The 144,179-nt window shown below is 40.8% G+C and overlaps 3 protein-coding genes across 4 annotated transcripts in view; 1 reads left to right on the top strand and 2 right to left on the bottom strand.

Moving 5' to 3' along the window:
* Positions 1-30,664: 30,664 nt before the first annotated feature.
* On the bottom strand, positions 30,665-42,070 carry INSIG2 (insulin induced gene 2). Of its 2 annotated transcripts, XM_075710359.1 has the most exons (6): positions 42,043-42,070; positions 37,262-37,602; positions 34,201-34,325; positions 31,760-31,926; positions 31,231-31,330; positions 30,665-30,741 (listed from the first exon to the last, which is right to left on the bottom strand). In XM_075710359.1, the coding sequence occupies exons 2-6, from the start codon at positions 37,503-37,505 to the stop codon at positions 30,700-30,702; spliced, it is 678 nt and encodes a 225-aa protein (XP_075566474.1). In that variant the 5' UTR covers positions 37,506-37,602; positions 42,043-42,070; the 3' UTR covers positions 30,665-30,699. The 2 variants fall into 2 exon arrangements, with proteins under 2 accessions (XP_075566474.1, XP_075566475.1); XM_075710360.1 differs by lacking the exon at positions 42,043-42,070 and having other exon boundaries at positions 37,422-37,455.
* Positions 42,071-80,040: 37,970 nt separating this feature from the next.
* Positions 80,041-134,122, top strand: CCDC93 (CCC complex scaffolding subunit CCDC93). Its single transcript, XM_075710688.1, has 23 exons — positions 80,041-80,082; positions 81,329-81,442; positions 83,171-83,265; positions 85,841-85,952; positions 89,981-90,079; positions 91,497-91,553; positions 97,067-97,167; positions 101,448-101,487; positions 102,971-103,063; positions 103,545-103,595; positions 104,689-104,775; positions 109,403-109,519; positions 113,869-113,931; positions 114,124-114,197; positions 114,754-114,835; positions 116,714-116,785; positions 117,878-117,949; positions 118,215-118,323; positions 121,657-121,739; positions 126,351-126,388; positions 127,801-127,885; positions 132,599-132,712; positions 133,962-134,122. The coding sequence occupies exons 1-23, from the start codon at positions 80,041-80,043 to the stop codon at positions 134,013-134,015; spliced, it is 1,854 nt and encodes a 617-aa protein (XP_075566803.1). The 3' UTR covers positions 134,016-134,122.
* An 8,226-nt stretch (positions 134,123-142,348) lies between these two features.
* Positions 142,349-144,179, bottom strand: part of LOC104024115 (5-hydroxytryptamine receptor 5A) — a 10,079-nt gene continuing 8,248 nt past the window's right edge. The window contains exon 2 of the mRNA XM_009481563.2: positions 142,349-142,681. Within this exon, the coding sequence (XP_009479838.2) occupies positions 142,349-142,681 (333 nt within the window). The remainder of the gene's footprint in view (positions 142,682-144,179) is intronic.

Raw genomic sequence — 144,179 nt, 5'->3', positions numbered from 1 at the left:
CTAGATGTTACTACCTAGACATCACAGCTGTAAGCCAAGACCCCACTGTGCTGAGCACAAAACTCCACCCTTTGCCTGACCACAGGTACAAGTGCACAAGTATTCACAAACCAGGCATGCTCTGCATGAGCTTGGACCAGCCGGCAGTGTGAGCATCACACCCATCAGCACGAAACAGTACAGCATTATCTCGTGCTATGACTCATTCTCCCTGTTGATCTTCAGTTGGTGATTTGTCTCTGGTGAAGTATTCTGCCTGTTGAGTTTTAGCTCTGTTGAGTCTTTTGACTTTGGCCATCCTTGAAAGAAAAGCTAGGTTAGCTTTCTGCTTTTAATTTATCATCCTGTTAACTGTCCAGGACCCTGTGGATTACAGCAATACAGGTTTTCTTTTTCCTCAGTGCCTAGACTGATAAGAAAAGAGTAGTGCACAGAAGAACGCAATGAAGAATTTTTGCTTTTTTTGTTCCAAACCACTGCAGGACTGTTCCCAGCCTTCAGCCATTGACTGACTTCAGGCTTGAACCCATGCCCAAAATAGGTATGGAAAATTATGTCAGCCTGGGCTGCAAATGACAGTGTTCAGATGTCCAGTGCTGGCCAGGACTTGGAAGGAGATGATCTAATGGTCCTTTACCAACTGTAAAATCAATTAATCTATTATGATGGTAATGCTGATAATGATTCCTCAAAAATTACCCATGATTTTTTAACTGTCAGTAGTTCAAATATATCCCCTTAGAAAATTTCTTAGGCTGAATCCATTGATTTCAGAAAGGGTGTTGCTTTTTCCCACAGTTTGTGGAGGAAATGGGAGAGGATTAGATTCAACGCTCTATTGGACTCTGCAGTGATGCTGGTCAAGTTCATTAGGTAATGAATACCGCCTGCTGACACTTAGCCTGCAGGAGAAAAGTTCTAGCACTGGTAGGAAGTTCATAACCCGTTGGAGAAAAAAAAATACATATCCTAACAATAGATTCAGGAAATTATCACAGGCAGGAGTATTCTACTCAGAGAACATACATGGATACAGAATGGGAGGGAAAGAAGGGCAGCACAACTGAGGCCACGTAACCTGGAAATAGTCCAGGTCCATGGGGCGTGGTCTTAGATATAGGTCTAGGCAAGGAGCAATATGCAAGTTGGATATCAGTGCAAAAAGGTCTCAGGCATCCTCTGCCACATGCGTGCTTTGGCCTTGAAGGTAGTAGTTTCTTTCCCCATCCACTCTGGCGATTCACCATGGCCAGAAGCAGAGGCAGGCTGAAGGCCCGTGTGGTGCCATGAGTGGGTCCCACACCTGGGCCACGATCAAGGTCACTCTATTTGACTTGGTAAGCAAGTGGAGGTGCCTCACTTCTTCCTGGGCTGGGCTGGATGTCTGGTTCACAGACGTTGGTGGTGGAGCCAAACGCAACTGCTTAAGGAAGCTATGGTTTGCAAGAAAAGCATGGAAACTGCCAGATATTGAGAGGAGCAATGAGGACATGAGAAAAAATGTTAACAGAAGAAATGAAAGCTTGTCTAATAACTAGAATACTAATAACCAGAGTACAGTATTCAGGGACTGGGTGCCAGTTCCTACTATCTGGCACCCACTTTCTTATGTCCTAGGGCAGGTCACTTTGGATCCCACCATCTGAAGTATTTAGGCATTTCATGAGCCTTCTCACCTCAGTTTCCCTTCTATAACAGGGAATATTACCCCTTTCTTACCTCTCAAGCAACTTGCAAGAATAAATATCTCAAGGAGTATCTGGAGCACAGGTATGGGATGATGTAAATTGACAAATACGTCTGGGTTTTCCTTGGTTGAGAAGTACATGTGCCATAAGTGCATATGGGCACTGGGTGTGTGGATCCCGGCTGGGCCTGGGGGGACCACGCAGACCCTGCGTGCACTGGCAGCATGCGTGGGGGAGCTGGTGTCACAACGTGGGAGATTTACACCTTGGCTGACTCCACAGTAATGTCCTTGTGCGCACAAGTCCTCACTGTACCTGCAATGCTCCCTGCAGGGATGTGCTATTAATTCACATCCCAGCCCCATGTGCAATAATTTTTCCACGGAGACAAGCCCCAAGACAGATGTAAGAGTGGAAATGTAAGGCAGAGTAAAAATTAAGGCCAGATGGAGCAACAACGTGGGGGGGAAGGGGGATTGTGTACCCCTTCTCCACTGCCACGTGCAGGACTAGAAAGGACTCCTGCAATCCCTTCAGAGCTCTCTCCTCCCTGTACCTGAATATGTCAGGGAATCAAATATTGTGAGAGAAACTTTCATGAATCAACGTAGACAATGTGGAAAAAGACAGAAGGATTTGTTTTCTCCTGGCTTCCTAATGCAGACCAAGATGAAGATTGCTACAGAATTGAGTGGTTGGCTGCAGTTTGTGCCCATGGACTTGCACAGCAGCACAAGGTTGGAGGAAGAGAAAGCAAGGGCTTGTGAGGAGGAGACGCAGAGTAAAAGTGCACTGAGGGAAATGCGTGTTAGGCAAAAAGAGAAAGTGGGCATGCCTGTTGTGAGCGAGTGTGTGGCTGTGGAAAGGGGCATGTGCGAGACAGAGAGAGAAAGTAGATGAGGGACCTGCCAGCGGCATGTGTGAAGATGAACACCCAGTAGTGACAATGATGTTCTGGCCAATCAATGATGCTTGATGCATGGGGGACGGGATAGATGTCATTATTCTGCAAAACCGTATACAAGCAAAACCAAAGCCATCTTTTTAAAATGAAAATGAAAGAGAAATGACAGGGGAAAAGCAAAATATTAGTGAAATGATTTAAACAAAGAGAAGTAAATCCAAAGAATACATTTTTTCCCAACCAATATGATGTACTGTATAGTTTACGAGAGAAGAAAGAAAAAAATCAATCCGTGGCAATATCTGATGCGCCTCTGTGTAATAAACTGCTCTGCAATTATATGAACAAGGTGGTGGCGGTGACGAGAGGTAGGGGATTTTTGTGTCTCCAAATGTGCTGGGTTTGTATCATCCTGTCACCAGTTGTTCAATATTGTGATACCGAACAATCTCCAGTGTTTTTCCCAGTAGGTCAGTGAACTTATTTTCTTATCAAGCCTTAAGGCAGGTGCAGACATGAGGAAGGCATTTGCCTTTGTTTTTCTCCTTCAGCCCAGCCCAGCAGCTCCTTAGTATGCGGGGCCAGTGATTCAGCCACACAAGTTTCCTCCTCCCAGTATTTTCTTTACAAGGATTGCAGTGAAAAGCACAATGGGGAGAAGTTTCATCTCCCCCTGTAAATGCGAATGAGAGAGATGTCTAATACCTGTGATAAAAGATGGCATTTTAATTACCGCACTGCACAACAGCAGGCACACGCACACATCCGCGTGCACGCACACACAGTCACATAAACGCACACGCACGCACCCCCCCGTTGCACCTCTCCCCCCGCTCCCCGGTATGAAGAAGGTCTTCCTCCTCCTCCAATCCCTTCTTCGCCTTTATGCAACCCAGGGAACACGGGTTGATTGGAAAGGTCTCTTTCCTTGATAACAACAATTCAATGCGCCTTGACATTTTAATAGCCTGCCGTCCTAGTGAACACAATCGAGCTGAGCAGTGAAGCAAAAATCATTAGGTAAGCAAGATAATCTAAACGAAAAATCAGCCTCAACTGGCTTCCCACATCTGGGGCACATCTGGGCAGAGGCTACCCTTTCCCACCCGCTTCCGAACAGGAATCCTCTCCTGGGAAGGGTGTCAGGGAAAAGAGGGGCGTCCACGGATTTATTGCCCGGGGAAATCCACCCCCTCCTGCCCCCCCGCCCCTCCCACCTGCAAACCCCTTCCCTCCGCTCACCCTTCTCCCCACCCCTCCCTTTCCATAGGAGTGAGATGCTGACTTTGCAAGCCATTCACTTTATGAATATGACCCTCAAAGGGAAGAAACCCTCTCACAAGCCCAGAACTATGTTATCATCGTTATTAAGGAGCTTAAAAAGGAGCTGGGAAGAGGAGACACCAGTGGAATTGCAGCCTGATTGTGATTGATGTGTTCCTATTAGCTCCTCACTGTTATCTCTCTGGATGGCAAGAACAGCCAGTGGCTTGTAACACAACAGATTACCTGAGTTTTCAGCCCTAGACGGATGTTTAAATAAAATATAGTCCCTTTTAGCGAGAAGCTCATTTTCTCTCCGAGGCTCCCAGACTATTTCATGTCAGCTGTGATTCGCTGTGACTCTCCTCAGTAAACATGTCTTATCATTAATAATTCTTTACAAGCACAATTTCATGGAGTCTTTTTGTATGTGTGCGTGGGGGGAGGAGGGGGCGTGCATGCGCAAATGTTGGTCTCAGCCTCATCTCGATACAGTTTGGGAACCCAAGGTGCTTCTCTTCAGAATTTCACCTGCCTTGCCAAAAATGATTGATTACCCCTAGCAGACTGGGTGTCCGGCTATACCCAACAAATGACTTTGGCCCCTAACAACAGGCCTTGGCCAGATAGAAATCAATATTTCACCATTAAAATCTATCAAAGAAGAGTTAAGGCACCATCTGTCCCTGCCGCCTTTCCATGGTGTGTGAACATTAAATCCGACACTTGTAGTACATGAGTAATCAATATATAGTAGTTCACAGATCATTTGTGGTCCCCTTTTAGCAGTGATGGATGCTTGGAATAGTTGTGATTCATTTTGTCACACCATTAAACAAGATTCTGTCCAGTTCCTTCCTGATTTCATTTAGAGGATCATTCTTCACAGTTCATAAGAGAGAAACGGTTTTACCAATCTGCTTCTATTTCAATAAGTCACTTTATAGAGATTTTGTGTCCTGCAGACTGTAAAAATTCTGGAGAGATAGTACAAACATACCTCTAAAACTATTCACTGCATGACATATGCATAAAGTGTGAAAAACTGAATGTAAATATGTTTACCTCTTTATCTACAAATATTGGTTTTAACCCTCCCCTTGCTAGAGAGGTCTTGAGGCAGAAGTGCATGTAAATACAGCCTTGCCTAGGGCAGAGATAGTCAAGTTTGGAAATGGGCTGTAATTAAAAACATGAATAAAACAACTGCAAACTCAGTGATAGAGCTTTGCTTCTGAAATTAAAATGGAGAGGCCTCAGTAAAATAAACACCTTTCTTAATTGCTTCTGCTGATATTCACCCAGCTTTTTCTGAATTGTTCGTTTTATACCGACAATAAACGTATAATTGCTAAGCATGTTTAAATGGTTACAAAGAAATGGCCTTTTTTTTTTTAACTTTTCTTCTAATTGCCATTATTATGCAGACTTCTTCCTTTTTGGAGGAGGGGGAAGAACTACATATTAATGTTCCATAGATTATTAATCTCGTAAAAGACTGTTCTTTCAATCCCCAAATCATTCAATCAGATCCTCAGACGACGGTGTAATTGGGCATCATGATGGGGCTTCTCAGATTTAAACACTTTAGGAATTGGTCCTGTCTGGACTTCCCCTGGCTGCAGTAAGAGATCCAAATAATATAAGCAGCAGACTTGGGTGCAGAGATAAAGTCAGAGGGAGCACTGAAGGTCTGTCAGAAGACATCTAAAACACGCATTGTACAGCAGTCTTCCTAATTAAAGGACATAAATAGCAGTGACTCATGCAACTAGCAGTGGTAGCCTGTCCCCCATGGAGCATTTTATGCAGTAATTTTTAATCAGGTTCATCATTTATAACCCACACATTTTTAAGGATCCTATTTGGCTGCTGGAGCTCACTGACTCACTAAACAGCAGCAGAGGAGGAGGAAGGCAGAAGCCCATCCTTGGCTGGACAAGGTCCCACCAAAGCCTTCCTGGCAGTAGACTGGACGCCACAGACATTTAATTCAAGTATTCCTTGAGGGACAACCTACTCGCTAGAGTGCAAACCACCTCAAACTGGGGTTCCCCCTTCTGTATGTGGCTGTGTCCCAGCAGCATCCAGTGGCTCGAGGCAGATGGGAAGAGACAGGAGGAGAAGGGAAGAGCCCTGTCCTCTTCGCTGGGGTCCGTGGAGATCGCCAGGAGCAGGAAATGCAGTAAGCTGATGAGTTCATACTCATACAAGAAAAGGCACCAGGCCAGTATATGAATGATAAAATGGTACAGATGATTTGTGCTAGTAAGGTCGAGTCACTGGAGCGGAAATCCATCGTGAAGAATTCCTGGGGTCAGGCCTGTCTTTGTCGCAGCTCCTGGGTGGCTGGGCTCAGGTACTTAAAACTGCTCTGAGCAGGAAAAAATGCCCCAGCTGCACAGGCTGCTGGGCTGACGTCCCAGGGAAACCGCCTGTGGTGCCACACACGGTGGTGCTTGGGTGAGAGCAGGGGAGCCGTGCCCAGGAACCTGGCTCTGAGACATTGGCTTAGGCTGTAGCTGTACCTTTAATTTCTTCCTTTATATATCCATCATCCCTTATTTCCATAAAAAGAGCTGTGCTCCTGGGAGATAACAAATGTATTATTGCTAAAAATGAGCTACTTAAAAAAATAGAGCCAGAACTTCAGCACAAATCAAATATCCACCTAGGTTTTGGTGAAGACGTGCTGATTTGCGCACATGGAAGTCCCTGTCCCTTACGTTTAGGCCGACTATATTTCAGAGAACAGAGATGGCAAAATAATTACTGACTATTTTCCAGAAAAAACACATTGAATCATCGTGTGAAAGCAGTTCCTAACTTCAGCCATATGCCTGACATCCTGGCGCTGGAGCGTGCTGAAGGTACTGTGGTTCTCCTGTTACCACCGAGCAACTCTGCAGGTTCAATGCAGAAGCCAAAGAGAGAAAACAGAGATTAAAAAAAGAAACCCAGCAAGAATCCTGAGTTATTACCTGTGAAATCGTTGCACGGGGAAAAGAAGATAAGATGAAAACATGCATCATCTCTAATCTTCAAATATTATGCAGAGCACCCTCTGTTTATCTGAACCTCTAATACATGTAAACAGATACATGTATTGATTTTTTGCTAATAAACTGCATAGCTGTGATTCCCTTATTATAAATCTTCTCCTAAGCACAAAAGTGAGCAAAGGGAGGGGGAAGGGGTTGTAGGGTAACAAGACTAATCAGGACTTCACCATCAAAGCAAATACATCCAATTAACAGCTATTAAAGAAGAATTTTATGGCACCGTGCACAGTGAAGGCCATTATATCCAGTGGAATTAATCTTAATTATTTGTACCTGTGTACATACATGCAAAGGAAAGCAACTCGCATTAATCTACATTAAACTTAATACACAGTTGGTGTATTATCTTCTGAGTCAAAATTGACTGCCGGTTTCTGCATATGTATCTGTGATGCTATCTTCAGTAATTATAGTGCAGTATGTCTAAAGACACAATTTGCTCCATACAGAGCAACTCAGCAGTTAAAATCTTTTCTGTGATTTTTTAAAAGCAAAAAAATAGAACAGTAGAGGCAGATATTATCTTCTTAGAAGTCTTTCTTAAAAAAAAAAAAAAAAAAAAAAAAAAGAGAGACACAAAAAAAAGCCCAGAAGAAGCTGTACAGATTTATTATCCAGCTTAAAGGGAAACCGAACAAATATAAATCTGCGGCTTTCTGAGGTTTAAATAACGGCAATTACTACCCCCAAAATATTGCATTTCATGCACTGTGGACAACATTGTTAAAACCACCCACAATATTTTGGACTGCGGGGATTTTTTTCCAGGTTTTTACAGAAGTTGACAGTAAATTATGTTGGTTGTTTGTTCACTTGGTTTGCATTATTTGATAGGGCTAGCTGTAGAGGTCTGTGCTGCGGTAACAATAATGAATGGTGTACTTTTTACTTTAAATCCCTGCCTAATGAATATAGACATAGGCAAACAGCTACTTAGGATTCCAAAATATAACTAACCGCACAGCAGAACTCCAGCTGCTCTTCCCTCCTAATGCATTGTTCAAGGGCATTTTCCTTATCAAAAAATAGCTTCTGAGTCCCGAGAAGCAAAAAGAGAAATTGATATCCATTGTGCCCAGCAAAAGCACTTCTGATGCGGTGGTGATCAAGTACACAATGCTTAACAGTCTCAGAAATGTTTACACCTCACTGTGGGTTTTATTCAGATCTTAATATGCAAAATCCTGACCGTGCAGAAATCAGTTGGTCCCAGTTTCATGCCATGTCTCAGGTCAGGATCCCCACAGCAGATGTCACCTACTTTAGCAAACATAGGTCAGCACCTTGTCCCGTCTGAAGGCCTAAGTACTAGATTTTAGTTATGTTTTAATATATGTTAATTAACTGTCACTAGCTATCAAGCTTTTAAAATCCTGTGGAGACACTATAAAAAATATTTCTCTTAGGGCTAACCATACCTAGCAGCAAGTTAAAGTCCTTTCCACACCAGCATTTGTAAATATGTCAAAATATGCATCAAAGTACCATTGTGCACTTCAGTTGTTATTAATGAGATTTTAGGTTAACATTTGTAACTACGAATCTCTGGTAGTAAAACTGGTAGGTTCATGAAGATTTAAATAAAAAGACTTGAAAATGTCTCATGCTGTCAGGCTATTTGCACTCCTTCAGCAATGTTTAGTCTGTTCTTGAATGTTTTCGGAGATGTTATATTTCACTCTATGCTTCTTAAATATTGATGCATGTTTATCAGCTATTAAACCATTATGGCTGAATTGATTTCTCCTGCCCAGGCCGCTCCTGGGGTTTGCTGCAAGTAAACTTGCATAGGATACACAGCGCTCCCGAACTGCTATGCAGTCTGGCATTTTAGCATGAAATCAATCACGATGTGAACCTTAGGTTTTGCACTGTCAGCGAATATCAAGAGGGGCGGTGTCACTGCATTTGCTTACCAAGATCTGAAGTGACTATCCTTTAACTCTGCTTGTTTAACAAACCTGAGGCTTTCCCCCCAAGCCCACACCACTTTCCTTTCTTTGCACATTAACCATAAATCCAGAGATTGTGTTGCCTTTGGGTTCCTCCATCAGGAAAGGGTGACAATATAAGCACAACAAACTAGAAAGTCTCCCAGCCCAGGGGCATCCAAGCAGCAAGGAAACTAAATGGAGAAGTTCCTGCAAAGGTGGGAAGTACAGAAGATTAATGGGGATGAAAGGAGACAAACTTAGAAGAAAGAATGGGAGAGTCACCTGCCAAAAAGCAATGTGCTCAGAATGACCTCAGTGACTCTTTTTGAGAGGATATTAGAAAATACACCATCCCCTACTGTAAAACAGTAAGATCAGAGCTCTGATGCTCTTCAGAGCAGTTCTGCACTGGGATAAGTTTGCAAGTTAAGATAATGCAGGTGGTGGTGAACCTTTGAGAAAGCCAACAGGGTCCATGAAGGAATGAAGGCTGGAGGCAGGTGAAGTATGCATCAGTACAAATACTATCATTAGCTACATTTCTGAGGTCTGCTAAGTACAAGGGAGACGTCTGTTCATGCAAAAAGTTGCTAGCAAGCCTCAAACCACCAAATAAGCGTGTGGGGATGGAGAAAAGATTTGTATACAAAGCTGTGTCTTTGTGAGTAAAGAAAAAAAAAACCCACAAATGGATGTTTCTCAAAATATCTCAATCCTGAAAGATTAGCCTCAGCAGAAGCGTCACTGCAGAAACCATCTGCATGTTGAAGAGGTTGCCTAGCAAGGGTTTTTTTCCTCATTATTATTTTCTACTTAGATTGCTAAGAAAAGATCTCTCAGGAGAAATAACAGTAGGATCTTAAAAATAGTTCCAAAACTGCCATTAAAAATTCAACACAGATATTGTCTAAGCCATCTGTTTTGATGCCACCACTTTAAACATGCTGAGATTCTCTGCTGGGCTTGTTTTAACTCTAAGCTCCCACTTAAGTATTTCACTGAATTAGATGGCCAAAAAGTAGCGTGGTGCTCGGGGAGCGGCTACAGGGGTTGGAAGGTGCAGCAGCATCACGGTGCAGCTGTGTCCTTCTGACAAAATAAAACAGGACAAGGAATTGCACTGAAACTGGAAGAGGTGACCCACAGGAGTTACCACAAGGACAAGGAATGGCATTGAAACTCGAAGTGGCAGCCCAGAGGGGTTACCAGGAGAAACCCCAGCAATAGAAGTGAAGAGGGAGTGGACTGAAACCTAATGTTTTCTCCTCTATGCTATGACAGCTATTTTGTTACACTGTGACGTCGCTGTTGCATTTTGGCCTTTTCTGAAATCACATTAATAATTTCTGCCATGTACTATTTTTCCTTTCATCTTTTCCCCTCTGGAAACTGGGCGTTCTCTGTACAAATTTGTTCTCTCCCCATCTAAATCTTCTTCTCCTTTCTGTTTTCCTTTTTCACTGCCAATCTCATCAAAGGCCTCTACTGCTCCCTTCCCCTCCCCTGGACCTGCTCCTTCTCACCTTGCAGGATCTCAAGAACCCAACGAGCTTGATAAAGAGCACCCTCCTCTTGAAAACAGGAAGGGCACCAGCTAGCATGTTTTGTAGGCCATTGCTGTATTACGCAGTCCGCACATTAGGCATCTTTCTACCGTAATTTTTGTGCCTGGACGATGGCAGGTGGTAGGAGCCCCAGTGGCAGAAACACCCTCTTAATCTGTTCCTGTAGTGCCGTGTCCAACTGGAGCATACACTTGGTCGATCCCCAGTCATCACACTCATACAGAGTAGGGTGCAGCACTCTTCTGTGGTGCAGATGTTTATTTATATTTCTATCATTTACTGAAGCAAATGTTATTTGGATACATTTAGTGAGGATGAAGGAAGCAAGCAGAAACCTGTGTTAAATTATGAGTGTCTTCATTGGGAGGAGAGTGAGTAAAATGTTGACACTGGTTAAGAATTTTCATAATTCATCTTATTGTGTAGAATATAAATGGAAGTGGGTAAAATCTCAGCCCTAGTGAAGCCAGTGCAAAACTACTACTGACTCCTTAAGATACCCAGCAGAAGCCATAATTTTAGGTAGATAGGAAACACTGCAAAGATTTATTATATCCTAAATTCTCCAGCACTATAGCCTCTAAGCACTTCTCAAGTAATATGACTCATTGTTTCTCTTGACCTTCCCCCAGGGAGAGCAGAGAATGCACCATGAAATGGTTTCTTTTGCAAAGCAGCTGTATTTCAGCATGGAGTTAATGCACATCCTATTTGTTTCAGCGAGAGAGAAGGCAAGTCGAAGACGTCTGTGCCTTGTACCTGGAAGGGCAGGTAATTGCACCTTTGATGACCATCCATCCCTAGAGGAGTTCGCTTCCCAGGCTCAGGCCAGCCCCATGAACACCCATCCCTGCAAAGAGGGAGCCAGGAGGCTGCCTGGAAATTAATTCCAGAGTGCCCGAGGCGTGGGGTGGACAGGCACTCTCTCCATCTCAAGCCTTGAGCCAGTCTCTTGTACACCCTGGTCACAAGCCACCGAGCACTTTCAAGCCTTGGACCTGTTTAATAATGTCAGTGAGCGCGTAAAATCTTTTTGTGGTCCCGGAGAATAATTAAACTTCCATCAGTGCTGCTCATCTTGCCAATATAACAATACTAGCTACTGCATGCCAAAACAATAAAATAGCTGTTTCCATGAGCAGCCAAATGTAATTTGAACTCTTCAGTTCTTTCCAGTTATTTACAAGTATTGTATTTTACAAACAGACCACCTCTTTTGTAACGTTCTTTAGGAAAGCTGTGTATTATATTGGCATAATAGTCTTCTTCAGGGAGAGCATTTTGTTTTAATAAAATGTGTGCCACCATATTTAATCAATCAGATTGATTGACACCAGCACTAGCTGCGTCTCCCAGCAGATGCTGCTGCTACCTCATTCCTATTCCAGTTTCATTTCTCAATCAAATCCATGTGTAAAAAACATAATGTGCTGCCAACATAATGTAATAAAACTTCAACTGAAATGCACACCACCACAACTGAAACTGATAAGTCAAAGTATGGGGAAAGTTAACTTTAGCAAAATCATTTTTGACATGAAAATATTAAAGTTTTACAGTTCAGATATGCCTAGACTAACCCTAACATGGATGCAAAAGTTTCACGAGTGTTAAAATGATCACATAGAAAGAAACCTTTCTAAAAGTTATTGAGCTTTTAGCTCGCTCCCAGCATTTTCTAATCTTTGGAGTTTGTTAGTGTCGTTCCAGTTGGATTTAAGCATTGGCTGCCCAAGTGAGATGAATTATAACTTTTACCCGAACAGCTCAGGTGCCTGTGTTGAGGTAAAGACCAGTTAGCGGTGATGCATGGCTCTGTGTCAGAGGCTGAACTAGCAGGTTTGGAAGTTAATGATTCATACAAGCATAGAGGGTACCCTTAATTGTTAGGTGTCACACACAGGATGAAACTACTCTCAACTCTATTAAAGTTCATTCTAAATAATCTGCACGCTTCACATTACCCACACGGTATGTATGGCTCACAGAGCAGTGTCCTGGGGAATTTGCCTTTGCTGTACTTATAGGAGTTGGTTTCAGACCACTGAAGTTGAGACCCATCCTGACACAGAGAGGTCCCTCAGACTCCTGTGGAGGTTACACCTCAAACCCCTACCGTTAACCTTCAGCCTGTCGGCAGTCCCCCAAGGCCAGGTGGGGATTAAAGGTAAGTATCTGATTGCTTGACAGATTACATACTACGTGCATAATGTTTTAATGTGTAATTACTGAAGGAGCTATGAAAAGGGCTCCAGACCAATTTTTTTAAGGCCCCACAATAAATGACTTCCCCTTCATTTATTGCATCCTTCTCTCAGTGATGGTATGATAGGAAACACATGCCATGAATTCACGTGCCACTGATTTCCATACTTCTGTTGAAAAGGAGAACAGAGGTTTTAATCTGAGAAAATGCCTAGTGCTTCAGAATGCCTTTCTTCCTCTGTCACTCATTTTCAAATAAAAAGGTTTTGTTAAATGCAGTCCTGCTGGACAGTGCTTTGGACGGCCTGTATCACAACAGCGGTTATACACAGAGGGAGCGATGTGGAAATTTTAGGCTGCAAGGAAATTGCCACAGGTCTTTTCCAACCATTTCTTTAGGAAAAATGCATGAATGGCAAATATATAAATACAAATAACACTTGAAGACATTGCATGTCTCAAGTATTATCAATCTCCCAGTTTTTATCTCCCCAGAACACAATGAGATCAGTTCGCAGGTGGGCTGGGGGACGCCCCACCAGCAGCGCCATGGGCTGTGCTGAGCTGTGCCAGCCAGTTGAGATCCCTCCTTTATTCCCATTGGATCCAGCACATTATGCTGCTGAATCAGCCCATTTTGCTCAGAAATAACGTGTTTCCAAAGAAGGTTCTTTTAATATGGCCAAATGTCTGGGAGTGCTCCAGCCTCACAACACACAGGCGATCACACCTAGGCTCCATAAAACGGGGGTGAGGATGGTGGTAGCTGTTGTTCAAGTTGACCTCAAACCCAGAGCTGAGACTGGTAGGGTTTGGCCACTTGATGCTTGAGAGGGGTTCATGTTTTCCCTTGCCTGTCCCAAACCAGTGCTTGCCACCAGGGCTACGGCACCAAAACACTTCTGGGCGACAGAGGCGGTGAAGCCCAGCAGTGCCTGGGCTGCCTCCCCACCACTGCTCTCCTCCTTCTGCCTGTGCCTTCCCAGAGAGGGGCTGGGGCTCCCTGCCCACCAAACACAGTAAACCGACATGGGCAGCCTGAAATCGATTCCAAAAAACCAGCCATGGAAATGATTCAGTGTTTGGAAAAACCTGTTTTGTAGTGCAAAGTTCAGTCCATGTAACTTAGTAAAATGAAAACTCAGCAATAGTTTAGTTATTGTCTACACATAACATAGGGGGAGAAAATTTCTGACAGCAGAGGGCTCTTTAAGCTAACAGGCTGAGGTACAGAAGTATCTGGTAGCTGCAAGCTGAAGCTAAACACATTTGGGCTAGAAATGAGCTGAAATTTATTAGTGATGAAAAAAACCTAATCCCCAGGACTTCCTTGTTTTAGAAATGAGTTGGATTCCATAGCGCTCAACAGCCAATTAAATCAGGGTGGAAAGGAATGGGCAGTTCCAATTGGATTGTAAAGATAATTTTCATTTAAATTAAATACACTTTTTTAAAGAAATAAACATGTTTAAAATTGCATTTGTTACTATGACAAGCTATAGTAAAATGTGGGCTTACTGTTATCTTGAATAATTCAGATACATAAAATAACACACTGTATCAATGAGATAAAAGTGGTTTAAATTCCAAAATCCTTGTTTTTTAACATGTAGTCTGAGGAAGCAACTTGAACTTCTGAAAAGAACTCAGGCTGTAGAGACTTGTCACAAAACCATGCAATGAATTGCCTGCATCATTTTTTTTGAAAGTTTAAAAGTCCTCAAAAGTTCATTATTTGCTCCCAGCCCATTTCAGTACCCCTAGGACATCTCTACCCTGACACTGAGACCCTGTTGGAAGGTGCCAACCAGACATCCTTTGTTCCCTCAAAAAGCACATGCCCTCTCCTTTAGCACAAAGAGCATCCTGAGTTTGACCGATTTTACCCATGGATGGTTCATGACTTGCTGCCTCCAAGAGCACATGCACTGGGCTCTGCAGCATTAAAGTGCTCAGTTCTGAAAACCTCGTCCCTATTCATCAGATCCGGGTAGACATTTCTGCCAGGAAAAACAAAGAAAACTGCCCGTTTTGTGAACAAGACACCATGAAGTGGGTGATGTATTGCATATTTGAGGAAAGGTAGTGCTAAATGGAGCCAGAGAAGAGTTTTCTTGGAGATGGTACAGTGAAAACACTCCCATGTGGAAAAAAGGAGAAACCTTTCTAAGAAGTTTTCCTCGGCGCTGCTGCTGAAAGGAGCATTGTGCCTCAGTGTTACAAAGTGCGGTGGCTGGAGCATGGTTTTTCACAGCATTTTGCGTGTGCCTCAGGCAGAACCTGGCTCTCAGCGTGGCTTCAGGAGACAGACCTGATGGCCAGGTCCCAGGTAGAAACGGCTCTATTAAAACATGGATGAGAAAGAAAACATAGCAACACGACACTTGAGCCTAAAATATTTCGATTAAATTTAATCCAAGTCTGTGCTAAACTTTTTTCTGGCACAGCCCTGGCAATATCCTTCCAGATAGTCACATTGCATGTTATTCCAGATAGCACCAATGGAACATAATTACATCTGGACTCAATATTGCCATTTTCTGATTAGCAAGACAGCCACTTATCTTAGTATCTGGGCTTGTTGTCTTCTCCTAAGGGTGGTAATTTGCACCAGAGATCATAAAGCCTTTCCTCCCTGTTACTGAATTACCACTTCCAGAAGCTCCCTGAACAAGGCACAGTTTTCCAATGTGTATGTGGAGGAATTAAAGCCCTGAGGCTAAAGATTAGCAGCTGAAACATAAGTCTCTAGTGCCAGGTGGGATGCCCTGGGGGACCTGAGACGTCGGGATGGGGTTGGCAGGTAAGAAAGACGACCTACATCAGACCCCACCTTCTGTAGTGGAGGCCAGGGCTGGCAACTGGGTGAGTCCAAAGGAGCATGAGGCACGTGTGTTACAGCAACTGAATCCCCTTAAAAGTGATTAAAACTTGCCCGTGCTCTCCTCCGGTATGAGAAATATTTATACAGCATGAGCTGCTCTGCAGCAGCCTTCCAGAGCAGAAGCTGGACATGGACCCCACTCATGGTCTTTATCTGCCCCAAAGTACCTTTGCTACTGACGGACCCTCAAAATAGGGAATGACAATCAGCATCCTTTGCAGGAGGGATGGACATTGCTTGTCCGACCCTGACACCTTGCAGTCTCTGCCACCTCCTCATAAGGATGCTTGTTTGACTAATACCTTTTCCTTGAACGTCTCTGTGACCTTTCCTGGGTTTTGTTTAACACATAGTTCAAGCTTGTCAAAGATGTAATCGCTGAAGTGTATTTGCCTGCGTACCTTTGTCTCTGAACAACCAAGCCCGTGCATTTCAGTCTTTCACTGCTGCTACTTGTTGCTTCCTGGTCTTTTTACATGCAATTTTTTTTAATGATACTTTTTCCCACCCCAGCACAATTCTTGGTATACATGAGGGCAACAGCGCTTCTCCCTTCCATGGGCATTTAAGCCCTGAAGCAGAGCATGCTACCACTGCACTAATGGTCATGTTTTCTAGTGGAAGTGAGGGGATGCTGTGCAAAGGGAGAGCAGATCTGTGCTCTGGATGCCTGCGGTCAAGGTGGGGAGGCCAAATTTTTCCTGTCTTCTGCTCCCTCTTGCTGCCCTTCCCTGCCATTCCCTGGCACTGGGCCATGGATGTTGACTCCTTCTCCCCAAGAGCCTGAGAGCTGTGACCCCATGATTTGCCTCTGGATGACAGGGAGGAAGAAAGTGAACCATAGGAGCGGGTGATGAGGGCAGAGGAAATGGTGCTGCTGCTGCTCTCCCCACGGCCGGCCAGCGCCGTGCTTGCCCCGGCAGCCCCAGGCGTTCCCAGCACAGTCTGTTCCCGCTGCCTCCGCTGCACTGCTCTGCTATGGGATTTTTGCATTCAATTGGTTTTGGCTGCTTTCCAAAATTTCCCTCAGGAATGCAACTGAAAGGAGGGAAATGGCAGTTTTTAACACTTCATATTTCAACCCAAGCAGAATGAAATTTCAGTAGAGCAAAAACATGGTGGTTGAGCACCTCTGTAGCCTGAGAGCTGTCTGCTCACCAAACACTGCAGGCACACCACGATCCAAATGTCAGCCTTGTGAAGGGAAAAGTCAAAGGGCAGTTTTGTGAGGGGACATTTTGCAAAGCCTGGAAAAAATATTTCGTCGCACACCCTCCTCTAATACATGGTAGAGAAGTCAAAAAAAAAATCAGACATTAATGTTTCAGAAAGTTTTGAAAGCTCAAACTAATAGAAATATCCCCAAATTTTGGAAACTTTTCAATTCCTATTCAGCATCCGTGGCCTGACTCCACTTATAATACATATGTTACTACACAGACATTAAATGTCCTGTCCTGTTTGTCTTCCACGTTGAGCTCTCTCCTTTGCACAGTGATGTTTTGCAGTTGGATTGCAGAGCCTTGCGCACACACTGTTCACCCAAAATTTGGCTGTGGGGTTATTTACAGCCTTTCCCATCATATGAGGCAGGGTGACAGTTGCCAGCTGTGCTGGTGGCTTTTGTGATGAGCAAACTGAATGCTCTGAATTTGGCTGGCAATGTGTAATTCATTGCACATAAAAAAAACCTGAACAACATCAGATGTGAATGCTCCTTTTAAATGCCTCAATGCTTGGCAGAAATTTCTCCTACATCTGTGTGAAGAAGTTCCTGCATGGCCCGGGACCATGGAGGAGCCGGGACAGCAGCTGTGCTGCAGTCATTTTGGACAATTGCTGGATTTAAGGCTAAATTTACAAAGACTTTGGCAAAGTATGGAGAGGAGGAAACTTCAGGGTATCCGGCCAATCTTGGGAATGTCCCACCAAGGAGAAACTCTTCAGATGGAGGTGTTGATGATAAATTAAGTTGATTTTATGCAGATTTGCACTTTCCCAAGCAACTCGAGGAACAGTTGAGTAGTACCAGGAGAGGGCTGGTAACAGGGGTTAGGGCTGGGAACAGGGGTTAGTCTGGAGTATCCTCATGCCTGCCCATGGACAGACGTGAATTGTGTAGCCAGCGTATAATACAGACTTTTTTATACTAAGGGTTTTGTTTTCTCTTACCGAAGGCATCTCTGCTGATGTTTTCCTTGTTTCAGCCAGTTGTTATGGCTTATCAGTTATATCAGCAGTGTGTTTGGGACTTACATATTCGTAAGAATGAAAGTGTGACAGAGCCATGATTTGGATAAAAATGGTAGGTGCTGCCACGTTATAAACCAGGGTTTTTCTCATTTACGTCTAGGACAGGAGAATATTTTGGCCAGTAAAACTCTCTATCAAGTATGAGAAATTCCTTGCCATGACATTACAGCCTCTAGAATAACCCAACTGATTTGATTTCTTTGCTCCATAAGAGAAACCATATGGACTGGGACTTGATGAGAGCCATTCAAAGGGCCGATCTCACCTCTGTTGTCCCGACATTTGAATAACATCTCCAGGAGAACATGAGGCAGAAGGATCAACACTTAATCAAATTCAGGATTTCATTTGCTTTGGACTAACAGCTAAGGAAACCAGTTTAATTTCTTCTGTGAGAAAAGTGAGATAAATGATGTGTACATGTGTCTCGGGTAAAATACTTGATCGCTTACCTTCTTAGTCATCACTGCTCTTTAATCGCTTATTATGTAACATTACACCCAATACAGATTACATCGGGGGAAAAAATCACAACCATGCAGCCTGCAGAAACTAGAAAGCAATTCGTCTACAGGAGGAAGGATGCTCTTTTCTGCACACTCCATGTACAGCACCATTTATCATCTGGGAGAATCACCCGGAGGCAGCAGAACAATGCTCAGCTGAAGTCACATCAGGCCAACCGTCTTCTTAGAGGCTCCTGTCCTGATAGCAGCCAAACCCTACGACTTTCCCAGGGCAAAGGCCTCTGAAGTGATGCCAAATCAGTCAGCCCAAATAGGTTTTAGAAGGTGTTTTAAACTCTCAGCCACTGCTGTAGCAAAGTACGGTCTTTTCCAGGCTACCTCCATGACAGTGCCGTATTCAGAGACCTACTGTACCTGCAGATTGAAGACAGGTCTATTTGGTAATAACAAAAAAAAAAAAAAGGGAAAGGAAAAGAAAACAAAAGAAAAAGAATCCCAAAGCCAAACCCTCCAAACAAATTATTTCCTACTGAAGAAACTTTTCTGATCCTATGAAAACTAACTACAGTTTGGCATGTTTTCCCAAACACAGCATGCAAAAGTAGTAATATTTTATGTCGTGATTATAGGACATTGTGGGCTGCAGCCATCTGCTAAGAGAGGGACATTCTGCTCCCTGAACATCCTGGCTGTAATTTGCACAATATTTGAGTTTCTGAGAGTTACTGGGAGCTCTAATATGGTGTGGATACCCATCAGCACTAACAGCACATAAAACACGGGAGAGCTGACTCAGGGGTGACAGTGGATTTTGGCACCTTGGGAGTTTTCCCCAGGCAGTGGAAAACGTTCCAGCATGAACTAAACCCGTTAAAAGGTTTCCCTGCAGCACGTGCTGCCCCTATGGCAAACAGAAAGCACGAGGGGGTATCTCATGCAATAACATTATCTCCCTTTTTCAGAGCTACAGTTGGGTTTAATTTTCTATTATTGCAGATCTTTGGGGTGGGATTTTTTTGAAGCATTCATCCTTGGCCTAAAATCCTCTCCCGTTGGAAACAATGAGCCCCCCCCAGCCCCCCCACTGCTTTAATGGCAGAAAAGCGCAGCCAGCACAGAGCGCTTTGGGAAATCCCTCCCCTCGCGCCCAGTCCTGCACAATGGGTCAAATGTTTCATCCCTGCGTGAAGCCTGAATAAACAGGCATTGCACAAGGAATCGCGGTGGGGAAGCGAAGCTGCTGTGCCAAGGGCAGGCGCGAACGCTGCAACCGCTCTGCGTTAACCGTTACAGCTCATGGACCGGGATCATTCCTGGGAATGCTGCTGCCCTCCTGGGAAAGCCTGCATCCCCCTCACAGGCTGGCTGACCGTGAAGCTCTGCAAGCAGTGGCTGATGGGACTGGGCTGGCCATGACGTGGTTCATACTTCTGTACCCTCCTACAGCTGGCAAAGACGGCAATTTCTGAATTTGAAGGCTATTTATTTTAAGGCCAGTTTTGGTCCCCTGGATGCAAATTTTGAGGCGAGTTCATATTTTTGAAAATCAAGCCATTTCATTCATTAATGAAAGAATAATGTGGCCACAAACCATTACATAGGACCTTCAGAAGGAGAAGACGACTTTACTGTTGGTTTGAAAGAGCTGGCAAAACCGTACTTATCAAACTAAACTTGGATATAAGACTGGGGTGAAAGGGACATCTATTTGCCACACCCACTAATTTCCTGAAAAAACCTGTTTGAGAGCCAGCTCGGCTTCACCCAGGCATCAAAGACAATCTGCGCTGAAAGACTTTTAAAGTTCACCCACATTTTTTTCCTTGGGACTCTCAGGCAGAGATTACGGATGGAAATGTACATTCCTGCAGCGGCTGGGATGTTTCTGGTGTGGTTCATCAGTGTTTTGCCCCGAGTCTCAGGATGTGTTTCTGTAGGCCAAAAGTAATAAATAGTTTTTTCTTCTGCATTAGGTAAAAAGGCACAGTAAATGGACTCTCCCAGTTTAGCTGAGGATCTGTCCCATCATCTTCAATGCCAAGACAGCCAAGCACTTCCTATCATCCTTCTATTGAGATGGCTACAGCAAAGGCATAAAACGCTTTCTTCAGGCAGCCCTGTGAATATTGTGCTCATTTAAGAGGTAAGTAAAGAAGACATCACCACTAGATGTGTGTCCTCTGGTAGCAATCAATGCACATCATATACTTTTGATGAGGTTAGATAACAAGCATCACATGGAGAGAGGAGTACCATGCACACACAACGTTCTGAATATGTGTCAGCAATAAAATAAGAACTACAAAGGCAAGCAGTAGCTGCCCACTGTAGGATGTCTCATCTAGTTCAAGTTCAGCTGTGCAATACAAGTCTAACTCTAGTTTGATTAAAAAAAAACCCTAAAACAACAACAAAAAACCCATATACTGCTCTGGAGGATTAGCACAATGATACATCTTTGTTCACAGAGCCCTTTTTAGTTTTAAAAAAAGGAGTTTCTTCTATCAAAAATAGAGAATTCTTTCATGTTACTGTCAGCTCCGTAACCCACCTAAAATTGCATTATTACCACTGACAGAAAGACAGGTGTTAACAGCTGGAGAGAAAACAAATGTAGAGTGCTGTGGCAAAATTTGAGGAGAAACAGATGTGTGAGCAACTTTGTCTTTGATATTTATTTTAATAGTGCTTCTCAAATGTGTTTAATATTTATGCGGCTATAGTCTCAGCTTTCACTGGCATAGTAGAGCCAGCACAGTGCATTATTCACCTCTGCCACCACTTCTTCTTTTCTTCTCCTCCTTTCTAACCGTCATAAATCCGCATCTGTAAATCTCTCAGGAAATGCCCGTTTATTCCTCCTCCCCTCCCCCAGTATAAAATGGATAGAGTTTTTTAGCAGTGGGAGTTCAGTGTGATTAGTATGCTAATATGGGAGAGAGAAAAGGAAATGGAGATGAGAGATATGGTCCTTTAGCGAAGAAAAGCAGGAACAACTGAAAGGAGGATCTCTGCTAATCAATTAACCTACAGCGGACCTAATGCCATAAGAAGCTATTGTGCATAAAGGGACAAAACTCTCGGTGACAGATGGCACTTGGGCTCATGATATTACGGGGTTACTGCTCGAGAGCTTGTTTACCTCCCATACAGGGGTAAGCAATAAAGCAATAAAATTGCTTATTTATTTTAAAGAGAGAAGTTGAAATGCTTATTTACCAAATCAATCAAGGTTTACTAAGGCAGAACAGCCACAATCCTCACGGCCCTAAAATGCTGGATACTTCACTGATTTCAAATAGCAATTATCTAATGCAGTTTCTTGAACCCACTCTGACTACAGAGAGACATTTAATTTGCAAATTTTGATGAAAATTGTCATTTTTTTAATTGCCTATTTCACCAATTTGAATTTTAAAACAAACGATTAACTAGAAGCTCATTTTTACTTGCCTTGGGCAAGCCCGGAAAATATTTGTCAAGACCCAAGTCTGTCTGCTTAGCATTTGAGTTGAGAAATGCACAACTGCCTTCAAGTCAATATTAGCTGTGACAGAAGCAAGACTATTATTTAACAGTAGCTGAAAATGTCAAAAACAAGCGGCATCTGGCATTTTGACAAGACGGTGTTGAAAAGAAACGACCTTTTTTTTTTTTTTTTCCCAACACTTGGTTAACTGTAAAGCAAAACTGTACAATTATCACTCAGCTCGGCACACGGCTTTGGCGGGTCCCTTTGAACTGGTGGGGATGAAGGAGAGCAGGTTGGTCTCCGTCTTCTGCTCACAGACGCCTTTGAGCCCCAACCACGGGCCAGACCCTCCGTGCTTCAAACCAACCCGCGCTCTCTTCCAGGAACGGAGACGGCATCATCTAACAACCTGTGTCAGGCCTCAGGCACATCAATGAAGACATCCCAAAAGCTAAGGACATAGGTAAATGTTTAGAGGTACATGTTTTAGATGTTAACTGGCTGTCAGAATAAAATGCAGGCGTTTTTTTAAAAGTAGGCTGGGCATTAATCAGCCTTTTTTACATTAGAATTCATAACAAAGGGTTGGCGGATTTAATTAAAAATAGTATTGTGATGAAGAGAAGCCTGATACTGAAGCAGTGTGGGAAAACTAATATCTAAAATACTTTCTTCCCATAGGAAGATTAAGTTGGAAGTTACCGTTTTAATCAATGGTAAGATGCGACAGTGCTTACGATAAACAATATTGTGAACCATCTCCGGCAAACAGTGCAACGGGCGATAAGATATTGTTTTCAAGAATTTTAGATAGCAGAATGAACAGGCCTTAGTAATTTAAGAGATGCCAAAGTGATGAACATATGTTCATCTTCATTGCACACACCAGATACTCGACATCATTTATCTGAGCTCGAGTAGAACAATTTTCTAGCAGCTTTTCCTACCCGTTAAGTCCTTTTAACATCAGTCAGCATTAGGTAGGGTATCAAATCCCATAAAGATTTGTCTATACAAGTGTCAGTTGTCTGGTTCATGTCCTTCCTTGGCGAAATCTCGGCATGCGCCTCACAGCAGCTGTGCAAGAGAGACATCAGGCGACGTGTGGCATGGTCCCTTTTCTAGGTCGCATCCCTTAGTAATCTGCTGTGCAGCAGCTACACGACCAACCTCACCACATCTCTCTGGGTTTCATTACTTACTGTGACCTTAGAAATCACAAACTATCAAGTCTGACAGTTCGTCAAAGCGTAAGTACTCCATGAAAAGCTGATTCAGATGATGCCAGAAAGCACATACTGTCCCCTGTAGCTTTGAAACTTCCCTGATGATGCAGTTTGGGGGTTTCTGGTAGCAACTGGGTCCCTTTCTTGTTGCACAGCATCTCTGGTGCCTCGCTTTTACGACCAGTGGAAGGCAGGAGGAGCCAACACCACTGACAAGAAGAGGCCTTCCCTTTGCACGGACCTGTGCATTGGTGCTGCGATGGAAAGGAGGGGACTGGGGAACTGTTCCTGCTCCAACTCAGCTTATTTTATTTCCTGGGAGCAAATTAAGGGACCACATTTGTCAAGCCACAGCTTGTGGGAGCAACACAACCATCCTCATTTACCAGTGAGCTGATCCAGAATGGTGAAACCCAGTGCTTTTTGAATCCCAAGAAGCACTTCAAATCCCGGGACTTTGGGTTCAGAAAAGCACCTTATAGTGGCACACGTGGGTCTGAAAAACCAACTCTTCCTCCCACCTTTAAGTATACTCCCATGGAGGTTAAGGTTTGAATGCAAATGCAACTTGTGATATCTCTGTCTGTTGCTTGGTACCTAAAGGTGACTCTCCTTTATAAATTTACATTAAAAAAAAAAATTAAAAAGCCAGTGCGTGTGGACTATACAAATACCATTGGTATTTGTCTTCGTGCTGGGTATTTTGATCTGACATCTAAACTGAGCTCCCTTTTGTATCTAGCCAGCTTATGAACTGACCCCTTGTCTCGCATCTCTTCACTGTTCCAGAGTTCATCCCCTGGACCAGTGCAACGACCAAAGTCTGCAGGACAAACTTGAAAAAAATGTTTCCAGGAATGGGTACTCACTGTCTACCAGCTTCATTATTTCTTAACACTGCATTTCTATGTTTATTACTTACATAATACTACATGCCTATTTCTGATACCACTTATCACCATAGTGGCTACATCACTACATCAATTCAAGTCCTTGAACATCAGCCTTCAGGATCTTTCAATTCATCTTCTTCAAGCCACTACTCCAGCTGCATTTTTGCTTGTTACACTGATCTGAGGAAACTGGTTGGTAAGCGGGGCCTGAAACCACACAAAGCAGTATTATTTTACTCTCTCCAGTTTAATCAGAACAGGCACAGGTCCAAAACAAATCCTCAGCTGAATTTCCTATAGGCAAAATACTGGACAAAAAAAATTGCAAGATTGTGGCATGCATTTATGACAACAAGCTCATCAGCAGCCAGCATTTTGCATTTGCATCATTATTAATCTGATCTGCCAGATCTGATTCTTGTAAGTCAGTCCTCCTGAAGAGCTGATATACCATATAAAAAGCACACATTGTAAATCACAGAAAATGATGACAGTTTTCATCAGTGGTGAAAGAGAAGAGGGGAAGGCAGATTCTGCAGTGTGCTGCTCTTACTTGTTGCACAATGTAGGAATTTTTTTGACCTGTATCACATTAGAAAAGAAGTGAGGTCTAAACAATTTCATCCCTTTCAAGGACAGTGGGCCAAATTCCGACCAGCATGAACTGCTGCATATCCACTGAAATCGATGGAGCTACGCCAGTTCAGCTGAGAACTTGGCTTTGCATGTCAGTTCATTCAGCAATGATTGCACTTGACATGCAGCACAGAATAAGCATTTGTTTTCAAAAAGAAAACAGTAGAGTCTTTCAATGCTAACCCAGCCTATAAATAGTCCTGGTTCCAAGAACAGGATTAACTGTCCTTAGCTCAGGCTCCTATGTATTTGTGCAAAGGAAGAGTAAGGAGGAGGAAAAAGGAAATTCTTCCCTCTTTGGCACACTGATGGCAGGTTTCACCACTCGAGACAAGAAATGATGGTCTGTAGAGCCAGGCAACTTTGCTTTTCTTTAGAACCTGTAACTGACATATGCATTTAATCTTCTTACAGGGACTTTCACCCCCACCTGAACATCGTGTAGTCACAGCCCTCACCTTTAGCTCGCCATTACCAACCAAAGCGCCCAGGGCCAGATCACCGGTTTCTCACAAAATTCAAAAGGAGTATGTCAATCTCAGCTAGATGTTGCTAAAGCCATTTTCTTACAAATTCTCTGGTGGCATGGCCACGCTTATCCCAGGCATCCCTAGTCACTGAGGAAACAACTGGCCCAGCTGGGTTCAAGGAAAAGACAAGCCAAAACATGCTCTGGTGATCATGGCCAATAAAGGGATGCCTTTGGAGAAGAGCTGATCAGAACAAGTCAATATGAATGCACTGCATCTGTAAGGCTCCCCTTCCCCACTTGTTTTGAAACCCAGGATGAAATCAGAATGATCACTTGCTGTCCTTTTCTTTCTTGCAACATTATGCAAAAGGTTGGAGCTTCTCCTTGCATAATTTCTATCTGGTAAATTAAGTTGCAACCCTGTTCCCCCCAGCTTGCTTTTTAGTTCACGTTTTCCCTGAATAATTGCATGAAACAAACTTTGCTTTGAGGTTTGATTACCAAAAAAGTATTAACTACCTGAAATGTAGGTTTATCTCACGTAACACAAGCCATACATTGAACTAATCAGAGAACAGAAATAGCAGAATTACATTATGAATTCAGACAGCAACATATTTGCAAGTATAGATTTCCTTTCAACAAATATTTTGCCATATTTGCTTAAAAGGGACAACTTCAGGATTTCTACCAACGAACTCATAAAAAGCAGACCTTATGGCTGCAGCTGCGGACTTTGCCACTGCGAATACTCTGCAACGTGTACGTGTATCCCTGCGTAAGTACAGTACAACAGGTCACTCCCTGCATAGAGGTTTTTAAGTGCAAGAGTCAAGGCATTACTGCTGCCAGTATGGAAAGCAAATCCTACCATCTTTGATCCGGGGACGCTGTAGGTTGTGCATCTGACGCTGATGTACACAGCACACTGGACACCAGCGAGCTCTCAACCGGCGTGGCTTAGGGAAACTTGGTAGCAGCCCTTTCCCCTTGTATTCCTTCTTATTTGTATATGTTGTTTCCCATCTGCTATAGTGCTAGGCAGGCTAAAAAACAAAGCAAGTGTCCAAGTGCAACAAGAGCTGCTAAACTTCTGTGCTTCAGAAATGAAGATCAAGAAAGGAAAACCTCAAGAAAATGCAAAACTACACTTCAACCTGGATTTTGGTTCCAATCAGATCAAGAAATGACCCCTACCTGTTCCCCGGCGTGGCTTTTAAGCATTCAAAGCACAAACTCCTGGTATACTGCCTGAAAAGCCCAGGCATGAAGTTTATCCTTTAATTTGAGGCTTTGTCATTTGACCGGGGGGAGGTAATCAGGACAAGGCTCTGGACCATGCTGCTCAAAATATGACAACAGACACACCAAAAACCCAAGATGGCTGTGTGCAGCAATTAAAGTAGTGTTTACTATTCCATGACAGTTAACATGTTGGACTGACCTTTCATTTACTGTTTAGTACTGAACATTAAGCTGCAAAATTACTCATGCTTTGCATTTAGTACTGGCATCAAAACTAACAGCACTAGATAGCTATTCCTACGGCGAGACACACGCTCCCTTTGCCCAGCTGTGCATGTACTATTATAAGCATTGCATTTGATATTTAACATGACTTCCACAGGTTATACTCATCCGTTACCATTAGGAATTATTGGTAACACTGCTCCAAAATGTAAAAAGCATATGCAAAACGTCTGGGGTGACGCAGCTGGTAAAATTATGTCCCTTCCTTACATGCTGGGAGAGATAAAAAGGGAAGGCTGGTGCATGCCCACAGGTCCCCGCAGCAGCTCCCAGACAGATGGCAGAAGTGCAGAAGCTACAGAGGCAAAGTTTCTTTGTTTACTCTCCTTCTGGCTGCTTACAGCAGCCACGTTATGAAGGGAGGCACAAGATGCGTTTCACGAGAGCCTGGCAGCCCAGCGATTGGAATATCCTCTACAAAATTGGCAACTTTCCATTCGACACCCTCGGGCTGAACTTGGGCAGGAAGGACCCGGCGTTTCCATTCCCCGGGGCGATGCTCTCGGGGAGAGTCTACAGATGAACAGAAGAGGTTAAGCCTCCAGCAAAGCACCTTTGCCAGTACGCTTTTGACTGATCTTACTGCCATGACTAGGTAAAATTATGGTTATTTCTACCTTGGCCGTCATTCCTTCGGTCAGACACTTGGCATGCCCAGGGCTCTGCATTTTGACTACAGTTTGGGTTTTTGGGTCACAGGTTGCCCCATCCAGCACAAACACGGGTCTCTTCCATTCACCCCCTGCGCTCTTTCCAACTTCACTTCTGCTGCCATCCTGCTGCGGCCACTGCATCTCAAATACTGATGAACCTCTCTTCCCACCCTTTCTTCACCTCTTGCCTGGAGGCTTTTTCATTACCCATTTCTAAACCTCTATTTGTTTTATCTTTTTTGAGACAGAGTGATGGGCACTGCGAATGGACAGTCTGTGAATACCAGAATAACGTTCAGTTCATATCCAGACCGGAACATTAATAAATACAAATATATTAAGGGATTGCCTGCCATTCATGGGTTTTTTTAATATTCATAGGGGCTATTTATATCTAAATCTCTATTTTCTGTATCGCAAGTGAAGTTATCGGGCTTATTTTCCCCCAGCTCAAATATTCCCATCGCAGATTCAAAAGGGCATATTTTCACCCAGCTGCTCAGCATGCTAATTATGATAGAATCGCTGCCGATTTGATCTTGCCTGTTTCTTTTTTAGTATTTCTAGATATGTTTTGTGCAACCAATATGCCAGCTCAATGATCGAAATTATTATGAGATTGCTGATAGAAGGCAACTCACTGTATTTCAAAAATCAGTCTAATTTCTCCAAGAAAGAAGAAACCTATCGAACAAGGTTGTAATTGTATTTAATGCACATTTTGCTTTTAACAGCAATTTGCCAGTTTAAACAGCACAGACCTTACAATGCTTAATTAGCGAAGAGGTTATAGTGCTTATAAAGTTTTATCTAAAATATACCTTTTTCATTCTCTATAGAACAACATTTTTAACACAGTCTAATGTTATAATTACACATTATACAGTAGCAGCATGTTCACACTACTACAGAGTTAAGGCTGTGTCAGCATTCTTACCATGAACCTTTTTCAGGGTTTGAACACATCAGCCATAAAATTACAACGCAGTTGGAAAAAATATGACAACCAAAATGTGAATCTTGTATCGACTTTAGTCAAATAAGAATAAAAACAATAGAACACATATAATAAAGGACTCCACCCAAATTTATTTTGGATGATTACTGCCTTTGCACAACATGCTTAAAATTTCCAAAATGAAATTTAAAAGAAGTTAGGGGACAGCACAGTCTAATCAGGTTTAGACGAATCTTGAGTGCAAAGTGTTGTAAAAGTGGGTGCCACAGATGCACAATAACCACTTCTCACATACTGCACATTTTAACATACACAAGGCTGCTTCTGTGTAAATATTTAGACTGGCAGGTAAAAGCAGTTCTACCACCAAGTGAATGCTAAAAACTACTCATCTCCAGTTGTATGCACTTATCTGTCACAATGAAAGTAAATTGTTTACCAAGTCTGCACACTGGCTACTGAGGTACCATGTTATTTCCTACAGTTCGGATGAGAAACATCTGAATTTTTATGCCTTTCATGCCCTGATAATTCAAGAGGGACTCATCACGCTGCCCATGAAGCTGAAGCCATTTGTTAAGTAAAGAAAGCGGATGAGGCCAAATACTGCACGGAAAGGGACCCAAGAGCTTCTTCAGTGAAATGCCAGAGCCTGCTTAAGGAAACTCACCCTTAGTTCATGCCCTAACAGTTTCTTGCTTTTATTAATAAAATGCTTCTTATTGCCATATGGTTTGATTAAAAGAAAATCTCTAGTCAGGGTTCTAACTTAAACATGTTCTACATCTGCTTAAAGCAAAGCGCATCTGTAAGTGTTTCCTGAAACACTACCCAATGAAAGTGTGTTTCAGGTGTTGAATTGATGTGGAACCGTAATAAGCTGATGAAACTTTGTGGAGCTGCAGAACCAAGCTCTTTATATATCATTTGCTTATTTATTATTTTTACACTTCCCCATTCAAGAAATTTTCCTTTTGTGACCACCTCTTTCGTTACAATGCTTTTGGAAGCACTTCATTGCATGCTTTTCAGACTTAGAGATAAGCATATAAGACTGGAAGAGAGTTGCCTATTTCAAGCTTCATGTACAATGCATACACACATTTATTAATAAAAACTTGTCTAAACATCTATTTGTTCTTTGGACCAACTCCAGCCTCCCTAGGTGACTGTAACATGTCTTATAAACCTTTCATGGAAGATTTAAAAAATAGTACTTCAAGACAAAAAAAACAAATACATTAAAACATCATCAACACAGAGACAGAAAGGGGAAAATGAAGTGGAGACATCCCATGCCAAATTCACTGCTGGCACAAGGTTAGCAGTGTTCTCTTGAAGTCTGCTTTCTGCCTTCTCGCACAAGTTCTTGTATCTCGTGGTCTTAAAAGGGAGCTGCAAAGCCAAGAGGAAATTCCACGTATGCCCCAAATACGGGTTACACACTAAAATCCTTCTGCTTAAGAAGGGAACTGATTAGCACACGGCCTATTTCAGCTCTCTGTCCCATCAGACTTTCTGTGCACGGGCACCTGTAAAACAGGGGTAACAGTATTTCTCTACCTCAGAAAATTGCTATGAGAACAAATGCATTTATGGTTGCCTGGACCATAGTCACAGCAATAAGGGCTACATCAGTACCTAAAATACAGCCTTGCCTCCTTCTGCCGATCCCTGCAAACAGAGCAAGTAGTAGACAAGAACTAGCAAGAGTAACATTAGTAACGGAGGGTTTTATGACACTATATGGTAGTGGCTGATTTAGTTCAGCAGAATTAAGTTTCGCCATAAAAACTCCCTAATATTCTTTTTTTATAAGGTATCAACACAAGTCAGCTTAAGGGATTGTACAAGAATGACCCAAATTGTATCCTGTTACTCAGCAGAACAAGTAGCTTCAGAACCTGTCTGCATCTGATGATGGTCCACATAAATTCATATACAAACACGTATACTGGTTGTACCAGGGGAAAAAAATAGCAAATGATTTCCAGCCTCAGTTTCCATTTCTGTATTTTGTGATACTGGGCACGTACCACAGACAAATTAAATGCTACAGCAAGAACCCATATGATCCATATTACATTTCCTCACCTGTGATGCCAGTAAGAATGATACAGTGTGTTAACAGGTAGAAATCAGTTACTTACTGCATCAAAGCTCACCTGTAACCCATCAATTTCATAAAGATATTACGGGCTTTCATCATGGCAAGAGAACATCTTCATTCCTAAATTTGAATCCCCTGTCTTTCACTGAGCTATTAAGAACAAATTCCTCAAAACTTTCAAGATAAAGTGAAGCAGAAGTTTCAGCTATAGAAACGTAGTGCAAAGGTTCAGTTTGGCACTGCAACATTACGGACAGACAAGAACTTATGGTAAACTCAGTTCAGACTTGGAAAAAAGAATCCTGTAATTGAACCAATATTGTCAAATGTATTGCATACTATTGTAACTTCACAGTAATCAAAATCAGACATCAAAGTTTCTATAGAAGCAGCAATCACAGATTGCAGTAAAGTATACCACTCAAGGGAAAAAATTGCGTTTTGGCAATTTCATAGTTCCTTACGCTCCTCCAACAGTCATTTGTCAGATATTTTCCTGTTTAAAAGGTGCATATTGTTTCTCCTCAGTCCTCATGAGACTTCTCTGCAATGACTTTGCATTCATACTGAAAAACAGAAGTTGACAAAATTATTAATATTTATTTACATAACTAATGAAAAAGTCTGCTATAAGGGGATTCTTCTACAAAATGGGTGATAAAATAGCTTAGCTTACACTTCACCCAGATAAGTTTGGTCTCCCTAAGTTCTGTGCACACACCATTGGCTGCAATCTCTGTCTCCTTGAGCAGCTGAAAGAGCAGTTCAGACTTACGGGATGGCCTGACTTCTTCCCAAACATGGGAGCTCTTACTTAGCTCCTGGTCCTGAAAGGACTAGAAGTATGCAACCGAGAGTGTACAGAGCAAAGTCATGGGCTGTGCTCTGAATAACAGTACTAACAGCTCACTAACTAGATCAAAGAGTAATGACTACTGATTTCTACCTTACTCTGCATCCACAAGTCAAATAGCTGGTCAGTATATATGAAGGAAGGAATGACATATAGATTAGAACTTTTACTAGAAGGCAATCAACCCCACCTCCAAACTTACCATTGCCAGCTGCCTGCCAATATTGCCCATAGTTATTCCACCAGCAAAAAATATACATGGCAACCAGGAACGAACATAAAGGAAATCTGGAGATGTGTATCTGGAAAAGAACACACATTTTTTGAGTGAAACGTTGTGCAATACACAGAGCCCTCCAATCACATGAGACAAATCCACAAATTTAAATATTAGGACATTTCAACTAAAAAAAGACATGTATTACTGACATTTAATTACTTGCAGAAAATAACAAAGAAAAGTTCTTATTGATTATAATCTCATTTGTTCAACTAAAAAAGCACATTACATTGTTGATAAGGTAGCAATTTTATTGAAATAAGCAACTTCTAGCTAGAAGTCTCACTTACAAACATATAAAAGCTTTCATCAACAGTCCAATTTATGTTACACTCAAAGTTAAGTACTGGCAGCTTGGGAAATCATGTCAAATTTTACCCTTTCAGTTATTCTGATTTTATGTTATAGCTTCAGGAGGCTATCATTTAACCTGAAAGGAGTAAATACTTACTGATAAACTCCATTGTAGACCAGAAGTTGTGACACCAATGTGGCCAGGAAAGCAATTCCTACTCCAAGACCAAAGCCACTTCGTGATCTATCAAATGTCCACCACAGTCCAATTGACAGGGCTGCTAATGTGAGAGACAACTGGATATTGTTGTCAAAATCCACTTTCTGTGTTGATTGTTAAGGATAAGCTTGGAAATATCATACACAAGTGTAAAGCAGTTTTCTTCATTCTGTTTATCATATTTGGCACAACAGAAAAAAATACCATAAAAAATACAGCACTTGCAGTATCAGCTATAACACAGCTATTGGGTATAAGTAAATAAGTCTTGTCAGTGTTGCCAAGGTATCAGGAAACTAAAAACTTATGACACTTCCTCAGATTTTCAGGGTCATAGAACTTACAAGAGTGAAGAGACTATACACCTACCAGATAACGCAGGCGTTTTATACAGACATACAACGCACATGTTACTGTTCAGAGTAAAGGCATCTCACCCACACCTGACCCTTTATTACACTAAGCATGAAATCTTAAATCCAGCATTAGACTCCTCTAAATGACAAGGATTTACTGAAAAAAAGGTATTTGTCACTCTTACTTAATTGAAATTTTGTTTAATTTACATGCTAGTTTACATTTAGCTAAACATTAAAAATGTTGTTCTATAAAACAGTATGTAAATAATATTACTGTGAAAGTACTCATGTAAATGAACATTGCAAATCAGTTTTGTCAACTCTGTGATAAAAGTGTGAAGTCACTCCAAATAGTAGTGTTTCACATTCTTCAAAATGTTTTGGAAATACTAATGCATCCTCACTGCTCCTGTGCAAAACAGATTATTAAAAAGCAGGCTGTCAAGTTTCATAAGCCTGAAAGTGAATTTATGGGATGACAACATAAAACCCTGCCCTATTTTCTCACAAAGACCTGGAGAGAGACCTAGAGGAAATGAAAAAGAAGTTCAACTAACTGAAATAAGTAATTACAGCATAAAAATCAATAGCATCAGAAAAAATGTCAAGCAAAACCAAAAAACACACCAAATATGGTAACGTGCAGAACTGGTAATAAGCTGAAAAAAAAGCAGTCTGGAGAGCTGTCAAGGAGGAAATACAGACAGTACATTAATGATGTCCTGGAATACGTGTAACAGCTGTTAGAAAACTGCAAGAAGGTTTGCTGTAAATAATCTGACCCACGCAGAGAGAAGCTGTCAATTCTCTTGTATTTCTTAAAAGCAGCGAAGCAGCATGTGCTTATACAACAGGTACAGTCCAGGTCAGCGAGAACCACAGGACCAGATTAATGCATCTTTGGCAAGGAGAGCAAGCTTTGCGAGGGACAGCGGCAATGAGTCTGAACCTTGGCAGCTCCAGCTCATCCGGCCATACTGGATAGGATGGCTGGTGGGAACAAAACCAAACAACAACAAAACCCATCCAAGGGCCAAGCCACCACAGTAAGAAATGAGCCAGCTCACATCTTTTGCTTAACTTGCCCTCTTTTCCTGGAAATGAGGAGATTCAGTAGCACACAATCAGAATTTCTTAGCATGGATTCTGCAAACCATGTTGGAGCTGACACTGAAGGAGAGTTCCAGAGATGATCAACCTTCTACTTACTTTACAAGAACCCAATTGTCACAGACAGATCCTGGTTCTACCTGACAGATGAGTCACTAGACATGACTACACAAAACCACTAAGACTCACAGCACTGCCAGTAAGGTGTGTCAGTTGACATGAAAAACACCATCACCCAGCACATCCCCAGCTGCTTCAGAGGGAAGGGATGCCAGTTTTGAGCACACTTGTGCAAGGATGTACCTGAATAGCTACACAATTAGCAGGAGTAGAATGTACATGTACAGTACATGCTGACTGACTTCTAATTGCTCTTACTGAATGACCACAGGAATGGCAACTACTCTCTCAGCATCAAGGCATCATTTGCAGAATGGCGTAGCAGTGCTTACTTGCTCTGTGTAGTCCAGGGTATTACCTGGTCCTGACTTTTCCCCATTCTTTGCAAAGTGCATGTCCTACACTGATGACCTCAAGACTGGGCTTCAACCTCTTACTACAGTGGTAAAAGGACATCAACCCTTGGAATGTCTTAAAGCACTTTTCTGTAATACCTACCATATAAACATTGCCCTCCACTTTAATTATTCAAAGAAAATAAAGACTAGAAGTAAAAGAAAGCCCAATATTGAGACATTTCTAACAAAAAGGTTTTTCAGAATGAAAAGACATGAGACTTATCACCTCCAATACCGCTATGACAGTTTAACACTAACACATATTCTCCATTTCCTTTGCAAAAATGCTGCTTGTTTTATCTTAAACAACGATTCACCATGACTGACTATGTGAGCTTTGTTTTAGTGGAAACCCATTTGTTATCACCAATTTCATTAGAATATAGGATACAGCGCTGGCATGATTTATTCCCACAAAGACAGCTACACATCGCATTACACTGGACCATTCTCTCTTAAATTTATGTGGCTCTCCCAGATGTCTGTCCATGCACGGGTACAATAACCCAATCACAGCTGTGGAGACAGGAAAGAAAAAAGGCCCTGAAGTTAAAGCACTGGCAATATTTAGCTAAAATAAAGACTATCTAGACTTTGACAATTATTGTGACTACCAAAACAGATCTTTTAAGGATAAACAGTACAAAACATACATTGCAAAAGAAGAGGAATTTCAAACAATTTCATGCTTTAAAAAAGCCCTGTAAACTTTCAGCAGCATCTGCAACCACTGCAGCAGTGACCCGGCAGAAGTAGCAAAACAGAGACAATGTGAACTAGGGGCAGAGGATGAAAGAGCTCTGCACCCTACCAAAATCTGCAGTCTTACATTATAGTTCAAAAAGAGCAGTAACAGTTCGCAGGCTGGCACTTTTGAAAATCCCACGTATCAAACATACATGTTTAAATAACTGCAAAACAAACACACCACAATAAGGGCAGAGTGGGGTTTATAACATCAATATTTTGCGTCATCTTTTGTTGTTGTTACAAGCAGTTTTTGTTTGGATAATGTTTTTCTCTTCTTCAATGCTAGTATAAAGGCTCACACAGAAGAGGGAAAGCCAAGAGCCTATGGTAGCTTTTGAATACAGAAAGCAAACAGGACTTTCAACCCCAGGGAACTGCTATGCTCTTTGAACATTTCTTCATAAACGTGTTCTCTACCACAACTGTAGCTGAAAAGACTGTTACCAACACAGCTGAGGAGTAACACTGGTGCTTAATGTTAAACTGGTGCTGCAGAAGGGGGGCAGAGCCTGAGTCATCGGTACAGACTCCCGTGCCCTCAGTCTGGCATGCTGTTCGAGGTATGTTATGGCAAATGCTCTTTATTCTGCCAGAGGGGAAACTCATCCCCAGGATTTGCAAAAATAAATCACCAGTAAAGCTGGAGAGGAAAAAAAACCTCCCTGAGCAATTTTCTTGCCAAAGGCGTTGGGCCAAACTGATGACTAATAACGGTGATGGATGAAAGGACTTCTCTGAAAGCAGCCTCGATCACCACTGATTATAAATATGCAAAATACCTTTATTCTGTTCATAATAATAAACCATACTGCAGAGAAATGTTCATGTCAATTCCAGGAAGGCTGTGCAAGTATGAACGGTAAGAAAATGGGTGAATTATCAACATTTACCACAGAGGTTCCTTGTATATACGCTAGCAGAGAAGATAACAAAAGAAAATGGAGAAGAAAAGACTGATAAGGAAAAAGAAAGAACTCGAACACCTCAACAGGGGTCACTCCTGCTGGGAAAAGCCAATTAAGGCACTAACACCTTTAAATCAGGTGGCTTAAAAATCAAGTAGTGCAAATACCTAGCAGGTGACTGACTAGACCTCACAAGCCATATCCAGTCTTTCCATCAAAACCACCAATCCATCAGAACCAGAAAGGCCCACAAGTTTCTTCTGAGACGATGGCAAGACCTAGCCTTCACAACTTCCCCACGCACAGCTGCAGACAGTGTTCTCAAATGGCTCAAGAGAGCATAAGGTGTGGCCTGATGCAAACACCTGCCAGTGCAAACATTATAGTGAACACTGCAGACCTTAGGCATGGCTGCTGCAAGTTGGGATTCTGTCATTTCAACCCCCACTACTCCATATATAAAAGATCAAACCTTTACCAGACATGTTTAAGACAATCAGTTTAAAGTATGAAAGAAAACTACAGCAAATGCAGGATACAACCCAATAACTAATGCACAATCTCAGCAGGATAACAGAAAGAGGACTAAGACAGCTAGCAGATAAAGCAGGTATGTAACTGCCACCATAATACTCCAAACACATTTCCACAGTAGAACAAAACTGACAGGTTCAGAAAGATATTCAGAGGGTTTCCTTTCAAATCAAGGTCCTCTATGACATCCGGGGTGTAGTATTTCAACAAAGTATCAAAAAGAAAGCAATTAGATGACTAGGAAAAAAAATAGACAAATATTATCATTAGCAAAACAGTGACGCCAACTCAAAAGCTAGTTTATTGACTCATATTAATACACAGAAACGTGAGCTTCTCAATCTTATTAAAACTGACCTCTAGGAATATACTGCCTTTACTGTAAAGGTTCACTAAAGCAGAATCCTCCAGCACTGGCTGCTAAGAATATTCCCTTAGTAAAGTTTAAAACTGACCCATGGGATCAGTGATCTTGAGAGCCAAGTAGAAAGCCAAATTCCATCAGACTTGTAACATGGAATACGTCTTGATACTTGAAGATGAAAGAGGAGGAAAAAAAGGGGTATTTCTTACTACCTACAGTAGACATCTCACTTAAACTAGGTAAACATGCAAAAGACTCAACTCCCTACACGGTCACGGGAGAAATGGAGCACGTTCACATCATCCAACTTGATAGATGAATCTAACTGAGGTGCTCTGTTCTGCAACGTGCCTCTGCAATGGCAAACTTCTTGCCTGGCCTCAACAACCTGAGACACAGTCAGGTCTCCCAGCTTTACAGAGCTAAAGCAGTACCTCGAACTGGAATGAGGAACAAGTGGAAAGCTGGACCACAAAAGGGAGCATAACTCAGGGTGGTTTGCTGCGCTCAAAACAAGGTACTGTGTGCTGCACAATCTGACACTTCCAGGTTATTTTCAAGGGCTGCCTGTAGAGCACACTCCTGTAATCCAGCCTCAAGGTTACAAGTGGCACCACCTTCTAAAGTCTGTTAAAATTGTACTCTAACCCAGCAGAAAAAGCAAAGGTTGTGCTCTGCTAACAATATGACACTATAACAAGTTAGCAGAACAACAATTTCTGGACACATGCATGCATATTTGTGTATACACGGGGAGATAAGAAGGAGAGTAACAGCTCGGAAAGGGCAGCAATGCTGGAAGAGAAATTTTTATCTTCCACACGTTTCATATAATTTTTTATAACTACCTATCCACCCTTTCATCTCCATGCCAGGCATACATACACATCTGAACTTACCTGACGCTGTGCCACAGCAAGGTGGTACCCACCAAGCTGAGGAGAAGATGCTTGTGATCACATCAGGGGGGAAGAGAGTAACATTTCTCTGGATCTGAAGCAAGTTTAATACTAATGCAAGAAATACGCCAATAAAAAACAGCACTATACCACGAATTACCAAATTCATGCCATGACTGGTTACAGATGAGATGTATGGGCCACACTTTTTTGGTAAGGTTGGCATTGCATCATTTTCTGCCATGACTTCTTATGCTCTCAGAGATATCCACCAGGTTGACTGAGGAGGATTCACTTGCAATCAGTATTTTGACGCTCCTCAATTAGGACATACCCAAACCCTGAAAAATAATTAAAAAAGGGTTGAAAATGCAGATATAAGAAACATTAAAGATATTTCTCTTAAATAAATTGGAGATTGGATTAAAAAATATGGCTATTATATTTTTCTGAACTTTCTGAGGAGGCAATTAGTCATTTGAGAGCAGAAACAAACACAGCTGCAAAAATGCCTTACAAAGAAAACAGGTTTTACTAATAGCTTTGTCTACTAGGAGGCAGAGGAGGAGGAAACATGTGGGATGGGACAGCTAGGAGTGTGAACCACAGAGAAAAGGTGGAGAAATGAAACCGATATCAGATGGAAGAAAGGCTTGCTTTGCAATAACAATAAATTGTTTTTCTCCCCAACAACTGGAGCTTATGTAATTCAGAAGCAAGTAAACACAGCTCATGGTTTCAGGTCAGCCACAGAGGTTCACAGATCTCTTTTCTTGAAGAGATGCCAGAAAACATTTCTCAACTGGAAAGCGAGATCTGAGAAATATTTTTCAGGATGGAGTCAGAATTTCAGCAATCCCGCAGTGCATCCATTTTCGTACCCCCAGATAAGAGCAAACAACTCAGCAAAACAGAGAAGCAATCTCAATACAGAGAAATGTTTACCAAAGTAACACACTTTTGGTGAAAACTGCCATACATTATTACAAACTGTAATTGTCATCAGGCACAAAAGAACCTCAGAGTGAAGGGAAAAGGAGCCCCCCTGCCCGTGCACTAGGTAGCATCCTACATGAGTAACTCTGCCGGCACTACAGGAATGGCAGAGTTCCCATCCCAATCACTCTTTTTAAAAAAAAAAACCTGTCCATCAAGAGTCTTGTTATACACAGATTCAGTGCCACATTCATGTATAACAATGATTTTGATCGACAGCTTAGCCACCTGGAACTTAAGAAAAAAAGCCTTGACATTGTTTTTAAATTTGAAACTGCCAACTGGTGGCGGCTTTTGTTAACTCTTACTTATGGCCATGCCGGCACAAGGGGAGCCAAACCAGCACATCCAACCCCCCTTCCCCCCAGCTTCAGCAGATTCCAAGGAAGCTCTCTGAAGACGCAGCAGCAGTGCAGAGGATGCAGCATTCACTTTTGCTGATTGAAAGCCAAAAGGAAAGTTAAATACATCCAGGCTAGTTAAGATACTACAGGTAACTGCACAGAAGATGCGATGTCATGCTGTGGCATCCTCCATCACTCAGAAAAAGTTCCAAGAGGCAAAACAAAAGGAAAAAAAAAGAAAAGTTCTGATCACACATAACTTCCTGCTGGCAGTTCAGGGAGACAGAAGAGTCCTCCTAAGAAAACAGGATCTCTTCTACACAGCTGATTCTGTGTTATTTGTAATCATGAACACATCTTGGGAGGAAAGAGGGCAACCACGGTGTCTGGCTTCTTAGTCAGCGCCCTGACTCACACTGAACAGATGTCTACATCAAGGCTGGCACTGCAACACACTTCCCTCAAGCAAAAAGGAGGTGCTCCAGATTTTCTTTTCCCTCCTCTGGATGGCGTGGCAGTGGAGCTTGGATAATAATTTAGCCTCCAGGAAAGAAAGCACAGAGTCACAAACACATCACTGTCTCAGCTGAGAGTCATCCCTGGGGGCTTTGCCCATCAGGTGATCACAGGAATTCCCAGAATTTACAGGAGTCTTTTCAACACATGGCACTGGGACCTACAGCCTCCAGTTACAAACTCTGCAGGAATACTGTACCTAATGGGGGCTTTTAAACTGTTAGGTCCCTTTTTAGCTTGCCTAGGAAAACAAGCTAAACGCTTGACTCTCCACTTACTTCACCATCCCAACAGCTCTTGGCACTTCCTGAAGTCTGAACACTCCTTTGTTTTTAATGCATGACCAGAGCCGATGCATACGATCCCAGGTTCAGCTCTCACAGCCTTGTACAAGGAAGTTCACACTTTTGTGTTTGTCTTTAAATGAACTCTTCTGCTGCACATCGAGGATCACAATTTCTTTTTTTCACTGTCATAAAGCAGTTGCTCACATCCTGTGATCCATTGCTACATGCAAGTCTCTCTTCTTTCCTGTTATTGAACTTCTTGTCCCTTGGGACCAGCCGCAAACTTTGCATGCCGAATTTCAGCCCATAGGTGTGACTGACACTCAACATCACTCCATTTTTCCTGTAGGGTATCTCAGTCCTGTTTGTCCCTGCAAACAGTTCCCAGCTTTGGGTCATCAGCAAACATCATTACTGCATCCTACTTTGTGCACCGAGGTCATCAACTAAAACACTGAGCGAGATCAGCCCAAGTCCCTGTCTTTGTTGAAATCTATTAATAATTTCCCTGCAGCCATTATTTTGCCATTTTATACTATCTCTTGATATCTCCCTCTAACAGGACTCTGCTTCTTGTAATTGTTCAAATACAATAATCTCCAACTTAATTAAGAATCACCAACTGTCCCACATGGTAATACCGACGTAAACACTGATCGGATCTTACTTTTTTTTTCCCCCTAGAAATGCTGATGATCAAATAAAAGTCCAATTTTATTCTGGCATAAACCAGTTTCAGAATATAAAACCTGCATTTACCCGATTTCCATTTACTTAATATGTCATCCAGCAAATATAAGGTAATTGTGAAGGCTTATCAAAATATAACAGGACTTTGCTATGCAAGGAAATCCCTTACTGCTTTTTATACAACTACTGCAGCTGCAAATCATTCAAGGCACCAGCAACAGATTTTGACTAGGAGGTAAACAGCGTGACCACAGTAAGGGCACTTGCCATAGAATCACAGAATCCTTTAGGTTGGGAAAGACCTTTAAGATCATCAAGTCCAACCATTAACCTATCACTGCCAAGTCCACGACTAAACCAATTAAGGGTGGAGTAATAGTTTCATTATTTGGGTGGGTACATGTCAGTGAATGTTTATAACAAGTAATACACGGTCCCAAATTAGTATGATGCAGTAGCTTCTGTCCTGGCTTCTCACCCTACACATATTGTTCCTATTTGTTTTATCCCAGTTTCCGAATCTTCTCCGCGCATTGGCTCTGAGACCTGCTGGCATGCCACAAACAGAGCAATGCGGGAACGCAGCAAGGTGACCAACACTCATGTAAAGATTCTTCAGCGCCTCGGACAGCCCGGATTCACAATGCTCAGGTGCGGCAAAGGTATTTACTATCGTCACTGTTCATGAAAATGGAAATTAAGATCTCTAAAGAAGACATCACCTCCTTCTGCTGGACTGGGAGGCTAGCGTGCCTGCAGACAGAGGAGACGACATCCCTCTCCTTTTAAGCCTTGTGTTTTACTGAGGCTTTCCACTCAGATAGAAATCATTCACATATTGAACCAACACTGCTACTGAGTCTTCATCTCTAGGGAATACATATTCAAAACTGTAACACCACACTGAAAGCTACAGGCTTGGCACTGCCACAAAGTCTCAGCTGCACTTTCCCTCCTCGGTGGCACACAGCTTCAACCCAAGCTTTTTAACGCGCCACGCGAGAGCATTATATACGAGTCGCAAGGCAGCCACACGATGCCGGGCATTGCGCAAAAAGTTAACAAGTAAATTATCACCCTAGACATTTTCAAAACACTTAGTCACTTAACTGTTTTCTAATTAGAAGATCCGTCCTGCAAGCTCCCCAGTGCTCTTCACGCTCGTGAAGAGCCTTCTGCCGCGTGCGACTCGCAACTTCTGACACGATACAGACACATCAGGAACAACGCAGTGTAGCGAGGGCCAAGAAAGAGAAGATTTATTTAAGCAACGCCGCGCAGGAGATGGCAAAATGGTGAAGTGACAAGAAACCATCTGTCTTCTGCGAGGCAACGCCAAAAGCAAGCCACCCCCCTTCTCCAGGCATCAGGCGAGGCGGCTCTCCCGGCCGGCCTGCTCCCGACGCCCCGGGGCAGCGGAGCCCCGCTCCGCCCGGGCATCAGGCCGCTCGCTTCAGGCCGGCCTCAGCGCCGCCAGCCCAGGCCGGGCCCACCCCGCAACGCCCGCGGAGAGGCGGCGGGCCCGGCCGCGCAGGGCCCAGCCCGCAGGCAGCCGTCCCGGCGCCGCCTGCCCGGGGGCAGCCCTCGCCGGGGAGCGGGCGGAACCGCTCCCGCCGCCCTCCCCCTCGCCCACCCGCTGCGCCCGGGCACGGCGGGCGGGCGGCCGCCGCGTCCCCCCCGCCCCGGCCCAGGCGGCCGGGCCGCCCGCCGCTCAGCGCCGCGACCCCGGCAGCCCGGCCGCGGCGGGGCCCGGAGCCACCCCCGCCCCGAGGCAGGGGCTCCGGCGGCGGCGCTGCCCGGGGCTCGGGAGGACGGGGCCGGGGGTGGAGGTGGGGGGGGACGCCGCTGCCCGCCCGGCCCGGCCCCCGCGCCTCGCAGGGCCCCAGCCCGCCCCTGCGCCGGCCCGCCCGCCCCCGCCGCGCTGTAGCCGCCGCAGCCCCGGACTCACTCGGCCTCCGCCATCTTCTCCCTCCCCGCGCCAGTCCCCGCCCCGCGCAGCCTCCGCAGCGCCCCGCCGGGCCGCTCACGGGGCGGGAGCGGGAGCCGGAGCGGGAGCGGGGCCTGCCCGCCGTGGGGGCCGGCCGGGAGCGGGGCCTGCCCGCCGTGGGGGCCGGCGGGGAGCGGGGCCGGGCCTGCCCTCGGGAGGCGGCCGCCGAGCCCGGGCGCGGCGGTGCGGGGCCGCAGCTCCATCCCCCAGGCTGGTCAAAAGCAGCGTGCGTGCGGAATAGATGGGGAAACTTCAGTAGGAGCGTGTTTAATCTGCTCTGCCTTTGGAAAGGGGGTTGCTGCCAAAATTAGGGGGGGAAAAAAGAAAAAAAAAGACATAGGCCGTTAGGCTCCGTACCGCGCGTACTCTTGCCGCGGAGTTGGGTTTAGCGCTGTGGGGTTGCGCAATGTCCTGTGAGGCGTTTCAGTCATGGAAGACGGGGAGATGAATGCCTGTTCCCCAGCCCGGGCTGCTGGCCTGGCTCCGGCTCTCCTGAGCACCTGGGTCTGCAGGGTCTTTCCCGTGTGCTTAACTTCATTGGTTGGGGCAGGAATGACCCAAGTCCTGACTCCAGAAACCACGTTTTCATCACCAGCCTGGGGCCTGTCGGGGAGAACGTAACAATGGGAAGCAGAAACCAGTTTGCTTTAACCGGTTGTAACGAGTGGTGAAGGCATCACGATAAAAAACTACCAGTCATTGCATATATGTGGGGAGGGCTATAGGAGAATAATGCTGTTATATTCATTTATATATCATACATACCTTCATTATAACATTGTATTCATTGTTATTCTTCTACTAATGAACTTCTTCCTTTCTCATTGCACTGATAATGAATACCATTTATTAAAAATATTCGCACGTTGCATTCCCCCAAGCTTAGTATTTCGTTGCAAAGTCTTCGATAGAGCTTTCCATACTACGAGGTCTGCAGTGATGCGGTGCAGATCCTATTACAGTTCCCAGAGTAATAATGGGATAGCATGGAATTTGTAACTGTATTTACTATAGCGGCATCTTTAGTAATAACTGTTGTTTCTTCACACTGGTATGTTGTGAACAACATTGTCACCAAACATGTATAAACTCAGAGTATATGGGTCTATAACAGACATTAAGAATGGAAAAGGGAGAGATTTACAGCAGCAGAAACCCATTGTGGCTTAGATGAGCAACGAATGAATTTTCAAATCACTCAACTTTGTTTTTTATCACACAGAAGCAAAATCTTTTTATTCTCAGTAATTCTAACTGAGCTGCTTGCTGTGTCTGTGTTTTCGATAGTTGCTTTGCTGCTCTTGAACTCCAACTTTTGGATTGAGAAAAGGGGTTTTTAATAAAATAAAACAGTTTTCCCAAATCCCAGATAAATGCCTTTGGCCAGCCACATGCCCGAGGCAGAGCAAAGTGCCCTGTCTCTTTGTGCCTTAAAGACCAGGACCGTCAGAAAGCCTAAAAGCAGGAACTTTGTGAACATAAAGCGTGTGCATTAGAGAGGAAAGTGTGGCATAAGTAGATGAAGACTGCAAATGGTTGCTGGATCTTTCCTTCTCCAGACACATGTATATATAGTCAGGTAATGATTTGTCTATAAATAAATTTGGATTAGTTATAGTCAGGTCTGCTGCTGTGTTTAGTACTATAAAATTACAAGAGCTTAATTCCTACAAAAATAAACTGATGAGAAATTTTATCTATATTAGTAGAGGGGTATTAAGGCTAAATATGTGAGAAAATAAATAAGCAGTGTTGCTGTAAATCAGTGCAACTCCAAGGACTTTATTGGCATTGCCGATTTACACCAGCTGAAGACTCAGTCCCTACACCCATCTGGTTATCCTAGAGGGTACAGGGTCCTGTTGCACAAAAATGGGAGGAGCATGAAGGAAAAGCATACAAAAACATATCTGAATTGGAAATTGCCAAAATAAATACATCAGCAAATAGTTTTGCAGACAAAGGAGGCAGACATATGACCTGCAGAGAAATGTCACTTGCTCTGACTTTGACTGGAATTGTATTGAGTGGAACATTATAAAATGTCATGGGAGAAGCATCTTTTTTGGAAAGCAATGCGCAGTTGTTTCATTGCACTGGCTGCAGAACATGACAATACAGAATAATATTCTGGATTTAGTTTTGGGACATAAGCATTGCTCTGGATATGATAAATCTGGCAATGAAAAACTCAGCAAAGTTCATACAATGCAGATGAGTCTAGAGCAGCCACATACCTATGGAAAAAGTGGAATTGCTCACATGTACATTATAGTAGCTTTTTAAAAGTTGTATTTTGTAAAGGCCTTCATAGCTGCCCGATACACTGGTTGAATGAGGCAAGGCTAGTCAGCTTAGCTGAAGGTGTGTCCGTAGCAGGACAATAAGGGCAAGAAGACAGTAGATGGATGGATGGATGGATGGATGGATGGATGAGAAAGAGAGAGAGACGTACGAGAGTAGGTAGAAAAAACGAACCTGAGTTTTTCTGTGGTGATCCATGATAAAATGACCAGGTGTTTCTGGAAGTATATGCATGTGTAACTTGGGAAAAGCCTATATGTATGACAAGAAAAAGCCTTCTGTAGAAGTCTGGAGCTGATTCCTGGTAGGGCTTCTGGAGTTATTTAGGTAAGGACAACATCAGGCCAAAGTTATTGTTCTTTCCCTAAGCATGCCTTTACTGTGTGGAGTAGTGGGGCAACCAGTGCATTCAGTATAAGAAGACCATCTGGGTAGGAGTCGCATTCTCAGGGATTAGGCCAAGTTTGCTGTTAGGTGTATGAATGAATGTCAGTAGAGCTCTTCAAGCACAGCCTGCAGATCCTTGAATGTCTATGGTATCCCTTTAGCAGGAGTTCTGAAGAAGCCTGTTTGTAAACTGTGCTGAAGGATGGCCGATGACCAACAGCGGTTTTGCAACAAGGAATGCCTGTCCCTTCCTCATTCCACGTTCCAGACAACTACATCAAGTACTGCTGTTATCTGGGGCCTTTAGCTAGTATTGTAAAAAAATATTGTGAATCCAAGAATTTTCTTTATCAAAATATTTTTCAGGAATATAAATCTCCTTCAAAGCCTTCTTGGAAGTTCTCCATGCATACAGAAGGCTTCTGGAAGGCCTTCAGAAATGAGGAATTATAGAACTGGGCACATTTTCCACAAATGCCTTTTATTTCACCAGCGGAGCCTGCTGTCTTGTCTCTTATTATCTGCAAAAGAAGGTGTAGTAGCCATCCTGGTTAGCACACAGCTGGGTCGCAGGCAAAGATCAGCATGGCTGACAAGTCCTGCAACATATGGGGAGCTTGTTAGGCACAAAGAGGCAGTGTACTGTGAATGAGTCTGGGGTCTTGGCAAGAGCATAGTATGCAGTGGATAAGTTCTATAAAACTGATTTTCCAATAGGCTTGACATTTTAGAGAGGGAAGGAAAAAGAGTAGCAATGTGAAACCGTCAGATCACGTTCATTCTTACATATGAAAAGGACTTGTGCTTATCTCAGGTTAGCAACAGGATACACAATTCTAGGGCTGATATCAAAGGCATTTTTGTTCATTTATTTAGCCACTTGCAAAAGATGCTGGGTTGCCAGCTCCAGAGGCTAAAGTCCTTTGTTTATTTACTGAAAGGTGCTGCATGGACAAATGCAGGATGAGTTTCCCTATATCACTCTGCCAGTGTGGCTCAGCCCTGATGTAGTTGCCATACTCATTCAGTACTTGCTAAAATCATTACCTAGGGAGTAAACACTGCCAACGGCGGCCGTGGTTTCTGAGATATGGAGTCCAGCCCAGTCAGAAGTTTACCAAGGTAACCTCATTGCATCATGGCAAAGAGCCACCAACAGCTGTAGCACTGAAGGACTATGACATTTAAATAAAATATTGAAAATGCAAGGTAATCATCATCGTGTTAGAATACATCCAAATATGGGATTTAGAAATTAAAGACTTCCTACTATTTTTATAACGCCATACAACATCTAGATTCAAGCTACAGACTAAATAGCCGGGACACTGAGCTTCATTGGGGCATATTTTTTTCAGTGACAAATTCTAGTGGGAAGCAAGGACAGATGGAGCCTGAAGATACATGGAGAATGTGTATGAATGCATTCCAGTCCTAGGTGTGTATGCATGTGTTGTAACTGTGTCACTTGGTAAGAGTCAAAATAAGGTCAGTGCAGATGAATAAGTATATGCGAAAAGGGTGGGAAGGAAATTCATGTCAAATCAAGCTACGAATAGGTGGCTGAGTGGATGAGAAGAATGGCATAAGAAATGCAAACAGAAAAATGGCAATGTCTGAGAAGAAAAGCAGCCTTGCACAGGAAGTTAAAATATTTTCTGAACTTGATTGAAAATATTTTAAATATATGTGTCATTGAAGATTGAAGGAAGTGGTTTCTGTGTTAATATACTTCAGGTTTGGAGATTCACAATTTCTCTGCAGCCATGAAATTCAGATTCTTTTCCTTCCTTCCTTTTTCTTAATCTTTCTTTCTTTCCTTCCTTCCTTCCTTCTTTCCTTCTTTCTCTTTGTTTCTTTCTTTCTTTACTTTCTCTCTTTCTTTCTCTCTTTCTCTCTCCCTTTCTTTCTCCCTTTCCCTCTCTCTCCCCCCCTCCCTCATTCCATTTGTGGCACCTCAAATCCACAAGGAAGGTAAAGATTCTGGCAACTGCATTTGAAATGCTCCTACCCAGTATCACAAGGCTTGCCATGTATTCATTAGTGAGCAAGTGCAATGCCAATTGCATTTGGCAATGCTGTTGACTGAACTGTTTTCAATTGGCATTATATTTGTAGAGTTACAGCCTTATAATTATGCCTACAAAAAATGTGAACAACTCATTTTAACTTATTTTGAGATAGGGCAATAACCCACCCCGATTTTGCTATTCACTGTACAAATACAGAGTGCGAACCAGTCTACCTCTGCAGAGTTTACAGTCTAGAGAGAGCAGCAGATTCCTCTGCAGGTAGTAGAGAGAAATAGCACATACGGAGTGATCCTTCTGCTCATTTGATGCATCTATTTTAAGTTTAAAAAATTGTTTTCTGGAGACGGCTGTTTCTTTCCTTCACCTGTTGCAGATGGAAAAGATGCCAAACTTCATAGGCATCTAACTTTGAGGCCTCTGAATAAGGAGATAATGATGTTATCCTGTGTGATTTGTTCAACAGCACAGGTTATCTGGGTCAGCATTGAGGAATGTTTGTGTTGCAACAAGTCTCAGGCATGGCTGTGTCGGACAGCAATCACTGCCAGCGTTGACATTGCTGGGAAGGACACATTACAGAGCAGTTTGAAAAATGTCTGTTTCTCTTAGCCAATGGAAATCTGCAAATTTACAGTGACAATTCAAATGCCAGAAGTTCTCGTTTCCAACAAATATTTCCATTTTGCAGCATTCGACTTCCTCTCGAATTCGACCTTTCCCTCAGAAAGCATAGAGTGCAAAATGCAAAAATAAAGGAACCAAGAGCTCACTTAGAAATACAATTTTCCATTAAAAGCAGTTTTAATGAAATATATTCCATCAGCCTTAGTTGCTTATGACAGTCAGTAAGTGATTCAGGTGCCTAAACATAGGATTCAGGGTCTATCTTAGAAACACTGTAAGGCATGGAGGACACCTGCATGGAGCTGGGGATGTGACAGCCACGTGCAAGACCCTTCCCGTCCTGAGGCTGCAGCTGCGGCCGGGGAGGGACACTAAAGCATCTAGAATAGCATTACACACCCTCGGGTGGGCAATTAGTCTCCACATCTCTACAGAGCTACACAATTTCATACAACAAAACATCCCATCTGATATTGTTATTAATGGGCTGTCAGAGCCCGATAAAGGACAGAGGTCAGCGGCATAGTGCTCTCAAGTCTCACCCTATATTCGTGACACTCTTTTGGCCCCTCCTGGCTATCTTACACCAGAGCAGCCAGAAATTCCTGTGCTTGCAGCTCCCTGCCCTGACCTCCAGCAAGTGCTGAGCATGGTGTAGGTGGCTCACCCACTGCCTGCAATGTCAAGTCCTAGAGCAAGAGGCAGGTTGCAATCCAGGCACCTGCAGCAAGAGCCGGTGCTCTCCCGGGAACCCTGCTAGCAGGACATGCAGCCTCAGCAAGCTTGACAAAAAAAAAAGTGAAGCCTGGTGTTTGGCAGCCTGACTGTGCAAGGAACACAGGGATAAACGGAGTGATAGCTAGCAATCAACTCCACGAACTCTCCGTGAAGCTATCAAAAGAGAAGAAGGATTAATAATTGTCTGAGTCAGTACTAGTTGTTTTTTTCGAGTTGCAGAATCAAAGAAGCAACGCTGGAAAGCCATGTGCTGGAGAAGGAAAGAAGATGGAAGAACATAGCATAAAATAATATAATGGAATTTGTATTGTAGAGGTTTTGGGCCTGAAAGATTGAAACCCTTTTCCTCCTTCCTTATTATTTTACTGCTTTGGCTATAATCTTTGTGAAAATATAAAGAATTGTCTCTTTCTTCTATAGTGACCCACCAGTTAGTGTCAGCAAAGAGTTGTTAGGCTGTCCTGGATTTCTGGGCTACTGCTTCGGCTTGTCCTTTTTCTGATGAAAGCAGGGATTTAGCTGTGTTGTGTAAGATTTGATGTTACAACCAGAACATGGAGTATGAACCTTCTGAACTTATATTTTAATGTGATGGCAAATGGATCTGTTAATAGAATTAGTTATCTTCTCTTGTACCTATTTTTTAAGGTTTAATAAGGAAGGTTTAAGAAGGTTTAGTGAGGAAGATTTTTTTAATTGTTACCTGTTTTAGTAGAATTATTACACACAAATTGAACCAAAGTACATAGGACTTCACATGTACTGAAAAATATGTACCCAGCTGCACTGCTGTTGTGGATCACTGAACTATGACCAGCCTAAACTGGATCCTGGATTTTGTCTTATCCCTTTACTCCTAGGCTACACATTTTGGACCTGAATTTCTGCTGGCATTGTAAATTTATCCCAGTGAAGAATTTGGCCTTCACATTGCAGAGACACAAATAAAATCTCAGCATTGTGTTTGTGTTTGGATTGTTCCTAGTGGTTTTTGGTAGGGTTTTCTTTTTTCTTCTTTTTGCTCCACTGATTCATTTATGAAAAAAGATGATGAGATTCAGGCTTCTGATGGTATTTCCATTACCCGGGAATTGAAGTACTCTGAGCAGGCCAGGACTTGCATAAAGATAAACACACGTACCCAAAGTGAACGCAAATACTTTAAATACAGAAGAATATTACAACTTGTGCCCCATGCTCCTTACCCAGCAGACCTTCTGCTGTGGATTTATGGCTGTTGTCACAATACTTTCTTCTCTGGCTTTTCGTGGAAGAAAGCTTTTTCAAGAACTAAATTAATTAAATTCATAGAGAATGTTAAACTAAAAATACTGCCCATACTGATATGCACATATATACATGCATATACATATGGTTAGCAATCAGTTCTTACAGAGATTTGATCTAAATCCAGCAGATTAGATTGTCTGATAATTAGTTTGTTTTGAGTTTGGATCTCCAGGGTAGATGCTGGACTCCACATAACATAATTAGTTTGTGAAAGGGCACCAGCTTCGCAGCAGTTCACTGTCATTTTCTCAGATGTGCTTCCTGAGAGTCGTGTGAAGAACTTCCATTCCAAATAAATTCAAAGCCATGTGTCAGTTGCCAAATATATGATAAAAAATAAGGGAATTTCAGGCACCGGTCTTTTTGAGAGTAATCTGCTTATACAATTTCTTGACTCTTAGCTCAGCTTTTTCCAGCATTTGCAGTGCAGCAGAATAAAGATCATGTTTTATTCTAGTTATGAAATTTTAGCTATATATTATTAGAGACTTTAGAAGTAGTTTGACTTGCTTGTAACCAGAACATGGGCCAAAATGAGTAATGTTTTGTCATCAGTGCATTTCTGCTGCTTCAGAAAAAGTGACCATACCTTCATAACCACCAATGATCTTACATCTTATATCTTCACATGAAACTTGGTCTCTTGTGGCTGTGCTAGAAAAGTGATACATTTTCTATTTGCTCTGTAAGCAGAATTTCAGTTGCCTTGGCTTTCTCTTTTGCTGCATAATAAATAAGGAGTGTCATTCAAGTTTTATTTTTCCTATTCATAAATAAGAAATCTCATTCCCATTTGGTGTAGAGACGCTTCAGATGCTTTACTAACATTTTATTGTCTGCCTCAGTAACAAATACGCTGTCTATCTGGAAACACTGTGGCTTCCATTAGACCGTTCTATTCATTTGACTCAAGTAGACAATAAAACACGCTGAATGACAGCATGTCACTGATGACTACAGAGCTTTAAAGAAAAAACATTCTGCCTCCTGCCTTTTCATCTGTTTTCCTATATCTGAGCGTACCCCCCCCATTGTATTTTAATGGAGGCATGGCCCTGTTGATATAGTTCTATTAATTTTTAGTGATTAGCCCAGTGTAAAGCTTTGTTAGACAAAACAGATTACATTATTTTTTCCAAAGGGGAACATGGGTACCAAGATCTCAGAGATCAGTAAGTACCCTGCTGTTGGAAAATGTTGGTTGACTGTATTTCTGGTAAATTATTCTGCAGTACTTGAAAAACATTGGAAAAGCGGGTGAGGTCCTTTAAACAAAAGCGTATATATGTCCATCTGCTCTGGGCATAGATGGAAGAGATGACTGAGAATCAGTGCTAAAAATGGCTAGCCTGTGACTCGTATTGGGGGTATAAATTGGTGGAATATCTGGTATGGTAGCAAAAGACATTTCTTCCACTCAGGTTGGAGTTTACTATATTGCAGAAGCCTGGTACAAAGCCAGCACCACTCGTGTTCCCGTTTAGCTTATACAGTGCATAGGTCTCATGTGCTGCACAGGGATGAGGTTTTATTTACATTTACTACTTTTTTTTTAGTCCTCCTAGTCAAGCAGAAGTATAAGTGATGTAATCCTCCCTATTAACTAGACAGGACACTTTAGCAACTTCTGCCTGACATACATCTCGTTTCCTGGAGTCCATAAGAAATCCCTTATCCTGAGGGATCAACTGAACCTTCAGGTGCCCTCCAGATATTAGATAGCAATATGTGATTTTCAAGGTAACCCAGGAAATATTTATTTCTTTCCAAAATGCAAGTAGGGTTTTTTCCCGTTTATCACATACTTCTTCTATGGGGAAGGAGTATTCCAAAGTGTACTGGAAATACTACCTCCCTCTCTGAATACTTAGATTTCATTCCTTAGAGAGTCAGCAAGTGGCCAGAGGCTATAACTTGGATGCACTGGCCTTCTTGCAAGAAATTGGTTCTTGAAAACTTGTCCACAGACAATCAGCTAAGAGGGTTTTCATGTGTGCTTTTTTTAAGATGGAAGACCTGTGGGACAGCAAGCTCTTTGGGAGAGGCAGCATCTTTTCATTACATGTGAGCACAAGACGTAGCGTAATTGTGACATCTAGAAACCACTGCAACATTTCTAGGACCAGACCGTGAATCTCTGTTGTAATAAGCCATTGCTTACCCAAATGACCTCTGTGAAACTAGTACTTGCAATATGGACCATAATAAACAATAATGACAGAAATAATAATAACAATGTAATTCTGTGGCTCCCTCCCTTTTCTATTACATGGGAGACATTCAGGTACCACAAGATGGATACGGTATGAAATACAGATTTATTGTATTTGGAAGTAGTAATAATGGCAGCACACACAAGGTAACTAAATGAACTATCCTGGAGAGTGATGATAGTCTATGCTCAGAATGTTACATCTCTCCACCTCTTAAAATTACATACACTATTTACAACATCTCTTTGTTGAGTAGGGATTTATTTATGTTGCTCCATGTCCAACTAAATGTTAAATATGACGTCATGCAGTACTGCTCCATCTCTGGGTAAAGGTACGAGTGGAAAGACATACAGAACTTTCTTCTGTGACATTCCCATCTACAGATACGTATGAATTGATAGAAATAACCTTTTGTAATACCCACAATTTTCTGTAGTTCTAATTTTTATTGTGCCTGCTGCCTGGAAGATGATAAGACTTATTCATAGAATTCACACTCCAGTGGTTTGATAAATATATAACAGTCTGAAAAGGAGTTTCTTGGTGCGGTGCATGTTATTCATCAGGTCTCAGTTTTCCTTGGTTTTGGGCCTAAGGTTTATTCTTTTTTTTTTTTTATTTGACATTTTTGGCTGACTTCTCTGATCTTCTACCTATCAATAGCCACAAGGAAAAATAGCACTTGGGACAACTAAAACTAAATATGGCGTGACGAACAATATGTTTATATACCTTTATTACATTATCTCTTATTCTCTATCTGACAAATGAGGAGGCGAGAATATTGTAAAGTGATATTCTATAGCAGGCACAACGCTTATCAGTTATTTTCCTTTGACCTTCTGCCTTAGAAAATTAATTCACTTGAGCTGTTCGTACACTAGAACATTAGGGAAAAAATAATGTTAGCACTAGTGAATATAATCTCTGCAGGAAAGCTGGGCAATTATTCAATGGTCTAATCTTATCTCGTTTCATTTTTATATGGCAAGTCTACATTTAAAGTATTAGATATACTGTGCTTCTGCTCAGTACCATCAAACCACAGTAAATAAACGCTGCTAAGTGCCACCATGAGTGAAGGAGCTTATAATGAGAAGTGTGAGTAGACGTGTGCGCCATTCATCATTCTGTTCAGTCCGATATTGGGGCTCTTTTTATCAGCAGTATTCGTAGCAGTGTCATCACCTCTGGTATAAATCTTCTGTCAGTGTCTGTCGTCCCCGTGCCCTATTAAACTCATGCTCTCACATAATCACTGAATGACCTTTGGATGTCTTTCATTAACCTCTGACCTGAACCCCGCTGGCTTCTTGTTGGTAGGTAAATCTATAACATGACATTTGCTTATGACTCAACCTTTATCCTTGCTTAATAGTCGTTCCTTTCAATTTTTTTTTGTTCTGGAGCAAAAAGATAGTTACAATCTTAAAGCACAGCTTGGATTTCAAAGGTTGAAACACAATATTCACCTAAGTGTCTCCTAATAGACTTTCTAATGTGTTTCCACTGCTGCTTACTGAATCTTATCAATGGTAAATTGATGCAGGACATTAGCCTCACAAATAATATTTTTGTTTCTGACAGAAGTTTATTTTCTCTCAGATATTTTCTTCTTTCTCTGTTCCCCTAATCAGGGATTAGGGATTGATTAATTAAAATTCAATTGTGCACCTGTGCCACAGTTTAGCCTAAAATTTCTGGTGCTGGAGTAGCTATTACACAGCAATAATAATAATAATAATGATGATGATAATGATGATGATGCAAGATTTGTTCTCATGAGGATCAAGTGGGGTGGCAAGTAGTTACTCCAGTGCTCTACGTTGCCGATGTCTTACTGCAAAGCCTTGGTCAAGCTACTTGCTTTTTCTATGACTCATTTACCTCACTTGTAAAACAGGCCATGGTAGAACTGTAGTCTGCAGAATAAAACATGAAAAATGGCTTCTATTTACCTGTTGTGTGCTTGGGAACCAGACTGATACTCTTATTAACCCTGCTCAGCTAAGTGTGTGTACAGAGTTGAGAGCATACTGAATTCTATTTCTCCTCCTTCAGCCCTACCTCCCCCCTGTGAATGTGCCCCTAATTACAGTTAACTATAATTAGTACCAATTAACTAAAATTCTTAGCAGTTGTATTCCTGCAAACCCATTGATGAAAGGGGCTCTCAGCAGCGAACAGGAAAGTAAGTGGTTAGGATTTATGCAGGTATTAGGAATGGGGGGGTTGTGGAAAATTGCAGGACTGGCTGATGCTCCCTTGGCGAGGGGTTGTGGGAACATGCTTAGTGTCTCGGCAGGGAAATAGGAGAGAGGAAATGGATACGGCACCAGAGGAAACTGGGGAACGCAAAATGCAGGTATGAAGTGTGAGGGAGGTTGTGGGGAGAGAATGGGGTGGATAGGTTTGATGGGGGGCTATCTGCAGGGCGCTGTGGGCTTGATTCAGTCTTCTGAGTGACCGCAGAAAAGAGCATAGGGCTTCCTGTGGGAAAATTAAGGTAAAAATCCGAGTGAATGTACATGGAATGGCTTTTGCATTTTCTGCTAAAGTGTGTAAATCATCCTGAAGCGATGTTAAAATAAGAAAAGATTGGATGACATTATCTTTTCCTCAACTTTACTTATATATTTAATAAGGGTATTTTAGCAGACTTGTGTACTTCTAATACTTTCAACTAACTTGTGTAATGGCAACAGTGTTTCCTGAACCACATAATGCACACACACTCATTAAATTCATGTCTTGATGATTTTGCTATCTAGAAAGCTAAAGCAAAATGCCAATAGCTTGTTCCTAAGTTTTTCCTCTCTCCATCTCTTTTTACTGTGTTCAGGAATGGCAAATAGGTTATACTTCTCCCTCCTGTTTCAGTATGAGGCTGTCTCCACACAGTTGGAGGGCCCATTTCTTCTCAGCTTGTGACCAAGCACCATCAAAGTGGGTAAAACTTCAGGGAACTGGGAATGGACAGATAAGCAGTTTGTCTCTTCTTTAACTTACTGTGTTTTGATATAGCCTTCCTCCCTGCTTTTATCAGTGTTGTCCTCATTTCTCCTTTTTCTGTCTTCATTTTCTTCTGTGCTTGGCTGTGTCACTTTTGATATTGAGGGCAAAAAAACCCAGTGTTCATATTTTGCACTTCATAAAATACCTGGAACAAGTTACATGGATAGCAAAGGAAACTGTAACAAACCACAGATGTCAACACATACCCATCCCTGGTGTTGGCTGACTGCTGTAACTCTTCTACCTCGCTGGAAGGAGAGGTTGTTCTAGGCATCAGCTATCTCCACTAAAATGTGACAACAACACACATGCTTGGGACCAGCATTGCGTGAACAACCCGGACATCATCTGAAACAACATCAGCTTCCATGTGGTGTCTGAACTCTGGATACGGGAGATATCAAGGGATGTGGCTGCAGCCCCGTGGAGGGGAGCAGAGATGACAGCATTGGCATGTGCTTTAGTCCTTAGGATGATCATCTTAATTTTCAGGTCACCACAGAGAAATCTTCATGTTATATGGATGTGGAACAACCGAGAACTCATTTCCTGGCCCCAGGCTCACTACGTGGATGGTATTATCAAACGTTAATACAACTTACGTGTGCATAGTTTGACAGCACTATGCCTTTTATTGAACATATATCTACTTTTATTTTAATCATCTGTTAAATCAAAATGAGAAAGGATAACGATAGGATAAGGAAAGAAAAGATTTCCATTTGTGTGTGACAACCCATACTTCTAGCTCATTTGTAAGCACCTTGCCCTTCCCAGTTTAACATACAGCTGTTTTGGAGCCCACAGGCAGCAGCAAGGGGTAAACATTGAGCAGTGCGATGGGATTGGTGGTAAGTTAAACCAGGAGTTGGTTAGATGCCAATTCCAAGAAAGAGTGTACAAAAATGTCCTGGTGGGAGGCTGTTGCCCAGGCACTGTCTACTTTCATTGACAAAAGGGAAAAAACCAGGGCAACATACTGTGTTATACTAATCCCTTGGCCATTAAGGACTATTAGTGCCCTCAGGGCTCGGACACAAAGACCTGCAGCGGCAGAGGGATAGGGGCAGGCAGCAGGGAATTGTGGAAAAAGTGATGGAAAGGTCATTTCCCCCACAAGTGCCTAGTGCCAGTCTTCACTTGTGCCCCAGCATCCCTGGAGGTGCCCGTGATATCACCTGGTACCTGGGTGCACGTTTGTCACGTTACTGGACAGGGATCCATTATGTCAGGTTTCATCAGAGATGAATGTTGTTATTATGAATAATGGTAACAATAATGATAATGACAAGGAGATAGTAGAGTACTCTGGAGCTCTAGCTATGGATGAGAACAATATTGTGCTAGGCTCAGCAATGCCCTTTCCATCACTACTGGACAGCGTGGTGATGGAAAAGGTGGAATTTGGCAGAGTGCAGTTGAGAACCTCTGGAAAAAAAGTGGATTTTGAGGAGAAACATGCAGAGCAAGGACCCTGTCCCTTAGACAGCTCAGTCCCACAGACCTGAGTGGGCTTTTGATCTGGCTGGGACAGAGCAGAAGATTTTCACCTGATGATGACAACCGAGAGGACTCGGGATGGCGGCAGCAAAGAAACACAAATGGGTGGTTAATTGTGTGACCCACAGGGAGCACTGGAAGACAGTAATGGGTATAAAGAGGCCATATTTCCATAAATGACCATTAGTCTTCTGCAAATGTTCCTTGAAATGTAAAGGAATGATTTTCTCTCTCCAATTAATCATCCTGGAAGTCCTCCTTCGTGTAATCTTGAAAACACGGGAGAGGAGTTAGTATCAGCAAATGTTGCCAGATGTACAAAATGGCAGAGTAATGTGTTGTATAAAATGATTTTGGGTGGCAGAAACTGGATAGGAAGCCAAGAATACTGCACCAACATTTGAGCTTTTCTGCGAGAGGCGTTGCCAGCCTCAGGAGGGAGCACTGGATAATTTATAGGTTAACATTTTCTTTTTATGTGAATAGCATTTTTTCTCATTTGTAGTTAATTAGGTTAAGCATGCATGGGGAGCGAGGGAGGAAAGACTTTCAGAGAGAATCTAAACGATTAGTAATTTGAATGAAGTAAAAGAATCTGCTAAAAGATGTAGCTCTGGAATTAAATATGTTGCTATAACAAGTGTAAGTATCAGATAGGAATTTTAAAGGTTCTTACATTAATTATAGCAGCAGCATAAAAAGAGGTAGAGCGTATTTACAGATTTGGCACGTGGATTCTTTTCACAAGTAGCTGCTGTTTGATTTTACAAGAGGCAGAGAAGCTGTTTGTCCCACCATTTCATAGGTTTATATCTTTTGCACACATTTCTGGTCTCGAGGGTTTTGGCTCGCATACGGGATCAGTTAAGGTGAACTACAAAGTAAAATGAACATTGACTTAACCACTGCATTTCTTCAAATCTTTTTTTCCTACATAAAATCCTCTTGACACTTCCTGGTTTGCTGAACATTTTCTTGGCAGATTCTGTGTGTCCATCTATATGCAGGGAGCGGAACAGTTTCACTGAGGCCCACCTAAAAATGCTGCACCATATCTAGACTGGGGCAAACTTTTATGCAGACACTCTGAATGGCATTCGGGGCACTAAAATCACCTGGGCTGCAGTTAGATTACTGGTATACGGACTTGTCAAATCCAGTATGTTGATGGTGAGGATCACAGAGTGTGCTGTCATCTCCCATCTCCCACCACGAGGGCGGTGCATCTCTCCTTTGCAGCTCTGCACCACGGCGCTCTCCCATCCTGATGCCCCTTTTGCCTGACACAACCGGCTGGTTTCCCCCACATGACCGGTTCTTTGCTCCCTGCCTCCGTTGGTGATCCAGCGCACAGCTGTCATGGCCAGAGCTATCACGTGCCAGGGTATCTGTGATGAGCAAGACAGAATTTTACAAGAAGGAAGACATTTATGAAAAATTAGTTAAAATGCATTTCCAGCTGGAATGCCTTCCAACTGTGTAATTTTTGAAATGGCTCAGAACAGTTTTGAACTAATTTTTCAGTTTCCTTTGCAGATTACCCTTAAGTGTTGGGTGGGATTTTTAAATGTAAGCATGTAAGTTCAAATTTAAGCACTCTTATCCAAGGGATCTGATGTACAAGTTCTCCCAGTTGACGAGCGTGCAGTACTTCTGAAAATCAGGCAGAACTTTGAGTTAGATCCTAAATATAGATTTAACAGTTCATCCCCTGACATCCAAATAATTCAAGAAGTGAATGATTTATGATTTCAAGAAACGAATGATTATTTACACTGGAAAATGCTGCCACTTTTATTGCACATGAGCAGTTCCACATGGAGAGTTATTCAAAGTAGTTTAATGTTTGTGCTGTGCCCATAAAAGCCAGTTTCTTTTTCTAGACAGGGGTCTTCAAAATAGCCTAAAGGAATTGAATGCTGAGCCCCAGTGAAAGTCAGGGAGAGATAAACACCTAATTCACTTACGCCTTTTAGAAAATCCCAGTGTTTATTGTCTTACCCCCAGCTGTAAGTCAAGCCCAAATGCTGCACCAGTTGTGCCGCAGCGTGGAGTCTGCAGTCCTCTCGTAGGAAGATGCACCCTGGGTTGTTCAGATTTACACTGGGTGCATGCTTTTGTGTTTTTAAAAAGAAGAAAATAGAGTATGCACAGGTTGTGCGTGGCTGCTTTGTGTGTGGGATGTGGTCAAGCGATGCCTGACTCTGGCCAGAAGCAGAGCGAAGCTCAGTGGAGCACAAAGTCGAGACCAGGTGACCCAGGTCTGGAGCCAGCCAGGAGCAAATGAGCACTGCCCTGCACTACGCTGTGCTGCGCTGACACAACAACATTTTAGAAGCAATTTTGGGTTCTTCCAACATGACACCTGTGGTGCAATGACACCTGTGGTGCAATGAGCTTAAACACCTTGCCTTAGGTCACACAGGGAAGCAGTAGCAGATGTGGTAGAAAAACAGAGGCACCTGACTCAGAGCCCAGTCACCTCCTGAACTGCAGGCCTTCTGTTACAAGCCAAAGGCAGTGCTTTCTCATACTCAAGGAGAAATGTTGGAGAAAACAACAGTTCGTCCAAGCTCATAGTGGGCTTGGATAAACAGGTTTTGGATGAGCAGCCAAAGCCGAGGGCCAGAGCCCAGAAGTTTGAGTTTGGTTCCTGGCTAACTGCATCTGTGCCTCTGGTGACTCCTGGCAAGTCCTTCACTCCCCCACCAGCCTGCAAAGCTGGGGCAGAAATAACTTATGGAGTGATTGTGAGAATTAGCTAATTAACACTATGCAAAAGCTCTGCCAGAGAGCTGCTGTGCCCTCAGTGGAAGAGACTGCGATGTGTGCTCTGTCTGGAGGTTATAGACTGCTCTTGCAGGGTAGGATTTAATTGCACATGGGCTCATCTGTTGCTGCTGTGATCACTGGAATGTAGTTTGATCCACCCTCTAGCCTGTGTACTTGCCTCAGCAGCCCCATGTACTGAAGCTGTGAGTGGTGCAGCAGGAGGTGTTTGGGCATTTTGGGCATCATCCAGCTCCCACAGAGCAGTTCAAGCAAGGAGCTATGTGGAGCTGTGCTGAAGCAGCAAGGGAGATCATTGCTGCCTGCAGAGCAGCACCATATCTGGAAGGGCAGCATGAGCTCTGCCATACCTAATTGCTGCACCTCTAAAATATGTCCACAGCTGTCCATGAAGTGATTTCAGCACAGCTAGAAAGCTAACAGGGCTTGTCCCTCTGCCCACATGTTGGTTCCCACACATGGCAGGAAGGGCCACAGCAGAAGGATCCAGGTGAGGAACCGTGAGACTATTCATTTCCTAATGTCCCTTCTGCTTAGAGAGTCAGGCCAGTTCACAGAGGGACAGCTCTGGGGTTAGACGGGTGGACTGTGTACAGCTGCTGCATCAAATGTCTTCTCTCTTCATCTGAGAGAAGAAGGAAGGGAGGCAGGCGCAGTATTTTGTCACTGGTAAAAACTACAATATCCAAGGAGAGGGATCAAGAAGGGATAGGAACGTCTGATGTGGCATCTCTTCCTTTCAAGACCTGGATCACACCATTGACAGGTGAAACACTTCTCCTTGGACCAGTTGGTTTTCCCATCTTTGGGAAGGGCTCCTTCCCTTGCACCTGGGCTGTGTCCCTTCTCCACTCCTATACCTGACCATCAGGGCAGTGGGAGGTGCTGGGGTGCAGTAACATACTGCCTGGACAACTGCATAGCTCCACACAGCTTTTTCTGTTTCCCTGTGGTATCAGTCCTGGAGCTTGTGCCAGTGGATGTTGCAAGGCTTGGCTCATAGTAACGTTCCCTTGATAAATAACAATTTCATGGGAAGAAGTTGCCAGTATGTTAAAAATGTAAGAAGGAAAGCATTTTTCATGCAAACACTTGCTGTCAATATGGATAATGAGCTATCTGCTGCTAGTTTCCTCCTTCTTGAGGTAGGAGGCAAAGAAGGAGAACTGGACTTCGTGCTGAACGGATGGTTGTGAGAAGCCGGTACTATTCAGTCATTTGTGAGCAGCTTGCAGGCATTGGGAGTAAAGGTTCGTTACATCTCTAATTTTTTCTTCCTTTGGGCAGGTGGCCTAACAGCCCAACAGCTGATCCTACTTTTTAAATTTAATTTTAATTGAATGCACTGCTAGAGATGCCTTAAATTGACTCTTTTTGTTTGAATTTCCTAAGGGAGTTCGCCCTAAGACCTCTATCCTAGTGATAACTTATTCTGGCCAATGGAGCCGGTGTGTATTTATTGTATATCTCTCTGTCCCTTCTCTGGCTTCTGCTACCATGAACACTGCAGTTGCTGATGACTAGAAAATTACTCAAGTGTGAACTGTTTCACTGTCTGTCACTTTCCTCATTAGGCTAGTGAGAAAATGTATCTATGACTCTGTCACACACAGCCCTCATTAGGTTAGCAGCACATTGAGATCATTGCCTTTTTTAAAGATGGCTGCAGGAAAATGGCTGGGTAGTTTGATGCTCCTCAGTAATAAGTGGAAGCAGCAAAACTAGGGCTCACTGCACTCACCACTGAAATAATTGCATTGTTTGCAGAGCCTGATCAGTGGAATGAAGTGTTACTGCTGGGGAAGTCAGATGGCAGTGCATAATCCCACTTCTTATTTCTTCCTCTGAGTGGAGGGGGCAGAAGATGCTCAAGGTAAGGCTAATTCATTGTGCAAAAGAGATTTAGGACAAGAACACTATCCATTTTTGGCACCTGCTTCTCCCTGTGCCTGTTAAACTGGAGGAACTCTATCGAAGGTGGTGTATTTTCTTTTGTGTGTCAGTATGAGCAAATTTAGGTCTATCAGCTATAGCTCTAACCGGTAGCAATGAGGGCTACCATTGTGCTCCTAATTCCTACCTCAAGTCGTTAGCCAAAGTAGCACTAATTAATATAGACTTGTTCTAGCCTTTCCCAGAAGGCTGCCAAATGTCCATGCTGAGTTTCTGCTAGAAATGATGTGCTAAATGACTGCATGCCTTCTCTCTAACTAGTGCTACTTTCTTTTTAGTTTACTACTTTTCCTAAGCAAAGAGTGCCACTGCTTTCCATGGTGCCATTTCCCCTGAAATTGGTCTATTAACTCCTTTATGCTCTAGAAAGACAGGTAGCTGTTTTCATGCCTGGATTTATTTGAAGAAAGTAAGTTTAAAAAAAAAAAAAAAAAGCAATAGTACCTACTGTTGAGCTGCAACATACTCCAACCACCAGAGCGGCTACGTAATCCTACTTGCTGTAGGGCCGAAGTGTTGAATGGGACCATTGCATTGGTGGCAACTGCTACTTGCTTTGCTGGAAAGGGTGCTTCTGAAAACTGCAGTACAGTCTAGTCTGCTGTGGCTGTTACATGCTTGCTTTGGTGCAGTCCACTGGTGTACCAGTTTGGTGTGGACATAGCCTAGCTCACCTACTTACTAGATGTTGTTGGCATTGGTAGGTGAAGGTTTGCATGCCATACCACATATAAAATTGCTCAGAAAAATCATTTTACATAAAGAACTTCTTTTATGCCTTCATTATAATGTATTTTTATTGCTGATTGCTTCTGTATCATGATCCCAAAGACCTGAAAGGCAGTATACACAAAAACTTGGGCACCCATTGAATCTTGATAGAAATGTGTAGGGCAATGTCTGGTCGCCACATCAGACCTGCAGTGCTGATGACCCATCTCTGTTCTGCCACATAAATGTTCATTCATTAGCACTGGCGTAGAGGATCAGTGGTGTACTGTAGTTGATTAGGTTCATAGCAGATATGTATCCCCTAAGGATAAGATGATGAAAAAAAACTTATGGCCTTTTTGCTTATTTAAAGTTGATATCCAACTCCAAGTTAAATTGGATATCAAGTACTTGACTTGCTTTGCATATATTCTCTTCAATTCCATATACATATGATTCTTCTCATTATCTGCGTTTACAAATTCAAAGGCAATTAGCCCTGAAATAGCTAGAAATGTAGAGAAAGAAATGTTTGAGTTTTTAATTCCCATAAAGTTAATATTTTCTTTTTCATTTAAGTGGGAATTTAATTTCTTTTGAAGAACAGAAGACAAATGTTAAAAAAAAAAAAAGGAAGTCCCTCATGGGACTGAAGGCTGAAAAGGACCATTATCATGAAACAGAATATTTACATCCTAAGCTGGTGATTCAAATATGTTTTGAGAAGCTGAGTCTATACTGGCAGGTAGAAAGCAGCCCATGATCTGTCATCTGTGTGTCGAGACTGCCAGTGCTGGGATGGCTGGGCTCTGGTATTTTGGTTCTTTTTCTCTGGGCAGCTGAAGCTCAGGCTGTGTGCAATGCTGAGTATTTCTTGAGGGTAGTCTGGTTTGTCTGCACAATACCAGCCTGTCGTGTCACTACAAAGCACTGACAAACCCGCACCACACCATCTGTTGTGTCCAGCCTGTCTCGTGCGGTGAGCTGCCATGCAGCTGGCTCTGTAGTCAGTAGTAGGAGCTCAAATTTTCACCCGAGCCAAGCTTTGGAGCTACCTATACAGGAGCACTTGTGCGCTCAGCCAGGTGCTGAGTGGATGTCAAGGAACATGTGAGCTCAAGGCTCAAACTCACATTTAAAACACAAGCCTGCTGTAGCCTGTGTGAAATAAGCCATTCCACTTCCAAAGGCGTAGATGTCCTCATACTAAGAATTGGCAGACTGAGAAGGGTCAGGTCTCTTAAAAAACAGCAGCCATAGGATAGGAGCCAATTTCTTGGATTTTGTTCCTTTATGTTAGAATCACAGCACCTTGGTCAACAGGAGAGCTTTGAGTTGTGACTGCTGTGCCTGCTTAGGAGGGTAGCTCTGGGAACCTCTCTCCGGCTCTCTTGGCCATCGGTGTATTCACTGAAGACCACGCTGTACGCCCCTATGCCCCAAACCGAGCAGTATTTCACATGGCTCGTCCCAGCTTACCAGTGTGAATAACAGGTTCACACTCTGTTAACTTCGTAATTGCCTTCAGTTTCATATTAGCAATTAGGTTTCCTTTCGACACGTAACTCGGCTTCAGACACACCAACTTTTCAGGGAAATAATTCATTCACAGCAATATTACTTAGTTGATCCAGCTTGCTGGTTGTGCCTTATTAATGCCTAGGTACAAGACTGAGGGTTTTTTTCTTCATTCTGACAGGGATTCTTGGAGTCTCAATGAGCAATTAGTATAAAAAAGCTGTCCTGGGGAGACAGAATTAATACCAAAAAAACCCAAGCCCAAACCTGTAAGTTTTCGACATGTCTGGAATTTTGCGTATTTTTTTATTCATTAAAGGAAACATTATTAACTAACAATCTTTCCCAAAACACGTATCAGCTATTTAAAAAAAAAAAAAAAGAAAACAAAACCAAAAAACCTAATAGCTTTTTCTTAAAGGTTTCACAAGTTAATTTTAGTATTTTCATTTAAAGTAAAAGTATAATGTCATATTCCAAGAGATCAAACAGTGTCCTGTTTAACAGATGATGCTTCAAGAGTTGTTGGGTTTTGCTTGTTGTTTGGGTTGTGGGTTTTTTTTGCAGAACAACATTTTCATAAAGAGGTACCATTTCCCAAAGCATAATTATCACAGGACTTTCCATTTGGACTTTCAAAGGACTGTTGGTGGCATCAGTTTCTTCTTCTTTTTATTAGAGCTGGTGGGAGCCAAAACTAGATTATGGGGTTTGTAATATGTGTAAACTATGCAATACCTTCTGCAGTAGGGAAAATAAATAACAGCAATGCATGAAGACATTATATGTAACATGACCCAAACTAGTATCTCACTAATGTGTATACAACCTGCTTTATAGAACCATATCTTAACCAGGCTAAGGGCTTAATTATTATTGATTAGTTCTGCCCACTGTTCCAATATCAGTCGTTACTGAAATAGTCTCCGTGTCCCCATTAAACATGCATCTGTTTCCATGGGAATGCATTTTTAAATAAGAAGTGCTATTTGAATATTATTGGTTTCACTGGTTGTTCAGGCACTTGGTACTGTGGTCGCCCAATGTGTCATAGTTAATCAACTCTCATCTCTTAACACTGGCTGCAGTTATCAATGAGTTGAGGATTAATATTCTGGGCGAAGCAGATGATAAATCATTTGTATATAATTAGTGTACAGCAAGGTTACAGCTGACATGAATTTTTATCTTAATTATGAGAGAAATTTGTTCCATTAATTTAATTTAGTTTGCATGAGTGGCTAGACACCTAACAAAGTTAATCTTACACCTGTCATTACAACATTAAGAGGAGTCTCATTTTCAAGCTGTAGACACAGATACTCTAGCATATAAGGATAATGTTGCTCGTTCTGATGTGAAAATAGATGATCGTAGACAGAAGATATAGAGCCTACTCTTTTTAAAGTCTTCCCAAAGGATTTATGTGAGAATATTACAGAGATTCAAATCCGGTTGCCACTGTACTGAATAGACTAATTTTCCTTCAATCTTCCTTCTGTAGATCCTCATGAAAGAAGTATGCAGTAGTTACAAACAAAGGGAAAGAATTTTTTCCTTATTTTATAGATACGTATTTTAATTACTTTAACTATATACATATAGTTAACATGTGACAATGCCATACCACTTGTATGACATGATATCTGCATTAATGGCAATGGGTGAGGAAATATGCACTGCCTGCAACCCAACCTTCATATTTATGTGAAAAAGAATTATACATAACTTCATCTACTACACAAATGGCAATTATGCAGGCATTTCTGAGGTTTCAGCACACTGCGTAAGCCTAAATTCTGTGTTAATTATCCAGGCAATTATCAAGTCTGATAAATCATACATGATTGATAGATAAGGTGGGGCTGTTTGGGTAACAGGATATGGTGTTAGTTATTTTGCTGATAATTAACCAAGCACCTAAATGAAAGAAGACTATTTGTGGCATCCCTTATAAAAATGTTTATCTTTATGGATTTGTTGATTATAGTTATTTTATTCTGGTAGGATGACTTCGGAAAAAGAAAAGCCAATACCTGCGTCTTTTTACAGCTAATGAGATGAGACTGAATACAGCGGAGACAGAAATATAACTGAAAATTGCTTTCTGCACTAGCTCAAGTCCAAATACATATTTGTAATACAAGCCACAGTCTCCTTCACATTTGCAGCATAAAAATAACCCTCGAACAGAAACATTAATTGAACAGTAACTCAGATTAATGTTTTGTAATATTAGTTCACAATTATTACTCTCAGCTAGGGTCAAGAAGTATATAGTTGGATATTCACAAAGAAATGACTGATTTAAAAACAAAGAGCTCTAATGGAATTCAATAGTGCTTTTCAGTCATTCCAGTTGGCATCTCTATTACCTGAAATGATTCACAGTCCATTATGGGAGCTTCCATGCTAATAGAATGTCTATCTTCTGTAATACAGACACATCAGGGCACTAAGTGAGAATCTGTCACAATGAATTTCATCTAGATTTCACTTCATCTCTTCATGGACTGTAAAATTTGCTCTTGTACAATGCCTAAATTTACTGTGGGTAATTGAGAGAGATCTATAGATGCAGCACACGGTAAAAAGCAGTTTTCCAAAGATCTATTGTAAATTGCGCAGATTTGGTTCAGTTCGGAAAAGATTATGACGTGCTGAACACCAGTCTCTGCTAATTAAATGTTTTTGGTCAGCTCTGAAAAGATGTTGAATGGATCACGGTGAATAGAAAAGTGAAAACAGCAGCCTGGTTAAAATGTTTCTCTTGCAGCTAGAAAGGCAATGCAAAAGCTTTTGAAATTTAAGAAACCCCCAAAAGAGGTAGGCAAATGAGTGAAAGTAGGCTCCATTACCCCTGGTAAGACTTATGGATCATATCAAGTAGACCTATGGTATTTTTTATCTGTCTTGTGTTTACATAGTGCAAAGTGGAATATTACCCACTCAATCTGACTTCCTCTAGTTCTTTAGAAAATCCTCCTTAAATAGTGCAGGCAACTCCATTTTATTTTTGCAACTGAGATTATTCATTCTAACTGAAAACGTTGCTGTTAAGTTCTATGCATGGACTGTTGATAAAAAATTAAAGTAACGTTTAATGCGTGGCTCATCTTTTTCCCCAGCTGAATGCTTACTGCTCTGCTCATGAAATAGAGATGATGAGCATTTTCAACCATTTCTTTCTTTTCTTTTTTTTTTTTTTAATTTTACTTGTTCCCATTAAAAGCTAAACGAAATTATTGGTATCCTTACCGATCACAGACTTTAATATTTGTTAGCCAATTACAATTGTGATATATTCTATAGCTTTTTTCCTAAGCCACAAACAGAATAATAGCATCACGCTCCACTGCAAGTGAAGTGATCTCAGCCTTTACATTAGGAGAAAATCAGAATGGTATGACTGCAGTTCATTACTGAAATAGGTAACTGATGAACTGAAAAGACAAAGGGCATTGTTAAATGAAATGTCATTATTAGAGCTGCTCATGTTTAACAAATGTACTGTAAGTTAATTCAGTGGTGTTTTCTCCAAAGTTCTCTGTAGGATGTTCACCATTCATGCTTATGTTCTTTACATGTTCAACCTATTTTTATTTTCTTTGTGGAAACAATGCTAACTAACCTTAAATAAACACTGGTTAAACTATTGCAAAAAATATTACATCAACTTTTGTCCTCCAGAGCTATTACTCACCCAGTAATCTCTGAAAGACAAGTCTTTTCAAATGTTTTTAAATGTTTATTTCTATCCTATTTGAATAAATGCCTTGTTTTCCTTGAAGAAAAATGGAAGGTAAATTCCGAGTTACATGGGGAAAAGATTTAGCCTTTAGGCTCCAATTCAGCAATCTATGACTATGCAACAAAGCACTTTGGCACGTGTTTAATGTCAGGACCTGAAGCATCTGTTTTAATATGTTGCTGAATTGGGGCCTTAAAGCACAAGCAGAATCTTGGACCTCATATTTTAAGAGCTGTGTAAAAGTGGTGTTCTGATATTAAATAAAAAACACATCATACTTTCAGCATCTGTGGGAAACTGTTTGCATTGCCCCAGAGGTGATAAAAATAATTTATGGACCTCAGTATTTTTCACAACAAGGAAATGACCTCAGCTTTGGCAATCTGAGGTAGTTAGTGAAGCTTTTCTGCTACGTTTATGGATTTACTTGAGCTACATATTCTTTGACCTGTATTTTAGATTTATTGGCAGATACATAAGTCACAGTAAATAACCTAAAAAGCAATTGATGCTCTGTGCATTTTGTGCATGGACTGATTGACAGATTAAGAAGGGCTGCTTCTTCACAAGTGATTGAAACTTGTGCCCTTGCTTATTATAAATATGTCTACTGGGGTGTCATGCACATTTTTTAACGGAAAATTCTAATACAACTGGAAGGTTAAAAGCATATTCAGACTATAGTATGTGTAAATATGAGCTTGAAAAGAAAATATGTAGTTATGCGTGCTGTGATAAGGGCAATCAAACTCTTGAGAGCAGCCCTAAAGCCCTCTCTTCTCTGAGCAGCCCCACTGGCTTGATACCGCTCGGGAACGGGGCTGCAGAGTCCAACGCTGTGTTGCAGAGCATTAATGGTCTAAAAGAGGGGGCCAAGAAGGTTCCTCTCCTTCTGCTATCACAGTATTGACATTCAGATCAGCACTGTTAATAGCTGAGGGCTTCAGCCAGAGCTTGCTAATGTCTTGAACAGGTTTTGAAATGAAGATCTGGGCCTTGAGTGCCATATGGAAGGCACTCTTCGAGTGCTTTGCATAATCATACAAGATTGAGTAATTACCTTGGTATGTGATGGAGGGAGAGTCATGCTGGGTTTACTCAGGTGGATCAAGCACTGAGCAGTAAATAAGGGAAATAGATACTATATTGGATGGTCAAGCATCTGATTGGAAATCACAAACCCCACAAGCATGGTTTTTTTCACGATACTGCTATGGATCTAAGATATTAATGACATTAAGTAGACATCCCTAATATCTTTTCATCCATTTTTAATTTAGGCAAGGAACTTAAAAGTTGCAATCAAATATCTATACTGACATCTCCATCATTTGCCTGCTGGAAATTGGAAAATAAACATTCCCCTCTCCCATCCTTCCACCAAAAGTGAGATTAATTTAAAGTGTGAGGCAGGGCTGTAGAAGTTTACTCTCAGTCTCTTTGTTCTTGTGGCTTTAAACCGAGATCTTATTAACCCTTTCATGCAGCTTTTTGAGGTTAAAAAAAATTGGCATTATAAAAGTTTTAAAGCAACCCATGGTGATATATCTTCATTCTCTCAGATGTAGCACAAGATATGCAATAAAGAATAAAAGTTTACTCACTTGAAACTGAGCTTCATCCTCATCTGTTCAGATATGCATAGGTTTTAAATACGGATGTATGAAAGAAAACAGATTCTATCTGTTCTACTGTTTCTATCGCCCAAAACATCACAAACAAAAGAAACATGACTTGGATTACAAACAGCTATGGATGAATTAATATTTTCTGCTACCTGAATGTGCCAGGAGTGATCTGTGCACTGGAAATGAACCTTGCACTGACTGAATATGCACGGAGCTCTATGAGCTCTCTGCAGCAATACCAGCCAGTAGGCAAAACACATTTTCTGGGTTTATTTCCATCCATTTGTTTAACTTCACTGCCATCTGCTGTTAAGGAAGGGAACCTGTACTGCAGGCCCGGGAAATACCTGTGATGTGCCCAGGTATTTGCCATGGCACTTCTAAATCTTCCATATTTTAATGTGCTGTAAAGGATAGGAGGGAAATATTTGCCCATAAGGCTTGTATCCCATGGGACACTATGCTACCGCTACCATTGCCAGGAGTTCTTCTAACAGACTAGAAGAAGCTGTGTTCCTACTAAATTAAGTGTTAAAATGGCCACTGATTAAATCAGAAGCAAGCCTGCCCCTACTACAGACTGCTGCTTGATGCCATCCTGTGCATGCTTATACCTTGCCCAAGGGAGCGATTTATCACATCAAGACTCCAGCAACACCAACCTAAGTAATGCCATCGTTCTTTGTGCACATTTCCTCTTCAGCATCTTCCTCCCACTTTTGCTTGAGAGAAAGCCTTCATTATGTTCTTCTCCCCAGCACTATTGCCCTGTGTTCCTTCAGACAGAGCCTGGAAAATCCCATCTTTTCCACCCAGCTTAAAAGAACCTAGAAGAGCAGCTTGAAAAGTAATCAGTAATTACAGCATCTCTCATTCTGTGCAATGGAAGCACCAGCAGTTTATTAGGCAGAGAGGACCGGACCAGATGGATCATCAGCTCTTGTCATTCAGCATGTCAGGTAGTTCCTTCCAGTCTAATTACTTGATGCTGGCATTTTCACTGTATTTAACAAATAGAACTACACTCAATATGGATAATGGGCTGCATCCAGGAAAAAACCCCAGGGCTATATGTAAAGACTATGAATTCAAATAGAGTTTGATTATGGAAAAAGTGTTAAAAGTGGAAAATATTCTGCCGCTGCTGGGTGCAGTTAGAGATAGGAAGTCTGTAAAAGCAAGGAATTTTCTGTTACTTCCTATGTACGCATATGCAGCTTTGACTCAATGACTTAATTCCTTGGCCTGATAAAGCAACAGAAAACTTTACTTTGACCGCAGTAGGCTTTGGCTGAGGCTCTCAGTAAAACTACTGTGCAAGCTAAAGTGATATTTGAAGATTAACCTAAATATTGTGTTTAAATAGTTAATCTGATGGCCTTGAAAGGTAAGTGATGATATTACACAGTTAGACACATTTATTACAAATAGTATGTTTTTACTCTGCAGTGTCAGGGATAGGCTCTTGTCAGAAGCAGGTTACTACTCTAGTATGAACTCCTTCCCCATGGCAACACCTACAATCTCCTTGCTTTTTTTGATTTTTTTAAATTACTAAAAGGCTTGATAATCAATATAGCTGTGGAAAAAGCAAGATACAGTCTATCTCCCCTTACGCTTTAGCAATAAAATTGCAGTTCAGTCCTGATCTCAGAATATCTGTTGCTATCAAAGCCAAGTTATGAACTATATGGCAGAAAAACTGTAGCTCAATTTTCAGGTACTCTAAATGCAGACCTGGCAGTTAGAAAAATCTTATTTTGCCCTATAAATGGAGTAAATTTGAAATGGAATTCAGTGAAAAAGCATCAAAATGGAACACCAACATGCCAGTTCCCAAGTAGAACAACATCCCCCAGGGCAAGCAGATTTGTATGAAAAAGTATTATCCAGCATTGGGTTACCTGTTAGCACTGGAGTGTGTTCTGGTGGACAGAATATATTAACAGTCATACTCATATCCAGATCACCTGAAAAAAACTCTGTATGAGACATGGAACAAAATATTCTTAAAATGAAAGAATTAAGCAAAACACTTTAGAAAGAGGTTGGTCTAGAGCTGAACAAGGTCTAACGCCAGAGATGTGGGGGTTTTTTTTCTTTGTGTTTTATTTCTTCATAAAGTGTTTAAAATACTTGTTCTGACTCTAATCCTTTCACCATGCATTTCTTCTTTCCTTTGGTTTCTCCTGTATGAACATCCACTCTTGCACACAAGCACCCAGTGTATATGCAGGCAGAATTTCAGTATACCAGAATCTCTTCAGAACTGGTTTATCATTCGAAATTCTGCCTCTGCTGTCAAGTTCTTGGGTAATCGCTGCTACTTCTGACTTACTGCACGGCATGAGAGCCACTGCTCGCCATCTGACTTTGGAACTCCCAGTTCACTTTGTCTTACTGAAAGCAGACTTGGTTTTTCTTTCTCTTACAGGTCAGCACAAACCTGTTTTCTCTGAGCAACTGTGAAGTGTGCTGCTTCACTTCATATACACCTCCAGAAATAAAGGCAGGTGAATCCTGGTGTGATGTTCTGATACAGCATATGCAGCTCACTTAATCCTACTTTCAAAAAATTGCAGGATATTTTATGCTATAGAAAGGGAGAAGTACAGCAGAAGGATTGACTACAAGGCAGCCAGCTAGGGAAGCAGAGACGGACAAAAAAGAAAATGCATTGTCAAATTTTTCTTTAAATCTGCAGTAGAAAAGGAGCTGGGAGAGAGTCTAGCCAGAAGAGATGAAGACAGAGAAGTGTCTCTAAACTCAGTAGAACAACAGTCAAGGTAAAAGGTTAATTATTCTCTCTGTGAAAGTTACAGTCCCTGAATTAAAGGTGGCAATTGCATCTCCCCCCTAGAAGCAGTTACTGGATTCTGGTTATTTCTGCTCCACAAGGACCGTGCTGAACTGCCAATTTATAGCATTGCTCAGTGCTCGCTGCTCAGCTTCCCAAAGTGCAAGGAAGTAATTTCTGCTAAGTCCATCTGCAGGGAATGGACAGCTTTATAGGACGGTATTTTAGTTTACAAAAAGTCTTAATAAGAGAAGCAACATGTCTCTGCAATCATAGGTCATCGCAGCCAGGCCTATGGTGCTAAAGGAGTACCTGTAAGTTCTAAGGGCAGGGCCAAGAGACAGGAAGCTGGAAGAGGTTATATTCCCTACACAGAGGCAGATTTAGGAGAGAAGAGGTAGCTGCACATCTGTTTCTTATACTAAGCAAAAGTAATACGGATCCCAAGAAAGATGGCAGCAGCAATGGGAAGCAGAGCTTGCTGGAACTTTTAATGCTTGCTTTGTGAATGAGCTGTGATTTTAATAGCCATTCCAAACAAATTAGACTGGACAGCCTACAGCATAGCCCGGGCTTTTGTGTATCTGTAGGAACCTTTTTCCTAATTTCAAAAGTCATGGAAGTTACAAGGCATCCTTTTCCATGCTCGGTTTCTAGAAGGCATAGTCACTGATAAGAGGGCATGCTTTGGGGATATGCAGTATAACTCCAAACATATTACTTCCAGCCTTTCAAACTCACAAGAATATGAACTACTGGAGACAGTGGAGAAATTGCTAGGAGAATTCTACAACAAAAAGACCTCATTAGCCTTGAACTGTAAAAAAAATCCAACACAGTCACTGGAGTCAGCCAAACCGCTGCTTTTGAGTTGACTGATAAGAAAAATGCTAACAATCTTAGAGGCAAATCTTTGTCCTAAGTGGCCCTGCATAAAGGATGTGAAGCTGTGTAATAAGGCATTGCCAATTCTCCCTATTTTTATGATGGGTCTTGCACTATTTGATGTTTGTTTAAAGCCCAGCTCCCGGAATCAAGAGATTAGGTGAAAGTCTCTGTTTTAATTAAGAAACAAATAAGAAAGGTTTTCTTCATTTTGTGGTTGCTGGAAAAAAAATCTCCAAGGGTGCAAAAGCCAAAAAAATCAGATAGAAAAACCTTCATATTGATATATGATTTAGATACATTAAGTCACCTGATTTAAGTTGATTACATTATTTATGGAGACTGAATTTTTAATGTGCATTGTTTAGTAACACTGATGATGCCAAACCCAAGAGGAGGTTTCTTTTCTAAATAATCCATCCTTTAATTAGCAACAAAACAGCTTCAGAGATATCCAAGCTCAAGTCAATTGATTCCTTTGTGATAGTACTTGTGAAGGGGAAAAAAAAAAAAAAAAGCCAGTAGCACTGATATCTGATGTTACCTGTATGACTGCAACTAAGCAGAATATGCGGTATAAAGATAGAGCACGCATCCCTGGCTGTTTCGAAACTGAGTTGCCACATGACTGACATGAGATGCAAAAGATAATGGCAATAGTATCACTCTGTGGCACACAGAAAAGGAAATAATCTTGCCTGGAACATGTAAATCTGCCAGAGGAATCTTCCCCTTCTGGCATGTGACATTAGATCTTTGGCAAGCCTGAACTGCAGATATCTGATTCCAAAAGCAAGAACCCCCAGTGAAGTTAACTCGCGGTTGTAAACAAGATACACCTTTCTGGCCACAGTGGGCATCTGGTCTCACCATCGGAAAGGACAGAAAGCTCTCATGAACGAATGTGGGCTGCTTATTGTCTCTGCACGAGACAGGTTCTTCCCAGCTGTAGAGAGGGCTGAAGTTGATGAACCTTCACTGTGAATGTAACCCTACTGGGTGGCTTTTTAACAGCTGAGCTAGAACCTGGGTCTTCTGAACTTGGGTCCCTCTTGCTTTCTATTTTTGAATTCTTGCCCTCTAAGAAGTGTTAGAAGTCTTGTACGAATTGGAAGCTAAGGCTTTTGGACATGTAACTTTTTTCTCCCTCATTCTTTTGGGCAATAATGTACCTGTTTTCTAATTTACTGTTTATTATGAGTGATTTTTCTCCAACTCATCAACTTCTGCAGCCTTTCTCAATATTCCTCTCTGCACAAAACACTAGAATTACCAGTTGGGTCTTTCTGCTGCAGTGTGTTCAACATTGAAACAAACTTAACACTTTTAGATGGCATCACAGGCTGAAGATTTATCATCCCACGGCTGTGAGATGGTGGGAGGAAGCAGGATGTATCACTTTTCTTTCACGATAATCATCATATGATGTGTGCAGACTTATTCAGACATGCTGCACAGTTTTATGCTACATGACATTCTGATGATTATCTTTACACTTTGGAGAGGTGATGCTTTATTATGTTATCAAATAAAAGATTCAATCAATATTATGTGGACCAGGATCATATGATAAATTAAAAAAAAAACTTGGTAATTATATGACCATGTTTTTCATGAATTATATACTTGAGTCATGTGTAACAGTTAAGAGCTTCCATGGTTCCCATGTTCTTGACCTTTATCTGATTTTTGGCAAGGTTCCCTGAGGTTTAAGGGTTTTGCACAGCTTTTGATGTGTGAGAGAGTTAGTCTGCACAAACCACAGCCTTAGAAAACTAGTTCTTTGCAGACTAAAATTCCAGAAAGTGTTTTCTAAGCTTATTATCATTACTAACTGCTTTTATTAATTCCTAACTAAACTCACATTAATTTGCCCTTGAACTTTAATGAAATGGGTGCGATCATCATTGTGAAAAAGAACCTATTCAGAAAAATCACGTATTTTATTTGTTAGCACATTCAGGTTCAATTTGTGCTGAAATTAGCTATGATTTGCAAATAATAGTTAGGTTAAGATCCATCCTTATTCCTCACTTCTGAATAGCTAGAGTGGTAAAAGGTAATTAATTTTTCTTAATAATTGCTTCTGTGGAAAGAAATCTTTGGAAAGACAGCTAAGCCAGTTTTCTTGAACACTAAGAAAATACTTGGATCACACACAGAAAAACCTTGAAGTGCCCACTGCAATAAAACTTGAGGCTGCGTTTCATGCTGCCCATAAAATCTGCCCCAAAGCCTCCTAAAAAAAATGGCTCAGAACAATTCAGGAAGTGTTTGATTCAAACTACAAGAACTTCTTAGTGATTTAAAGGACAGTATAGATAGGGTCGCTGTCAGCTCAGATTTGTTTTCAGCAAGTTCACTCTTTTACTTCTGATGCATAATTGAATAATGGATTAAAACACATTAAAACAGGCTTTCCAAAACACAGACTGTATACCATGACTATATTTTCTGATAGCAGCAGAATATAGTGTGATGTGCCTCGTGTCACCAGATGGTGCTCTTTCACCATTTGTCAAAGTGTTTGCCTTAGTGTAAGCAAGATTTGATTCTTAAAAAGATATGTTGTTCTAATGGCAGTTTTGGATTATGCCAGAATCCACTGCTTAGAAGCAGTCAGAAGATGGAGGGAGTAGACTGAACTGTAGCACAGTTTGCTTTTCATTTAGGGTTAAGTTGCTGTCAGGCTAAAATTCCTAAAAAACATTGCTCTGTGGGACTGTGTCATTTCAGAACGGGTACATATATAAATTAATCAAGTTAAACTTAGTGTCTACCCAGACAGTATACAGCCAATTTTTTCTGCAGGCAAGCTGCATTGTAAAGCAGCTTGTAAGTGGTCCTGGATATCTTAAAGGTGTGTTATTAGTCTCATAATGAGACATTAGTATAAGAAGAAGATGGAGGATTTAGAAAAGTTAACATTTTTCATCCTAATTTTTTCATCAAAAAAGACTGTAGGTAATTTTAAAGTTAATGAAGTGAAATAATTGTTGATGCAGTGCTTGTCATCCACAGAAAAGGCAAAGTCCTATTTACTTGAATAAAATAGGAATCGGATAAGTGGGAATGCCTTTGTTCAGTATTTCACATGCCTTCCCACTCACTCTTCAGCCTATTTTCCTTTTCGCTTATCTCTATTCAAGGTTACACTTCAAGTGCTCGCCTTGAAGAAAAAGAAAAGACCTTTCTGTCTTTTCTACCTCTACATCACTGCTATTTTCTCTTGCACCTCTTACTACTTCTCTGCCTTTTCAGTTCTCTTTCACAAAAATTGACATGGAAGAAGAAAAGCCAAAGAAACCGCTCTACCTTAGACCGTCTTTCTCTTGGGAATGAGGTGTACCTGTGAGAAGTCTGTTACTGTTTCAGATTATCTGGCTCTATCAGAGAATTAACTGTGCATTCTTACAACTATTTTAACTGAAGGATGTGCCATACCATTACGACACGTAGAAGGTAAAGTCTAAATCCATATATTTTGCCTGAAAATGCCATGGTGAAAATATACACCTCTCTGACCCTTTCTAAGGATTTGTTCCAAGACAGCCAGTGATCCAACAACCTATATTCTTTTGGTCTTTGAACATCAAATAAATCTTAAAGTGTGATTCTATTTGGAAAAGTTTTAGCTTTTAAAAGTATATTATAAGTTCCTGTGCTTTTTGTTTTCCAACAATTCAAAATCAGATTTGCTCAGTCTAAATATAAAAATGAAATAAAATATTTCTTCCTGGTGCGAGCATCACAGCTGCGATCTGAAATTTAATATCCTGGCCCAAATCGAGGAGTGCGTGACGCACTTACAGTGCAATTGTTCTCATTTTCTTTGTACCTTCTCAGGTAAAGGCTCGATGACTCAGACTTAATTAGTTGTTCCATGGATGATATGTGAGTCAGAAAAACCCACTTCGGTCATAGATTAATTTCTTTTGACTGCAGTCGCTACAGATGCCCTGAGACTTTCAGAAGAGGTGTAACGGCACTGTCCCAAACAAACTTCACAATGGGTAATTATTCCGTGTCAGGGTGCACTGTGCCCGTCCTTACCTGGACTTTGCAATGTGTACCCATGTGGAAACTGAGAAACTCCTCAGTAGCCTGATTTTCAAAGAGGGCACGGTAGGCACTCTCTGAAAATCAAGCCTCTCATAAAGTTTCTCAAAAATCAAAGTACCCAAAATGACTAGTTTACTTGAATATTCTGACCACAGTCTTTGAGTGATGTGACCAACATTATGACACTGCAAAACAGAAGTCTGGCAAAAACTTTAGTTTAGCATTAATCAGATAGTTATTCTCTTATTCTCCAGACAGACTGCTATAAGAGCTTTCATGAATGAAATTGTAGAGAGGACCAGCCTCCAATTTTTTCAACCTTTGCCTGTGTAGACCATGAGGGAGCTGTGGGTTTTTTCTTACCAGAACATCAGCATTTTCACCATTGGACTGCCTTGTCCTCTACAAATTCCACAGGCCATAAAGTCTTTCCTCTTCCTCCTGCTTAAACAAGGAACTGTGCTAACTACATGGCCAAGAAGGTGACCATGAACAGGAGCTTCTTCCATTACTCTCACCTGTTCTACCTGTGTTTGCCTTGGGTCTGGTTGGGATGAAGTAGTAGCTTGGTAAGTAAGCTAAAAATGTTCAAGTTAATGTTGCCAATCTTAATAAAACAATATGAAAAATGACACAAACAGCATTTTCAAGAAAAATACCTTCTTGTCTCCCTGTATGTTTTAAACTATTAAATGCCAAGAATAGGAATCATTCAGAGTAGATACTGAATAGGATCTTGGCTAGAGTCTACCTTCTAGATGTCACCAATGGATATGATAGCGGGCATGTTTAAAACATCACTATTTAATGTTATATGTGATTGCTGAAAGGGCACTATACCTTGCAAAACATATCAGCCTGTTGGGCTGATGGGATGCAATGGTCTGCTGCAGCCGCTAACACAACGGCTACTCTAACAGGTCTGTGACTTTTTCATTTCACAGTGCACAGAGTCACTTCCACAGATGATAATTGGGAATTTGCAGTTGCCTATCGAATGGTTCCTCGTGCCTACTACATCTCAAGCAATAGATGAAGTGGGACTGAATAACTGTAAGGAGATGGGATACAACCGAAACAACAAATAAGAAAGAAGGGTAAATGCATACAGAGGAAGATACTGCTGCTGTGCTTGGCAGTCTTGCGAAATCCAGAAATCCAGACTGAAGCCTTCATGGCAGGAATCATTTCATTATGGATCAGGATGGGAGTGATCTCTGTGCTGAAGCTGCCGGGCAAAAAAATGGGTTGAAAACAGAGCTCATCCAAGGTGTGAGCCACAGAAAACAATGCAAAAATTGGTAGGGGTTAAGTCCCCCACAGTTGGCTTCAGCTTCTCCTGAAATTACGTATACAAGTCAGAAGATGCAATTATGGTATTACTGAGGTCCATATTCCAATGAAGTCACTGGGATCCTTGCAATTACTCCAAGATCTGTCCATGACACTTTGTTTTATGGTATATATAAAAGAACCCCCACAAAAGGACCCTGTATGAAAGACCGTTACGCAGGGAGTTATACTTTAAGTTTTATTGTATCTATCATGCAGAATTTATGGAAATAAATCTTTTAGGCCTCCTCAGCATAGAGATGATTGGAAAATTACCTAAGTCTATCTGTTTATTTACCTAACTGTGCCTGCCCAACAAAGAGTGGAGCCCTTGCTGTCGCTCTTATAACCCCATTTCACATCTTAATTCTTGTTTCGAAAGACCAAATTGTGCTAAAAGATACAGTGAAACTTATTGCTACATTTTCAGTGGGGACCAGGTCTGATGTTGTCAGAAGTCCAGGGTGAACAGCGAAATAAATCCTGTGGTTATAAAAAAGGGAGGAAGCTGTTTAGCTCAGCTTCATGGGGTCAAGTTTAATGAAAGTGAAAAATCAAGACAGGATTGTTCAGAGCAGCTGCACCAAGAGCTAGAATTTGGCTCACCTTCACAGATCAAAATAGAACAGGGAAAGGGGAAATGAAGATGAAAGCTGAACCTGCTAGAGATTTGCAAGCACAAAATCTAAGGATCTGAAGGAAGGGAGGTTTTTCTTTTTTAGACGGTACCCCTCTTGGGACTTTTTTAAACCTAATTGGTATTTAGAAGATTGATTATCCGAATGTCATAGGGGAGAACGGCTCTGTCTGGATAACTGGTTGAATCTGCATCACAATTAGGTATTGGGAAGCAATGCCTTTGTGTTTCAACCCTTCTTCTTGTCCCTGTTTTTTGTTTGTTTCAATCTTCCTCTCCATGACAATCAAATTAGAGCCGTACAGTTCTCTGTGAGAAGGCAGACAAAAAGCAGAAAGCCTGTATTGCTCTGGTGAGCATGTTAGCCTCTGGGGCTGCATAACAGTTTTCTGCAACTCTAATTAAGATGTGGCCTGTGGTTACACCAGTACGCGGCCTCAGCCAGTCTGGCATATTTTTGCTTTTATTATTATTGTTTTGATCACTCTGTCAGGGCAGCAGTCGGTACAGACTGGCTCGCGTATGCTCTGCTGCCCTCCGACGGAAGGAGACGATGCTCTCGCGTGGCTTTTCTTGCTCCTTCACCTCCCCGAGACGTCCCTAGTTGCAGCCTAACAGAGTTTCTTTTTCATAATGCTCCGTGTATGGCGAAGAGCCTAGAAACTGAACGCCTGGGGTAGACTTGAAAAGAGACCGCTGTCAGGTACTTCCGAAGCCGTCAACAAGAAGGGCTACCCTGCATCCAAGCTGTGGATTAGTTTACTACCAGCCTGTTATCACCCCGTAAATCCTTGCGCATCCGTGTCATTTTATTCATGACTCCAAAGCGCGGCGGAGCCGGAGCAGGGTGTTAGTGACCGACCGGTGTCTGGGCGCAGCTTTCCAGCCCCCGGCCCTGCCAAGGTACGCCCAGCGCGCCGCGGGGCCTGCCTGCTGCTGGCAGGCGCGGGTGGGAGGCCAGGCTCCAGCACCCCCGGCCCCTGACGACCAACAGACGGCGGCCGCCTTCCCAACAGGGCTGCTCTTTAGAAATGGGCCCCACCACGCGCCCGCCGCCAGGAGGGAGAGGCAGCACCGGATTCAGGGGGTGCGAAGGTTCCTGAGCGTGGGACCTGCACGCAGGCCAGAAAAAATACAGTGAAATCCCCCTCAGCTGTTGGGTCGCCACACGAAGCCTGGCTGCTAAGGAGGAGTGTCAGCGCCCTGTGGGGCGTGAGAGGCCGTGAGGCAGCTCTCGGCTCACACAGCACTCCACAACTCGTCCTCCATGCTGGTGAGAGGCCTCAGCTCCCCTTGCAGAAGGGAAAAAAGAAGAAAGAAAAAAGAGAAGGGCGCACGCCAGTACAACAGAGGGGGCGCGCCCGGGAGCAGTGGGTGCGAGCAGGGAGGAGAGGGGCTGTGGGGGACGCCTCGGCGGCCCGGGAGCGGCCGCGGGTCTCCCGTGGGGCTCCGTGGGGCTCCCGTGGGGCTCGCACCCCGGGGCGCCGCCCGCGGGCAGGGGCGGGCGGGGCGGGACGGCGCTCGGCGGTTGCGCTGCATGCAGGCAGTCACATGAGCCGCCGGGGAGCCGCGCAGCCCCCGCCCTCCTTCCCCGGCACCCCTTTGGCCGCGAATGGCACGGCCCGGATGCGCTTGTACGCAAGGAGGGTGCGGGCGAACCATTGAGCGGGGGCGGGGGAACCCGGCAGCCGCCGGCTGGGATACACCCCTTCGCCCGGGCGTTGCGGCGGGGGGGAGCGGACGTGACAGGCTGAGCGGCCGGGCGCAGGCTGCCGGAGGCGCAGGGCGATGGTGGTCCCCAGGGGACAGGAGTACCAGGCCCCCCAGGAGGTACCGTAGCGGCGTCTCTCCCAGCCCCCCCTCTCCGGGCAGAGCGGCGTTGGCGAGGCGCGGCCGCCCGCTGCTCCTCCGGCCCCCGCTGCACTGCCTTCCCCGGGCTGCCCGCCCGCTCCTTCCCCGCCTCGGCTTCCCCGGGCTGCCCGCCCGCTCCTTCCCTGCCTCGCCTCCCCGGGCTGCCCGCCCGCTCCTTCTCCTCCTCGGCTTCCCCGGGCTGCCCGCCCGCTCCTTCCCCGCCTCGCCTCCCCGCGGGCTGGGGCGCTGACCGGCCCTGGCCGCCGCGCTGGGGCTGCGCCGGGAGCCGCCGCTGTGCCCGCGGCCCCCTGAGGCGGGGTCCCTCGGGGCGTGGGGGGCCGGGTCCCCCCGCCCCGCTGCCGGGCAGGCCCTGTGCCCTGCAGGCAGCGCCCGTCTAGGTCACCTTCCGCGCACCATCACGGTTCCCTGTGCCCTCTGCTTGCCGGGCTGTTCAGGGTTGCGTGGGCTCCGTGGGAGGGAGAGGACAGGAGAGGAGGCTGTGGGAAAGGTTTCGGGGAAGAGGGAGGTGGGGAGGGTGCGTAGGAGGGTCCCCGCAGCCCCTGAGGGGGAGACTTGAAGCCCTGCGAGCCGCCCCTGGGGCCTAGGGCGGAGGCGTTCGGGTGCTCCGTGCCTCCAGTACAGCCCGCAGCTCCCTGGGGCTGCGGGTGTCACCCTGTCACACGGGGACAGGAGCGCTCCCAAAAGGCTGCTGTGCTGAGGGGGCTTTGGCGCACTGAACTGGCCAGGCTGCCTGTCAGAGCGTAGTTTTTGTTACTGCCATACTTTTGAGTTTGCTTAAAATTGCGTTGCCCAAAAAAGTGGAATTCCGCACGAGTTTCCTGTCCTGTTTTTGTAAAAAGATTATAGAAGCGTTAATGGGAGGTGTGCGATTTTGTGACCCCTGAAATTGAAAGACATGTGCGAAATGGAGAATAAATTAACTGTCCTATGGCAACAGGAGCAGTCTGTCTAGCTGGAGGCTAGCAGCGGACCAGGAGTTTGAACAGCAAAAGCAGATGAAAGTATTTAACGGGGTGAAAAAGATGTGATGTTATATCCACATAGAAATGCATTACCTATCTATTTAATGTCTTTCAAATTAACAACCAAGTTGCTAATGGAAGTCAAGGTTTTCCCTTGTCTATGTTAAGTTGAAGTTTGGAAAACGTTCATTTGAAGAATGAAAGAGAAACACTGAATTAGTGTTGTGTTGTTTGTTTCTCAGGTTGAAACAAGAGAAGATGAGGAACAAAACATAAAGTTGACTGAAATTTTGGAACTGTTGGTGGCTGCTGGGTATTTTCGAGCAAGAATCAAAGGATTATCACCCTTTGACAAAGTGAGACCAATGCAGTATGTCTAAAAAACTTTTTTAAGTATATGAGGATTACATATTTTTTGCAAGTTAGTTTAGCAGTTCTAGGTGATTAGGAAAAAAAAAAGATACTTGGAACACATGAGACAACACAGGAAATGTGTAAATAATTTTGCAAATGATCCAGTTTCAGACAGATAGGATGTTCTCAGTCTTGAAAAATGATTTTGTGCAGCGAGACCTGTTTTAAAGGAGACAACTGGATGCAAGCTAATTGCTGGTGTGCTTTTTTGCGGGTGTTATGGCCTAAGTTAGAGTAGGGAAACTTGCCCCTCTCTCAACTGCAGTTAGAATAGCTAGGAAGACTTGAAACTTGGAGATAGCGTGGTAATTTTAAAAAGAAGTACTCATTAATGAGAAATGAGGAAATACTTGTCTTGAGAGGCTCTGTGTAAGAATGGAACGGTTAGCCTAGTGAGATTATGTTTGGGCTGGTTTTACATATCTTTAGAATGTCATGTATGTGAACCTTTCATTGTCCTATACAGGAAGTATGTGATACCGACAGTGAGCAAAGTTCAGGTTGAAAAGAGACTTCTGCATTGTTTTAGTGCTGACTCTGTGAGAAATTCTTGAACCGAGGTTTGAAAACACAGAACTACAGCAGCCTTGAAATGGACCATTCTGTTTTCTGCTGTTTCTTTGATCATAGCACAGTCCTACTTTGCAATGCAATTTTAGTTTCTTCCAACTGCTTGGCGTTACTGGCCTTAGCTGCTCAGGAGGCTGTGCACACAGACACAAAGTAGTTTCAAGGAGACTGCCTTAGGATGTAATATTGTTGCGTTTATGTGTAGAAATGGATGCATCAGGTTTATACTTGCCTAAATACAATTGCAAATTTACCATTTCATGACAATGCCCAACCTTTACAAAAATGAGCATTGCTATAGAAAAGGATCTAGCTGCTAGTATAAAAGGGATACTGATTAACTGTTTCGGACGGGAATGTGAGAGGGGTAATGTGTTAGAAAACCTTATACAGAATACCCTCATCTGCTGTGTGACATTGGTAAGTTATTCCACATTTTAATCACTTTTTTCTGTTCTTTGTCTTTGCGTGCTTTTAGGTTATCTTGCATGTGTTTATGCAAGATTGTCTTTAAATATTTACGTAATTTATGTAAAGTTGATGAAATGGCTTAGGAGTTTAAATATGCCGAAGTATCTGTAGGAATAGGGCCTGAAGCAGAGATTTCTGCAGAGCTGGGGATTTCCATTACTGTGTTGTTACTGTGCCTAGCACTTGGTGTTGCGTATGTCAGCAAGCAGAGGCTAATAGTAGCAAAGGTGTATATGTAAAGGTAAATATATGAATACAGAAAGTATGATCCTTGATAAAATTTTGATGTGGTCACTTTTTAAAGGTCATGACATTTAACATACTGTTGTGTTTTATGTATTGAGTACTTTTTAATCTGAGATCTGTTTCACAACTAGTATATAAAGCTGAGACAGGAATTTAGAATGTCACTAACTGCTGGGTTTTTTTCTGCTGTCCTGTATACGTGTATTGTATGTAGAATTTGCTATATGTATTCTATCTATATGTATTTCAGTCTTTGTATAAGAATACTGAGGGTGTAGAAAATACTAAGTTGTAGTTTCTAAAATAAATAAGCCATTAAGATGCATTTGGTTTTACCTCTTCAAATTAAAATGGAACTAACCATGCTGTTGCTCCTTTACTAGGTGGTAGGCGGCATGACGTGGTGTATCACTACTTGCAGCTTTGATATCGATGTTGATTTATTGTTTCAGGAAAACTCTACTATTGGTCAAAAAATGTAAGTTGATTAAATGGCAAGTGTGGTATTTTTTTTTCTTCTTAGAAAAGAAGAAGCGAGCGGGAGGGGAAGTTAACTGGTATTTGCTTGCTTATAAGAAGGATTTTTAGTCCAAGTTTCCTGCTTTTCAAGATCACCCGTTTGCAAAACACTGCACTGGTTTCTAGGTTTCTCAGACTGTAGTTCCACCAACTCTAAAACCAGAAAGAAGCTTATTCCAAAAAAGGCAGTGCTATTCCCCTCTGGGCTGCCATGTTCTTAGATCCCTACTAAGCAGCGAAAGCATTTATGTGGCTCCGCATCGAACTGGATTGGGAACTGATCCACATTAAAACCTACCAAAAAAAAAAAAGAAAATACTTTTAACATGAATCAGTTCCTGGATCCAGTTCTCTATGCAGCTGCACAGATGCTTGTGCTGGCACAAGGGGATGATGCAGAGGCCAAAGCAAAGGGCAGAGGGAGACCACGCTGCTGGAAACTGGAGTGCAACGTTAGAAGACCTTCCTTGAGTTCTCTATGTCTGCAGTTTTGCTGTGTAAATAACCTCTGATTCCCCTTTATGGTTCTGGGTTGGAATTGTAGGCATCAGCAAACAGAATTTAAAGCATGACACTGTTGCCGAAACAGTTACCTGCCCCATTACTGAGGAGGAGGAGTTCCTTCCTGATAGTGACCCAGTGAGACCATTTTGGTTTGATTCATGTCTTATGCATGGAATTTGCCCATAAGCCAGCTAATTCCTGTATTAGGGAGGTTGTGAAAATTGTTTATGCTGAGAAAGGGAATACATTAGAAACTACGTTATTTCTTTAAGCATTTCTGTGATAAAAGAGCCATAATTAAAATTTGCAGGAAGAGTAGCCTGTCAAGTTACAGTTGCATGAAGAGACTTGTTTGCTCAATGTAGTTAAAAAGAACATCCTTCTGTGCTGTTTTCTTGAAAGTCATTTAGCATCAGCAAGACTGTAACACATTTAAAAATAAAGATTTGTGGTTATTGCCATTAAACTTGGAGATGCTCAAATCATCATAGATAACTAACTACATAAAGCATTGTTAAGTGCACAGAATTAAGTAGGGACTAGGAATGAAGATGGTGGTGGTAATTTTTATAATTGCCAAGTTTTTGTAATTGCCATGTTTGTTATCCTTAAGGACAGCAGGATAGGAAATAGAGAAGTTATTCTGAAAATGTTCTGTTGTCTTTCCAGCTGACTGGATGCAAAACTGGCAAAACAAAAACCAGGCTCCTCTCCCAAAACAGCAACAATGATTTATTTGTAAATCTAAAGTGGTCAGAGTCACACAAGCATAGGCTGTTTTGATGTCCATGTAATGTTTATATTGGTGGTGGCTCAGTGCTTCTGTAATGTTCTCAAGTTAAGAAAAGTTGGGTTTTCTCTGTAGTATTCTGAAGACATTTTGATAGTGTCCTATTATTTAATTGCTGGGATGAAGTAAACACGGAAACATACATTAGGAGACGATCTTGCATCTATTGGATAAATAACATTTTTTTTAATTGCATTTGCTTTGAATGCACTGAATGGCGCTGCAATTTTCATGTTGTAGAATATTAGTATGGTGCCATAGTGAAAATTGCCTTATAAGAATTATGTCAAAGTTTTCACTTCTCTTAAGAAGTACAACTTTTCAGGCTCTGTTCCCAGACTTCAGTCTCTGTCTTGTATCTCTTTGCTCCCCTTTTGTTCTTCCAGGATATCAGTTGTCCGTTTTGGCGGTACTGAATATCACTGAGGTCAGTACTGGACCAGTTAATTTTTTTCCTTCATGGAAAATAGTTTTCCCAGTGCAGTGTTCATCCTCAGTGCTGACACCTGCTTTAAAAATGTGCTTGACAGCATTGGCAGTAAAAAAATACCTTGCCCTAAAATAAGGGATTCAGTGGAAGCAAGACGATGTTCTTGTAAATGAATCCCTTCTGTTAGGGTAATCCTTTCACTTTACCAGCTCTTACCTGAGCTGTAGAACGAGATGATTGCCAGCAAATTCAGTTTTACTCCCTTCAAAACCATGTGAAGTATACTGTGTATTTAGCTTTTAGGTGTAATACGTACTTAAACTCATAAAGTTTCAGCAGTAATGTCAAGATATATTTTGGGAGTTCTGCTAAACAAATTTTTAAATCCTTACATTTGATTCTGGACTTGGAGTGCGTATCTTTTACTTAGTGTAACTATTCTTAAAGCTAGTGTTTCTTCATGTGTGTATATATTATAATATGCAGAGGTGTTTGTAGATGTATCTTACGTGGGCATTTCATCTGGCCAGACATGCAGATCTTAAAATTTTGTGTGCAATACTATAAATGAAATCACAAGCTGGGAGCCTGCAAAAGGGGTTTAATCACCTCTTCACAGAATAATAATACATATAGTACAATGTAAAAGCTATTTTGTAGATGAAAGTTTGATTGCTTTTCACAGCTGTGTACAATGGAAGCCACTACAAGGAACCGTCTAACTACTAACTGTGTTTGCAAAAATAATATGTAATTTACAAAAGAAAACTGCAGCATATATACCTATGTGTGTTTGTTGTTTTATAATAGTGCCTTAACTGAAAAAATTGTGTCAGTATTACCAAAAATGAAGTGTCCTCATCGTTTGGAACCACATCAGATCCAGGGACTGGATTTCATTCATATATTTCCTGTTGTACAGGTAATAATGTTGTCATGTATCGATACTTTGCTGAAAAAGGCCATAAAACTTGCATAAAAGTTTTAACAAAGATCTGTTTTATTATCTGGTTCTTATTTAACTTCGGAATGAATAATCAGAGAGAAGTAGTTTTAACAAATGTTTATAAAGAATTGAGCAATATTGTGGATGATAGAATTGTTAAGTATTGCTTGATCCACATTTAAGAAAAACACAAAACCAACTGCCTTTTGTGGAATGTCTGCTTAAAGAAACTAAAGTTTATGCTTGTTTCGGAATCTGATAATCTGCTTTGCCAGACTAAGAAATAGAACAAATACCGCACAGTCTGTGTTTAAGCTTATGGAATAAGCTATGCAGATAGTCACTTGATCAAAAGGATATGAATAAGGTGAAAGCCAGTTGGGATTGTTTATTTAAGCATAATTCATCCTTCATTTGTATCACTTAAAAACTGTATGGGTGGAAAAATTGCTCTGACAGGTGACCCCGTCGCTGTGGTGGTGTTGAGCAACGCTAACTGACCATGTGCATGCTCATAGTCCTCCATTTTATTAAGGTTTAAGCTAACACGTGGTGTGTTCCAGTTATGTGTGGTATCTTGAGAATCCTTGGTATGTCATTATCATTTTTTGATTTTACTTTCCTCTGCACATGGAAATGTCTCTTTGATAAATAGGGAAAATGAAGACTGTTAAGCAAGCTTGTTTTTCATTAAATATCTCCTTACCGCCTGCCTGTGAAAGAATTTAGCAAGTAAGAATTTAATTTGAATTCCAGTTTGTAAGAAGTGGGGAAAACTTCCTGTTGTCTCTTTCTTGTTATCTTCTAGCAGGGGGCTCCTGAGGAAAACTACACTTAACTGCACTCCCCACAGAAAGTTATGTGGTGTGTGCTACTGTTACACAGCTTTCAAGCTGTGCTCATGCTGCTTAAGGTGGAAAGTTTGTGTCTTGTTAATATGAGTTTTTACTTCTAAACTTGTCATTTTCCTACCAAAAAAAAAAAAAAATCCCAACCCAGATTAATTTCTTGCCCTGGTCACTTGATGATAATGATGATGATGATAATGAATGGTTGCATTTATCAAATACAAGACTTCTCCCACAGGAAAAATAATTCCTCTCCTAAAGCGAGAACATAAACTATTGACCTGCTTTATCCAAAATCCTGATTTGGGATATTACCTCTGGAAAGGAGAAACATTAATTCTAAGTAGGGAGGAAATCAGCTTCTAGATTTCTCTGAGAGCAGTGATTCTCAGTATTAGTAGCTGGCCAGTAGGTGGTATATCTAACCCATACTTGGTGAAGAAGTCCTTCTTTACAAGCTTAGGTTTTTGTATGTAGAGGATATTTTTTAGAATGTGTGGCTTTATATCAGGTCCCTGTGAAGTTCTGCCTGCTCCAGAGACTGTTGGTTCCTCATTTTGTCCCAACCAAGATAGGCTTTCAAGAAAACTTTTGTTGGTGTACCAGTATACTGTATCCTGAAAAAGACCATGCAAGAGTTATAATAAGCTGACCACACCATCGCATGTAGGAATTACGTAATAATGACACTTCACTCAGTGCCCTGTTAAATTCAAGATTTCATTTGGTATCTGTAAATCTCAAATCAGTCTCCAAATAATACAGAAACTCTTTCTTCCACCTGGCATTGTGTCCCAATAGCTCTTGCACTCTGCAAGCTACTCTGGTGAACTGGACAGGAGGAATTTAGATGAATCCTTCCCTACAGGAAGAAATCAGATTGAGTTGGCTCACTGCCATAGACTGTAGCAGAACTTAAAAAAAAAAAATAAAAAGACTAAAAAAAATTTCCAGTGGGCAGAAACAGTGCTGTTCTTCCTAGTAAATTCTGCTTATGTTCACAGAGAAAAGTATGTACACAATCTTGTGTTGAGATGTGCTTTGTAATTAATAGTCTGCATTTTCATCTCTCTTGTTGTCATCATCTTCCCCTCACTTTCCAGGGGTTCATGGTTATAGCACAGAAAACTGTTTCTGGTTCAAACTTGGATCCCAAGATTGATCTGATCTCTTATGTGACCTCCTGCACAGGCTGTCAACAGCCCACAAGATTTATCTTCTCCAACACTATTTAAAATGTACTTCAATCTCTTGTGGCTTTTTGTGTGGTCGTATAAATGTCAGAAGTCATCTTTTTTCTTATGCCCGTGCATGTGGTGGTTCTTGAACACTTCATAGGCTTGAAGATGTGTCTTTTCACAGCGGAACTGTAGGTTTTGAAAACAGTAAGTGATCTGTGGTAGGAAAATGTGATAGAAATGCATATAACCTAGCTGTAATGGCTTCAACCTGGGGTACAGCCAAGATTAATGAGATGAGGTCGTGTGCCAAGTGGTATCTTCTGTCAGAGTGTAATGGACTAATGATATGGGACAGGTTCAGTGTTGGGGTCCTGGCACTGAGGGCCCAGAACATTTTCTGTTCAACTTCTAATTGCTTCAAATTCCAGCCGAGTTCCAGCCCGTCTCCTCCAACCCATAGCGGTGGGTGCTGTGAACAGCTCAAGCTTGCTTTGTGGAAGGATGACTATACCATAACCCACAGACTGTATAAAAGCCACCTGGACTATCTGTTTGTTTTTAAGTATGCTCCCAAGGGCTTCTTTGGAGCAGAGAGGGATGAACCGTATGCATGCAGAGTATAATCACATTTTTGCGTATGTGCTGTAAATCCAACACTTCCTAGAACTGAGGGATTTATTATTTATTCAGTATGGTCTGCTCAATAGAAGGACAACATTGATAGCTTTTAGAGTACAGTAGAGTTTTGAGGGCTTTTGAGCGTAGAATAGGATGTATGTTGTGCTGGCTGGTACAGCTGAGCTTTTGGTCTGGTGAGTTGTGAGGTGTGCAGGGTATCCCATGGAATATTTGAAAACAGAAAGCCAGAAAATTAACATTCCTTTGTTTTGTGAACTAGTGTATTTTTCTATATTATGTGTTATTCTGTATTTTGATAACATAATGTTATTAAACAAATAACAACAAAGAGTACTATAGATAATATAACTACTTCGTGTGGTGAAAAGTACTTTGGTAAAACGTATTTTTAGCGTTAGTAGATTTCTTGTGCTAGGATGTAGGGTTTATGCCACTCAGATTTTTAGGAGGGCACTTAAGGTTTTGGGGGTGGGGGGAATGGTTTTTGGGTTTTTTTTCCCTCCTTACAGATGAGAGCTAAAAGAATAATGTTTAAAGTGGCCCACATCCATTTCTGTTCCACAGATGCTCTTCATTTTCCTTTTTGGAATTACTTTATTGAAGATCCATTTTTTTGGATTACAGAAATTCATATTGGCAAAATTTCAATGCACTTTGCTTATGCTTGTGAAGATTTCACATGTTTTTGTTTATAAATGATTTGTCAACTAAGAATTCCTAATAGTTGAGATTTGCGATAGAATTTTCTTTCCATACTTACTATAAGAAATTAATTAGAATGTAAAAGCAGTTCAGTATATGAGAAGTTCCAGTGCAAGCTAAATAAAGGGGAAGTCATGCAACAAAATAACTAATTTTGCAATACACTATTTACAAATAATATTCAGAAAAGTGGGTTTTTTGGGGTACCAGGCTCTGCTCCAAGGAGCTTATAAGGGAAGGCAGTTTGATCTTCTTTGGACTGTTGAATCCCACTCTAGTATGAACAGTATGGCTCATTGAGGTTTGTATGGTTCAACAGGATGAAGAATATTTAGGGTTTTATATGTAAAACACTGATTATAAGAAAAGCCATGTGGTTTCTTAGCTTATGCATTATCTGATTGCTCGTGAGGTTTTTAGTATATAGAAGAAGAGCAAATGTGAAGTTTATAAAATAGCTAATGCTGAATCTTTTTTTTAAGAGTAGGTCCCTGAGTTACCATGTTTGCCAATAAATGTTCTTGTTTGTGTGCTTAAAATGTGCTTTTAGTTTTTATCATGTATAAAAATAATTATGGAGTAGTCTAGTGTTTGCTGCTGTTATTCCACTGATACAAACTTTTTCCCCCCACAGTGGCTGGTAAAACGTGCAATAGAAACAAGGGAAGAAATGGGAGACTATATCCGTTCTTACTCTATATCACAGTTTCAAAAAACTCATAGACTACCGGAGGTAAGATCAAGCCCGTTCTTGTTTCTGTTATGTCAAATGCTCAGGTGCAGTACCAGCTTCACAGAGCTGAAATCAGCACAATATACCAGAGTTGCCTTTGCTATCATTTTATTAATTGGTCCTAGAGGACTCCATGCAGAAATTCAGCTGGGAAGAAAATTAAAACATTATTATGACAGAGAGTTCATTGATACTGGTTAACTTTTGCTTAATAGTTGCCTTAGTTTTTCTGCAATATGTGGTACTTCTCTGTCAGTCTGGCTTGCCAGGTAGCTCGCTTCTGGAGTGGATATAGAGCTCTGTGCAGTGTATCCAGGCAAACCATGTGACTGGAGCTACATTGCTTGAAATGTGTTCGAGAACACCTGGTGCGCTGTGGAGAAGCTGCTCTCGCTAAATGAGGATTGATATGCTGTTAAGGCTCTATAACTTGGGTTTTGTTTTAGAGTGCTCTAAGTCAGCTTTTGTCTCCCTGTATCCAGACCCCCAGATTTGTTCTTGAAAACTGTATTCCTAAAAAACTTCATTCAGAAACTGAACTTGGGGAAAGACAGAGAGGGACAGGTTTGGGTTAAAAGGAAATATATTTGTCTCTGTAAAATATGGTTGCCAGAGGAGTGAGAGGTGCAGTTTTATCTAGAAGTGTAGTGGTAACAGTAATTTTGCACTGTTTGAGATACCTTGATCATATTCCTTCTCCTTCTGATAATAGCCAAATGCTGCCCTACTTTAAAGTTATGTGCTTAGAACAGTGTTGTGATCCTTTCTTCCTATGCTGCAGTAATAATATGAAGGTTCCTTGGTGTAGGAGGAGAGCTGGAATGAACTTGGAGTTGTGCCTATAGTGCAGAGCCATCAGTTCTGTTCATGCATATCCCAAGGCAATTCCATATTTAAAACCTTGAACCCAAGTTTGCCTCTAATTCAGTAACAGCATTAAAGGTAGATGTCCCTAGTATTGGGAAAGACAGCCAGATTTTATTAGCTTGAGGTGGTTTGGATTTTGTTTTGTTGTTTTGGGTTTGGGGTTTTTTTTGTGATTGTTTTTAATGCTTAGAAACTGAAATAACAGTAGGAGAAACTTCTCTTTTCTGCATTAAGCCCATCCCAACTTCATTTCTTTGTAGTGTAGTAACGATTGGAGATCCCAGTAGTGGGCTGGGATTGCATTTGTGTCAGGTGCTGTATAAGCAGAGAGCAGAAAGACTGCTGATCTGGATACAGTTTTAAAGACCTACCTACCTATCTGATGAGAGAAGCAAATACTTTTCAGTGTTACAGGAAATCGCTAACATTTCACTAAATAATTGGGCAGTTCAATTAGAAACTATTTGACAACTTTGCTAAACTCATTACAACAGTTGAGGTTTAATCTCCATTCCTGGTATTTTTAATCACCTCTATTAATGTCTTGCAGGATGATGAATTTATGCAAAGAAAAGAGAAGGCTATCAAAACTGTTACTGATATCTTTGTAAGTATGTTAGATTTTTATGGTCAAGAAGCAAGTGGTTTTAGTAATGAAATGGTGGTGGTTAATTCTGTTAAACAGAATGCAGCCAATCTTGGGTTTTCTCATGATAAGGCCCCAATTAAGTTACATGTTGAGCTTCATTCTTAGAACAGATCTCAAATGCCAACATATCTGATTGAAAACCTTTTAGGTGTGCACTGTACAAGTAGATAAACCATGTCAACTGCATGTACAGAGAGCGTGGAGTTCCACGCTATCAAACAAAAGTCACAAGGTGGCTTACAGACTATTAAACCATCAGCAGACCAAGTGTTTGTTTGCAGCTATCAGCAGTTGGACTGTTTATCTTGAAATTAATCAAAATGGCAATGATCTCCTCAATTTAAATGTCTGCCTTTCATAACTTGTCTTTTTTACTTCTTGTAATTAGCAATGAAAATACACATGCTACTTAGGAAATGTTTTCTTCCAGTAGCACATGTTGTTTGGGAAAGGTGGTATCACTTGTATTCTCCCTCTTCAGGTGCAGATCTTCTAATTCTTGGATAAACTGTTTGGTTTTATTTTTTGAAAGCTTGTTCATGAATGCTACAAGGAGTGACATGTAAAATACATAGGCTGTATCACTGTCTCATACCTGAATTCAGATGCCTAGCTAGCAACCTGAGTTTCTGTCATTGCTTTCTTTCTAATTTCCCTGTTCGCTTGTGACTGTCAATTCACCATTTCTGACTCCAACGCTTTGCTCACAGGCCAGCATTTGAGAAGGGATGAGAAATCTGGGTATGCTTTGAATGGGACACTTCCAAGGCTCTTCAGAAGATGGCGAAACCCCACTCTTCCGAGAAAATCAGTGCTATTTCGGGTAGCTCTAGCCAGACACCCTAAACTCTTCATCCATGGATAGAGGTGTTAAGTGCAAGGATAACGAGTTATATGATAGCTTGTATAACAGACCAGACAAGTCATCTTACTCTTCTGTCATGTTTTGGAGGTGGTTTTCCATATTAACGACCTGAGTGCTGCTGAGCCTAATATATGTGGTTGAATTACAGTGTATGTTTATAGAAGATCATCACTATGGAATTCTCCAGGTGATGACCAATGCAAATCCGTTATTAATCTATTTGAATAATTACTCTTGCTTTGAAAATTTCAATTACAGTCTCTAACTGTTGTTCCCAATGGTTTGGTTGGGGTTTTTTTAATTATTAGCAGACTTACAATGAGTCTTTTACTCCAACCAGCAATACTTTCCTTTCCAGTGAGATCTGTTTTCCATTTTACAAGTTATCTCCCCTTGTAAATGGGTAGTATTGTTTTGTTTGTTGTTGCGGATGGAGTGAGAGTGCACTGCACTTGTAAGAGAGAAGCAACAATATATTTTATTGATATAGAGCAGTGAGTTAGCAAGGTTCAATGACAAATGTGACAGTGGCTTAATAAGATTCGATGCCAAGGTACACTTGATTATTTACTGCATAGAGGACAGGGTCAGATGAAACTGTCAGGGAGACCCTCCTGTTGAGTCATGAGGTTCAGAAAGGACCCCCTTGCTTTCTAAACTCCTTCTTGGAGAGGAGTCTAGGTGCGTCCGGATCCAGTCCTAGTCCCAGACTTGGTCAACGGTTTATGTCTCAAGGATTATATATCCTTTATATCACTTAGGTAGAATTTCAAAGTTTAGCATGCTGTTAGTCACTTACTGAGGATCTGACGCGATAAGGATTCTCTCAACCTCAAGGAGTAACCTTGAGAGGTGTCTCTACTCAAGTGGAGATCCTGGAGTGCAGCCCACTGCTGTGCAGGAGGGCTCGATGGGCCCTGGGCTGTCCACTATTTAAGGACTGAGATGATTGACTTATAGCCATATTTGCATACCAGCAAGACACCTGGGTCCCTGCTCTGTGTTGCCATACGTCCCCAAAGTCCAGCATAAGCTGGATGCAGCCATCATGACCCTCACTGCTGGTTATTGCTTACATTGGGGGGGGGGCGGGGCACGCTAGTACATTTGTGTACTGGTATAACCCGTTAAATTGAGATAGAATGCAAACCCATGAAAGAAAGCAAATTCCAAATGTGTGTTGCATCAAGTAGCACTTGAAATTCATTGAGCTTCTGCTTATTTTGAATTTTCAGAACAATTGTCCTAATTTTTCAAGTGTTTCAAGTATGTCCATTTTCTATGTGCATTGTCTTTAAGTAGCACTAAAGGTTCTGTATCCAAGTGGCTGATGCTAACCTTGTCGCTGAAGAGACAGAAGCAGAGTAGTAACAATGCTGTTATGAGACACCAGTACCTAAAATTTTTAGTGTAATTTAAAAAAACCCAGAAGATAGTTGATGAACAGTGATGGAGGGATCCCTTTGGTTGCTGAGGAACAGAGGTGATTTCAAGGCTTAGTTTTTATCTTCTAATAATTTGTTTTTTTAAGTTTATTCTGTTTCATTAATCCATTTATTTGGGAGAACTTGTCTGAAAAGAAGGAAAGCAATCTACTTTCAGTGAGCAGTTACCTAGTAAATGTCAGGTCCATTCAAGTCCATGCCTTGTCCAAAGTCCCATATTGCTTGGTTGAGTTTTGTTTACATATCTACCTGCATGTTTTCTGAAATTGATTTTTACGGCTCGAAGACAATGACATGGCAAAGGTGAAGCAGGTATATATATGCCAGATCAGGTGTTTCTTTGCTGGTTGAAGCCAGTGAATTGGTTTTCATTTGCCCGCTATATTAGAGCTGTTACTTTAAAATTCATAGGTCACGGTCCTGGAATCAGATATGCATGTGTCTGCTTCTGCAGCTGAGAGAGTAGTTCCATATTTAGGGTCCAAGAATGAAACAGATAATGGAAAGCAAGGAAAACAGGTATAGTCTTAAAAGTTTGATAGTGTTTTGCACTATTCAGCTAGCCTGTCTAAATATCTCTGAATATCTCTGCAGGGTTGATACAGATGTATTCTGTCTTCCCCTCTGCATCACAGATCTCTAGTTTTTAGGTGCATCTTCATGGTAGGTAAAGTTTTGACATTTGTTCATCACTGCTCAGGGCATCATTAGACAAACACCTCTTCCTTAAATATATGAGCTCTGTCAGGATTATGTCCTCTACAGCTGGCACCCGATCTTCATGGAAGATTAGCTCATGAGATCTCTTAAGGCATGAAGGCATGAGTGCAGTCTAGAAGAACATGCAGAGTGAATTTTCAGGGGAGAAAGTGCACAAGCTTTCCTACCTACCCATAGGAACCTGGAAGAAGAAGGCAGCTATTAGATGAAGGCTATGTCACAGGTCACCTTTAAATCATTATTCATTGGAACTGGAAGAGAAATCCACTTTCCTAAAAGAGGCGCAGCAAGTGTGAAAGATCAGTCTGTTGTCTGAATTCATTATTATAACTCTGGTCTGAGGACCTACCGTGCTCTTCTCAAGGGGACAATATAATGAGATTTATGGTCACAATCAGGCCTAAAGGTTAGAAAAGGGAATATTAAATATCAGTAATGGTTATTGGAATAAGAACTGCTGCTGAAAGGTGACTATCTAGTGAATTGAGATTATCTTGCAGTGGTCTTGTTCAGCTAATGAATTATCTGATGCCAAGGCTAATGTTTATGGTATGATGCCTACACTTTATGTAGCACAGGTATAATATAGAATGCTACCATAAAAGCTAAAATTACTTTTATGACTTACATTGCTTTTCTGTAAGTATGAAAGTACATTTTGTGGGAGATTCTTGATCATAAAAAGCTTTTTCGTGTGACAGACAAAAATGTAGCAAGATTTAATAGGTGGAAACCAAGATGGCAGAAATTCAGATTAGAGATGAAGTGAAAATTGCAAAGGGTAACTGACAAATTCAGGAGAAACTTGTCAAGGAATAGTGTCTATTTGCACTTGTTTGAAATGTCTGTTTTGGGATTATATGTCTTTGCTGAAATAGCTTTCAACCTTTTTCAGTGTTACGGTGCAGGAATTGCTTGTTGAAAATAATAGTTTGTGTTGTATGAAAAGTCAAATCAAGCAAAAAATAATCTTCCTTTTTTATCTTCTTTTAGAATCTTTGCAACTTCTTGCATTGAATCTTTTGTTGCATGTGAATAGGATTTTCTGAAGTTACAATGTATACATGGAATGTCCAAGCTTTGATTTCAACTTTTGCTTTTGTAATGTATTTGTTCTAAGAATTCTGAGCCTGGCCCTCAAAGGATTTAAAAGATATGAGTGTAAAACAGACCAGAAGAGGGGGCTGTTCCTTTTTGATGCTGATTATTTGGTGGTGATGATGAAGTTTTTCTTTGCTGTGATGAGGGCTGGAGTTTCATTTCAGAAAAAGGAGAAGAGAAAATATCATCTAACTGATTGGGGGGGGCTTTTTAAAAAATATCAATTGGAGTAAAAAAAATGCCTTCAGGATCACAGGTTCTTGTTTGTTTGTTTGTTTTTTTTTCTTTTTTTGGTATCCTTGCTAGCAGGATAGCACTAAATACTAAACTTTAATTAACTTCAAAATCATTGTTCCAGCAACAAAAATGTTGCATTACAGACTCGCTGCACCCTAATCTTTCACCAAACAAACAGCAAAAATAATTCCAGTCAAAGTAAATGTTATTTTGGTTCCAGTTTCTAATTTGGGGGAAGCTGAGGATCTCATTATTTTTTCTTTAGTTTGTTTTTTTGATTTTGTTTTGTTTGTGCTTGAGGCAGAATAATTTTTCTAATGTTGTTATATAGACTTCTATAGTGGCATAGTTGATCTATGTGGAAAGAGGAAGAAAAAATGTACTTTAATATAGGCCAGATTTACAATGCTATAACAGTTGTGTCTGTTTTAACAGTCAGGATAGCAGCTCTGTCCTTTTGTTTCCATTTTGTTTCTAAATTGGAAGTAACTCTGTCAGCACAAAATAGTACTTACGAATCCTTGTTTTATTTGATGGGCTGTTGTCCAGCTATAGGATCACACTGGGATAGCATGAGATCAAATGATTTTAGTACCAAACTTCTTCAGATATTTTTGTTCCTTAAACTGCAATAAGATCTGCTTTAATTCCATTGTAACCTGTGATGACCAATAGATAATAATTACATTTAATTATCCAATAAGAGATTAAAAATAGAATTAACTCGCAAAGGAGGTAGCAATTCTAGACACTGGCATTATCAGCTAAATCAGAGGGCCTTTTTTTTAATAGATGTTGATTGTGTTATTTTTGACTCTTCTTTCAAACATGATGGAGGAGATGGTTAAAGAAATCATGTTTGTTAAATACCCATTTAAATTTTTTTTTTAATCCTGGAAAGACAGGTCCTATAGCAAATTGTTTAGAAGTAAATTCAGTAAGATTTTATCATGTAATTCCAAAAAGAGAAAGTGAAGGATGTTTATTTGGGTAAGCATCTTGACTTGGAAAGCAAACAGTGGTATATATCACTCTAGATAACAATTCTTTATTTATTTTAGAAAAGCCTTTTACAAACTCTGAATCCGTTCACTGTCTTACAGGAGGTTTACAAACCCCAGAGAAAATATAAACGTCAGAAAGGAGCTGAAGAACTGCTAGATGAAGAATCAAAGGTTCATGCTACGCTTCTGGAATATGGCAGGTGAAAGGCTTTATTTAATTGTCTGTGGCTTTTGTATTGTGTGTATTTGGATGCATTCCATATAAAATTTGGATTGTGAGGGTTTTTTTCTACTGCTTGAGAATCAAACTGTTTCAGATTTACTCCTGTTTGGTTTCAGATTTTGTTTGCTTACCCTGTAAATGCTCTGGGGACTGGACAGTCCTCATGCGTGAACAGTGTTTTGTACAATGGGAGCCCACGTTCTGACTTTACGCTGCTAGTAGGGTATGTTTTTTTAACATACTTGTTCTTGGCTTCATAAATATGGCTTAAGTTCATGATGCTTCTAGGTAGTGTCTGTCCATCAATATTGCATCTTTGCAAGCAATCCCTGGAAAGTGGGGAAAAAAGGAGCTGAGGCTGTTACTGCTTCTTTTTGTAGTTCTAATGTGGTTGCTACATCAGGAGGCTGAATCATGGTTTAGTGCTTTGTCTTCTTACTTTCTGCAAACTTCCATATGGAGACGAAGTTACCAAGGTTTGCACTTAGCCCTTACTTTTGGAAGTCCCCCTGGTTTACTGAGAGCTCTCCAAACAGATAAAAATAATGTTACAGTGTTTTGGTTTCTAGTTTCTTTTTCCAGTTTTCTTTTCATAGTTTAGTGATATGGACAGCTGCTCTGCTGTTTGAGCTCTTAATGAGTGCAAATGACATTGAATTCTTTTTTGCATCTTCTGTAGTTTCTTCTCCCCCAAAGCCATAGTGGTGGGGCTTTTTTTTTTTTTTTTTGGTCTCATTATTTTGAGTACCTTCCTTTTTACCCTTTTTGCACATTTGTCTTGATACACGGTTGAAATCGGCAAGTGTGCTGGTTGGAGGCTGCTTATATTCTTCCCCTTTCATTCATGGTATTTTGTGAGGGCAGCATGGATAAATTCACATCTTTCAGCTTACTTTCCATTAAAGTGGGATGAAATCCTCTGTGTGTTCCTAATGGAATGAAACTACTGGGAGACATCTGGGTGTCCTGTTACTCAGCAGAGGTCTTCTGACGTTGCATAAACTTTATATAGAATTGGTTAACTGTAGAACTTTTCCTCTCCTTCTGCCACCAGTGGAGTTCAGTGCAGTTATCTGAAGTATAGCAAGCTGATTTAAAAGCCTAAGATGACTGGCTGCTCTAATGAGCTTAATCCATTCAAAACAGAGAGAACTACAAGGATATGCAAGGATATACAAGGATATACAGTGCCTATATATGTTCATATATATATGTCAATATATGTTAAACAGCTAGTTTTATTAACACAGTTAGCATTCACAAATTCTGTGGGCTGTAGTCTTGAATGAATCTTACTATTTTTCTAATGCTAGTAAGGAGTTAGGCTTGATTTACCTCATCCATTTTAGAGTCCAATTCTTCCCTCCCCAGTGAAAATAGAATTTGCAAGTTGGTGACAGTGTCAGGGATTATTCTACTTGGCATGTGGATTTGTTCCCTGACTCGTCAGGGGAAGGCGTGCTGAAATCTTTAGGTTTAGTTCAGGTTATTGATACCCCATCAGTGCTCACAGTGGGAATCCAAAGAGCTTGTATGGAAAAACAAAGTGGTGTACTCCTGCCTATTTATAGTTTCTTGTGCTGTTTCAGTGTCATTACTACATACTGGTGTCAATAGACATCTCGCAATAAATAAAAGGAGTATAAAATAGTTTATGCTGTTTAAGGGAATTTTTGTGTATGATTTTTCTAGAGTAATTTTAGTTGTTTTTTTAAAAAAAAGACAAAACTAGAAATCAGTATATACCTTGAAAAATGAAATAAAATAGATGTTTTCTATAGATCCTCAAATTGTTTTAGCTTTAGGTACTGTGGAACAGTTGAGACCTAAGTAAAGCTCATTTCTGCTGGAAAAACAGATAAATCTTTAATATAAAAAAAAAACCAAAAAGGGATGACAGAGAAAGTTTTAGGTACAGAGAGAGGAAGTAAGAACAGAAAAGTAGGAGGCATTGAAGATACAAGGGAACTGCTCTTCTGTTGTATAGTGTGCATCAGTACATAGATAATGAGGAGTGATTTGGGATTAATAAGAAAGATGACCAAGAACTTGGGAATTTGGGGAAGGAAAATACCTCTTCAAGACAGTATTTGTTGAGATGATCTTGATGATGTTGCAGAGTCCTAGCAGAAGAACAAATGCAGAAGAGGTATTTGGTGTTTGAAGGGCATGGAGTGTGACAGAAGACTTGCTGGACTGATTATTTAAATTTGCGATATGAATGAAGGACAGTACTTACTAGAAGACAAATACAGTTAGTTATTTGGTGTGAAAAGCTTAACATGACTTGAATGGAAGTGGGAGAAAATTAGGATAGTTGCAAGATTTGAATGTGTTTTGGTAATGCTTTCATAATGGATTCTCAAAGCATAAAACGCTGGGCCAGAAAAATATTTCTGATATGGTGCAAAAATAAAGAATGTCTGAGAAAATGACAGTAGTGAGCCCCACAAATGTCTGGTTCATGTGTTTTAGTAGACAAGGAAACTCTTAAAGAGGATGCTAATATGTCTGCTGTGAACCTAGTAATAAAATAAGAAGAACACAAGGACTCAGATACATACAGAAATCTGTGGGGCCAGTAGGGATTACTGTCCACTCTTCCAACAATGTTAGGGGAACTACAACACTGCTGAAAAAGGCAAATAGTAAATTTTTGGTAGATTTAGGAGTAGAGTTGAATGTTTTTAGAATTCAAATAGTTAAAGTGAATCTTTCATTCTTTTACTGCATGTACATGGCAGTCATAGAAAATCGTGAGTAGAGGATTTTTTTTTCCTTTTAAGTGCCCCTTGGTTATCATAGAAATGGCTCCTTTCGTAGCACACTAATGATAAAAGCTAATTTTCTTAGTCCAACAAATAGTATAGGGTCTTGCAATGTCCTGATGCCAAATGCAGCATTATTCAGATACAGCCAGTGACAGTGCCATATTCTAAATTGTTTTTTGATCCTGTGGCCTCCAGCTTAAAGATTATCACGGATGAGCTTGAATGTGGTAGGGTGGAGTCTGGCTTGAGAGCAGTGATGCCAGTGAGCATCTTTCCACACAGTTGCATAATCTGTTTCAGCTAAGGGCTTTCATCGCCACATCTTTGCATATTATCAATTGGTTTTCAGCAAAATACAAAGTCAGTTCCTATAACAGATGTGAAATGTTAAGCCTGGTAGGCATCTGGGTTCTCTGTTGATATAACTGATGTTTAAGGTTTTGTTATTGCTGTTTCTGGTGCAGTCCGTTACTTGGATGCAATTATCTGTGTGAAAATAAAATTGTGCTCCTACAAAAAGTGAGAACAGACACACAATAATAGTAATACTGATTACAAATGCTTTTATACTAGTACAGCTTTATGCATATTCTGTGGGAGGGTAGTGCTCTGTCACATTCTTTGTACTGCTAAGCTTTAAAATGTAGAGAGGACTTAATGTTGGGGAGTTCTTGAAAACCTGGTGTTACGCTGTATAAAATATGACTGAATTTACCTCTTGAGTGTTGAATAAACGGAGAACTGGTGACAACTGATACTGCTGCTGAGGATCACTTAACTTTTCGCCATAAAAGGCTTGTAAATAGTCCTGCTTCTGCAGTAGTTAAGGAATTAAACAGTTTTAGCTCTAAGTCAATCAGGAACATCACTTCTTTACATGTCTCTGTACGTGCTGGGTTTAGCGCTTCATAATACTGAAGATGATTGTTTACTCGTATCTAAAATGTCTTTCTACCTGTTTTTTCTTTAAGATAATATTTCCAAACTAACAATGTAACTCAAAAGCCAATTTTTCCTCTCCCTCAAAAAAAAGAAGTAAAAAAGTCTATTTGAGTATATATTTAAAGCTCTGATCAGCATGCTGCAGAAAGAAATAGAAGATTCATCAAAGCACACAAATGTGAATGTTTTTTGTGAGTAGAGATTGCGCTGACAACTTCCTGAGGCCTTTCCAGAATTCAGAAATAAATAGCTAGTAGCTGAGGATTAACTTCCAAATGGAAAGAGAGCATTGCTTTTTCCTTTAATGGCTTCACATGACTATTTTATGAACAGTCTAGACTTGCAAATCTACTCCTTGGAAGGAGTAGATGGAGCTGAAATTATTCTGTAAATATGCTGCAGTACCTGCTTATTTAGTTTATTTGAAGCATTCCAAAACTAACCTTCTTAGTGCATTTCTTAGGTTGAAAACTGATAGAAACTTAATCTATTTGTGGAAGTTGTAAACAACAATATTTCTTTCATGTTACTGTTGTTCTTTTAGGAGATATGGATTTAGCAGACAAGCAGGGAAAACAGAACAGGTAAAAATACACTAATTTTAAATATTCATCTTGTGGGAAGAATTGCATTGGTTTTGTTGGAGTGTTGGTTACTGTAAGATGTTAAAGGAATACAACAGAATAAACAGCTATAAATTCTATTATTACCACCTTTTAAAAATGGTGAACTGGAACTAAAAATCTGCATGCAATGAAAGATGCAACTGATTACTGTCTCCTTTTTCAAAGCATTTCCTTCATCGTACTCAAAGATCACATTTTGCAAACACTTTTCGCTTAGAAGAAAGGGGGATTGAGTGTTTTGTTTGTTTTGTTTTCTTTTTTAATGTGAGGTAATGAATATATCTTGTCTGTTTAATGAATATCTGTTAAGTTGAGTGTTGTTTGAGTTGTTGAGTGTTCCATGATGTGATCATTAAAGAGTTTTTTTCCTTTTCTTTTTAAAGAACCATTCAGCTTGGTAAGAAATTTTGTAGGCATTTATTACATAACAGGTTATTGAATATGATAGAGAAACATGATACCATGCCATAAATAAATCATAGTGCCTCTTGAAAAGTAGCATCCTTGTTGTGCTTTTGATGATTATGGAATCATGAAATGTCCTTGTCAGAGTATTCGTATTTTTATTACTTCAGTGCAGATACTACTTTAGCTACAAGCTTTTATTACAGACAGAGATAATGAAGAAATGCATTAAGCATGTCATGGACCCAGCAATACACTGAGTACATTAAGGTTGCCCTTCTTCATTATCTCAGTATTTCACATACAAATTTAGCATTTAAATTTTATAAATGGAGATGTTTCCAAATCTAAGCATACGTCTTTTTCCCCTTAAAGTAACTGCCAGGATACAGTCATGATTATAGAGTTCATTTTGTTTCTTCAGAAATTTTACTGACTTTGGAATGTTGTCTATTAGAACATCATCAGGTTTGTTGTGTGAGTTGAGTCGCCAGTAGGGCAGGAGTGGAAGATTAAGTAGTCAGGTTAGTGGTGCAATAGAGTGACTTAGAAATTTAGTCTGTCTGTCACCAGTTCTCATTGTTTTAGTGGTACGAGTTCTTCCGGCTGAACTAGGCAATTTTGCCCCTTTTTTATGTTGTATGTTTGTTATACCAATATTAAATTATATTAAGTTTTAAAAAAATTATTTATGTTTTAAAAAAAAAAACAACAGCTTTCTTCTATATTGTAGACATTATATTCTGGCCAGTTGTCTTGTGAGGTTGGTAGTTCTTAGAAGGTTGTGGAATAAGAGATCTTTGCGCCAGATGTATCCATAGCAAACCAGAGACACTGTCTTGAACAGCTGGAATACTTAGGAAGTCAGTGAGGGTTATACCTTAGTTGGCATGAATTGGAGTGTGAGGATCTTCTGGTAGCTAACATGTATTCATGAAAACAGAACAGCTATATTCCAGTTTTCTCCTTGTTGTCTGTCTTAATAGTTTAGATTACTAGAACTAGATACAATATTTTCTTAATTTTTATTTCAAAGGCTGAAGATAAAAAAATTGCGCTACCTCCAGGGCTTGCAGCAGCAGGAAAAGCTGAGCCTTGTGATGAAGACGACCTTCAGGCTGCTGAAGAGGTGTGCCATATACACAGTAGGCATGGATGTTACTAACTTGGGGGGAGGGCAGCAGTTGTCACTTTCCAGTTGTTCTCTGCAAGAAGGAAAATTTCCATGCTTAGCTGAAGTGGGAGTTGCTTCATGCAGGAGAATATGGAACCTGAAATCAATGCACAAAATTAAATGTTTGTTGATGTTGAATACCAAAAAATCCAACATTTGTTTTGGAAACCAAGCATTTTTAAGAGGTCAGTTTTTGGTTGATAGTGTGGGAGCTGAATACTCTGAGTGAACCTGTACTGTTGTAAGGAATTTTCCTTTATATGATAACTTTAGCCACCTCTTATTTAACATTCATAGACTTATTGTCCCATCACATGCATTAAAATACATGTACTATATGATACTAATTGTATACATGTGTCCCTGTCACTAGGCAGAAATAAGTTAAATAATAAAAGATAAATTGTTATGTGTAACTCCTCATATTTTGCCCTAGCTTCGCATTAGAACTCTGATGACTGGAATGGCTGCAATGGCAACAGAAGAGGTAAGCACCATTTAAAACTGAGACAGCTTTGTTTAAATTATGGTTGGTTATGGCAGTTATCCCTAAAATTGGGTTAATGGTGAGTCTGAAGTCTTGGGGTGCTTGCATTTAAATTTTCATGAAGGAAGTGCAAGAAAAGATGGCTGAATTAGGAAGACAGTAATTTTTATGAGGCTGATGACTTAATCATTTGCATTGAAATAATAAAAGCAATATAAATAAGGGCCTCTTTCAAATGGTTTCTACAAGGAGAATTTCAGGGGAAAGACATCACGGTGCAGCTACCCAAGATGCAGTATGATCTTACTTTATTCATCTTGTGAAGATACCCAGCGAAGTAATCATTTTACTGGGGAGAGTGGAGGAAAATTGTATGTGTTTCAAGGTGTTTTTCAAAGGACTGAAAAATATTTATAAACACCACCATTAGTGTAAGATACTGAAAATACTGGATGTGTATCTTGTTTTCAAATTCTTAATTGGTTGTAGTCATTGATATAATAGAACTTCTAGGCTGTAGTAATTTTGAAAATGCTTACATTTTCATTTCTGGGTGAGAAGACTGGGAAGAAATTCAGTTGTTAAACATTGTTTCTATTTATGCTGGACTCACAGAAGAAAAGGTAGTAATTAGTCTAATCTCAAAGTTGATTGACATGCTTTCTACTGAAATCCAGTGTAGAACTCGGTTTTACTTGAAGATTGGTTTTGTACATGGATCCAATTTGAAAGGTGAATTCTTTCACACATCTGCATTGTTACAGTTTGGCTCAAAATGTGGTCTAAAAGTGAGTTTTATTACTGTGCATGCCAAAATCAGTATACAGAATACAATTCAAAGTAAGTTTTTGAAAATCTGAATCCAAATTACCACTGTTATTTGCTAAAAGGTTGTAAGTGAGAAACGTCCATCAGTGAAGGTTTGGGTTCTTTTTGGGGGGTGGAATGTTTCTTGGTCTTTTTTTAAGATTAGAGATTTTTAGCCAGTGTAAAGGTTTTGTACATTTTTGTTAAAATTAGAGCTTGGGGAAATTGCTATGTAAAAAGCACAGACAGTTCCAAAACTCCAGACATTTTCTTGACACAATTGCAGGGCAAGTTGACAGCAAGCACAGTTGGCCAGATTGTTGGACTCCAGTCACATGAGATCAAGCAAATAGTGTCGGAATATGCTGAGAAGGTAAGGGTGTTAACTGCTTTTACCAAGTCATGTTTGATAGCTTGTTAATTTTGGCCTTAAGCTTCCAATGTAATTGCCATGATTCTCTTGAAACAGCACTTTGTCGTATATGCTGTGGGTAACAGCACAACCAGGATTCAGGAAAGTATTTTAGTGAGATTTAAACACGCACGAGCTTTTGGTGTGACAGCGTATATTCCCGAATTGCATTCATGAGTAGTTTGGGTTTAAGCACTTGCTTAAATGTTTTAATGAATAAAGAAGGTCCTGGGTTGATACCTATTCAAACTCTTAATGCATTTTAAAATGTTCAGTGTTAAGTCCAGAAATACAGTTCTCCGGGCCTGCCCAGAGAAAAATCCAGGCCTCTTACACTCAGATTTTCAGACACTGGGATCTTACTTATATTGGGCTCCAATTATCAGTCACTCCCTGGATCTCTCGTTCTGAAGCTAGTATCACCAAAACCAAACCTTTGTTGCTTTTAGAAGTCAAGGCAATTAACTGTGTATATTAACTCCATTTATTGTGTTCAACTGTGATTGTTTTTACAGTAATGTGAAAAGAAAATCTGGCTTTTCAAGCAATTAATACATACAATACATCACTGCCAGATATGAGTTATAGGTCGCTCTTATTTGTCCAACAGTCTTCTCATATTTCTTCCTTTTTGTTGACACATACGAGCTTTCCCATTTGGGAGATAAACCCTATAACTCAACAGAGTCTATAGCAAATTCTTGGCCTTTCTTTATTATAAAGGATTGGAAGAACAGAAGCCCAAGGGTCATATTTCAATGTTACATTTCTTCTGTTCTGAGAGAAGGCAGCAGGACCTTGACTATTATAGTAGAACAATGATTAATACTCTGGAAAGTAAGAACTGATTCAAGTCCTACCAAAAATATATCGCTTTTCAAATCTATTATATGCGACCAAAAAAAATTTTCCATGTGTGTGCATGCATGCACTGGGAAAAGAGAATTAAGGATGTTATCAAACAGTTTATTGAAGCCTCAGCAACGCTTGGATATAGTTCTAATAGTTTTAACCCTTTGTAACTATACATCGTCTGAAGAACACAGCAGTGCTTATTTGTCTACCAGAGTCTTAATAGAATCCACAGGCCCAGTGAAGATAGCTGGCAAACAAATTCTAAATCTGATGTTGCCATGTGCCAGGACCTTTATTACAAGATGGCATTTTTGCGAAAGATCAATAAATATGGTTTGCTGCATTTGCCCCTCCTTTCTGCTGCTGTATTAATTTGCTGGGTAAACGGGAAGGAAGATTCTAGTGTCATTCCTCACTTTCTAAAAATCCTGGCAGAAAACTATTAACATGTCTTTTATCTGTCTATTCATCACCAGGTTTCTAAGGCCAGTTAGTCAAAGTAGCTTTGATTTTACTGTGTTAGAAGGATTCTTCCTCTGAGAATTTACAAGTATAGTCATATGTAACAAGTGGTTTTGCTAGGAGTAGAATAGGAGGAAAAGCTTGTTCCCTGGTAAAATGAGAGAATGACTAAAACTAGAGAAGTGCTGTCGCAAAGCTACCCACTTCAAAAATGTCAAAAATGCCTGAAGGAGAATCCTCTTCAAAAGTTTTTAATGCTGTTTGCAAGTTGCTTATGTCTTGAAGTTGACTCAGAATGTTTTTGGACTTCTCGAATCCTGTATCAGAGGTTACTATGCACCCTGCACAGTCAGTCGAAGTAGCATACAATAAGCATTTCAGCCACTTAGTATGGTTAGAAGTTGTCATTCAAGGAAGTTACTAAGTTGGATATTTTTATATTTTTTGGTTTGCGGAAACCCTCAAACATAAATTGAGGTGCAGTGATTTTTATCTGTGGGTTCCTGAGTCTCTGGAAAGTGTCAAGGAAAAATGATGGCAAATTACATTGAAATGACTGCTAAAGATGTATGTGGAACTTGACTGAAAACAGATTTGAACTGTTACGGGGCTGGAGACTTTTTTCCCCCCAGTGGGCTTCAGACAGTGGACTTCAAATTGAGGCAACTATAACGGAGTTAGTCACAGATCTAAACCTCTGAAGCCTGTTTGCTAGTAGGGCATGGCTGAACATGAAGAGATAAACAAAATTATTTACTGCTACAAAGTTTGTATTTTTGTACACAGACTTTTTTTTTCCTCCTAAGGTTGTGAAGTTCTGTAGAGTAATGATTGAATTCTCTTTCTTTAATTATTGGAAAGTTTATAGCACTAATGTGTGTGAGAGAATCTCATTAGAAAGAATAACATTAATTGCATATATTGTCTTCCTCCTTCCCATTTAAAACTTTTGCATGTGAACAGTGGGAGGCAGGCTCTTAAAGTCTAGAATTAGCCATTTATTTTGGCTAGCAGTTGTTGAGCTGCCATAGATTAGCGATCCTCATGCATAATTAATACAGCATTTTAACTTAAATTCTGTCATAGAAGATGAGGCTATTAACATTCCTTAACTTGTTTATTTGAATTGGCTAAAACTTTTTAGGGCAGTTGAGCAGTTGCAGGGAACGTACACCTGTCAGTCGTGGGGATAACTGGGTTAACAGAAATGCTGAAGGGATGTATCCACATATCTATTTTTGTCATATGTAATTGAAGTTCTTGGTTTGAGATAGAGTACCAAATTAATAATCTTAAACAGTCAGACACAGTAGTGCTCAGATGCAGCTTTCTTCAAAAGGCAAGTGCTGTTTCAGTCTAGTAAGAGACCAGGTAACAACAATAGTGTCAAAAGCAAAGAAGTTTCTGTAATTTGTGCTTTCTACCTTCTGTGCTGAAAGATGCATTTTTCTCTACAAATTAGAACCAAATTCCTCAGTGACTTTAAAGCTGTAGTGTTATGGCAGAGCAGATCCTTAGCCCACTTTGACAGCACGAGGCTTAAGCCTAGCTTTTTCATTTGCAGACCAGAAGGATTTTTGTGGAGAAACCTCTGTATTAGTGACGGTTATTTCCCATTTTCAAAAAGCCCGCTTTAACAGTCCACTTCTTGAGATATGACCATTTCTTTATGCCAAAGCTGTACTGTATGTATTTTTACTACTTTTGCAAGATCAGTCTCAGACTGGTTAAGCTCATGGTTTTTTCTCTTGCATTTCCAGTTTTCTTGATTTGCATGTTATGCATATTAGATAGGCTAATTGTATGGTGAGAAGAGGTCTTAGAATGCATGACATGATGAGGGAATGTGATTTGACTAAACGATGAGAGGGATAAGTAAATCTGAGTGTGTATTTGTCAAATAGTTCAGTGTTACAGGTATTGCTTAGAGGCATTTTTCCTTTCCTAACAAATGGAAAGAAAGTACGTGAATTGTTGGGTTAAGATGTCAGAATTGGTCTTTTCTTGCTGTGGATGTAAAAGTATAACAAACCATTAAGCTGCTCTTCCATATGAATAACAAAGACAATGGAGAAGAGGGAGACAGGTTTTGCCTATTATTTTCATTTAAAATTAAGCTGTTAATGAAGACTTGCTTACCCATCTGCGTAGAATGGATACCAGGAGCAAATACAAGTCAGGAGTATTTTACATACTTTTTGTAACCTTTTTGCTGATTATACATTCTAGTGGCTGTCAACATTTGGTTAAGTATTCAAAAAGCACTTAGTATTGAAGTCTGTGACAGACTCTGCAAATTAGCACCTGAACCACTTGAAAATTAACTGGTTTTCTAACAAAATGTTGGAAAATGGATTAACTAGAAAAAGAAGTCTGAGTGCATGAAGCAAATTGCCAAAACAGATGGATGTAAGTATTAAAGTGAGGACTTTCAAGAGGTACAAATAATGATTAGGCAAACAATCGCTTAGATGTCTAGCTATCACTGATTTTTTTAATCATTCTTTTGTCTACTGCAAATATACAACTTCTATTATAAATGTTATTCCTGCTAAAGAATGTTTCTGGCAGCTTTCCTTTCACAATTCAGAGAGAACAGGAGACTGGATCCAGATTGTTGTCTTCATTATGTATTTATGAGACACTTTCTTGGCAACGTATGCTGGATTGAGGAGTTTTCAAAGACTGGTGTCCATAATACACACACACACACAAAAAAACCACTTAGAGTGGTAAATGTATCTACCACACTGAGTATGTCATTGTCATTCAGCATAAAGATACATCCAAGTCAGTACTTCAGAATCTAAATACACAATTGTTCAAGGCTTTTGGAAGTTCTGGATCTGCTTATTGGGTATGGAGCATCTCTGGTTCAACAAGTTCAGTAAATACCACTGCTTAAGGTGGTTTTTGCATGTTTGTATTTCTTCTGTTTAAGAACTCTACCAGGTTTAACTGTAATGCTGATGCAAAAAAAATTATTTCTTTTTTCTAGTATATTGTAGTATTTTCCACCCATCCCAGGGCACCTGACTTTTATTTTTAGCTTACTTTACCTGTTACCTTTGGGATATAATTGAGTTGTTCAGCTGCTTCCTTATCTCAATGTAAGATAAATCGGTAAGTCATTCTTTCTGTTGGATAGTGGGACACAGTTCGTGATAAGGAATATCACAGGTGTGTCCCACTTTGGCATTTCCTGAGCTACTGAAGAAGCAAAAAGTGATGGCATGAGGTCCAACAGGCTGTTGTTACTGGTTTTTTTTAGCAATCTGAGCTTTCTGCTGAGGAGCGACCAGAAAGGCTTGGAGCTGCCCAACAACATAGAAGGAAGGTGGCATCTCTGAATAAGCAGATTTTGCAAAAAACCAAACTCCTGGAAGAGGTAAGTATTGTGTGTGTAATAAAGAAGAAAACATTGATAAATGTGGTTGATCACAAAGTTTTTGCCATCCAGAAAAGATTTTCAAGCTATCTTCTGTACCAGCAATTTGTCATTCTGAACATTCATTTCAGAATCTCTGAATGTCTTGCTTGCACATTTATTACTAAGATAACGTGGCTGGTTTTACATTAAAAAATTGCATAGTCTGGTCTGTGAGGAGGGGGCTAGCTAACCAAAACATGCTTTTTGTTTTTTTTACATACTCCTCTTGGAGGAAAACAGAGAGAGTATCTCCATTTGACTTGTTAGCTATAGTGTTGAATGGGCTGTTTCCACAGTTTCAAGAAACAATTTAGAAAGCTACTCTAAAATATGCTGCAAATGATTTTTTTATTACTTCCTGTCCTTTGTATGAGCGATCTTGCCTCACTAAGGTGGGGTTTTTGCTTGTTCGTTTGTTTGGAGGTGTTTTTGCACAGTCACTGCTTGGTTCACATCTTCACATTTGGTTTGGGGGGAAAGGCTTTTGAATTTGTGACTGATGTTCTGTTCCTATCTGTAAGTAAGAGCAAGAACTATCATTCCTGTATTTCAGCGTACTTATGCTATTGTCATTTAAACCTAGCAAAGTATAAGTGGAAAAGCTACGCATTAATGAAATGCTGCTTTTAATTATGCATACTGCTGTAATCAGCACCATGCCATCTTTAGCTTGCAGAATCTGATGAAAACGTATTGCATCAGAGTCAGTAACTGGACAAGCTTGCCGAAAAACAAATAGTACGTGAGGAAAAACTGTTGCTGATGACTTCTGTGGTTGGTACTCTGTCAAATACAGCACTGCTCCAGCAGTCTTCATCTGGTTTTTGGGTTTTTTTGCTCTGCTCTTGTCAGTAATGTCATAAGGCCTTACATCTTAACTGGTTTTACCTATTAAATGTTGGGGGTTACAGGGGCTCCAAAAGATAGGTGTCTCTATGGCGCATTTTATGAGGCAGCAATACGTTCAGTCTTACAAAGCGCAGAGGTAAAAGAATGGTAGCTTTGAAAGCCTTACCTGCTGTGGTGTAACTGTGGGAGCACTAGATTTTAAACCTTCCTGCTCAGCCGCTTACTCGACCTGACTTTTATATTCCTTTTTTAAAATGAGAATAAAATAGTTTCTAACAGTGCAATAAAGACTCTTATTTAAGGATATTTATCCTTCAATCTCCTTTCAGTAATGCATATGCTGCGAACCATTTTTTGAAGTCTCTGATTAACGTGCAAGAATTACTAAGTTTAAATAAAGCTATGGAAATAAAACTTATGCATAAAAAATTGGAAAGACTGCCTATCCTGTTCTTTGTTTCTCTCTTCTTTTTGCTGACTTTAATGAAAAGCTTTATGAAGAAACTGTGCTAGTTCTTCTTAATTTATTTTGCACAACAAAAGACTTTCAAAGGGTAGAGTGTGACAGCGTTTTAGCTGGTAAACATTAGAATGCATTTCTTTTGGAATATGCCAAACTAGTTTTGTTGTTCTTCTGATCCATTTCTGATTCTGCTGCCCTCTGGCATGCCCCATCTGTTAAAAATAGCATTTTTGCATAGTCAATAACACTACAATTGTTATTTTCACTGTATGTTGAATGTAAACCATGTCTGTCACAATTCCTCCCCATTCTGTAGAAAGTATTATGATATACAGTAATTATGAGATTATGATATACTGAAATTAAATATACTTTTTTTTTCTTTTACTTAAGTTTGTATTCTTTTAACATTTTGGTAACATGCATTTTCTATGTCTGTCTGTCAAACATAACTTTGGTGCCCTGTCAAGATGATAACTGTTAGTAAAAAAAATGTTGGCAATACCTAGCATTTAAATGCAGGCTAAAGCATTAGGCTTTCAAAATGTATGGATTTACAGACAGTTAAATCCTGTGTGGATTCCCATATTGGTTTGAGGTTTTTTTTCCTGAAGTAGAAACATAAATTACAGAATGAGATCTTTGGAATTTCAGAAGGGGGGGGGGGGGGAGAGGATGTTCAGTGTATCCTAAGTCATTGCAGTATGTTTCTGTCACACTTTAACTCTTCTTTTAAACCACAAAGGCTACAAGACAAATACATAGGAAGGGAGATACAGATGTGCTGCATGTATATTGTAGGATGAAGACAGATGCAGGCGCTCTCAGCATCTGCTCTGAGCTAGCGGGTTTCAAACCCTTTCCAGATAAGAAGCTTTGTTGTCACGACTGGCAATAGTTTAGCACTGCCCTATTATAAAAGGGGGCGCGTTTGCTCAGGGTTAAGCATGTTCTAGTACAGTTCTACAGATTCTGGTTGTGTCCACCAGCTCGCATACCTCTGCAGTTTTTCTGCAGGCAGTATGTAGACATACTGGAGGCACGCTCAGTTTGTATGTATGTACTAGAACACTGCACCGCAGCCCTTGCGTTGTGAGAACAGTTTGTGCTCTCGGAGGCAGTTAGCTCAAGCTTAATTTGGGGGAGGACAACCTAGGTACAACTGTATAGTAAGAGTGACATCAGGAAACGGCAACAGCTAGCTCAGGTTTCAAAAAATGAACGTGCAGCAGCACGGTTCTCCACCCGTGCTGTTTCCTTGATCTTTCTTGCCTAGTTGAGCAGTAAGAGGCTGGTAAACGAGCGTAGCAGTTGTGGGTAGCTTTTGCAGCGATTCTGTGTTGTGCCGTTGTGATCCGGAACGCAGAAAGGATCTGCAAATGTCTGTATGCAGTCTCAGTGACTGCAACATTCAAAAGCATTTTTACTGTAGCAGATGGCTCATATTCTAGACAATTGTAGCAGTGTGGCTACTGAATTAGTAATACAAAATATGCCTAGTAACAAGATATGTTGAGTGGATTACATTTTTATGCCTGGTGCAAGTAATCTCCTTTACCAGTTTCCCTGGCATATGAATGAATCTATTTGCTTGCTTTCCACATACTGCTGAGAAGAAGCAAGCAGTTTGGGGTGGGGAAGAAATATGGTTGTAAACCACCCAAAATTGGTAGATTCCTTACTTCGCTACACATCTGCTTTTAACTGCCAAACAAACTTCATAATCCACATGAAAACAAGTATCTTCTAAATCTGTTATCATGCTGTTTGCCATTTTAACAGTTGAGGACCCTTTAATTCTATGTTGCTTATTTCCAGTACATAACAGTCTCAGTGCTATGTTTTTATATGGGGGAAAAAAGTACTGACAGCTGTAAGCCAAATATAATCCTTTTATCACTTTAGTAAAGTAAAAATTTCCTGGCTGAAGTTTTTTTACCACTTGCCAAAGACAGCTTTTGAAATCGGTGACAAGACTCCCCCTTTTAAAAAATGTGTGTGAAGTTCTGGCTTCAGTACTGCAGTAAGTTTTGGCAAGAGTTCTCATGACAAATAGTTCTTTAATCTTTATGTCAATTTTCATGAGATGTGGACTGCAGGCTTAAATTTTTTTTTTTTTTTCAGCTAGTTAGAATTCAGTCTGTTGGTGAGGTATTGGTGAAAAATATGAAAAACAATGAAAAAGCCTTCTTTTTATAAATTTGGCTGTGGAAAGGGATGAGTGAAGTGTTGAGTCACAGCTCTGTGTTGTGATCAGCAAACTAAAGCAGCATGAAAAGAAGTGGAACAGAAAGCCAAATGTGCATTTCTTTGTTTGCAACACTTCTGCTCTACTTTTGTAAGCCATGTCCCATTTTTGTAGTTACTATTTGCAATGTTATCTTAACTCATAAGGACTTTAAAGAAGGATGTTCTTCTGAAATTAGCCTTTGTAAATTAGTTGGCAAGTGAAACATCTAGTGGCATTTTGCTAACTGCCTTCTTACTAGACTTTCCATAGTTACACAAAAGAAAATGATAAACCAGCTTGCTTATTTGGTATGGACATGTCTATGTTGTGGTGCCATGGTGCTTTTATGCAAGTCTTCAATCACCCTAACTTATTTGGAGAAGTACAAAATGGGACTCTCTTAGCCTGGTGTGAAACTAGGCCAGTATAACCAGGCTAAATAACTTTGAGCCATTTAGCAGAGATTCTATCCAGTAAGTTACCGTTCTGTTGGCATCCATTTTGTAAAAGCTGCTGTTTATTCTGGGACCTAATGCATCTAGAATGTCAGGTGGAAAATGTTTGCTGTTATTAATTAAATATTCAATCAGAAATCTTGCAATCAAATGCTCTCAGAGTGGATGACAAGAAAAGACAGTGTTTGTGATGGTTGGCTTATTGTTTAATAGACAACCATTATTAACAGCTCAAATACTGCTATTCTTCATTACAGGTGTAATTAGCGTGAATATAGAATGAAACTCTTTTCTTTCTCTTTCGTAATAGTTGCAAGCTAAATGTACTGATCTGCAGGCAAAATGTATGGAAGCAAAAAAGGCATTAGCTGAGGTAATCTTTCTTTGTTTTTCTGTGCACTGATTCTAGCTAAATCATTTCTGAGAAGTTCTGTGTGTAGAGGGATGTATTAAATGGTGAAGGTGTTTGACAACTTTCCTCACTGATCCCGCGGTGTGGGAAAGCTGAGTACCATGAATCATGTGTGGAAGTGTGTTTCAATTTATTATTAATTGCAACCCTTAGGTTAAGAGTTACAGTGAAAAGCTGGACAAGGAACTGGCAGCCTTAGAAACAATAGAATCCCAAGCAGATTCTAGGTAAGTGTCTTCCTTTGTGACCTTTGAAATTGTGAAAAATGGTGGGTTTAAAATCAATCATTCAGTGTTTCTTGCTTTCTCAACCTAAACAAATAACTAAAATTTAAAAATTAAATAATTCTTCAGCTTGCTTTCCAAAGACAGGAAGATATTACCATAGTATTCACTCAGAATGAAAAGTGTCAATCTGTAGGTGAAAATAAGTGTAGGTGTTTAAAGCAGAAGAACCCTAGACACATTTGACAAGTAGATGAGGCCTTCCTGATTTATTTTCTTCATATTTCAAGCCTTCATCTCACATAAATTAAATAGGAGTCTCTCTCAAAACTTCCACAATAATGAGATCAGAACATAGCAAAACCATCAAAATACTTAGTGTAATAGTACATTTTTATTTTGACCTTGGTATATCAGTGGTGATATTTGGGTTTTTAATTTATACAGATTTTATTGGAAATTTATTTAGAACTAAGCTTGTTCTAATGTCTTTTAGTTCCCCATCTGTTTAAATTAGAAACTAAAAGTCTAATGTGGTTTAATGTATCTTCAAATTTAGCATATTACAGAGTCTGCGAGCACTGGTGGCCATGAATGAAAATCTAAAAAGCCAGGAGCAGGAGTTCAAAGCACATTGTAGGGTAAGTTTTAGTTTCTTCTATAAGGATTCATTTACAACTCGGTAAATAAGCATTATATTTCTTCCTGATGTATCATCATGTCGTGTGTCCCTGTTGTCGCCACCCCCCACACCCCCCATTTACTGGTAGTTCCAGGTTCATATTGAATATTGCCACCAGCTTGATTCACGGTAGGATTATGGACAGTTGCCCAGTTCTGCAGTGCATTGTATCTGTAACAAGGCTGACGACCAGGAAGGTTGGAACTGGATTAACCAGAAGGAGTTGCCCCCTGCCCTGAGGTGTAAGGGCGGCTGCCAAGGCATCTAAATGAGTGTAACCTTCAGTGTTCTGTTGCGCCTGGGGCTCTCTAGCAAAGGGCAGTTCCTAGACATATAATGCCAGATCAGCTTTGTACTGGTCACAGCTGTGGCTCTTCTTGTTCCCATTACCATTCTGCTGAGATCAGCTTGGGGTGGGTTGACAGGGAACACTGAAATGTAAGTTGAGATCGGGCTGTACTAGTTATCCACCCATGCTCTTCACAACCTGAAATGGATTGTGTCGTCTTGGATAACACAGCCAACAGTGACCTGAGGAGAGGTGTGGTGCCAAAGAGGAGGGCTTCATGAAGGCCCCTAGCTTTGGACCAACCCACCAAAAGAGACAAGAGAATGAGATGAAGCTATTGCAGTTTTCAGAGCATGCTTTAGTTTTACTGTGTAATTACTATGTTTTGCTGTCCTATTTACTGCTGTGTTTATGGACTGCCTAGAAATAATGACTGGAGAGAATTGTTTTCATTCTCTTCTATTTAAATAGTAGTGGATGGGATTTAATAGAATGAAAAGAAGTAAAAAGAAATAGTGCCCTGAGGCACAGACTGAGCATAGGAACCTTATTTTCCCATATACCTTCTTTGGAAAGCTCTAAAGGATTGTAATGGAAATGACCTTGCAAGTAACTTCAGGTTCATTCATTTTTATGTGCCGCATGTTGCAGTCTTGTATCATGCTGTTGCTATTGTAATGTTCCTTTGCTTCCTCAATTTCATTTTCCATGTCACTTATGCGTTGTCTTAGCTGGATCTAGTATATTTGTGTCGTGGTTTAGCCCTAGCCAGCAACTAAGCACCACGCAGCTGCTCACTCACTCCCCCTACCCCAGTGGGATGGGGGAGAGAATCGGAGGAGTAAGAGTGAGAAACACTCCTGGGTTGAGATAAGAACAGTTTAATAATTGACATGAAGTAAAATAGTAATGATAATAATAACAACGTAATAATAGTAATAATATACAAAGCAAGTGATGCACAATGCAGTTGCTCACCACCTGCCGACCGATACCCAGCCAGTTCCCGAGCAACGATTGCTCCCCCCAGCCAACTCCCCCAGTTTCTATACTGAGCATGACGCCATATGGTATGGAATAGCCCTTTGGTCAGTTTGGATCAACTATTCTGGCTGAGCCCCCTCCCAGTTCCTTGTACACCTGGCAGAGCCTGGGAAGCTGAAAAGTCCTTGACTAGCATAAGCAGTACTTAACACACTGATGTTTCAGTTGTTGCTATGATCATTCTTCTCCTACTAAATCCAAAACCCAGCACTATGCCCGCTACTAGGAAGAAAGTTAACTCTATCCCGACCGAAACCAGGACAATTTGCAAGTAAGAAATAGATTTGTTCCTGTGTTTGATAAAAGCATATAGTTTTATGTAATGAGTAGTAATGGCTGCGTTACCCTTAAGCAGGGTATGCTGTTTAATCTTACGAATTTAAATATAAGTGTGTGGTCAGCTCCACAATTTTATTAGAGGTGGATGTTGTCAAGCTTCTTGCTCTCCCCTGTTAAAAGGGTAGGTTTCAGTTAAAAGCAATGTAAACTTTTTTTGTTTTAAAGGAAGAAATGGAGAGACTTCAACAAAATATTGAGAATTTGAAAGCTGAGGCATTGGAAGATGGGGAGGAACAGGTAATAGCAAATGCCTAAGTTTTTATTTTCAATTTGTGTTTTAAAATGTTGGTTTAGGTCCTTCTGGCACATACTCGTAAATGTTAAAGTATCTGTTGCAATATCTGAAAAATTCTATTCTTCCCCACTGGTAAAGCCACATTTTAGGCTAATAATCATAGAAATACAGTCAACTGAAAAAAGCTGTAGTATTCTTTGTTTTTGCAGAATCCATGGGGCTAACTCATAGAGGCTTTTGTGCCTTTTACTTCTTCCTTTGTAGTACCAGAGAAGAATCTCTGGATGCTGTGTTAAGAGCAGTGCATACCTCTGACAAAAACAGGTTTTCCTCAGAAAGCATGTTTGTTTTGTTTGGTTTTTTTTCTTAAAAGTGGATTTATTTGAAGAATGAAAGCACAAGTTTTCAGTGGCTCAGTACGTTGCATGCCATGAGCAGCTGTCAGAAGCTAGGCTTTAACACAAGTGCATCCAGACTGATGGCAATGAATAATGAATGAACAGAAAAGGAAAAGCTTGAATTACTTGTAGTTTCAGTGGGTAAACATTTGATACATTTATGCCTCTGAAATGAGGTAGATTACAGGTTCTGTGATGCTGCTGTCCTTCTGAACACAGCATGAAAAAATAAAATGCAGACCTAAATCTTACATTTCTAAATAAGAAAAAGTTATCTCGAAGTCCACAATCCAGGAAATCTAGAATACATGTCAGAGGGTTTATTTTCTGTCGTGGGCCATGTTTATCCTTAACCCTGCCACTGAATCAAAGTATAAACATTCAGACAAGGAGTACAGACAGTCTTCCGATATGTATCTTCATTTAAAGTGTGACTGTTGTAAAGCAGTGGAAAAACTATTGACAAAATCTGAAAAACTAAACATCAAAGGCTTAAAAGCTAGCAAAATGCACTTGTTTACAGTAAAAGATTTCAATTTTCTAATGCAGATTATGAATCATTGTTAAAAAAAGTAACAGCAAATGGTGGGGTTACTGTGGGAGCCATTAAATGGAAGATAGACAAACACAGAAAAGAAACAGTCTGCACATTTTTGCTACTGTAATATACAGTTGGTTTGGGTTCTCAAATTCTAGGAGCCGAATAAGATTATAGAACAGCAGTACAAAACTGAGAAAGATAAACTTCAAAAGATCCGGCTGTTACTGGTGAGTAACTCTTTGTAAATTTACTTGTAGAAAATTGTTGACATTTTTCTTGTCTTGTAACTTCTAATACTTCTTTATGTTGTTCTAAAAGTTTTTCTGTCACAAATCAATTACAAAAAAAATTGAGCCTCAGCCAATGTGCTTTTTTTTTTTTTTTTTTTAATTGATTATTTAGTAACAAAATATTGCTGGGGGGGGGCTTCATCCATTTTAAGAAGAGAACAAGAAGAGGTTTTGTTTTCTCCCCTCCTAACTTTCTATTCAGGCACGAAGAAACAGAGAAATAGCCATTTTACAGCGCAAGATTGATGAAGTACCCAGCCGAGCTGAGCTAACACAGTATCAGAAGAGATTTATTGAACTTTACAGTCAGGGTATGTATATCAAGCAGGAACATCCTGCTGAAGGCTAAAGCCCTGGAAGGAGGGCAATTGCATTTTAAGCATATGGCAAGTAACACTTGTTAATTTTCTGGTATTTTAAGGGTCTTTTGGTATTCATGTTATACACCCTATTTTCAAGGCTTTATGAGCTGGCTGTAAGAATTTTCCTGAGGATGAAACTTGATGCACAAGATCTCTGGAGTAAATTTTGTCTGCAACAGGTTCAGTCATTTAGGTTAATGACCAGTGTGTTTAGAAAGTCCTGAATTCACCATTTACAAATGAGGTTGCTGTAAATTTGAGTTGTGTTTAGTTAGTTGCTCTTAACATCAGATTGCTTTAGGGCGATACCTGGTTCTGAACCAAACTATGTCAAGAACTACTAAGTGAAGGCAATTTCTTGAAGGGGTTGTTTTCTTTCATCTTAAAGGTCTTTTCCAACCTAAACGATTCTATGATTCTATGATTTTTGATTTATAAATATCCTGCAATATCTTGGTAGGATCAGAGTAAAAATTCTCTTTAACTTTTTTTAATGGTAAGAAGTTATAAAATGGGGAAATGTGCTCAGCTTACTTTTTGGATAGGTATGCGTCTGCTGTGCATGGATGGTATGGGCCATGCAAACTGAATACAATTTTAAAATTGTTCCATTAAACTGATTACAGACCACTGTACTTACTGGTTTATATTTAATGTAGCTTGTGTGTTAGCATAACCCAAAATAAGTTTCTGCCAAGAACAACTAGCTTAATGTTTTAAAGATATTCTGCGTTTCCTAAATACGTATGTGAAACAAGCTCTTGAAGGTTGAGCAGTTCTAAAATTGTTACCTAATTTTGGTTGAAATCCCTTGCCCTGATGAGGCATCTCTAGTGACATAGTCGTGTGCTGTCTTCCATGTTTGTTGTCTAACTCAAAGCATGGAATAGATGTACTTCGCTGAGTACAAATACAGAAACTTCTTCCCCCCACTTTGCTGCTTATGTGCCATGCAGCTTATTTAATCAAGCCCAGCTATAAAGACAACTTTGTTGTCTTTCATTAAATTTTGTACAGAATGCTTTCTCTGTCATGTCTAAGTGAATTCAGACAAATAATCTATGGTTAGAGCATCTACCCGCTCAGAAGATGGGGGCTTCATTTATATATGAAGTACAGAAACATTAAGCTCAGAGAGACTTGTGCAGCTTTGGGTGTAGATTTAAGATGCTTTGAATTTTATGGGACTTTGTTTTCTATAGTACAAAATATGTGTAGTAACTTAGATAACACACTGCTCAGTTGTGGCTGGGAACCTGCATTGTACGGGCTAAATTTCTGGAAAAATGAGCTGAGAACCTCTAGCAAGTCTTTCTGTGAATTGTGGTATTTTTTAGAGGCTTTTCATTTAGTCAGATTCAGGTGATCTTCAGAGTTGACAAAACCTGTTGTTTTGAACTTTGATTGAAGGTGTGTTGGACAAGACAACCTTCAGCGATGCCTTCCAACCTCAGTGATTCTGTGATTCTGTACTAGAATGCTTTTAAGTTCCAACATTCCCTGCTTTATTTTTGACCTAACTGAAGCCTCTTCTGTTGAAAACATTAAGCTGTGGTTTCAAGAGAATCAGTGAGCCAACTGGCTCCTTCTTCCTCTTTTTTCTTTGTCTGTCTTACCGTACATGGGCTCTAGTGTGTGCCCATAAGGCTCCATAAGCTGGTACAACTTTCTAACCCAGTGGAAATGCTGAGAAGTTTTCTTCTGGGTTGGTGTGTGGAATCCACTCATAAAAGATCTGTGACTACCAGAGCTGCTGCAAGAAAGGGAAGAGCTGCAGGAAGGAAATGGTTTGGGAAAGGCCTCTTCCATTTGGCAGCAGCAAGTCCTGCAAAAAACAAACTAAGAGAGCACACGTGAAGTAAGCCTGTTGGTGATCCTTGTGTTTGTGCAGTTTTTCAAGAAGCAGCCTGATTTCAGCATTTGGCAAATCTTTGTGGAACATGCTGAATAGCCCTTACCAATTTGCCAGGCTTTCCTGAATTCCTCAGTGCTTTCAGGCTCCCAGTACTTGGTATGTTTCTGAAGGCTGCAGCATGTGCAGAACACGTCGCAGTCATACTGTGGCAATGAGACAGCTCTTGGTCCCGAACATCTTGCTACTGCAGAAGTAGCCACTGCTGGACTTATGTCACTAAAACATTCAGCTTTGGGCTGTGGGTTGTTGTTGGGCTTCAGCTGGAGAACAGAATTGTACAGATCAAGAGTTGGACTTCCTTTAAAAATTTGGATATTTATTCACATTGTGACATGGGAAGGAGATCATGCTGTTTGGTTCCATTCAAAAGCTTAGTCCAGTATATCAGTTCAGTAAAGGTTTTATTTAAAGATGGCAACTTGTTAGCCTTTAATGTAATGAGGATGGCTTCACTCAGGTTTATCTGGCTTAATCATGACCTCTGGAATAATTTTCATTATTAAATCATTTGATCTTTTTTAACCCATACGTTTTTTCCAGGTTCAGGATTCCAGACAGTGCTTAATATATTAACCATAATAATTTTTGCCAACTCTCCTTCTCTGTTGAATTCTTTCCTTGGGAATCACAAATATCTTAGGTTTTCTTAGGCATTGAAGAACTAAAGAATAGATGAAGACTTAGCAGACTTGAGTATCGTCATCATCTTGTAGGGCCAAAGGGAATGCATGTCTGAGCCTTACCTTCCCCACCAAGCTATGACCAACATCTGCTATAATCACCCAGACTGGGAAGTATTATTTGAAAAGAAAGCATTATTTAATCCTATCAGCATGAATAAATTGTAAGAGAAAAAAAGGCTTCAAAACAGCTTTCTTGGGCATCTTGCACGTGTGTAACTTGAAATATAGAGTATGTTGCACTTTTTTTCCCACACAGTAGTATCAGATCATCTGTTTCCTATCTGTCTCTGCTGAGCCTGTGCCTCTCCACCACCGTGGGCAAGCTATGCGAGGGCAACTGTTAGCAGCACAGCAACCTGGATGATGTAAGCGTAAAGCTTATGACGGGAGGATGAACAGACCATGGTCAGGAAGCACAGCTGAGTGCCAGCATATGTTCGCATAAAGGGCTGTCAGCAGTTGAGGCTTAATTTAAACACCAAGCTGTGTCGTTCTCATAAAATCTGATAGCTGCAAACCCTGCTGGAGATTTACATGCAGAGGGAATATTCTTCCAGAATGTATTAAAGAGTGTGTTCTGTTATTGATGGTGGAAAGTATATTATATAAAGCCTATGAAGTATTTTTACAGATTCCATTTCACTTCATGCTCTTTTATTTTTCTACCCTTTTTTTTGTTTGCAGTCTCAGCAACTCACAAAGAAACGAAGCAGTTCTTTACTCTGTATAATACACTGGATGATAAGAAAGTATATTTGGAAAAGGAGGTAAGAAAGTGTTGCTACTGTTTTCTAAATATTCGGTCTGTGGAGGAGATAAAGAGGGTTTTTTTACTTGGCTTTCACCATATTCAGTGGTGTCAGAGCAGAGTTAACAGTCTTCGTAAGTAAAGATGAAACAATTGATTCATAAGAATATTTCTGATGTTGAGGGGGAGATGGTCTGTGTTGTAAAAGAAGTGCTATTAGTACAGTATGTTTGAACTACTCACTGTGCTCACAAAACATGAGTAACATTTGATTAGCAAATATCTCTGTCTTCATATCACAGGACCAAATTACCCTCTTTCTCTCTTTTTGGTCAGTATCTTTTATTATGAGCCAATGCTACAGTCAGTAACTTTGGAGGGCAAATTCCAGCTGCTGTCAGCAGCATCAGCGTTAGTTCTCAGGGTCTGAGCCTGCCTACACTGAAGTTGCTGGTGATTTTACTGGATCAGGATCAGAAGAGTAGTTTTTGTGAAAGTGACTTGGTTTTTTCCCTTCCCCGCCTCTCTCCCTACTGTACAGAGTTTGGCTCTTTCCTGGGGATGGCTTAGTTGAGTGACTTCAGTTGTCTTTTTTGCAATGACAAGGATGTGACATAAGTAAAGGTGGAGAAATAGGAGCAGTCAAGACTTGATAAAAATTATGACATTCCTTTTAAAATATGTAATGTTTTGATGCTTCAGGCTTCTCTTTAATAAAGAAAGAACAGATTGGTTAGTTTTGCATTACTTAGATATATTTGTTTAGTTTGAGACAAGGAGTAGTCAGATTTCTATGTAAAGACACTTGATCTACTGGTTTTGAAGATGATGAGCAACCATTTCCTTCCATTAGACAGACGATTGTAATACATGTGCTGGGTAGTTTTTAGTTTTTCAGTTCAGAAAAGTCATTAATTAATGTAGCTTCTTTAGAGGGTGTGTGATCCTGACAGTTGCTTGCCACAAAACACAACTGAAGGAATAGGTTTAAATGCAGAAATATTCTTTAACAAATAACCTATGCTGCAGGAACTGTACCTGTGGTAAAACTGTGAGGAGAGGTAGTTGGGGAGCTGGGGGAACTTTTGGAAAAAAGCAGCCATTCAGGGTAGAGTAATGTTAGGCATGTACAAGAGTGTGTTAACTGTGGGGAAAAAACCAACTTCATCCCTTCCTGATTCTCCTACTTATTTCTACGGTAACTGAGTACGGTTTACGTGCTTTGGTTTTGATAACCTTAAAAAGTGCTCCATGTGAGTCTGCTGGAAAGCTCACTGATGTTCTACTTCTGTGCCGAACTTACTCAGAGTATCTTTTTCCTTTGGCAAACATACAAGACTGGCTTCCTTTACAGATTTTCTGGAGGCCAGGATGATGGGGGGGGGGGACCAAAACCCAACAGAATACTGTTTTCACACTACAATTCTAAACTTTAACTTCCCCGAGTTTACCTTTACAGAAGTATTTTAAGGCATGACTGCAATGTCAGGGTAGATCTGGCCCTTTCTGTTGCAGAAGAGTGTTATACCGCTCTATGAATGTTGTCAGAATCCCAAGTTGCATCACAATACATTCAAAAGTAACTTCTGTGACTAGGTGATTTAACAACACAGGTAAATAATATACATTAAAAAAAAATCTCAAGTTCTGTGCTGAATTGAGCCTTATGGCTTTTTTATTGGTATGTGTGTATATACATATGTATTTTGAGTTAGGTCAGTGATCAGTACAAAGCAGGATCTTATCAAAGTTTAACCTGCGGTGATGATTGTCATGTGCTCTACAAATACCTGATTTCTGGGAGAGATTTCAGTTTAGCTGTTTCTAAAAATTTTTCTACCTGATGGTCTCCGAGATCCTCAAATAGATTATCTTGGAATTAGTGGTGTAACTTACCTTTTCATCTCCTGAGAATACCATTAAGAATTTTCCTTGAAAGTTTTTCAGACATCAACTTCTTACGAACCAATGGTGATGACACTGTGTAATGTTAGTTACGCACTGAATGTTCAGGAACCCTAGCTGTAAAACTTGCACCCCTGTGCAAGAGTGGGTAGTATAATGGCAGCCAGCAGTCCTGGCAAATGCCTTACTTAAGTCTGTAGGTTTATCACATGCTTTGTTTTTCTGTGGTCTTTCATTGGTTTTATTTTCTTATTCCAAATGGTGAAATGTATTCGTAAGATATAATACAACAGGCTTTAGATAATAATATACCAGATTTAAAATACTACGTTAAGTAGCAGCTATAGAATTCACATGACTTTAATTTCTCCCCTGGGGTAGAGTTTAATACAGATGTATTTTCTTATTTTGAGGTCAAGCCTGCAGATTGAAAAAGCACACAGAGATTGTTTTTGAAATACAGAGATTGTTTTTGAAATGGGCACATAAAAATAGCTGACAGAATACAGAGCAGATGTATTTAATTGTTGTATAAATTGGGAATACTCTTGCCAATATAATTCAATGCCTTTGGGGGGGGTGGTTTTTTTTACTTTATTTTATTAGTTCCAAGCTTCACTTACATGGATATAATTTCAAAAGGCAAATAATTGATCAAGCATTTCTTTTATCTTTATGTCAGTCACAAGAGAGAGAGGTCTGAATGTCTTCTGACGCAGTCTTAACTTTGTTAAACATGTAATACAGTTGAAGTTTCCTTGTGTTGCTTTTAATATTAGAACCAAGTAAATATTGTCTAGTAATGTACAAAAGATGCCTTTGGCATCTGTGCCTCACAAAGATTTCTGCAATACACTTGCTCTTTCTAGCATTCCCCCCCCATCACCCCTTTCTCCCCCCAAAACCAACCCTTTCATAAAATCCACGGAGCATAATTGCTTTAAAATAACACAGCAAAATTGCTTTAAAATAATGCAAGAATTGTTATACAGTGGAATTTTGGCTATGAAGGTTACAGCTCTGACATGAAAGGTCCCTGTGAACATGGTTGATATTTTAATCATATTTTGTGAAAGATTCGTTTTTAAAATGCTTTTAAACTCATTTTTCCATAATGTCTTTGATTTTTGGGGTTTATACACTGATTTTACGGTCTGTAATGTAACACATCAGCACTCTTACTGTGCAATAGTTGTGCAGTACTACTTTCCATGACTTGAACGTTTTGTGGTATAAACTCTAATTACATTCTTAAACGCATGCTTATTGGAAATATCTTGAGGCAAGGATGTAGACTTGGCAAATATTGATGGGTCATGCAATAATTTCTTTCCTATAAGTAACAGGAATTCATAAACAGCTGCTTTGGAGTCTGTTCAGAATTTGTTTTAATTTTTCAAAGTAAGGTCAGGAACAACTGCAGATTCTGCCATGCGTGTGTTTATTGCTGTCTCTTTCAGATGGAAGATTTTAGATTTAGGAGAGATCAGTTTAGCTTTCCATAGCAGTCGGGCAAGTGATTCTGTTTGCAATGCTTAGGTTTGTTTAGTACAGAACACTTTCAAATACTTATCAAAAGGAGAAACTGTTCAGAAGGTTTAACCACAGGAGACTTGCAAGACGTATTCAAAGCCAAGAGAGACAATCACATTAATTGCTACTTGGTGAATTTCAGTGCTGTTGGCAAAATGTAGAAAGCAAGGAAAAACTCAAAGAAAATATTCGATATTTTTAGAAGTTCATATTTTAAGAGCCTATAAAAAACATATAAGCAAAGCAAGTAATGATGCATGGCTGTTTGGAAACCTGTAAAGCTCATCTGCACGATGAAAGCAGGGCAGAAATTCACCTGCTGTTCCTGCATGGCTTGGTGAGTTTTTACAGTATTGTGTGGAGATACTGGTTCCAGTCTCAGAAGGAAAAGTGTGGGGGGGGTCTTTTGTTTGTTTGTTGGGGTGGGGGGGATGTTTTTGAGTGGGTTTTTTGGCGTTTGTTTTTTTTTCTTTTTTCTGATGCAATGCTTTGCTCAGGCTGCTGAGCCAAGTTGCAGCTTCTTGACAGAGCTATGCTGCTAATGGCTTCAAAGCTAGCATCTCCAGTACTGCTACTACAGTCTGGCTTTCTTTTGTTTGGGCAGTGGGGAGTTACTGCTTGGCTTTTTTGGTTTTGCTATCCTGTCTGGCTTGTAAGCATAGTCAGGGATACACCTAAGTGAAACTGTTTGTTCTGCTTTATCACTACAAGACTAATTAGGCAAACCTAACGTAGCCGCAACATATGCTTGTGCGCTGTCGCTGTTGAACACTGGATGAGTACCTGTGAGTTACTTGTATGTCAGGTTTCAACACACGTTGAACAGATGTACACGCCATTTTACTTCATTGCTTTAGTTCGCAAAGTCGTCACGCTGGAAAATTCTCGGTGGTATAATTGGGCATCAGTAAAATTAAAAATTCTGATTGTGGTCCAAGACTTGCTTCTGCTTTCTGTGGCTCCCCCACTGGGATAGATTTTTACTAATACAGAGGGATCATGGTTTCTCTTCCAAAAGAAAGCTCATGGTGATTTTCATACAGCTGACTGCTTGTCAGGGCAACATCTATGTAGTCAATTTTTTAACTTGAATTTCATTTTATTGTCCATTAAAATTCATACCAGAAAGGACAAATGTCTAATTTCTTCTTTTTTTTTTTCTCCCCCCCCGCCCCCCCCCTCTAATTCACAGGTTAACTTACTGAATTCTATTCATGACAACTTTCATCAGTAAGTAATGGTCATTTTTCTTTTGATAGTTGAAATGAGTAGCATGGTTGCTTGGAAAAACAGGAGCAGGCATGAGTTACAGAGTCTAAAAAACCGTTAGATTTTTTTATGAACGTAAATGATTTTATAAACTATTTTATAATTCTGTTTAAGCCAATGTTTGGGGAATCAAAGACTTGGAATTACCTAACTTTAATAGCCAACATATGTTTTTAATATCTGGCTCTTCAGTTGCAGTTGTGGAAGGAAATCCTTCAGTCATAATTTTCCTGGCATTAATTTCAATATTTTTCTCCATTTTGTGAAGTTGTGGTTATTACATTATGTACAAAACATTAGACTCGGACATATTTCAGACATGTTTATTACAGACTAATTCTGTATTTAAAGGTTTTGATGAAGTGTGAAGTCTTTAAGTAAAATCATGATTCCCTTGGAAGTTTGAGGTCAAATACCAGTCTATGATGTAGCTGGCATTTATTTTTTTTCTGTGGTTTTTTTTGACTTCACTAAAAAAGTCCAGTCTGAATTTTTGTCACAACAGTACAATTCAGTGAGTCATCGGGGAGGAGATGGCCGTTTAATAGTTTAAAACAATTCTTCCTATAATATCATTTTATAATTCTGTTGTGAAATTACAAACTTCGTTTTTTCCCAAAGTAATTAGTTATCTCTTTACTTACTTTGATATACTTTTGTCCTTCTGTGTTTGGTCAGATTATTTTTTTTTTTCCCCTCCCTATTGTGATATCCAGAACTTAAAACAGAAACCAAGAATGAAGTATTACAGATGTTTTCTTTTGCAGCAGGGATTGCAGATCTGTTTTGCTCAGTGATGAGATCCTTTTGATTCTGTCCAGTCAGTAGAAACCAATGCTGTAATGGACAGCTGGGTTTTGGATTCGTTGGTTTGTTGAGTGGAGGTGCGGGGGTGGGTGTGCATTTTCTTTGTTTTATGGGTTTTTTTAATATGTTTAAGATACGTTGCAAGTCTAAAATTACTTCTGGGCTTTCCCTATTATGACATGAAATTATTTTTTAGAATGTTTACTGATATACTAGTCTTCTACTCTCCATCTTAATATTCACAACAGTTGCTTTTCTTAAAAGTTTGTGCTTTTGGTTAGTTAATAGCAATTTATTTCTGTACAACACGAGAGAGAGGAGCAGACCTGAAACGACAGAGAGAACACTTGTGATGAGCTCTGTAGTCTCTGTTCCCATCTCTTTGATAGTTTATACAAGCTGGAGAGCTCTGCTGTTACCTGAAATCAGTGATTAAAAAGATGAATTTTTACATAGAACACTAAGCAATATGAATTCTTGGACATGGGTAAATATGCAAGACAACTGTAGGCGAGACACGTTGTCCTGCATCCCTGTCAGTTGTTATCTTTTTTTTTTCTTTCCAGAGCAATGGCATCTTCTGGTTCTCGTGAGCAGTTTTTACGGCAGATGGAGCAGATTGTAGAAGGCATCAAACAGAATCGCATGAAGGTCTGAGACTCTTCTCACTTTCTTTGCTAGATCCTGTAAATTATTTCAGAAAAGCCTCTCGGATAATAACTATGCATGGAGAAATCCATTATGTGAGGTGCAAATTAAGCAAGTAACTAACAATTATTACTTATTTTCACATCCATAAGAAACTGCTCACCACTGAAATGTTAGTGAATGGAGCAGAACAGTGGTATTACAAGGGGTAGAGGCTTCCCAAAGTGTTAACTTTGTTATTGGCACTGTAGTGAGGCAGGTGCTTGAAACAGCTGTCTGTCACTGAAGTCAGTGAGAATTCTTTCCTTTGGATTGCGTTGGTGCAGTCGGACCTGTGTCTCAGACATGGTTTCTCAGGCAGCTGGAGCTGATTGAAGCCGCTTTCTGCTGCTGAAGAGGGTCAGCAGCACCTCACAGAGTCTCAGTCATCAGCTTCCCTTGTCCCAGTTGCAGTGCTTATATGACACCTTGCTGAATCCACTCGGGTGGTTTTTTTGTTGGTTTTGTTTTTAACCTGAGTTAGAAAAGACTCAGCATTGCTGATGAGTATGTCATGTCCACATAGCAAATGAAAGGGGTTTGTGGGTGAGCAGAGCCCCAGTGCTCTTTCAGAGAAGACAAAACTGCTTCTGGTAACATTTGGGGGTTGTTTTGTAAAAGCACAGCCTCAGTGGACTTGTGTTAAGTGATCTTGGGGCAGTGCAAGCATGAGGTCCAACACTGGCTCCAAGTAAAGCTGCCCACAGGCATATTTACATTCAACAGGGATAGGCTTAAGTACTTCTTGATAACAGTAGTGACTAGCTTGTAGCTATTGTGTTGTTTTACTCTTTTATTTTCATATAGAATCATAGAATCGTTTAGGTTGGAAAAGACTTTTAAGATCATCCAGTCCAACCATTAACCTAACACTACCAAGTCCACCACTAAACCAATTAAGAGAAGAGTAATAATTTCATGTTTCCTGGCTTGGTGGCTGGATTATTTTTTAATGAAAGTAAAAACTAGGAATCATTCAGGTTGGAAAGGATCTCCAAGATCATCAGTCCAACCATCAACTCAACACCACTATGTCCACTAAACCATGTCCCAAAGTGCCACTTCTACCCGTTTTTTGAAGACCTTCAGGGATGGTGACTCCACCACCTCTCTGGGCAGCCTGGTCCAATGCTTGACCACTCTTCCCGTGAAGAAATTTCTCCCAATATCCAACCTAAACCTCCCCTGATGCAGCTTGAGGCCAGTTCCTCTTGTCCTACCGCTAACTACTTGGGAGAAGAGACCAACACCCACCCTGCTACAACCTCCTTTCAGGTAGTTGTAGAGAGTGATAAGGTCTCCCCTCAGCCTCCTCTTCTCCAGGCTAAACAACCCCAGTTCCCTCAGCTGCTCCTCATAAGGCCTGTGCTCCAGACCCTTCAACAGCTTCGTTGCCCTTCTCTGAACACACTCCAGCACCTCAGTGTCTTTCTTGTACTGAGGGGCCCAAAAATGGACACAGTATTCCAGGCGTGGCCTCACCAGCGCCGAGTACAGGGGGACAATCACTTCCCTGCTCCTGCTGGCCACACTATTCCTGATACAAGCCAGGATGCTGTTGGCCTTCTTGGCCACCTGGGCACACTGCTGGCTCATGTTCAGCCGGCTATCTACCAACACCCCCAGATCCTTTTCGGCCAGGCAGCTTTCCAGCCACTCTTCCCCAAGCCTGTAGCGTTGCATGGGGTTGTTGTGACCCAAGTGCAGGACCCGGCACTTGGCCTTGTTGAACCTCATACAATGTGAACATACTCTCATTTTCCTAAGTCCCATAAAGGGGTTTTGAGATTCTTTTCTCTATAGAGCCAGAAAATTCTTGGTAGTGGATTATAGCTGTTCTTTGTTTGAGTTTAAATGGAAGTATGATAGACTATAAATCAATATATACTAGAATGTGTACTGAAAACGCAGTCTGTCCAGGTATTGGGCTGTTTATCTCCACAGCTAAATAGAAACTTCAAGTACAAAATACAATAAGCATGTGTATATAGAAAAACAGGACAGGATGGAGCTCAAGCTGTAATAAAGCTCTTTTGTACTAATAAACTCTACTTTAAAAATATATGACATTTACTGTAGACTGCTGTGTTCAAATAGGTGGCTAGTTCATTGCCTTTTTTTGCAATGAATTATTTTTATTTGCTTGACTTCTTATTTTCAGAGAGGACAAAATGACGGCAGAAAGAACAGTGATATTGGTGGTTGTATGTATGGGTCATCTGTCATGAAGGCTGTTGACATAATGAGTGACTTGGTGTCAATTTGAGATTATGGAAATACTTTAGAACAGTGCAATTCTGACTAGTGAAGATGAGCTTGAAGATAATGACATTTCTTTCTTTTTTGAAGAATGACATTATTTTAATTGCTGCAGCAAGCAACTGCCCCAAATTGAAACTGTCCAGGAGTTCCATGTTTTGTTTTCTGTCTTGTCCTCCATTATGCACGTGGAAACGGGTAAGAGCGCAGCAAATGAGTGAAAGCAGACTCAGAGCTGTGCTGTGACTTACTTCAGGTTCTTGCAATTGTACTAAGTCTTTGAAGTCCATACAATGATTCTGGACTCTGTTACTACATTCTCAGATGGAATCAAAACTTTCAACTGCTTCATGTACAGATAAGGGAGAGGGAAGTAAATGGGAGCTGTCATGTAAGATGACTCATAATTTTGGGAGAATAGTTTCAGCATCTCTGATGGTTGCTGAAAGCAGTGGCAGCTCATGTCACTTGTGCTGTGTTACTGCACTGGCAGTTTGGCCACTGGCATATTGTGAGGGAGTTCACAAGTGACATTTCATTCATAAGTGTAGGTGTCTGGATCAGCAGGAGGTGGCAGTTACAACTGAAGGAGAAAACCAAGAGTTTCTGAATGAAAAAGCTAAGCTTACCTTAATTGAGAGGAAAAAATTATTAGTGATGGAGTAGTTATAATCATTTGGTACCTTCTTGTAGTTGATTTCTCAGTGCCAGCGAAGATACTGACAAAAAATGGATGCTAAGAAAGTTTTAACAATTCACATGGTTCCTTGGAGAACAGCTCTGCTGCAAAAGGGAAGGTTTTCTTATTCCTCACTTAGGAAATGTCTGGCGGATGACAGGCTAGTTGTACGCTGCAAGGGCTATCATCCCCGTGATGGCTTAGTCTTACCTATTAGACTCCTGTCTGCAGCGCATTAGAAGTGCTCACAGCCAGTTTCACGATCCACTCTTAAAGTACATCCACTCTGTTTTCTGTACAGCCCTGAGACCTTCTACCTGAAGAGAAATTTCAGTTTTCAAAGCCCATCAAGTTGTAACTGCATCATAAAAGAGGCCTAAGGAGAAATCAGCCATACTTGTTACCAAGAACGAGTAACTGGGAAACGAGCATTTCAGTGTGATAACAGATATTCATGAGACTTTCCGAGGACAGAGCAGGCCAGTTTCTACTGAGAGGAGTATGTCGAGAGATTTGTCATGGTCATGCGTAAAGGAAGCAATTTATCAAAGGGTAGTAATAGGGTCTTACCTCTCCACAAGAATCTAGTTCCTAGATGTTTTAGCGATGCTGGTTGTAGCCTCATCCTAAAGGAACAGGACACATGTGATAATGCTTTTTTCTGTATTAACAAATTTGATGCTTTTTCTTCCACAAGTATAACTTTAAAAACCTACTGGCCCTGATAAGTTGTGTTAGGAGAGACTCCCTGATGTTTTGGACAGCAGCTGGCTTTGTAAAGGAGATGTACCTTCTTAGCAGCGTTCATACTCAGGGCGAGTTTGGGATCTGCTTATTTCTTTTAGGCATAAGAATCAACAAGATCAATGTTGATACATAAATCTAGAAATGCAGCGAGTTCTGCTGCTGTGGAATTACCTGCTTGTTTGGGCTTTTGGGGATTCTTGCAGTTTTTGGAACTGCATTTTTGCCTGTCAAAATTTAGGAGGCAAAAGCCTGTCAAAGAGAATGCAAAATAAAAAAAAAAAAAATAATGGGGGGAGAGGAATACAACAGGGCTTTTTTAATGTGGTTGTGCCCTAGCACCAGGGCGAGGGAGGGAAAATTTACTCTCTAGACTAGCAGCAAACTTGTCTGTGATGCTGTGATGGAAGAACTTCATTAGAACTACCCCTGAGAGGAAGGCAGTCCTGTTCTATAATAAGAACCGATCCTCTTCATCTTTAGGGACTTAAGTTGTGCTTGTCACAACTTTGGCACAAAGAGAAAAAGAGATTTCTTATGTGTGGGGCTTGAGCAAGTACAGCATTGCATAGGAAGGTGAAGATGTCTCCTGCCCTCCCCATTTGATACAACTAACATAAACAACCAAATCAAGATCTCAGCGTTGCATCGGAAACTTTTTTTTTGGTTAAGTAATTTCACTGTGTCATCGTTGAGGTAGGATTGTTCAGCGAGCAAGGTTCCTGGCTTGCAGAGATGGGAGACTTAGTTTAATTCTGAATGCTACCTATAGTAGCATTCTGGTACTGAGACTTTGCTTTTTAATTTTTTTTTTTTTTTTTTTTTTAAGAGCTGGCCTAAATGTTCGTTGCATTTAAAGCACAAACCAGGGGTATCATTTATGAAGCATCTGTCTCCCATTTTCTCTTATAGTTGTTCCTTATACAGTACCTACGTGTGTGTTTGTGTATTCTTTATACAGCAAGTGATCTCTTCTCCTTCATGTTTACCAACAGATGGAAAAGAAGAAGCAAGAAAACAAAATGCGAAGAGACCAGTTAAATGATGAATACTTGGAGCTTCTAGAGAAACAGAGGCTTTACTTTAAAACAGTGAAGGAATTTAAAGAGGTAAGAACATTTTTGCTAATATGAACTGGCAAGTGTTCAGTGACCCATTTTGTCTTGACTTGTGCATTAATATATGCACAAGAGTTCCTAATACGATGATTATCACACCGTGTTCACCATGTCTCTTGGTGATTATCTCCCCATGAGTCTTGGACTCTGAATTTGATTTTGGAAATTCTGTTTTCACTGATAGACTAGCACCCCTCCATGTTCCAGGGGAAGGACAATTTGTTACCGAGCAAGCTGTATATTTGGGTTTCCAAATGGAATCTCTTGAAGATCTATGAGCAGTTAGGTATTGGAGCAAAGAGGGTTGTGGAAATAAGGGAGTGTGTGAAAAGGGAGGGAATCCAGAGTCTCAGTAGTTATAAATACCATTAGGAACCAGCCTTGTTTTCTAACCACCGTGAAAGCACTGTTTAACACTTCATTGATGTAGCCTTTCCTGAGCTTTTCATCGTAATGTGCTTCTGTTAATTATTGTCTTCGTGATAATGAATGACAAAGGAGTGCTGCCAGGCAAAACTGTCATTTGGCTTCAGATGTTTGGGGAAAAACATCTTTCTGTAATTTGTCCTGCTTTGTTCTGAGACAGTTCCTTCCTGTTTTGGACAATGTACTCTGGGAGAATGGCAGGGACTGTTCAGCTGCTTTTCTGACATACAGAATTTTATGTCCTAGTTGCAGAATATAGGTGGTATTTTGTTTGTTTGTTTTGTTTTGTTTTGTTTTTTGTGGAAGCATAAATAAGCCATTTTTTTGCCGCTGCCTTGTGAGGGAACTTCTACTCGACCTTGCTATCCTTAAAAATAAATGAGGCCATGGTTGTGGTGTTGAACACAGGTGGTATGTACTTACGTAAATATATTTCTTGACCTAGAGTTGTTCCCTGAACACTGACTTTTTTGTAAACTATCTTGTGAAGTTCCAGATCACGTAAAAGTAATCTCAATTTCACATTCATTCAGTTGATAAGTAAAAAGGTGGATTTGCTTTAGCTACTTGTAACAACTTTAGACAAATGGTCAAGCAGCATTCTTTTGGCTTGGATGTCATAAAGTTTAATGAATATTACCATTGGAATAACATTATGGATGAATCGGAATTATTTTCAGTGCATCACTCACACCAGACGACTATGGATTTTGGAGACCTTTCAAAATAAAAGGGTTTGGTTTTGCTGATGTGAAGCTATAACTAGTAGGGTTAAGAGCAGCTACCTCCTTATCTGTTTGCTTTCTATTAACAGGAATGCCGTAAGAATGAAATGCTGCTGTCTAAGCTGAAAGCTAGCTCTTCCTGAAGAACTCCAGCTGGTGAAGTTTATAGATGATTGTTCAGTCCATTGAATCTCTTATGTGAGGTGACAGTTATAACTGCAATGTAGATATATATAGATATATATATAAAAAAAAAAATATATACACACGGCTGTAAAAGTCTGGTTTTTTTCCCAGTATGTATTCAGTTTTACATGCCTTCATCACATGGCTGTATTACTCATTATTGCCTCCACTACACAGTAAAGAGTTAACGCAGTACAGCAAAATAGAAATACTGTCTAATTTTATTTATTTGGGTTTGGTTTTTTCAACCGTAAGGACAACAGGGATGTTTTCTGTTTGGGTTTTCACACTGAATTAGGTCAAGATTCTGGAATAAGTAGATATGTACTGTGTAGTATGTCCAGTACCACAAGATGAGCACTGCAGAACGCAGTGGTTTGTTAATTTTGGCCAAAAAAAGCCCACAGAATGAGATTCTTGAAACTCTCTTCACCAGCTAATAACTGCACATTATTTTAATTTACACTCTAGCCATAGATAAGATTCCAAAGGATAAAAATTAATTTCTAATGGTTAAGACGTAAGAAAATGGAAGCTTACCTTGGATAATTCCTGGTGTAAAATTATAGATCTATATTTTTATAAAGTCTAGCTGTTGTATAAATTTCTTTGAAATTTCATTTTTATATAGAGAGAGTGTGCTTGTTAAATTAATAGCTCCAGGAAAAAACACCTTAATCACTAGGACCATCATGTTATCCCTGGCTGGGATGAAAATCAAAAGTCTATGTCACCTGTAATATAGGAAGATAAATATTCAGACATTCTGCTCAAATGAACTGATGCTCACCTTTGAAGACAACCACCTATTTACCCTGCTGAAGACTTGCCCTTGAAAGTTAGAAACTTTGTGGAACACTTTCTGAAACATTTTTATGTCTGTATATACAGTATTTTATAATTCAAACAGTTGCTTTTTGTACTTAACATCAGGATTTTGGACTGATTTCTTAATGTGCATCACATCTTCAGGAGAAGAAAAACCACATTCTTTTTTCCCAATAACAATGATGACAGTGCTGTTTAATTACTTTCTATGGCAGCAAATATAAAATAAAGAATGTTTGGAATCCAGTGACCTTCTGCGATTGTGTTTTTAAGGTGGAACTTGCTTTAGAAGCCTTAATAGGCTTTTGAATTATAAGTGCATTAGAAGATGAATTGTGTCAATATTCACTCATAAAGATGTTTTCATGTGTCATCGGTAGCATTCGGTAACGTTTTGTTTTCCCTTGCTGCTTTTGGTGAGCATGGTGTTCTGGTATTTGACACAAACTATCGAACCTGGTATATGCAGAGGAGGTCCATGGAAGGTTCTATTTGTCTTCCACAAGTATCTGCTTAAGACAACGAATTCTCAGTGGAGTTGGTACAAGTTCATCACACTACAATACCTGATTCCACTCCTTTTGGATGCAGTGGAAGGTTTGATAGTAGCGTGTGAATTTATGCAAACGCTGTAGCATTGCAAATGGAGAAGCATAGGCGTTTGTTAAGCCTTACATAAGGAGATTGTTGATGTTCTGTCCAGGTAAAATGCGGTGAGCTACCGGAACTGTGGTAGACTGGGCTCAATGTGATGTACCTTCTCATAAATGAGACGCTGGTTTTGTGGCAACCTGAAACATTTTTCCTGTTCCTTCTGTACAAACAGAAAGAAAACCTTTCTACTGAGCCAGCTTGTACCTTACTCCCCCACGCTAGTTAGTGACTGAATATATACAGGCTGCTCCACATGTATGTATTCAAAGTCAGTCTTCCTAGAGCTAGTGAAATAATGAAGGCAAAATTACATTCCGAGTACCTTCAAAGAATGAAAAAACTTAATTCAGAGTTCCTTCAAAGAAAGAAATCTGCACTGAGTGCTACTTGCAGACCTTCTCTAGTCAGCTGTGATATTAGGAGACATTATTTATGTCTACAAACTTTGCCCTCTATAAAAATGGTAATTCTCTTTCTACTTTGTAAATTGAGTAATTAAACTTTGGCATCAAGACAACCTGTTTGTGAATTCAAGCTGTGATACATTTACGTACCATGCACTTATGAAAAAGTAACTTGAAGGGACATTTCAAATAGCATTTTACAATTCTCATCAAAATTGCTTTAGTATTGAGCAAAATTTCCTAGGTAAGGTACGTAATGAACTTACATGTAGAATAGAGGATGTGATTATTTGTTCAGTATAACATTAAACTTTACGCTTATCTGTTACAAACACAGTAACCTGGAAATTTCAACATGGAATACAGAAACATTAGAACCATTGCTCTGGCTAGGAGCTAGTGATTTTGACTAAGATATAAATCTGGGGTTTGTGAAGATCCAGTTATTGCCCATAGAAAATAAATCAGAGTCCAGATTATAACTTAATGTAACAAGTCAGTTTGTTTCTACAATAGATGGAAATCCAGAGCAGATGAACACTACCTTTGCTTTCAGATCCCGGTGTGAAAATGAGTGGAAAGAGGCTGGAGAGGGATGAACAAAGTCACACCAGCTGTTCCTTGCTTTTTGTCGCAGGCTGTGCATGTTGGGGGTTCCATTTCTTCTGCAACCTGAGGAGGAATCAAAATGAAAGGTCGTTCTTCTAATGGCCTGCTTTACTTGATGACTGTCACGCTTAACCATTGCATCAGGCTGTCCCCAGGCAGTTTTAGTGTGGAGGAAGAAGTGCACATCATGCTGTGGCTACTCGTGGGAAGGTGATTCTTGGGAACCATATGCAAGATGCTTTGACACTATAAACATGACAGTCCTGCTGAACAGAAACATCCAAGTTAATTTTGGCTTCCAGTAAAATGATGACAACTGTTTGTCAAAGTGAAGGGCAGTGTCAGGAGGTAACTTCGAAGTGGAGTTTTCAAAGAAAGGAGGGCAGTGCTTTAAAGTGGTTGTTTTCCTTTAAGTCAATAAGCTTCAATGTGTACCATGTGTTTGCTGGAGGTTTAAGATCTTTTTGCATAATTACTACGTTAGTTTTTTGATCTGCAGAATTAAAAATATTTTTAATGCCCCCAGTTTGGTGATTGGGGCTGTGCAGCTGAGGCACTAAATTCTGAGAGCGTAGATGCGTGTACGCAAAGGCCTATACAAACCTGTAGCAAGCAGAATGTGTCTTAATTCTCCATTTCAGCTGGTTGCAAGGGAGGAGCCAGGAGTTTCTCAGAATTTTACCTCAATATTGCTGGATTTCTTTGACTGTTTAAAGAGAAAGATCTCACCCTGAGTTCATTTGGTGCTACCAGGCTTGTAAAGTAACATTTGCAGGACTTACAGCAAAACTTCTTTTTTTATTTGATCGAGCCTGCTCAGAGCTTTAATTTGCATTTCAATAAATTGAGTTATTTTGATATGCTGATGAATAAACTGCTGTAAAGTAAGTCTGCTCTTTGTTTCAGAAGCTGAGACAGTCTCTGAACTTAAGGCATACGCTTACCTTTTAGACCGTGACAGCTTCCTTTAAATGCAGTTCCATGAGTGCACTTGTAAAATATCTTCTGAGAGTGAGATCAGTGCCATACGCCTAATCCAGGCATGACAAAATCCGGATGATCTTTTTGTTAGAGTATGTCAAAACGAATGCAATACTGCACCAAGTCACTATTGACTTGAATAAAAGAAAACCTTGGGAAGGCAAGTTAAAATGTGACCAATATTTTCTTAAAGGTTTCTTCCCTTCCTCTTTATTTCATGAAAAAGCTGCTTATTGAAGCGTGACCTTAGTGTGTAGGTTCCCGAACCAAACAGTATTTAATGGAGGAGAAATCTATGATGTGCAAAACCATTTTACTGTGTGACAGTGGAGACAATATGGTACAGGTACACCCAACCATATAGGAGAGAGCGAAACTTTTAAAGAAATTTCTTTAGAAACATAAAATTACTTTGCGTGAGAGAAAGGGCATTACTTCTTTCAGGTCCCACTTTGTATAGCTGCTGGTACTCGTACAAAACAGCTGGAGAATTGTGCTTTGCTGGTACACCACCTCCTTAGCGCCAGCTTTGCTAAATCAGGCATGTAAGTAGGGCGCAGGTACAAGGCGATACACAAATCTTACTCGTTTGGGTGGTGGATGACATACTCTTAGGATAGTTTTCCATCAACAAAAAATTATGAGCGCAAGCCTGTTTATTCATGCAGTGTCTACACATGCATGGCTGCAGCCTGTGCCAGCTCAGCCAGCTGGCATCGGAGCTGCTGAGGCTGCGGTGCCTGGAGCTGGAGGCAGGCGCTGCCTCTGCTCCAGCTCTCGGGCAGCCTTGGCGGCCGCTTCGCGGCCAGCAGCTCACACCTGCCTGCTTGGTGACCGTGGTGCGGACCAGCTTACGAGGTACCACTCGCAGGGGTTCGCCAGTGTGTGTTCTCGGGGCCAAACCCTTCATCGCTTTTTGCATCAATCTTCACGTAGGAAGGGCTTGGGAATTCCCATCTAAACCAGCTATTTAGAAGCAGAGACTGAAGTACAGCTGAAAGATCAGGAGTTCCTGCGTACAACAATAAATTACTGAAGAGCTTTCATTGTGGAAGCTGTAGCAGGGATGTGGGTTTCATGGAGCGAGGAGGAGCATAGAAAGTTATTAGCATTTTCTGTTCACATTCACCTTCCAAAGCTCTTTGATTTCTGCACAGTCTGTGGATTCCAACAGCACAAGAAACTGAGGCCCTAATTTCAGTATAGCTGCAGGGTTCGCAGAGCCTCGCTGCAGGGTACAGCACCGCCCTTCTGCTGAGCAGCAGGCTCCAGTGAGGGGTTCTAGGGGCGGATTCGGTGTCAGGAAATAAAACGAGTAGTCCACTGTGTGCAAGCAGCGATGACTGGTGTACTCTAAATTGGCAGCTTCTCTTTGGAGAAATAAATGACCATATGTCTAAGCACTGCCAAATATCTTTCTTTAGAATAGCTGGTTTCCCCCCCGCCCCCTATTCAGATATTCAAGATACTGTATCATTTATCTTCGTTCACACGGTAGTTGTATTTTCCATATTTTCTTTGGTCTGTCTTGAAGCCAAGGCTAACACCACAGCAGTAATGTAAGATCTACCTCTAATGCCTGAAGTGCCAGAAAGAGGCATGCTTGCATGCCTGATTTTACTCTTTCCTCTTTTTTCAATTAAAATAAATTTGCAAGTTTTAATAATGAGAGCAATTAATCACAGAAATAAAGTACCAGGGGAGGTAGAAGATTATCCGCAGTTCCAAGTTTTTTTAATCAAGGTTGAGGATTATCCAACAGTTACGCTCCCATTGCACCAAGTTCTGGGGTTTGGCACACAGATCCGTGGGTCAAAGGCGGTGCTTGCTGTGCAGGAGGCCAGGGGATGGTAAGGCATTTTCGGGCTTTAAGCAGAAGCAGCATCCACCAGGTTTGGCCATAACCGCAGATAATGTATTTCTTCCACCCATGCTAAGCTCAGATTCCATGTGATTAAAATCCAGGATTTTAAATCCTGAATATGTGCCCCTGCTTTTCTAAACACAGACATGCACAGAGCCAGTGTGGGAAGCCAATTTTGTTAAGAGCTTTCTAAAAACCACTGCAGTGAAATGAAAGCTCCGCTTGTTTCTCATCGCCTCTGGGTGGGTATGAAGCCAGGCTGCTTTCGGTGGAAGCCTGTCACTCTGTACCAACTCACTGCTGTCACAGATGCTTGGGTGGGCAGAGCACTAGTCGTCTTGAGAACTTCTCACAGGAAAATTACAGATGCTCAGATTCACCTCCTGAAGAAGTTAAATTCATCTTTGCGGAGGTGGAGAGCTACCTCTTCCTTTTCTGCTTCCACATCATCTGTTTGGATTTCTAAGGTTTTTAGAGCAGTGACTATCTTACATGAAAAATTCAATTAATTTGAAAAATTCATCAATGGTTCTGAATAAGGCCTGCAGGTTTTAGTAACTTTTAGACTCTTGCATACATGCCTGCCTTCCCATTTAATTAAGCCTCCAAGCACTAGTTTGAACTCAAGCTATTCCATATGCAGGCAAATTGAGATTCACAAGGGGAAGAGTTTTTTTAAGTTGGCATTTGAAAGTCTGAGCCACTACGTAACAACTCTTTGAAATTCTAGGTTATTAAAATTTCTTAATTCCCATTGAAATTGAGAGCAGAAGCACCCTCCGCGGGTACGTAAGATACACAGGTGGCTGTGGCTGCGGCTGTGGACACAGCAGGTCACGCTGGAATTGCACAGTGCTGCAGGGTGTGAAGTGCAGCGGTGCCTGATCTCACCACACACTGTGCTGCTGAGACGAGGCCAGGCGGTTCCCCTAAGGCACTGGAGGGATGTGTGCTTTGACAGCGTCTGTTTAAATCACTTCTTTAGAAAGGAGCTGGAACTTGCTTCGGTCTAAGCTGCCCATATACCTGACGTTAAGCTCAAACTGACATCACCAGGTACGTGACTCATGTTAGGCTACGCTGCCATAAACTCTGCTTCACAGTTAAGCATCATTTTTCTGTTTTTCAGATTACAAGATACAGTTATTTGATACCACCTCTCTGACACAGCTGTTAAGTACGTCAGTCCCTAGCAGATGGTACTACACCTAGGTGCTGTTGCCTGAGAGAGACTCCCAGGATACCTCCTTTGGTAGGAGCTTCGTGCTCAGCACTCACGTCGATGCGATGCCCGCTAGCTTGGTAACTGTCAGAGGCGAGGCTGAGCATGATGCACTGCAGTGAGATCAAGATACCAGTGGTGTACGCTGCTGGAGCTGAAATTTGTGACTTTTAGTCATTCTGTGTGGCTTTGTGGTGTTTGCCTGAGGGTACACTGTGAATCAAAGAGTTGCTTAAGCAGCAGAAAACACAAAACTGGCAGAGAAAGGCAGCATAAAAGGTTAAACCTCAGCTTCAAAAGGGGCCACGATGTTGCCCAGCCCCATCCGAGCTATGATGTTCTGCCCTTACAATAACTAAAGAAGCTTTAGGAGGAGATGGGAGAGGGAGCTGCAACGCCGTATCAGTAAAAAGCTGCCACACTAGAAATACTCAGATGCTGTCAGCATCCCTCCTCAGGGAAGGGGAGGAAGCAAAACCCAATGGAGGAACAAATACAGAGAGAGGGAGACTTGGCAGTATGCATGGAAATACTTCTCTTTTAATTTATCTATGTATATATCGTTGGGACAGGGGTGTTTGTTAGATCTTGGAAAACCAATTTAAGGCTTGGTTTTGAGTCACTTTGGAGTTTTTGGAGTCACTTAGACCTGACGGCATCAATATCTTTCTTAGAGTAGGAGGAAGCTGATGCAAGCTGACAAATTGTGGCATTCACTCAGGTAGGGTGATGAGCACAACATTTATGGTGCAAGGACCCCAGACAGCACGGTGCTGAGAAGCAGCCATGTGTTGCTGCCAGCAAGCATGGTGATTGAACACAGCCTGTTTGGTGCTTGTAACACAAATGCATGCTTAGTTTTATGGTAGCGTGAAATAATAATGCATACAGTCCCCCTTCACTTGGACGTATCAGGTGCCCATCTTGAGCTCACCTGGGTTTCAGGGAGAGCCTGAGCCCTGCAGAGTGAGAGAGGACAATCCAGGTGAAAACTGCACGCTAGATCCTCCTCCTGTGCAAGCGGGTAGCAAGTTCCAGTGGGCACATTCTCAGTAGCTTTGAATAATTTTACACTTGGCTCCAAAATTTCACTTAACCCAAGGGGACATAACTGACCCCTATTTCACCAGGACTTCCCATCAAGGACTGCTGCTTGCTAGAGAACACGCAGCCCTTCAGTCATACTAGGGCGTGGTTTTGAGCTGCTTTGCCATCCGTTTTAATTTCACATCAGTGCAACAACTGATTGAATACAGCATGTTTATTCCATTCCAAGTAAATCTCAAAAATGAAGCCAGCATCCTGCCTGTATCACAAACATTTCAGTATTGCTCAATTAGCGGTTCCCACTGGTGCCTTTGCTAATGATGAGAGCGCTACAGAATGGCACCTGTAGCTGGTTAGATGAGATCAGTCCAGTCCGATTTGACAGCCATGGTGTTAGGCACACACAGTGCTTCGCTTGCAGACCTTAACACATGTTGATTCAAAGAGCAGATGGGAGGTATTCACTGCTTCAGTCTTCTTCCAGCATCTATGTATTTCCAAGGGAGAACTGTAAACTGTCAGTAGGTTTATATCCAAACATCTTCCATCTTCTTTTTCGGTGTTCCTAAATCCCCTCAAGTAGCTCTTGCTCATTAAAACTGTACATATCACAGGCATGTTTCCCTCAAGAAATCTCTGTATTGTGCAATAAAGGAATCATTTTCTCCTCTACGTCCCCTTTTATCTCTGCTTTACAAAAAGGTTCTTGAAGGCATTGTTGTAATTTTTGTTAAATGCTGTATAAATGAGAGGATTAAAGAAAGAATTGGAGTAGCCAAGCCAAAGAAAGATGCTTTTCCAGATGGGTGGGATGTTGCAGGAACAGAGGGGACTTATTAATTCTGTGATGAAGAAAGGGATCCAGCACAGTACAAAAACTCCAATTAAGATGCCAACCATCAGAGCTGCCTTTTTCTCTTTCTGTTCTCTCCACGTTTCTCCATCTGTCTGGAAAGTGATAGCTGCATGACGAGCTGTAAACACCATCTGTGGTTCATGCGAAGCTTCCTTCACCTCAAAACAAAAGCAAACATGGATTCTTACCAAGACAATTTGTTTGAGTGAAGTATTACTTTTAAATGACAGCACGACATCTGTGCACCTACCACAAAAGGCCCCAACTCTGTTCCTTCCATGCTAAAAGAAAGAAAATGCCCCAGAGTGCCAAAATTACCAGACTTCTCATTATGCTGGAAAAGCTGCTGAGTGTGACTGACAAAGCTAAATAAAGAGTAACGGATGCCATGTGCATTGTGGGCATTCTTTTTCAGTTTATTTTATTGGATGCCTTGATACCTACTGGGAAATCAGGTTGTTGAGGAAGGCTAACAAAGGCACGTGCCTTCTGCCTGTCCCTAAACCAGACTCTCCTACACTGCTGCATGAGCTTTAGGGTTTCTCAGGCCTGAATCGTAAATGAATTTCATTCCATTGCAGGCCCTTTGGGTCATTTCCCTAAGGTGTTAGGGAGGGACCTGCAACAAATGCCTGCTCGTTGACTACAAGCTAAAGCTAATTTCTTCAGCCTTACTGCCTGGACACAGAGTTCAAAATCCCATCCCTGGTGGGTGCAGGAGCTTGGCCCTACCACTTATTCTGCAGAAGGGACAGAGCGTACCCCAAAAACACTCAGCCAAATCTGCAGGAAAATTTTTCCATCAGAACCTTTTTTAATGAAAGAATGGGATTTCAGTTAAAGGAAAGTTTTAAGAAATGTGTCTGATCTTTGGAAAATGCCTTTATTTCATTTCCCCCCAAATATCATAAATGCCCGAAATAAAATTGAATACTTTGGAAATATTTCAGTAGAAAGTAAATCCACCAAGAAGAGTCCCTTATGAAAGACAGAACTCGGGTGCCTTCTGCTCCCTCTTGACAGAGGCTATCTCATCACAGGCGCTTCTCCCTCCTGGAGAGGGACAGAGCAGCGTATCGCACCAGCTGCAGCCTGGTCACAGTATATGACAGTGGGAGCATAAGGATGCACCTGAAATGATGTACCCTCGGGCACTGTGCCACCATTTTGAATTAGCTTATAAAGTACTCTGGTAGAAATCAAAGATAAGGTTTGCTGGAGAAGCAGCATTTTCTGGTCCTCGTTTTCTCGCTTCTGCCGCCTGTCCTTTATTTCACTCAGATCTACTTGGTATTCTCACAAAAAGTACTCTGTTGCCAAAAACCCACCATTTCTATCGGCCTCCAGTTTAAACTCTGGCTTCAACAGAAGTTACACAAGAGAGGGGAAAGCATCAGCTACTCCGGGCTGCCGACGGTGCTTCTTGGCTCTTTCTCTCTTGCCAAGGGCAAAGACGTTCATCTGCGCAGCGAGTACAGCACAGCGCTCTGGGTGGCAGCGAAACTGTGGCAATAAGGTTCTGGGCACCAGTTACTAACGTGCTTAGAGTCTATCCAGAAAAAGATACTCCCTTGTGATTTTAATGTGAAGATTAATGTATCTGCGAGCTTAAAGTTCTTCTAGGCACTACAGTTATGAAGACAGAGCAATAAAATA

This window comes from Pelecanus crispus, chromosome 5, assembly GCF_030463565.1.
Source record: "Pelecanus crispus isolate bPelCri1 chromosome 5, bPelCri1.pri, whole genome shotgun sequence".
Taxonomy (NCBI): Eukaryota; Metazoa; Chordata; class Aves; order Pelecaniformes; family Pelecanidae; genus Pelecanus; species Pelecanus crispus.
Note: the sequence above shows the minus strand (reverse complement) of the source record. Positions and strands in the feature narration are given on the sequence as shown.

Coding starts and splice junctions, on each gene's coding strand:
- INSIG2 (XM_075710359.1), bottom strand. CDS start 37,505: ATGGCAGAAAATGATGCAATGCCAACCTTACCAAAAAAGTGTGGCCCA. Junction 34,326..37,261: donor TTGCTGTGGCACAGCGTCAG/GTAAGTTCAGAT, acceptor CTGTCTCCACAG/CTGTGATTGGGTTATTGTAC. Junction 31,927..34,200: donor GAATAAATCATGCCAGCGCT/GTATCCTATATT, acceptor CAATCAACACAG/AAAGTGGATTTTGACAACAA.
- CCDC93 (XM_075710688.1), top strand. CDS start 80,041: ATGGTGGTCCCCAGGGGACAGGAGTACCAGGCCCCCCAGGAG. Junction 85,953..89,980: donor ATATATTTCCTGTTGTACAG/GTAATAATGTTG, acceptor TTCCCCCCACAG/TGGCTGGTAAAACGTGCAAT. Junction 114,836..116,713: donor AGTTCAAAGCACATTGTAGG/GTAAGTTTTAGT, acceptor TTTGTTTTAAAG/GAAGAAATGGAGAGACTTCA.